Source organism: Aplidium turbinatum, chromosome 14, assembly GCF_918807975.1.
Source record: "Aplidium turbinatum chromosome 14, kaAplTurb1.1, whole genome shotgun sequence".
NCBI lineage: Eukaryota > Metazoa > Chordata > Ascidiacea > Aplousobranchia > Polyclinidae > Aplidium > Aplidium turbinatum.
The window spans coordinates 9,222,728-9,354,495 of record NC_137485.1 but is presented as its reverse complement, the minus strand read 5'-3'; the positions used below and the strand labels follow the sequence as shown (position 1 = coordinate 9,354,495).

The window sequence follows — 131,768 nt, the reverse complement described above, 5'->3', positions numbered from 1 at the left end:
GGGACGTTTTGTTTAGCTTACAAGCTGTTGTGCCCTATCATTCCATGACAAAAATGAACAACTTTCCTTTACTGCCACAACCAGTTTTATCAGCAAAGTGATTACAATCAACAGATGAAATAGTTGATTTTGATAGTTTCAATGTCACAAGATGATAAGATAAGATCGATGTTTATAGGCTGCTGCGAAAAAGATGTAGCCTACGATAAATCAAAACACAATGTAGCCTACAGTAAAACTGTTAAAAAGGTCACAATTTAAAAAAAAAAGGAAATGGTAGTTATCATAGCATCACAGCAACGGGAGGCTGTAAAGTGACCATTCAAGGTCTTCAAGTCAAGCAGCCACCCCTAAACTCATCAATGATAATTATAATTGGTTAATTGAGACAAATAAATAATAGCGAAGCTGTCCAAAATAATAAGATCAGAGCCACTATATACATAGGCCACTATGCATATATTGGCTCCGGCCATGACATGTCTACAATTGGCCATGACTTCCTTATTAGAAAACAAGCGTAGATGTGCAAAAAAATCTTATCAATATTTTGGACATTTTGACAAGAATGTCAATACCGCAATCGCAATAACGTGTTCACTCATGGCCAGCTGGTCATTCTAAATATTCATCAATTGAGCATTGACACTGCAATCAAATTCTTTCAATCACTGGTATCATCGAATCAGAACTCTAGGGAAACTCGGGTGTGAAGCATTGATGTGAAGCATCAATTTCTTGTTGTTGTGATGTAACACACCATCTACATATTGTACAATGTACACAAAAAATACAAACATTAACATAACTGCTTCGGTTTCAATAATATATGTTTTGTGTCCCATACCATCCGTCAAGTTTTGAACAAGATGGTTGATATCGACCATTAAAAGTGTTCACATAAAGACGTAATTTTATTCCAAAAAAAAGGGCAGTAGGCTACAAAGTATGGTATAACGCAATAAACTCCGTAATGTTGTAAAAGTTAGTCACTTTCGTAATAATAACAAGTTATAGGCCTGTCACCAGATTGAAGAGACAAGTAAAGAAAAACAGTTTATGCTCTGTGTTCAAGTGGCTTTTTTATTGAACTGGTATTGTACATCTGGGCATCCGTAAAACTCCAAAATTGTTAGCTGCTGCTGTTTGAACAACAAAAAGCATAGACTTAGCAACCATAAACACATATGGGCGATATGGGCCACATGTCCATATCACCCATATGAGTTTATAGCTTACGTTTTGGTTTTACTGAATATGGGACGTTTTCTGCAGAAAGCAACTACAATCATATATCATTATTATACAACTACAATCAAAAGTAAAAAATGCAACCAAAAAGTATTTACTCTCAGCGCATTGCGTTGCTTTTACTTTTTTTTGGTAGACTTCTTCAATGCAGTAGACGATTTAGGCCTACTTGTGACTTGTCTTCGCGAACAACTTGCAGTAGTGCTTGGTTTCTGCTGAGAGGAAATTTTTTTTGGAGCTGTTGTTTGAGATGATGCAGGTCGTGTCACTTTTCCAATTGAAGACGATCCTCTTGACACTCTAGAACTTGACAACCCTCTACTTGACACCCTTCCACTACTAGTTGCTTTTCCGGTAGATTTTCCATGAAACATCGCTCCTATCGGCGCCCTTCCACGAGAAGTTGCTCGTGTTGGTGCCCTTTCACGAGAAGTTGCTCCTGTTGATGTCCTTCCTCGAGACGTTGCTCCTGTTGGTGGTCTTCTACATGAAGTTGTTCCTGTTGGCGGCTTTCCACGACTAGTTGTTCCTCTTTGTACGTTACCTCGAGCAGTCGCTCCTGCTGGTGCCCTTCCACGACTAGTTGCTCCTGTTGGTGCCCTTCCACGAAAAGTTGCTCTTGTTGGTGCTCTTCCACGAAAATTTGCTCTTGTTGGTGCTCTTCCACGAAAAGTTGCTCGTGTTGGTATTCTTCCTCGAGTATCCACTCCTCTTTGTGCTCTTCCACGAGACGATGCTCGTGTTGGTGCTCTTCCTAGAGTATTTGCTCCTCTTGGTACTCTTCCACGAGAAGTTGCGCCTCTCGGTGCTCTTCCTCGAATATTCGCTCCTCTTGGTGCTCTTCCTCGAGTAATCCTTCCACTTAGTGGTCTTCCACGAGCAGTTCCCCTTGATGGTCTTCCTTGAGTATTTGATCCTCTTTGTACTTTTACACGGGAAGCTACCTTTTTTGAAAAATCACGACCAACTGGATGTTTTGAAGACTTTCCTTGAGAATTACTTTTATCACTTTTCGATGTTTTTGCATTCTGTATGACAGAGGTTTGTTTGATAGTATTGTGATTATGAATTGGTTGATTCACATGATTATGAACGGAACTGGTATTCGAAGAGCTACGATCATTGTGAGTCGTATTATAAACATCTCCATTGTTGGCATTGAGGTTACTGCCGCCTGCAAACGACCCCGAAATTCTGTTTTCAATCAATGACACTCCATGACTTTGATTTCTGGAAGTAAGAGGTGGTAAGCCTGAATACTTTTTATGCATTTTTGGGCTTGCACCACTCTTCATATTTGGAGGAAAGTTGCATCTTCTTTTCAAAGGAGAATAATAATTTTCAAATGTTGTTCCGTCATCATCGTTTTCATATCCTGTAACATCATCATAATTTTCATAACCTGTTTCATTATCGTAAGTTTCATAATCTGTTCCGTCATCATTATTTTCATAACCTGTTTCGTCATCGTAATTTCCATAACCTGTTCCGTCATCATAATTTTCATAACCTGTTCTTTCATCGCAATTTTCATAAGTTGTTCCTTCATCGTAATTTCCATAACCTGTTCCGTCATTATAATTTTCATAACCTGTTCCTTCATCATAATTTTCATAACCTGTTTCGTCATCGTAATTTTCACAACCTGTTCCGTCATCGTAATTTCCATAACCTCTTCCTTCATCGTAATTTTCATAACCTGTTCTTTCATTGTAGTTTTCATAACCTGTTCCGTCATCGTGATTTTCATATTCTGTTCCGTCATCGTAATTATCATATCCTGTGCCGTCATCGTAATTTTCGTAACCTGTTGCTTCATCGTAACTTCCATAAGCTGTTTCATGAACATAGTTTTCTAATCGTACCTCATTATCTACATTGACCTGTTCTGTTTCATCATTGTAATTTTCAGAGTGCTCTTCAATTGGGACGGCTTGAAGCTTTTCCTCCTGTATTTCTTTATATGATTCTTGGGTAACAAAAACATCAGTTGCTGTTACATTGTTGTCCACACCCTTTTGACAGTTATTAGCACAATCATGCTCGGGTGAGATTTGCTTCTGTGAAATGGTTTCTTGCTGTCCAAATGGAATCCTATTTTCTGCGCAGTCCGTCATTAACTTTGGCGAGGATTCTGCAACAGAACAAGTAAATAAATATATCATGTTATCAAGGCATGAAACGAAACAAATTACTTTTGTTTCAATTAAAACTGCTTTAATAGGCTATACAAAAGGTATAGGGCGTATTTAGTGTAAGTAAGTTACTAAAGTTAGTCCACATAGCTTATAGGCTCTCTACATTACATCTGCGCTAAATTACTTTTTTCTAGTGGCATAACTACAATTTCATTCACCATCACAAAGTTGAGCAATCTCACAATACGAATTACACATTATCTGCATTCACTTGTTGGTAATACAACTTACCATACACCTTTGTGGTAGCGTCTCCTTTGTTCATGTTGACCACAGATCCTTTGTAATTTCCTTTTACAATTTTGTTATGCAACTTTACAGCTTGTGCAGAGGCAGATGAACTCAGTGACTTGTCTTTCTCAAGACCTCTCGTTTCGTTTTCTGAGACAAATTTAATAACGCATTTCAATATTTCGATACAACTTATCCTATTCACTAGAACTTTCTGGTCTACCCGTGAGGAGCCAAGCCAAAGCAGAAATTGACTAATGCAAGAATAACAAATAGAGCGAGGCTACGATGTAATTTTTTTTTCAATTTTTGAAACTACAGAAAACTTAACTCAATAGGCTTATATTTCTTAAATGTGGTGATAAAGTTACTTTTGATATAACTTAATATCAATATTTCATAGATTTTATGAATCCGACACTTAAGCGAAACAAATAGGCTACCAATAAAAAAAAAATAGAACCATATTTTGTAGACTATTTTATTAGAAGAAATAACTCATATGGTATTGGTCTACTTATCTTCAGCTTAACTTACCTGAAAAAGAAACTTGTGTCTTTGCATTTCCGTGGTTCATGTTCATAACAGTTTGATTAAATTCTCCTTCTGTCACTGTGTTAGATATTCTGTCTTTTCCAAGACCGGGTTCATTTATCTGTTCTTCCATGACTCTTTGCTCTTCGTCACTCCAGCTTTCTTCATCTGCATCTTTATTATTTCTTTCTTCCCCTTCAGCATCGCATTTTTGTTGGCCAATGTCAGTATTCTCATTGCCTAATTCATAGGATAGAAAGTTTTTATTGTAGAAGATATTTCTTTTTATAAGAAAACAACTATGAAAAACTGTTTTCAAGCCGTTGACATATGTTATCTCCTAAAGCTATCTTAAGCTGCACCTACTTCCTAAAGGCAGAATTATACACAAAAAAAACATTTTGAAGAAAAGCAAAAGTGGTGCAAGTCCAATGTATGTTATTTGTAAGGTGATGGTACAATAATAAAGCAAGCAACGGTATCACAAATGGAAAGAAAAATTAAAACTAATTAAGCAGCTTTACCTGCAATTTTGGTTTCCGCACTGCCTGTATTCATATTGAAAACGGTTCTCTCATACGACCCACCGTCAATTTCATTAGTGATATCCGAACTGCAAGTACACCATGAAGGTAAATGGTTAGAAGAGATGGTTTTAGACGTAGGCTAGATGTTTGCCCAGGAGGGAGATACCTACAATAAGAAACAAGTCGTAGTCTACTAGGCTTAGAGCACAAGTGGGCTTACAACCTACATAATCTGTAAATTTGGTTTGTATTAAACAAAAGTTCGTTTTAAAAAGTTTTAAATTTAAGAAAAAATGTAGCCTATATGTCATAAATTGCAGCTACCGTATTTTCATGTTTTCGACATTTATTTCACCACCACTTCCATTTGCCTGATTATTTTGCCTCGTCGCCATTTCCTCGACATCCATGTCATAGTCTGTGCAAATTGAAGAAGTATTAAGTTAGACAATACGTATAGCCTTGCAAATGATAGCCTACTTCGCATCACGTTAGATAGTTATGCAGCTACTACTCCATATTGCATTCAAGCCACTGTTCAGACTCTGATGCCTCAGCGCCATTTCTGAGCGCCAATTTTAAATCGGCATTAGCGCCAATTTTAAATCGGCCTTAGCGCCAATTTTAAATCGACCTCAGCAGTTCAGTGAAGGCATGGGCTTGGATTGAACAGGAGCATATTATCATTTTGGGTTTTAGTAGACTACAAGAAAATCAAATATTTTATACACGCAAAGTAGATATTGAATGTCGGTAAGCGATATCAGACCAAATTAAAATACTAAAACTGTTTTGCAACTGTAGGTACCATACCTTCCGTTAGTCCAGATCTTAGAGAAAATCTGTCATCCATAATATTAATTTTGAAATGTATTTCCCTGCACCTACACTTCTAATCAAGATAAAGTAAAAATAGTTACAGATATTCTCAAATTTATGTTTTGCAATTTTGCGTTTAACAATAACTGTAAATTAAGCCAATAACTTAACCTTCACAAAATCTGTTTGATGTGATCAATAACTACATCTACAGCAGTTAGCAAAAGCATGCTAAAGATGATGATTATATCGATGAACAACAGTAAAATAACCATATGGGATTTCCCCAAAAATTTTTTTTACACAGCCTACAGGCGCAAAAGCAGGTTATAGAGCAGACATGGGCAAACTACGCCCGCGGACCAAATCCGGCCCGTGGAGTTATTTAATCTGGCCCGCCTGATGTAGGCGGAAACGAATGCTTTGACGATTGGGCTACTAACCCAATTCATTATTATTTTTTTTAATTCACACACAATCATTCTATCTTATTGAGATTTTGTTGTGTAAGGGTCTATGGTTTACTATTATGTCACAACTAAGCATAGTTAATTTGATTTATTGTTTCGTCACAGTAAAACAATTGTTGAAACTTTGTTTGATGATTTTTTTGTTTTTTGAAAGTTTTGTTTATCACTTCATCTTAAATTATAATGTTGTTAATGAACTGTAGCTTAACACTCTTGTCCATTTCATATACTCACATGACCGGATTGTCAAAGATTACAAAGTTGTTGGCCCGTGCTCCAAAAGCTTGTCCAGTGCCCACCCCTGTTACAGAGCAACACAGGCATTGAGAATAAACATAAAATTATGTGCCATCAGGCGATATTGTCTAAACCAGGGGTTCTCAACCTTGGCCCTCGGCCCCCCAAGGGGACCACAGAACGTTCTCAGGGGGGCCACGATAAAAGTCTTCATTAATGAATTATAACATGTATTAATTGACGGAAACGTAGAATTGTGACACAAAAAGCACTCATGTAGGTAGGTGTTAGTATCGTAAAGCTAGCTAAAAGCATGTTTTTTCATCGTATGTTCTATCTCACTGCATGTTGCATCATCTTTTGTGATTGTAACGTAACAATCAAGGATACGCTTGATTCATTGACGTTTCATTGATTTCGTTGTTCTTTAAACAAATACATTTTTATTTCACTCAAGGGGGTCACAGTCTTTTAGAGCCACAGTCTGGGGGGCCATGACTCAGAAAAGATTGAGAACCACAGGTCTAAACAAAAGACATTTTTAGTTTTTTTGAAATTTTTGAAAATCCACTTAACTTTGTTGTAGTTCCATCGCCTTAACGTTAGCCTATGTCATAAATACATAAACTAAGTTCAACATTTGATAGATGGTTAAAGTTGATATAAGCCTACAGTGGCGTACGCACGGGAAAGGCAGCCCCCTTTTAATTTAAACATATTTCAGTAATTCCAATATGTTACGGTACCTCAAAGCTTTCGCAGGTTATAAAATGGAGACGTTTTACTCCTGTTAAAAAATGTCAAAGTGAATCTATTGCCCCCTTCAGTTAAACAACCTGCGTTCACACCTGCTTAGGTACATTGTGTTTATTTTCTGCGACAAGAAAAAATTCCATCAACTCCAGGTTTATTTCTTTTAGATTTGAGCAGTTTTATTAAAGATAAACTTCAAGTAGCCTACAGTGACCTTCAAAGTTTAGGCTACAGTTTAATATAACCCACTACTATAGTTGCATTTTCATCAAATTAACTACCCATGTCGCTCAGGCAAGTCACAAACTTATCTGGCATGCAATCTTAATTTACAAAAGACTTGGCTAACTTAAACTTCAATTTGCAATTTCAGAGTTCACTTTCCTGCGTGCTAGTGCACTTTTTCTTTTCCAATTTCTGGTATCAATGAGATTTTATCCTCAAAACAAGACGTTTAAAAAACAAAACAATACACTACCTCGAAAAAATCCTGTTCCAGATATATGTCACAGCAAGTATTAAGCAATATTTTTCGATTTGATGGCCAGAAATAAAATACGAAACAGATCCGGGAGCGACATCTAGTGGTTGGATTAATTTACAAATAATAATAACATTTAACAACAAGAAAAATTTTTACTCCATTGGGTCTCGGTGAAAGAACGCATATTTACAAAAGATTCCCAATGTGGTGTCCTATCTCGAAAAGTGACCAATCAGAAGCCGTGTCGATTTATGTCAGGAGGGACGTCGTAAGATTGCATGAAGAAGACACGCACGAGCACGTATGTGCTTTTGCAGAGTCGTGTTCTATATGAATAACCAAATTGGCTAAAAGACCATCTGCTCTTGTAAATACTTTGACTATAACAACACAGCTGGTGTTAATAGCCCCCCTCCCCTAGAAAACACCCCTGTAGGCAATACAATTAATTTTGCGTCCATTGCGACATGACAGATGTAACGCAACATGCAACTAGAAGCAGCAAAACAACATGTAGGCTAGTTATCGAATCAGCTATTCCCATTATTTGGTATGTCATTAGAAGTCTTGCCGGGACACAGCTGCGTGCTTTGGAGTGGTGTCGAACCGACGTCCCTTCCTAGAGTCGCGCAGACTTTGAGTGTTTGGTTAGTTTTTCTTCTAGCGTTTCCCACTGATCATTATATAGATCAGTGGTTGCCAACCTTTTTTAAGTCACAGAACCCATTTAATAAGTTTTCAAGCCTGCGGAGTGCGGACTCCCCATCTAAATTTTACAAGAATTCGATCTGAAAATGTTTAATGCTGATAACCTAGGCTACTATACTGAGGGTATAGGCTTATATATTGTAAAAGGCTATCGGATATATACAGTAGCGGATCTAGAAAACAATTTGCGGGCAGCACCAGATTTTCAACGATGAAATATTTCTATATATTTATATGTGGCTTAGAATACTGCCGAAAACAAGCAACTCCTGTGATGCTGGTAGCCTAATAACTTAAGTCAATCAAGTGAGCAAAAAAATAAGGAAAAATGACATACTTTTTTTCCGTTTTGAAGAAGACACGTGACCATCGTGCCCCCTAGATCTGCTACTGGATATACATGATAGCTGCTGGAAATTTTAAGAAAATAAAGTGTTTTAAACGACACATGCGAGACTTGGTAGTAGCGTTGACAGGGGGTCCAGAGGGTACCGGGATAATTTTAGGGGCCCGTAACTTTTCCAAGAGTACCGTAAACTTGAAGAAACCATCTCGTATTCTTTGGATATAGCTCGTATTTTTCAAAAGTGTCTTGATTTCGGACTGGAGAATCTCTAGTACCGGCCCAAGTTATCTTCTCAACGGCCTTGCTTAAACGCCCACGAAAAAGACCAGGAGCATATAAAAACAACAAAATACGAAAAAAAAATTGTGATTTATTTTTGATTCTTTTTTTATTATTCTCTTTTTTCGTTGCACAAACAATCCAGATTTCAAGTAACCTACATGCAGCCAACACCAACACACTCGCGGACCCCTTCACATTATCTCACGGAACCCCAAGGAGTTTGTGAACTCCAGGTTGGTAACCTGTGATATAGGCTATGGCAGCGCTCGTTAATCTTTTCGTAATCGCGAAACCCCTCAATTCACGGAAACCTTGTGGAAGAGCACTGATTTCATACTATTTGTAGAGCATATGCAACTAAATTCAAAAATATCATCTCAAAGTATTTAGGCTACTCTAGGCATAACTCATTAAAAGCATTCAATAAGCTTATTCCATGTATTGATGAACTTTCGTTTTCAAAGACACATTTTGCGTTGATTAATGTAAAGTTAATCAAAGAGCATTGATTTCAACATTTTAACTTGACACCATTGGTCACAGCGGTAAACCATAATCTCTTCGTGGGAAAATTGTAACATAAGATTCCCAAATCCGTTCGTCTGCATGTAGGTGACCGAAAAATAAACACTCTTTCGAAACGTCTTTTCAAAAGTGTATTCCTGTAAAATTAGCCGCGGCTATCGAAATCGAGATGCAACGCCGTACACCTCTAAAAAAACTGTCACTACGATACAGATTACTTGGATAAAAGACGGAACCTTTGTCCAGCTAGCAAGCACTAAGCCAACAGTTAAATGTGCGGCCAACTTTCAAACAATCATTTTACGAATGACCAGAATAGATATCAATATCTCAAATTCACGTAGAAAGTAACTGTGACGCAATAAATGAAGACATTGTCACGCAATTCAAAACAGGTGTCCAAAGCTAGTAATCCAATGTATTCATGTTTAAACAGGTTTCAAACCGAAACAGGCCCAAACAGGTCCAAACAGGTTTGACACAAGTCTTATTAACGATGGTGCAATTTTGGCACATTTTCTAGCAACTTCCATGACGTAATATTCAGTAGACTTGAACGGTTTTTATATGACGTTTGATTAGGTGAACCATTGTCTGGAACAACCATGTCTTGGTATTCAGTCTTTTTTCTCTAAAAACATGATTGTATTACACAGCTGGGTCTAAACTTTGTAAAATAATAGATTGAGTTTTGCTTTTAGCAGCATGATCGTTGCTTACTTCACAATGTAGGTAAGCTACCATGGCGCTTTTATTTACAGGCCATGACAACGTTCATTTGATTGAAGGCCGATATGTTATAGCCAAAATCGCTAGTATAAGTTGGTAAAGTGAGTATTAGTTGATAAATATAATCTTTGTCTATATTCTTTGTGATTTTAAATTGTGTTCGTGCTATTGTTACCATTCAAGTAACGGACTAGACTTTGGCACTGATGCTGAAAATCCAAAAAACGTCTGGCAACACCGGTAATTGGAAAAATTGTATTTTTTTAACGTAATTTTAGTTTTGCAGTGATTTGAGATTCAATGATCACACTTTGGCAATTTAGATTCTCAAAACTATCATTTTAAAGGGATATAAAGTAAATTTAGCTTCAAAATCAAAAATACATCGGCCTTTCAGTCCGACCTCCAGTTCGCACGTTGTCAAGGTCTGTGTATGCAGACTCTTTGATGCAAAAAAGGTTTGCTTGAGTTTTGTCTTCGTAAGAAAATTGCAGTAGTGCTTGGTCGCTGTTGCGAAGAAATTTTTTTTGAGTCGTTGTTTGAGAGAATGCATTTTCATTTTCAAGTTGTGTCATTTTTTCAATTACAGACGCTCCCCTTAAACACTTCAAGTTGACAACCCTCTGCTTGGTACCCTCCCACGACTAGTTGCTCTTGCTGGTAGTTTTCCACGAGAAGTTGTTCCTGTTGGCGCTCTTCCACGAAAAGTTGCTCTTGTTGGTGCCCTTCCACGAGAAGTTGCTCTTGTGGGTGCCTTTCCACGAGAAGTTGCTCCTGTTGGTGCTCTTCCACAAGAAGTTGCTCCTGTTAGTGCCCTTCCACGAGAAATCGCTCCCGTTGGTGCTCTTCCACGAGAAGTTGCTTCTGTTAGTGCCGTTCTATGAGAAAGCGCTCCCGTTGGTGCTCTTCCACGAGAAGTCGCTACTCTTAGTGCTGTTGCACGGGTATCTGTATCGTTTGAAACATCACGACCAACTGGATGATGTAAAGCTTTTCCTTGAGAAGAATTACTTTTATCATCTTGTGATGTGTTTGCAGTCTGTATTACAGAGGTTTGTTTGATAGTTGTATTGTGATTATGGATCTGTTGATTTACATGATTATGAACGGAACTGATATTCGAAGAACTATAATCATTGTGAGTCGTATTATAAACGTCTCCATTGTTGGCATTGAGGCTACTGCCATTCGCAAAAGAACATGAAATTCTGTTTTCAATTGATGAAGCTCCATGAGTTTGATTTCTGAAATGACTGATATATTTTGTTTTATCATAATTTTCAGAGTGTTCTTCACTTGGGACGGATTGAAGCTTTTCGTCTGGCATTTCTTTGTATGATTCTTGGAAAACCAAAACATCAGTTGCTGTGGCAGTGTTCTTTACATCTGTTTGGCAGTTAATATTATAATCATGCTCGGGCAATATTTGCTTCTGTAAAGTGGTTTCTTGCTGTTCACATGAAATTTTATTTTCTGAATAGCATCGTGATGGTTTGTCCTTTTTTAACTTTGGCATAGGTTCTGCAACAAAGCAAGTACTTGAAAGCATCATGTTTTCAAAACATGAAACGAAACAAGTTATTTCAGTCTCAATCAAAACTGCTTAGATATAGGCTACAAAAGATAGGCCTACAGGGCGTGTTTATTGTAAGCAAGCTAGTCTACACATCTGCGCTAAATTAGGCTACTTTTTTTAATGTCATACAGTGGCAGGCGATTAAGGCGATCTATTTGCACAGAAAAATACTTTTATTTACGGTCTATTTACAGGTTGTAGGTATTAATGGAGATCTGTACATCATTGTGCTTTATTGAAATCGCTCCCCCCCCCCCCCCCCCTTTAATGCTGCTTATTGGATCCTCCTCTGGTGTCATTGCAAAGATTTTCATTCAGCATTATCAGGTTTGAGTAATTCCATAACACAAATTACATATTATCTGCATTCACTTGTTGGCAATACAACTTACCATACACTTTTGTGGTAGCGTCTCCTTTGTTCATGTTGACCACAGATCCTTTGAAATTTCCTTTTACAATTTTGTTATGCAACTTTACAGCTTGTGCAGAAGCAGATGAGCTCAGTGACTTGTCTTTTTCAAGACCCCTAGTTTCGTTTTCTGAGACAAATTTAAGAACGTGTTTTAATACTGTATTTCAATACAACATATCCTTATCATTAGATGATATTTTGTTTTATACTAAATTAGATGCCGGTATAGTTGCGAGTATAACAAGTAAAGGCAGGTTACATTGACGTTTCTTTTTTTTCATTTTCAAAACTACTGAAACTTAACTAGGCTTATTTTTCTTAATGTGGTCCTAAACCTACCTTCGACATTTGTAAAATTCATATCAATATTTTGTAAGTTTGATGAATCCGCAGCTTAAGCGGAACAAATGCCAATAAAACAAAGAATATATTCATATTTTGTAAGTTATAATTTAGTAGCAGACAAACTTTTTCATACAACAAATAACCCACATGCAGGCTAGTGGTCTATTTATCTTAAGCTTAGTTTACCTGAAAACAAAACTTGTGTCTTTGCATTTCCGTGGTTCATGTTCATAACAGTTTGATTAAATTCTCCTTCTTTTACTTCATTAGATATTCTGTCTATTCCAAGGTCAGTTTCTTTCATCTGTTCTTCCATGACTCTTTGTTCTTCGTCACTCCAGCTTTCTTCATCTGCATCTTTATTATTTCCTTCTTCCCCTTCAGCATCGCACTTTTGTTGGCTGTTGTTGGTATTCTCATTACCTAACCATGGTACAGTAAGTTTTTATGTTTCATGGATGTTTTTTTTAGCAAAACAACGATCGTCGTCGTGTGAGCCTCTGGGACCGAAGGTCTATCCTTTTACCACCCCAGATTCACGATGTTCCCGGACTACACTGAAAGGCTACTAGAGAGCAGCCAGTCTTTGGTTTCATCATCCATGACACGCAGACCTTCCACTCCGTTAGGTGGCTTGAAGATGGAGCAGTCATTGATGATGTGGTCTGATGAAACGCTATTTTGAAGCAATTGGCAAATATCACAACAGCTATCTCCTAAAGACGGAATTGTACGCACGAAAAACATTTTGAAGAAAAGCAAAACTGATGCAAGCCCAATGTTTGTTATTTGTAACCTGGAGGCACGTACAGTATAATAACGTAAGCAATGGTATCACAATAGGAATGAAAAAATAAAATTAATTAGCTTTACCTTCAATCTTGGTTTCCGCACTGCCTGTGTTCATATTGAAAACGGTTCTCTCATACGCCCCACCGTCAATTTCATTAATGATATCTGAACTGCAAGCACACCGTGAAGGTAAATGGTTATTGGAGATGTTTTTAGACGTAGATGTTCTCGCAAGAGGAAGATTACTAAAAGTCATAAGCGTAAACCATATTTCGGTTTGTATTGAATAAAATTTTTTTTTTTTTTTTTAAACTGTCAGTTTAAGAAAAGATACATGTAAGCAAACGTAGGTACCGTATTTTCATTTTTTCGACATTTATTTCGCCACCACTCGACGTCCATATCATAGTCTGTTCAAGTTGAAGAAGTATTAAATGAGCCAATACGTATAGCCTTGCAAATAGAACAATGCATCAGGTTGGATATTAGGGTGTACCATTTTTCAAAAAGTTTTTAGAAATTAGTGCGGCTATGTATCACGGGTTTCCACTTTTGTTAAAAAGTATTTTGGTGGAGTTTCAGAATTTTCCCGCCAAAACTGTGGTTCTGCCGGCATTTTGAAAAAATGGCGGCCGGATGAGATATCATGAAGATCTACAGCCTTAAACTGGCGCAATGTGATCATGTAATATGTCGATTACAGGGTTTTTGGGGTCACAGAACACGAATCTTTCTTTTTAGTGTTTGTGCCAATGACGGGTATGCTTCACCGGCCGTCTCTTTCAGTGGCATAACTGATCTGAATCTTGTAACTTGGGTAGGATCTCTAGCTACTCTTCGAGTCACTGTAGCTAATGATGATCTTCGTCGTGTAGAATTAAGGCATTTACCCAGTTGGGAGAGTTTACTTCTGTTTTTCGAACCTTTTGGTTAAGGTTAAAATGACAATAAGATGCTCTTTTCATGTAAATCTGCAGTCCAAAACAGTGTGGTCACATCTATATGTCAAAATTCACTTTACAAAATTGTTGCCGTAGAGCGTTTTTGACTTCAGATTCGTGTTCTGTGACCCCAAAAACCCCGTAATCGACATATTACATAATCACATTGCGCCAGTTTAAGGCTGTAGATCTTCATGATAGGCTATCTTATCTGGTCGCCATTTTTTCAAAATAGCGGCAGAACCACAGTTTTGGCGGAAAAATTCTGAAACTCCACCAAAATACTTTTTAACAAAAGTGGAAACCCGTGATACATAGCCGCACTAATTTCTAAAAACTTTTTGAAAAATGGTACACCCTATTGGATATGCTACTCAACGGCTTCCCAAACTATTTCATTGTGCGACCCCATTCCAGAAAACCATTTTCTGTGCGACTCTTTGGTGAGCTGTTTACAGTGTATGCTACCTACTGTAGGCCCATTTTTAATTTGTCTTACGACCCTAAAATTACGATTTGCGATTTCATTTGGGGACGTGACTCATAGTTTGCTACTATGGAAGCCCTGTGCTTCTCTATAGCCTACTGTTCAGACTCGAATAGCTCAGCGAGACTCCCGAGGGCCAATTTTAAGCGTCCTTGCTGGTAGTTCAGTGAAGATATATGCTTAGCCAAGCGCTAGTGCTAAAAGGATAGTGAAAGATTAGGCTGATCAGAAGCACATTATCATCTTTCTTTAAGTACAAGAAAATGAAATGTCTGTACAAATGCAAAATGAGATATCGAATAAGCCTTATTAGACGAAAGCAAAATAGTAAAGCTATTTTAGCAGCTGTAGACTGTAGGCTACCTTCCTTTCCACCAGATCTCAGACACACACAGAGAGAGGGGGAGAAAAAGTGAGAAAAACAGAAAGCGGGAAACAACTTTATTTGACAAACAAATTTTGTAATATTATAGTAGCTTACATCACAATAACATACAACTCGAACTCACAAACATAAAGAAACGATCAAGTACAATATGCTTATTGTTGAACAATTCAATCTGATTTGCCAGAAGCAGCAAAAGACCCTTTGATCATCTAGTTTGCTACTGCTCCCAGAGAAAATCTATCATCCACAATAAGCTAATCATTCTAAAATGTATTTTTCTGCATTCATACATCTATATAAAGCAAAAATAGCTACTAATATCATCAATTTTATACTTTGGAGTGATGCAACCTTACGTTTAACAAAAACGCCAAATTTAAACGCCAAATTTAAACGCCTTGAACAACTTTATCTTCACAAAATCTGTGTTTATAAGGTTGATGTCCACCAAATAGCGGTAAGCAAACTATAGCCTACTAGAGATGATGAATTGATGATGAACATTGAACAACGGTGAAAACACCATGTGGGATTTCCCCCAAAAGAAATTCTTTTACATAGCCTGCAGGCTATAGCAGGTTACAGAGCAACACAGGCATTGAGAGTAAAAATATCAAAAGTTAGCGGACAAAAATATTCTACGCACACCTTAAATTATCTAAAACCACAAATGCGCTAAACTGTAAAAATTTCAATCGAAAAGCTTAAAATTTTTAACGTTTTAATTTAAAATGTAGCCTGCTTCACCCAGAACGCAGCCACGGAAGAGCAGTCGTCCCTCCAAATTTTATCTTGCCTCTCCTAAAAAGAATGTTTAATACTATTGCAACGTTTCAATGACATTGTATGACATTTCATAAATGTTTGGTTGCATTCACTAACTATATTTTTAACCAAACTCTTTATTTCAAACGCTAAAATATTTGCCCTCCTCCAGTAGTTGCTTTTACCACCTCAAAGTTTCTTTTTTGTTACGTCACTGTTCTTCAAACTGATAGTGCAGTCACTTCATATCTAATACTCGGGCCAAACTGCACAGAACAACTCAATCATTAGCCCGTGACGTCAAGTTTTATCTTTAAAAAAAGCTTTTACTTCGGTTTACAAGTAAAAAGCCATAATGTTTCATTCTAAAGTAAATTTATGCTAGTAAACGTTCCATAAACTAAACTGTCTTCATTTTCATTGCTATAATGCTATATATTAAATGAAAGAAATGCTTTTGAATGTAAAAAAAAATCATAGACGCTTATGGTGCTTCTAATAATTTCACTTCAAAATCTGACTTGAGACCAATTAAATTGTTGTTCTGTGGTAAGTCTATCATTAATAAAGGTTGTAGGCAAATATCCAAGAATTAGAGTTGAGTGTGGTGTTAAAAATATCAATTTTCTTCCGCTGCAAAGTCAAATTAACTTTAATGAGTTGTTTGAAAAGGAAAGCCATATCGGAAACTTTTGCAACCAAAAACTGTCATAAAATTTGCTAGCACGTTGGTCAATGGTCAATGGTCATGCTCCTCGGTTAAAAAAAATCTCAATAATACTTCTCTAAGCAGAACGATAGGCCTACGGTAAAGAACTTTGCCTCTAGAGAGCCATTGTATTCCCCATGCAAGAACAGTTCTGTGAATGATGCATCCATTGGTTCACATAATCTCGTCATTAGTAGTCAATACCTCTCGCTTTTTTGCATGGCTTCGAATATAGTAAACAATACCAACATCTTCCTGTGATGGCTTTGTGAAAATTGTATCACTTTTACCATTAGGCCACCTCCTATTTCCATTTGTATTGCGACAAGACCTTTACGATGTACGATGCACCCTTACCAGAGATGGAAGAAGTAGAGGTTCACTCAATCAAAAAGAAGGTAAACAACTCCTAGAGGGTCATAGTGTTATTACAAAGTTTGGTGCAGTGCAACTACTGCTTGAGGTCTACCGCCGCATGTCACATAGATGCAGCGTATGTGACCTGTTTACGTGTGTACAAAGTGTGTATTGCCAAAATAGATGTATGGAAATACGTGATATCATGTTTATTTCATACTATTCAAGTCATGATAATGCATCGGTGGACTTCACGCTACAGTGGTAACGGGAGGTAACCTCACGATGCAGCAGTGCGGTTCTGCAGATGTTCTACTGTTCTAGCACTCAAAATTTTAAGCAAGTTTTAGCGTAGCATTTTATTTGATGAGAATGAAAGTAAGTAAAAGTAAAGAAAACAAGTAAAGAAAACAAGTAAAAAAAAAGTTCTGCCAATTTTTCAATTTTGCAGTGACCCTCCAGCTGTCCACATCGCAAGAAAAACCATTAGGCAAAAGTAAGTCGTCCTGATATTTCACTGTCCCCTTTTCATAGTGGTGCACCGCATGGATACTTTAGTTCACCCCAGGGTGCACCGTGCACACCGGTTAAAGAGCACTGCTCTACAGTCTACACCCTTGATCAGGTTAACGAAATGTGTTTGAGCGAGCAAAGAGTCGGATAAAGTTTTGCCAAACCGGAGAAAACTAACATGTTTGTTTGGAGGGATGACACACAACCAAACGCTACCCACAGGGCCGGATTTAGCTGATGGGGGGCTCGGGGCACTTTTAGATCGGGGGGCCCTCGTGCAAAAATTGTTTTTGCGCCCACGGCGCAAAAAAACATCTAGTAGGCTACGTCTACAGTAACATTAATCCAGCACTGCACAGCATTTTGCAGAAACTTCAAAGGCTGAAAAAAAACACACAAAATCACATTTTTTCCACGTAGGGGGGGGCTTCAAAAGTCGGGGGGCCCGGGGCACCTGCACCCTTTGCCCCCCCTAAATCCGGGTCTGGCCACCCACCCTCCTTTGGATCCGCTACAGCCTGACAGTAAATATCAGAAATAAACAACAAATTTGTCTTGTTTTGTTCTTTATTTCTACAATGCAATTTTACGATGAGTAGGCTACGAGCTACGTTACAAACAATCCATTCTCCGTTGAATTTTATCTTTGCTGTGTCTGGGAATTTAACCGAGGCTAATGCTTTTCTAGAAACTGTTCACTATCAGACACATTTTCTTCATCTTGCTTTACTGGTATCTGTGGTTTAATTGTGGCCGGTGCTGACCTGTTAGAAATAAGCAAAAGAAATTACAAACTACCATTGTAGCTTATTTTAAAGTCACAAGAAAAGCATTTTTATTATATCGTAGGTTAAGGTATCTCTGTTATCAAACGTGAAAGTGATAGCGTATGCATATAAAATAACCTGAACATTAGCTTTCTGCCAATTCGTTTAGTTTTTTTATCATTTGCCCGTTCAGATGCGCGCCTGCTTCTTTCAGTTTGCCTCTTGCGTTGGAGCAGGATCTTTTCTTCGCGTTGCTCAAAGCGTCGTTTCTGCAATGATGAAAAAATACTTAGCCTACGTATGTACAAATATAGCCTAATAGTATAAAAACATCAATGAATGACTTCTTGAAGTTTACACCGCGCATAGACCAATTGGTGGACAGGAAAAAAAATCTTAATAAATTTAGTTGTGGTGCTTTAATGTTACTTTAGTAGACCAATATTATTATTCTAAATAAAATATGATTCGATCAAATTAGTTGTTCTGCAAGAAGTGGTACGCTTGGCAGTACAGAGCGTTCAAGTGGTACGAGATCGTAAAAAGGTTGAAAACCCCTGCTCAACAAGTATGCGAAACTACCAGGAATAACCTATCAAGGCTTTGTCATTCCGAGGATAAAGATTCAAAACCAACGAACCAACACAGTTTTAAACTATAAGCTTTGTGAGGTTTTGCCAACTTGTATATTAGAAAAGAACAAACAAGGTTCGGTTTCACAATATGATAAATAGGAAAACATTGTAGGCTAAACCGCTAGATCTAACACTTTGGCTCATTCCATAGCCGTACGAGCCAGGGGGGCATCCGCCCCCCCTGTTGTTTCAAAACGTCGCGAATTCGGGCAAAATTTTGCAATTATTAGGGCAAAAATTGCTATATGAAAAGCTACAAAATTGCATGAATTAAGAAAAACTATAAATTAATATCTTTTACCTATCAAACTAAGTACAGCCTCTTATTTGCACAAGAAATGTGCCGCAAAATTTTCATTTGGCAAACCCGTATTGATGTATTGCATGGTGATCAAACTGTAGTACGAAATGCATTTAACCAACTACATCATGCCAATTTGGGCAGCCACCAAAATATGTCTCTAATACTTGGTCACAGCGGTAAACCATAATCTCTTCGTGGGAAAATTGTAACGTAAGATTCCCAAATCCGTTCGTCTGCATGCAATGACCCAAAAATAAACACACTTTCGAAACGTCTATTCAAAGTGTATTCCAGTAAAATTAGCCCGAGGCTATCGAAATGACTGGTGCAACGCCGTACACCTAAAAACTGTCACTACAATACAAATTACTTGGATAAAAGACGGAACTTTTGTCCAGCTAGCAAGCACTAAGCCAACAGTTAAATGTGCGGCCAACTTTCAAACAATCATTTTACGAATGACCAGAATAGATATCAATATCTCAAATTCACGTAGAAAGTAACTGTGACGCAATAAATGAAAGACAATTATGAAGTCATTCCAACAGGTGTTTAAGCTGATGTAATATTTCCTGTTTAAACAGGCCCAAACAGGTCTTATGAACGATGGTGCAATTTTGGCACATGCTTTAGGAATTTCCATGACGTAATATTCAGTAGACTTGAACGGTTTTATATGACGTTTGATTTGTACAGAGATTGGCCGTAACATAGCGGCCCCTAGTTATGACAGTCTAACATGGCATAACTAAAAAAGAATTGAAGGACAATCGTGAGCCAATGAATAAAACACACGATACACAAATTGTTTGAATCACTCTCGTTTAAGTTAATACGTAACTACAAAGGGCATGCAAAGAATGAACAGCAATAAGAATAAACACGACGATACATGAAATTGGTACCATAGGTACACGCAAAAAATGACGCTATATACAATGGTTGCGATAATAACCGACTGTTCTGGGCTCAGACAAGTATCGGCCACCGCAGACAAAACCAGGCTCAAACCCTAACACTTAGGTGTTCTTTACGGGGGCGAGGCACGAAATATCCCTCAACACGTAGTCTACTTTCACTTTCCCCGTACTCTCATCATAGTTGCAGACGGCAACTTTGGCTCTACGAACCACAGGCTTCCCTTTCCTAATTTGTGGAACTACCTCATGCACCCTCCCAAGTTGATACTTCCCACGTTTACCAATGTCTTGGAGAGAACCTACCACTACAAGTTGACCAGGCTCCAAATTCTCGGCCATTTTTAGCCATTTTTTCCGGCCCTGAAGACCTGGCAAGTAAAAATCGATCCATTTATTCCAAAACTGCTGAGAAAGTGACAAATTGAACCGATAATCCCTTCTTAATTGGTCACGATCATGTGGTTGCCCAACAGCACAGTATGGGTCTAAGTATGGGGTCAAAAGTGAGGCAGGGGTGATGACAGTAAAATCCCTAGGGTCGTCACTCAAAGGTACCAAAGGGCGTTCGTTCACGATCCGAACGGCACTGCCTGTGTACGTAAGCAGTTCAATAAAATTGGGCTTACGAATTGAAGAGTCCAAAATGTGAAAAAAGTATTTGGTCACATCAGCCATGAAACCAAATCTTTCAAGCCGAAATCTAGCCAAGACATCTGCCAGAGGGTTTAACAAGTCAGACAATTCAGGACAAGAAGACATTACATCATTTACACAAGTTCCTCGGAATTCAGATTGTTTTAAAGCCTTCTTCTTTAAATCAGCAGCTCTATCTGACGCCAACACAAAATTGTTAGGTAAATCAATAACTTCCTTCAACGGAACAGGTATCTCAAATCGACCATCTTTCAACTCAATATTCGGTTCGATAAGTTCTCTAGCCAAAATATCATTGCGAGACAATTCACAGGTTTCATTTTGCAACGTCAAATCCTGAATGACTTTATTCAAGTCTGCTATTTCCATATCGCGAGACTCAATTTTACGCTGAAAGCCAGAGATGACATCCGACTCTGAAGACGTCTGCACTCTGCACACTTTAGCAACGCTTTCAACTAAGGGTGACTTACCACCACAAGCCAACCAACCGAGAGGAGTGAGCAAAGCATGCGGTTCACTACGATTGTCACCAACACGCTCTTCTTTTGCACACATCAAATAAGCGTTGTCGTTGCCAATCAGTACATCTACAGTACTACAATCATTCAAATGAAACATATTCACGTCATGAAAATGACGGAAACCACTTAAATCTTGTTTATGAGGTAAAGTTTTAACATCGTCAGCCCAAGCTGGGTTAACCACCGAGGTTATATCACAAAACAGTTCATCAGTCTCTAACGACTGGATGTTGAGTTTAACAAGGTCAGCACAAGTAGGTTTCTGACCAGCCAGAGTATCTATTTTAAACGACGCTTTATCATACGGTTTAAGACCAAGTTCGCACACCAAGTCACTCGAAACAAAGGTCAACTGCGAACCAGGATCATGCTGACAATACACCAACTTCGATTTGCCAGTCATTGGATTCAAAACACGAGCAGCAGTAACGCGGTTAAAGGCTGCTTTAACATTTCCAATCTTAACATTACGCACAGGAACTCTGGCACCAGCATCATCTTTACCGACCGAATCCAGAGAATCACGTGACGTCACATAAAAATCATGCAGAAGAAAATAGTGTTTCCTATCGTTGTTAGGCCCACACTTACGACAGTTATTTGCATGATTACAGTCTCTAACCATATGCTGGCGCAAACAATTCAAGCATTTGCCAGCTTTCACAATGACATCTCTCCGATCTTTAGGTGTCAAGCGCAAAAATTCTTTACAATTAGACAAAAAATGATATTCAACTTGACCACGTGACGAACAACAAAAACACGCCGGTATGTCACTATGTCTGGCCACACCGCCGCGCGGTGCGCCAACAGCAGTCGAGTACTGCGAACTCCCTGAAATCACATTATCATGGGGCTTTACCGACGTCTGCCTAACCGGACATGAAGGCAATTTTCCTTTGCCAAACTTTTTAAAATGCTGCGACTCACCAGAATCGCCCATTAGCATAATGCTAAAATCAGTCGACTTGCGCGTTTCCTCCCGTACTACAAAATCAAACAAACTCTGAAAGGTAGGTTCCTCAGTGCTACCATACTGATCACCTAAAAAGTCAAGATAACGCTGCTTAGCGTCAAACGGGAGTCGCTTAGCCAAATCCAAAACAAAACGTCCTTCTAATTTATCACGCTGACCATAAGCTTTCGCGTAAAGCAAACACTGCGACAATTCATCTTTAAATTCTTTCAAATCACTGGAAGAGATAGAAGTCAATTTGCTACCATAGCGATACTTTCTAATTTCTGGTTCTGCGAAAAGACCTCCACGAACCCCAAAACGTTGGGACAAGCGAGCTAACGACATTTCTATCCTGTCTTCCTCTGACAAGCCAGGAGTGTCAGAAACCAAATTAGCAATCGTTTGTGCAGCTGTTCTAACACAAGCTGCTTGCAACAAAGTCAAACGAGTTCCCTTAAAGGGCGAAGCTGCCATCAAGGCCATAACACGATTTTTAAAGAAGACAAATGGCATATTATTACCATCGTAACCAATCAAGGCCGCCTTATCGAAGAACGTCCTACTATTTTGGTATTCAAAAAAGCAATCCTGCTGTTGAGAACTCGATTTAGCGGGAGAAGACAAGCTATATCCCTTAATGGGCTGAGTGGGCTCAGTCACATGCACAGCCCGATCACGATCCTCACATACGTTAAAATCAGGAGACACGATACGCCTCTCACAACCACCCAAATTACGTGTAGCTGGGCGATCAAAAACTAGCGGCGCTGAAAACTGTGAAGGGGGCAAAGCATTACTGCTAATGGCGGCCCCGTGACCTGTACGCTCTGGGGGAGGAGTTCGGTTGTAATTTGCAGACCTTGGCTCTACAGCCTTCGGAAGATCCTTAGCCGCGGCCCCGAGACCTCCTGAAACAGCTGGAAAACATGTGGATTGTACAGGTCCACTTACGGATTGAACAGGCGTGTGGAAAAGGTTAGGTAAATTAAACTGTGATTGATGTTCACTTCTGGAATGCCTAGAAGAGCCCTTCCTAGAGCTACGCCGGGAGCCCAACTCAGAACGATATTCAGCTAAAACTACCTCTTTACGTTGTTCGGCCCTCAACTGAGCGTCTTTGAGTGCGAACTCAGCAGCTCTAGCTTCGGCTCTCGCGGCGGCCTCAGCAGCTCTCGCTTCGGCCTCAGCTCTCGCGGCAGCCTCAGCTCGTATGGCCTCAGCTCTTGCGGCAGCCTCTGCTCGTGCGGCAGCCTCAGCTCGTATGACTTCAGCTCTTGCGATGGCCTCAGCAGCTCTTGCTTCGGCCTCAGCTTGGATCTGGAGCTCCTCTCGTCTTAACTGTAGGTTAATTTGTGCAACTATCCGTGACGAGCTCTCAGACATCCTAGTGCTTACATTTGAGGCGCTATCCTCAGGATGTATGTCAGCATCCAACCTATCTGACAACTCACTTTCTTTTTGTTCGAAGTTATTTTTTAACGAGTTAAATTCGGGATCTACCCTATCACGAAGTTCTGCCAAGATTGCAGAGTTAACAATTTTACTCAAAAGAGCATGGAAATGCCGTAATTCCTCTTCTAAAGTAGATAACTTAGATCTAAAAATTAACAGTTCCTGCTTATCACTCAAAGAACCTAGGGCTACAGAAAGTTTCCCAATTTGAGTCAAAATATCCCGTCTAAGATGCCGGGCCTCTCGAACTGACTTAGCCTCATCGTTAATGGGTCCCTCCCCAGAATGGCCTGCCCGACCGCAAAGAACATCATCAGGCTTAAACTCAGTCGAGTCGACGGCGGTCGAGTCCCTGTCGCCACCGAGTGTAGACATATTAAATGTTAGGGCTAAATTTAACAATTAAAAAATTAAGTTACACAAACACACAAAATTACAGTAGTTATAAAAAACTTAACTGCAAAGACCGTAAAAATACAAAAAAGAATTTAAATGCACGATACCGTAGCTGTACGAGTATGTGAAGTCCAAACGTCCACAAAACTTGCTTGGATTCTTCCACTTGAATCTTCAAGCACAGATGGATTGCCTTTAATCTTCTTTCTTGCCAATAAATGTCAAAGTTATTTTTCTTCTGTACCAAACTGAGAAGAAATGTCTTTACTTTTTAGCTTAAAGTTCTTCAGTTGCCTACCGAGAAGAAATGTCTTTAATTTTCTTTGCTTCTTTAGACTACCAACCAACAAGATCTTCTTTTATTATTTCTTTGCTTTTGTAGCCTATCAACCAACAACTTCGTCTTTATTTTTTATGCTTCTAAGTGCTTCTTGGCCTACCAGCTAACAAAATCGTCTTTTATTTTTTATGGTCACAGCGGTAAACCATAATCTCTTCGTGGGAAAATTGTAACGTAAGATTCCCAAATCCGTTCGTCTGCATGCAATGACCCAAAAATAAACACACTTTCGAAACGTCTATTCAAAGTGTATTCCAGTAAAATTAGCCCGAGGCTATCGAAATGACTGGTGCAACGCCGTACACCTAAAAACTGTCACTACAATACAAATTACTTGGATAAAAGACGGAACTTTTGTCCAGCTAGCAAGCACTAAGCCAACAGTTAAATGTGCGGCCAACTTTCAAACAATCATTTTACGAATGACCAGAATAGATATCAATATCTCAAATTCACGTAGAAAGTAACTGTGACGCAATAAATGAAAGACAATTATGAAGTCATTCCAACAGGTGTTTAAGCTGATGTAATATTTCCTGTTTAAACAGGCCCAAACAGGTCTTATGAACGATGGTGCAATTTTGGCACATGCTTTAGGAATTTCCATGACGTAATATTCAGTAGACTTGAACGGTTTTATATGACGTTTGATTTGTACAGAGATTGGCCGTAACAATACTTTTGTGAAACTGCCCAAATCAAAACGCAAAATTTGCTACATAGCTAATTTTATTAATTTTCACAAATGCATCGTGTTGATTTGGGCAGCTGAAAACATGAAATTAGGCTATTTGATGAAACTGATTAGTCTGTTTATGCAACTGCCCAAATTAGCGTGAGGCAGTTTCCCCAAAATGAACAAATTCATAAATTTTTCCCATTTACATAACTGTATCGTTTAGATTTGGGCAACAAAAAAATATGAAATTATGTGATCATAGTCCATTTATAAAACTGCCCAAATTGGCATGATGCAGTTGCCTCGGCATCAAAATTTACATAGTCTTTAATTTTTTTCATAATATCCATAAATGCATCATCTTGATTTGGGCAACTACAAAATATGACTTTATATAAATCTGGTGAATACTTTTATAAAACAATTCGGGTGGAGAGGTTACAGTACTTTTTCAACCATAAACGGACATAGCTAAGCAACACCACAACATTTAACAAATAAATGTTATACCGTACCTGTTAAATGTAATGTTAATGTTGTGGTGTTGCTTAGCTTTGTTTGGTTACTTTTATAAAACTACCCAAATTAAAATGATGCAGTTGCACCCCAAAATAAAAAAATGTTTAGTTTGTTTGTGCAACTGTACGTGTCATGTTAATTTAACCAACATTTAAAATGCTACTTGCTGAAACATATAATCTCAAACCAATCATAATATATTCATTTATTTGAAAGCTTTCCAAACTCAAAACCTGCCATGCAAGCCTGGCAAAATATTTGCTTTGCAAGATCTTGTGTGAAACATGGCAGCTCCACTTTTTTTCATTAATATCTTGACTTCTGTTCTGTGGAGACAGATCCAGTTGTTTGCATTAACTTGACCTGCTTTTTCTGGTTGCAAAAAAATGTTGGCAAGCTGCATGCATAAAAAGTGTTTCTTGTGATGATGTATAGATAGCACATTTTTATAGTTTTTAGCTCAAGCATTCAACAGTTAGCCTACTGCTGCACGATGGCATGCATTAGTTATCTGTGCCGCACTATACTTTACTGCAGATGTATAGCCCTTGGTTCTGATGTCAGCAGTTAGCAAGCGCCTGCAATACTGCAAAAATTTGACTATGAGAGCAACATACTATGATACTTTTTATCCTACCCCTACCTTATACTTTTTTTTACAGAATATTTAAGTGGGGTTGTTTTTATTTGTGGTGTGGAAAACAATATTTGTTACTCCTACCTACCATGCCAAAGTTCAGAAGCATCAAGCAATGCAAAATGGGGTATCTTCAAAGATGAATTCAGTTGTTCTATCTTGATTAGCTTACTTTGGTAAGAAATTCTTGCTAGCTGGTGATCTTGTTAGCCTATGTTAGTTTTTCACTGTTATCATGCACCCATGGGCGCCGATCGCTCTCTAAGATTGGTGGGGACATTTACTAGGAAAGAAAGGGCAGACGAGCGAAGCGAGCTGAAAGATTGGGGTCTGTTCAACAAACAAACAAATAGGCCTACAGTAGATAGGCTACAAGTCTAATGCGATGTATTTTAATTGTCTGTGTCAGCATTGGACAGCAGAAGTCCAAACACTGCAACTCGGCAACGAGTCTCCGGCGAATTAAAAACGAAGTCCTTGGTTGATCCTTGGCTTGTAATGAAGGTTGATCGAATTCAAAACTTTATTGTGCACATAGCAGACCATTGCATGATTTGACCGTTTCTGTGTCATGGTAGATCGTAACAAAGTTTTGATACGTCGCAAAGTTGAAAATGAGCGTTCAGCTGAACACGAGCGGGCTGGTGATATGAGCAAAAGTTCCACTTGCGAAAACATTTGCCGAACAGCGGATGGTATCTTCTTGAATATCATTCGAAAATCTTGTGCAAGGGACTCTGTGTCAAAGAACTGAAGATAATCGTCTACCAAATGTGATTGTAGCTTTCCACTAAAGAGCGATTCTTGTAGAATTTTGTAGTGCTCAAGATCGGTCGACTTGAAATAGTCAGTAAGATTTTGCTGCGAGCTGTCAATGACTGCAAAATACTCTGAACGATCGACCTTGTAGTTTAGGAGGTTGACCATGGCCATGTCCATACTGAAGACGATTTGGAACGTGACAAGTCTTTTAAAAATTGGGTAGGGTAAGAGTTTTTTCAATTGAAAAAAGCTGCCTGCCAGCCTTCCAACTGCTGATTTTCCTATATACAATTTTTTGCCAAACCGGTAAAGACATTTCAGCAGCTCTTAACCTCAATGTAATAATAACTGAAAAAATAGCTTTTTTCTTATACAAAAGTAACACAAGCTACACTTACTGCACTACATGCTTGTACGACTCTTTCAAAGTAATTCTAAAACTCTGCACTGTGTGGCCCTGGCGTAACCAAATTAAATACAATTTGCGAGTTACACCAGGGTTTCTCTGCCTAATAAAATATTTCTACTACGGCTGGGGCTTCCTCGCATAAAACAAAAATTTTGTCCCCTCATTTCAATATATTTTAAACGTTTGACTGGTAAAATTGTGACATTCGGATAATATTTTCCCTTTTACGTTACAAAAATAATGTAAAAAGATGATGGGGACATGTAAAAAGATGGTGGGGACATGTAAAAAGATGGTGGGGACATGTCCCCACTGTCCTATAGGGATCGGCGCCCGTGCATGCACCGCATGCATTATATTTGGGCAATTTCTATGAAAGCGTGCAGATTTGGTCAAATTTACGTTCTGCCCTCCCAAAATGCATGGTTTGGTCTCGTACGGCTATGGCTCATTCAATGATTCAACAAATGCATAAAATAGATTGTGTTTAAAAGTTAATATGACAATACAGTTACAAGCAAAGTGGTTGAAACACATGGTTAATCTAACCAAAAAATAAAAAGCCCGAATTATAGATAGTCTACTAATTTCATGTATGTTATTTTAGGATTATATTTAAATGTTATTTTAGCCATTTAGTGCTATAAATAATAATAGGCTATACCGTATAGTTTCTGATTGCTTACTCGGTCCTTCATTTTTTGGAAGTTTCTGACCACCGTTTCTGGGATAGCATCAAGTACATCTATCAGTTGATCCATTCTCTTTTCTATGCAAGTTAGCATTGTGAGGGAATCGATGTTTATAATAAGTTTTCCGAAGATTGCCACATACACCTGCAAAGCCATGTTTTGGAGTTATTTAAAAGATGTAACTTGGTAACTCAATTTTCAAAAGTAGGCTATCATTCTCTGTGAAGTCCATGTTAAAAGGTTATTGGTTTGGTTTTTATCCTCGGACTGACAAAGCCTTTGATAGTTATTCCTGGTAGTTTCGCATACTTATAGAGGCTTTTGACGCAGGGTCGATTACCAAGATTGGCAGAGTGAACTTTTCCAATCGTTGTTGAAGTGTTGTTGTCGGCAATTATTCCATGCATAGGCGCTGAAATCCATTCACTGAATGGAGAGCAGTTCTGAAATGCGTTGCTCAAGCGCACACCCCGAAAGCCCTTGCTTGGTAATTTACCGAAAGAAGATTGCATGATAATTCCGGAAGGATTTTGCTTAATAATTCAATCTTCAAACAAGAGCATTGTTTGTTAACTGAGTTATTGCAATTTTTACTCAGGCCTACTGTTTTGTTTTGAGCGTTGTGCTGAATATGGACCTATTGGTCTCATGCATGGCTTACTGCATAAGTAGATAATTACTTTTGTGGGTCGACATAAGTAGTAAGCCATGGTCTGATGCAAATAAATAAGATAAAAATTATTAAGGCTGGGATGTATTTTTCTTGGCAGTCAACTTTCATGACAAGGTGTTTTGTATCTTACAATACCTTTTCTACTTTTTTGTTTAGATCATCCAAATCGGTTTCACCAGGGATACCACTCTCCACTCCTAGTATCCTACACATTAACTGCATATCTTGGAATCTCTTTTCGGTGCAGTAAATGGTACTGTCAATGATAGCTACTTGGTCTTTCAATCGAGCAATTTCTTTGTCCATCATCATCATTTGATCATCATGAGAAGCCTAAAAATACCAAAAAATGATGTAGACGAATATACAAGTCCGACCCATTAGCTCAGTGGTTACGCGCTCGGCTCAAGATGACGTGGCGTTGGCTCAGCTCTCGGGTGTGCGCTTGAGCAACGCATTTCAAGGACTGCTCTCCATTTAGCGACACCTAATGAATGGAAAGTTTTCCGACAACAACATCTCAACACAAGCGGAAACTTCACTCTGTCAATCTCGGTGACCGGGCCTGCGTCAGTGGTTCAAAGCCTCTATACAAGTATGCGAAACTACCAGGAATATCCTATCAAGGTTTTGTCAGTCCGAGGATAAAGATTCAAAACCAACCAAACGAAGGGCGATTGAAGAGTGTAATTTTTCAATTGCTTAAGTCTAAAATTCCCAAATTAAGTTCTCAAATTTGAGACAGGACTTAATTACTGGTACGGTAGTTTTAAAACTAAAAATTTATCGTGCCGTGAAACCTGTGACACTCAAAAGTAGACTTTGGCTGTTTTTTTTCTTGCTGAAATTTTAAAACAACCTTTAGGTGGCTACCAAAAACACTTTACCCAATGCTAATGCCTATTGAGAAAAATCTGACTTAAGCACTTTTAAAACTACACTCTTCAATTGCGTTCATGTTTAGTGGCATTGGACAGTGGAAAGAATGAGCAGGTAGTAAGCGCAATTTTGTCTTGTTGGTATCACCAGGAGGATATAGCCTACTGCTTTTATCTCGTATATGTTTTTGTTGAGCTCCCTTTTTGTAGCACATCGCTTCCTGCGGAGGGAAATCAATTGCGCTGTAGCCGAGCTGACAGTGCAAGGCTGAGTGGTGTACCCAGTCCCCTCACGGGTAGGCTAAATCACATGGTAACGAAATATTTAGGAGTGAATGAAATGCCGAGAAACATATAGTTGATTGGATGGCCTGCATGGCTAGCGTGGAAGCTACACCGTTATGGTTAGCGAATCGCAACTGCTCGCTGTAGCCTACTAGTGAGTGCTCAGCCTTGTGCTGATAGTCGGGAAGATAACGCCCCTTTCTTCACAGAGAATGAAATGTTTGACAAACACCATGTTTGACATGAGATGTTTGACAAACACCATAGGCTACTGATGTTATTATTCACAATGTGACAAAAAAGGCCGATCGGTCTCCTGGTAAGCTATAAAGATTTAGTCACTCTTTCGTTCAAATATAAAGTATTTATATTTATCATGTTGGTATTTCGTCTACTTCAGCTGCTTTTTTTCCTCACTGCATAAAGAGAATAAAAGAAATTAGTGAGCACTGGGTCGGTTAGTAAGTGTCACAATATCCTTATTGGGACTTCTTGAGACAAATTGGGACCCACCAATTGGGATTTCAAAAAAGTTGTGAGTCCTAAATATTACGAAAGAGATAAAGTTATTAATTTCTATTTTAGAAGTAAACAAGCCTTTGTAACGAATCTAACCAAGCTATTTCAAAGTGCAATGAATAAAAAGGGGTAGCCTAACAAACAATGTAGTTAGGCTTACACATAGGAAGAAAAAAATCTGTAAACATAAACTCACTTTAAGTTCATCAAGAGAATCTTTCGTCGCTTGAAAGTGATATATCAACTTGAGATTTTCTTCTTCTTTTTGATGGATGACATTTATAATACATTTAACATTCTTCATAATGGGCTCAAGGTTTTTTGTCTCTGCAAATGCAATAATTAAAAGCAATAAGTCATTTCATGTTGCCGTACTGCACATTAAATAACTAAAAGCAACAAGCCGTTTTTAGTATAAACAAGTGAACAAGTTTACTTAGTATAGTATTTGAAACAGTAGAATCGCATAAAAATGACTAAATCAAACAAACCCAACTAACATAGCCCTAACCCTAGTCCCTAGGCCTACCATATTTTCATCACCCAAAAAGAGGACATGTTTAGTAAGCAAGTAAAATGCCAGTGGATTTTTACGTTTAAACAATTTTTACATCTTCTTAGATAAATATAGGCCTATGTAGCAAAGTAAAAAATAAAAAACATAGCCTAACATATTTATTTGTCAGATTCAGTCAATGAACATTTTGCTGTTTATTTGATTTTCTCCACAGAAAACATGCGTTTTACATTTGCATTTTGAGCCATGGCTTATTGCAGATGAAGAATTGCTCGATTTTTAACAATCCATAAAAAAAATCTATAGTTCTGCAATATTGGAACTATTCTGTCCATTTTCTAATGTGCCAACATTTAAACAAAGCTAATGCAAGCTAGCTATCAGGTTTAAGACGCCTTTGCACTAGCTTTGGTATAGATCGAACAGTTTAATATCATCAATGCCAACATTTTTCTCTGACAGATAGGCTACTTCCACACACCGCTGAAAAGCGTTATCCTATTCTTTGGTGTAAGACAGCATAAGCAATAAGCATCCAATGAAAAGATGCGAACTCGGAAAATGAAATTAGTGGTCTATTCATCCAAATAGGCAACACAAGAGTCGAACAATAGAAATAAATCTGACATGGTCATCGATAAACACTGCCTTCGTTTGCCACAGAAATAAATGTATCCACAATATCCACAGCAAGCAATGTGTTGTCAACTTCAAAGTTAATAAACGCTTTTCTTAAACAATAATATAGCCTACTTCTGCAACAGCTCACAGAAAACAAACTTTTGTTTTTTGGTATCGTTGCTTAGCCTTATCTAGCTTTTGCCAAGGTCACATAAAAATAAAACCTTGTTGAAAATGATAGCAATGCAAAAAAGAGGACATTTGAGCATTTTCAAGTGTCCTTGGAGGACAATTTATTTTTTATGAAAAAAGAGGAAAATCCTCTTAAAAGAGGACATATGGTAGCCCTACCTAACCCATATATACAGAATGAGATTGTTCGTCTGAAATTTATGTATAAAATATTTTCTTGCGGTATTCTTTGTTTAATTTGCCAATACGTTTCTGAGTCACCACTGCAACCAGAAGAACACAAGGAAATAATCTGTAATAGCCCGTATGTAGCACACACAAAGAAAACAATAAACGAGGCAAAATTTTAGAAAGAATGAAAGTAAAATCATTTGAAGTAGTTTCTAAGTATACAAGAAGGAAAAAAATTCTTTTATTGACTTTTATCGCAACAAATAAACTGGAAAACAGTGTTGTTGCTGGTGAAAAATGTGTTATTTAGCTGGCCAAAAAATAAAATAAGTTATTGAAAAATTAAGTGAAACAAATGGAACTAAATAAAAACTTTTGAAATTTATTCTCATTAGAAAACAAGTTAAGCAGTCTGGCGACTTTACTCCAAATTTTGTCAATTTTACATTATTTTACGTTTATTAATGGTTTAGTCTTTGTCTACTCTAGAGATAGGACAACAGACTCTAGACTGATTGATTGAATCTTTATCCTCGGACTGGGAAAGCTTCTAGCAGAGCTTAATCCTGGCAGTTTCGCATACTTGTAGAGGCTTTGAATCACTGACGCAGGCCCGGTCACCGAGATTGACAGAGTGAAGTTTCCGATTGTTGAAGTCTTGTTGCCGGGGAATTATTCCATCCATTAGATGCCGCTGAATGGAGAGCAGTCCTTAACGTGCGTTGCTCAAGCGCACACCCCGAGAGTCGAACCAGCGCCGCTTGATCTTGAAGCTTCTTCGTTCCAGAAGTGATGCGCTAACCAATTGAGCTATCGGACGTACAAGACGTAGATAAAGTTCACTCCAACAACAATGAAACACACAAATTTTTCTTGTGTCAGCTCTGTTGCACCCGACACTGCTAGGTGCTACCACTTTTCATCGATGGGGTCATCAAAACACACCAATTTGTGAAAAAAGCAGGCAAACTGTTGATCATTGATGTATTTTAGTTTCTAATAATTTCAACACAATTTACCAATGTAGAAATACATTTAAAAACTGTCCAAAGGATAATTACGAGCTTTAAGGGTGAAAATACCACATAAAATTACTAGGCTACTACCCTACACTAAACAAACATTAAATTTAACAAACTTTGTCCAAGTTTGCGAGCAATAAAAAACTCTAAAATTGAACTTCTTACGTGCTTCGGCCTCCCTTTCATCTTCATGCCATTTATGTGGATATGTGGTCATTGTGTGCAATTGTCGATTTTGCAAAGATGGGTCCCAGAAAGATAGCTTTCGAACAGTTTTTCTGGTTTATATTCAAGGACGTTTTAATTCCAAAAACGCAAAATTTTCTGAATCTTACTTAACCGTCGATCTTAGCCAAATATTAATAATTCATACAAAAAGGTCTGCTTCATGATGTTTATGATCAACTGGTGAGATTCTTAATAGGACACTCGAAAGAGCGCTGGTTCGACCCCGCTTAAAAACACACGACTACTAATCTTTGGAAAGACACTTAATGTGGCATTGTGGCAATACGATACATGTGAAAAGATATTGACTTTCTTGCTTTCTGTCCAGTTAATCTAAATCTTCAATCACTGCACGCAATAGCGTTGACAGGGTGTCCAAGGGGTAATTTTAGACCCGGACCGGGGTGAATTTGGGAAATTATAACTTTTCCAAAGGGACAGGGAACTTGAGGAATTTCCTTTAATGAGGTCTGATAATCTTATTAGTACCGGTCCCAAATCATCCTCTCAACGACCCTGACTGCACGTAAGCCTAAATACGTAAAATAGCCTACAATGCTATTAAAAGTACCGGTCATCCGGTCGGTTCAATAAGCAATTCCAGATTCGAACCATTCCAGATAAACTTAAGTTTTGGTTACTCTTCCAAAAACTAACAGTGCAACATTATCTTTTTTAGGAAAAGTTACGACAATACAAGACTATGAAAGACATACGCTAGGCGGCTAGACTACGATGATTTGCAGAATCTCAGTCAAATAGCCCCAAAGCATACATACTTTGGGGCAGTTCCCATAGAGCTATTTCGTCTATAAAACATTATTGAAGAGCGTCGTTTCTTGTCATCCATTAGTTTTCCTTGTTGAATTTTCGGAAATAGGTTACTTGATTTCTTTTTTATCTTCAGTTTACTTTTTTCCATCCATTGCTCATTTGTGAGATCAAGACCTTTCTCTTTTGTACAGTTATAGTGAAAACGCAAAAGAAACGACTTGTACCTATATAGAAAAAACTTTCATCAAATCAATAACAGCTTTTATCGTTTTTGCAACAACAGGATTTAATAAACATTTACAATGGTACATTTAGCCTACTGTATTAAATATTTTACAATAAATATTTATAGCGGTTATGTAGGCCTACATGTAAAAGCAATCAGGTAATTACTGATTAAAAAGTCAACCAATCCCACCAATTTATCATAGTTTATGTAGCATCCTGTTGTTTTGCTGTAGTTTGTAGTATTGGTATGAATTTAAAAATTGCTTTAAAATTTATTTGATGCTAACTTCAAAAGTCCCCAAGCCTGTTTTACCAATAAATGTAATGTTGGTTTTAATGATTACAGTATATTCCCACTTGTAGGCTGCGTAGTGCGTATCCCTTTCATCTTTTATACAATAAAGACAATTTGTCATGCCACTTATAGCAACGCAGACAAGTAAAAGATAGAGATGATGTTGATTATTATGTTAAGTTAGGCTACACCTACACTCATTGTATGCGCAAAGCAGGAACAAACATCAAAGCCTTTGGTGAGGTTTATGTAATCTGATTTGGATATCGAACCAATGTTTGGCTTTCTTTCCACTCAGTGAGTTTGCAACCTAGACTGTTGTTTATTGTCTATCACTTCATCGTAAACAAAATGCCCAAGGTTAGTTATAGCTATTTGGGTTTCAAGCAATTTCTGAGTACCTTCAAGAAGACGTTGTTTTCGATAACAAAACATCAAACAAAATGCGCTGTCCTTATTGATGACTCCACTTGAAACCACAAATGGAGCACATAGGGTACATATCAACAATACCCTAGAAAAGATAATAAATGGACCCGGTACCAATGAGGCCTTTGGGCTCTTAATCAAGACACTTCTAAGAAAAACACACCATATATGCAATGAATTTGCCGTAGTTTTTTCAATTTTCGGGCCTTTTGAAAAAGTCGCGGCTCCTAAAGTGATTAAGGGTCAAAAGACTCCCTGGATCAAAAAACCCCCATGATACCAAAACACTCACCCTAAGTATTCTGCCAATACTTCATCCAGTTTCGAAATTTTTCCTTTCAGGGAATTACATTTTACTTGAGTACGACGCAATTCAGCAATCTATAACATGCAAAATGTATAAAATATACAATTTTAACATCGGGTAAGCGGAATAACCGTTTTTCTTTTGCGGCCGTTGCGCCAAGAAAGTGTACCACTGTCTGCAGTAATACTACGAACTACATATGGAACACAACAAACAGCTGGAAGCAGCTGAGACATGTAGTCATCAAGCCAACTGTTAAATTATTTTGGCGTGTCGTGCCTTGCCGAGACACAACCGCGCAGTGGCGTAGCCAAGGGGGGGTTTTGGGGGTTACAACCCCCCCCCCTTTGGCACGCGTGTGACGTCACGATATTGAGAATAATGCTTTCAGTCTAAAAAAAAATTTGCCTAATTTTAAACAAAATTGCATTAAAAGAGCGAGTTATGCCAATACCAAACATTCAAACATCTCAGCCAGGAATTAGCAACAAGAAAACACAGAGACTTAGCTTTATTTCTGAAAAATGCCGAAGAAAACATGATCTTATCCTTTTGCTATGCTACCGGACAGCACCATTTTACAGGAATATTCGTACCCACATTTTTGTTGAAAATGCTCTCAGAATGCACCAAATTCAAAGTAATTTTTCAAAATTTTCTGGGGGAGGCCCCCCAGACCCCCCGACGCTGGGTGGTCAAAACCCCCCCTTTAAAATTTCTGGCTACGCTACTGCAACCGCGTGCTCTGAAGCGCTATCGAAACGAAGTCGTTTTGAAGGTCTGAAAGCCTTTTACCACTTAATCACGCAGACGAGGAAGGAGCTCAGATTTCATTGCAATACAGCAGTTGGCTACACTGTTTAATTAAAAAGTAGCCTACTTTCTATCAAACTTTGTGATGTACTTTCGAAAGCTGGGACATCAGCATTGGGATGGTTGAGCGGAAAAGGCGTTGCCTTTCCAACAATGCAAATCTGGTTCGAGATCGGCTTAAGCTGGTCATTGATGAACACAGCTCACCTCTAGTTAGCTTGTAATAAATTTACCAATGAGATTTTTGGGCCCCAAATCAAGGTTGTTTATAAGAAAAACGCACTGTATCCAAAGAATACTCTGTGGTTTCTTTATGTTTCTAGACCCCTTAAAAAGGTTCCTGCCCCAAAATTATCTCCGGCCCGGGTTCAAACGTACTCCCTAGACCTCCTGTCAACGGTACTGGGTGTAGTTGCTGAAGGAAAGGTGACCGAGAGAAAGGAACTGGTCAGTGCTACCCTACTCGCATTCTCCGAGACTTAGTAACTGAGTAGGGGACCAACTTTATATCAGCGTTGCTTAGATATTAATACCCAACTTTTTCTGCTTTGAGTTTAGTTTCCTTCTCGGCGCTTTTCATGGCGTCCGCTGCTGCCTGATCAGTTGCTTTGAGAAACTCGTCGAATAGAAAAGCGTCTTTTCGTATACGTTCTGCAAAATTGTTCACCTGCAACAAAAAGGTTATTTAGCAAGGCAAAAAGCGAGCTAAGACGTTTGTATAAAAAGGGTAAATTTCTTTTTAAACTGACCCTAATACTTCTAATACTTTAGTAATAGCTTTTAAACATCTCAATACTTCTTTCACATCAATTCCAACGTTTAGTTTAAACCTACTTATACGAAGTGGAAGGATTAGATTTAATCACAAGCATAAAATGTAATCTCACACTTTTCTCTTCTTTGATTTCTTTTAGCTTGAGTTCAGATATTTCATCCTTTTTTGTTTGTAATGTGAAGTTAACTAAAAACATTTCTCTTTTTCTGTTAATCAATTCTTGAGTGGTTTCTTTATCCATTGGTCGAAACGGTAACTTCTTAGCGGAAGTTAAAGCATGATCGTTAAATATTTTGTCTTTTATCTTCATTTCCTGTGAAGCAGAGACTTAACAAGAGAAAAGATAAAATTTACTTATTGTCGAACTGTTGGTTGGTTTTGAATCTTTATCATCAGACTGACAAAGCCTTGATAGGTTATTCCTGATAATTTCGCATACTTGTAGAGGCTCTTGACGCAGGGTCGGTTATCGAAATTGATAGAGTGAAGTTTTCCGATTGTTGAAGTGTTGTTGCCGGGAAATTATTCCATCCACTAGGTGCCACTGAATAGAGAGCACTCCATAAATTGCGTTGATCAAGCGCACACACCCGAGAGTCGAACCAGCGACGCTTGATCTTGAGTCGAGCGCGCAACCACTGAGCTATCGGGCGGATTTTAACTGACGACCTAAAACTTGGAGAAATGGATATTAGACAAGCCTACGGAGCAATTTATGACCAGAGAGCAAACCACTACAGTGGTGTAAACATCTGGATGCAAAAAGCTGATTTAAAAAGCTCGGATGTTTTCGATAAAACGTGAAAGAACTCTGAAGGTTCTTCAGTCTTTTCCGCTCTCTTGCTATTAACCGTGATCACGTGCAGCTTTTGTTTATTTGTCGTGTTCAGGCTTAAGACAGTCGGTGGTTGAAGGTTTAGATTAAGCTGGCAGGAAGTCAAGGAAGCCAATCTTCGTGTCCACCTTCTAGCATGCTATTCAGTGTCTTACCAAAGACACGACCACATGCTCATAAGCAATGTGGAATCGTCATCATGCTCTTGACAGGTGTCGAACCGGCGCTCTTTCAAGCGACCTGCCAGAGCTCTCATCACTCCGTCACAGCTCCTGCTGAGCCGTTGCAAGAAGAATATATCGTTATACTTGAAAGCCCTTGAAAGAAACATGAATTCTCGTTCTCGCCATAGAATCTCATCGTTGGCTAAAATAAATTACGTACAAAACCGCTAAATTGCACTACAGAGCATCATGTTAGACGATAATAAGTCAGTGTTTAAATTACCTAATTGTAACTGTCATATCACTTTTATTTGTGTGATTAGTGAGTCCGAGGTTAAATTAGTTAAATAAGATTGATGCACAAGCTATACTTTATATCGTTAAAAACGTAAAAGTGCTGTATTAGGTAAGCTAATAGATTTAATTTATCTGACATATTGCACATATTATAGTTATTACTGTAACTTTGTTTTTTTTTTGCTGCGGAAGAGCAAGAAAGTTTATACACTACACACTTTGATTTGCTTTCATGACATGCGTGTGTGAACAGCGACATTTAAGCTTTGCAGTTAAGCTTTATAATATTTTTGATTTTAAAATGCAAACATAAATAGGCTACTTATTCTATTGCATAGCGTTACCGCTTCTATTTCACTGTCAACTTTCGAAACAAATTGTCGAAGGATGGGCAACGTGGTCACAGCATGTCTGGTGCTGTATATATGTTTCTCTCTCAAGGGTTTGCTTCTTTCTTCACGCTGTCTCATAAGATTCTTCAATTTCTCTTCCTAAAGTACAGACAAAGTCATATTTGCTGGCCTCTTTTCCTATGTCTTAATGGACCATTAGAAATTCACTTCTTTTTCTTAATACAGAGCACTTACCGCCAACTACGACATATAGAGTGATGGGAAAATATTACTTACCCCACTTTTACGTCATAATGTCCCAAAACGGCCTGCTGAATCACTAATTTTGGGGTCTGTGTCGATTGCTTCAAGTTTAAACGAAAACAATTTTGGCAAACGGTACTTAACAGTATTTTTGTGGCCATGCAATAAAAAGCAAAAAACGACTTTCAAAAAATAGCTTAAAACTCTGGCGAGAAAGGTGAACAACTTACCCAATAGCGGATTGACACCAAGGAAGTTATATTAGGTCTAAACTACAGTTTTTTCCTAAGCATTCAAAGAAAAACACAAATTACGTGAAACCGATTGGCAACCACCAAATCAAGCATTTTTACATTAGACTACTTGTAAAAATGTTCAATGTTCTTCCATCTTCTGCAAGCTTTAAATCACTGTAAAAATGCTTGATTTGCTAGCTGTGTTCTCAAAATGGCATTTCCATGCTTTGAGATACGGGGGAGTGCTCCGTGAGGGTTTCGACAATTTAATTTTGTCTTGTTGCTAAAAGTAATATTTTTCTATATTTTTTATATCTTACATCTGCTACTGACAGTGCTCAACAGTCTACAGAATATAACTATCAAGATTATTCGTAGTGTCAGCAGCAGCTCTAAGTGGTAGGCCTAGGCCTAATATTCTTCTGTGCTTGATGTGCTAACAAGCAAAATAACTTAACAAAGTCTGCAGTAAATAACTGAACTTTTGAAGGTTGCAGAATAGGGGCTGTCATTAAAGTAAAGCTAATCAAACAAAACTTGGCCATTTGCAAAAAAAGTTAAATAAACCAGTGTGTAGACGATATAAGTAGGCTAAGTCACAATGCAAAACGACTGGAACACAGTTCATACAAGAACTACGATTAGTAGTAACCTGTGACAAATCTATCCATTTCATTCCCTTTGGAAAAGAAAAAGGATTTTCATTCCATATTGCTTCCAAGTTGAAACAGCTTTCGCTGCCAATAGGCGGTAGGTTTAGCTCCTGAAATTATTGTGTTGTTTCAATAAGCTAAGACATCTTAATTTCTTTATTTAATTTAATTACATCTGTGTCAACTACTCAACTTACAGTACCGGTAGTCTAATTAGCCTACTCGATTGAGATTAAATGTTGAGATTATTGAAGTCAATTATGCCCAAACAGTGCTACGTTGAGTCGTCCGCCCCGTTAGCTCAGTGATTAGCGCCTGACTAAAGATCAAGCGGCGCTGGTTCGGCCCTTGGGCGTGTGCTTGAGCAACTCATTTTCAGGATTGCTCTCCATTCAGCGGCACCTAGTGAATGGAATAGCTCACAGACAACAACACCTCCACAACTATGAAAACTTTACTTTGCCAATTTCAGCAACCGGCTCTGCGTCAAAAGCTTCTACAAGTATCCAAAAACAACCAGGAATAACCTATCAAGGCTTTTTCAGTCGGAGGATAAGATTCATAACCAGCTAATCATCTGCTAAGTTGGAAGGCTACTTGGGGTTCTTTACTAATACTACTTGTTAGACATTGCTAGAAAAAATTTAGATATTGAAAACAAGTCATACTCTTAGACAAGTCATACTTTAGTCATAGACAAAAAAGTGCATTTTCTAACCTCAATATTTTCATTATGGCTTTTTCTTATAGCATTTCTTGAATACTCTTCATCGAAAGTGTACATTGGCATGATTTCTAAGAAAAAATCGCGGTAAGCAAATTATCTCTTCAGATTAAGAAGACTTTAGTTTTAGAGTAATATCAATCTTTAAATCTCCAGAACGAATCATCATCATAAAAGAAGGATGTGGAGATATAGGCTATGCTTGTGTGGCCACTCCTTAGGAAGAGTTCCTATGGGGAGCGCGGTTGACAAGATAATTTGGGCCCGGTACCAATGAAATCCTCGTACCCGAAATCACAACACGTGTAAGAAAAATGCACTACATCCAAAGAATTCGCATCCGCAGTATACTAAGCTATACTCTAGCAACACTTCCTGTTTTTCTAATGAACAAAGTTCTACCGATGTTTTGTTAATAAGTGCTAACTTGTCATAGGCATATTTTATTTTTATGAGTAAGCGTTTTATTTATGGCTTAAGAGATTTGCTTTCAAGAGTTTTTGCAATAAAAATAGCTTATCACCCGATCTAAAGATTTTGTTGCAACTCTAAATAATGGGGGTTGACTGACAAAGAGATACATGGCGAGCCGCCATCTTGGCAAACTGACTATAAAAACTGGCCTCTTTTTTATAACACTTTGCCTCAATGTTAAATAAAAAGATCGTTACAAGAAAGCGTGTAAGCTGCATTGGACGGTATGACTACACTCAGCCTAACAGAGTGTACAAGCTGAATTAGGTCTATCCACTTACCTCTGCTTTGAAGCAGTGCCTTTAGATTAAAAGAATATTAAATTGATTGTTTTTTAGATTTCATTATTAAACATTTAGTAGAATCAATTTCAGCACATGTTTCCTTTTATGGCTGCAAATCAAATAATTTTAATAATTATGACAACATATATGGTCCGATAGTGATGTCACGTTGAATTAACAAGACAAGGATTTTGTATATTTTATATAACTGCTGACAGGACGGTCACTGTTTCGACCAAGACCTCATCAATGCAGTAAACGTGCGCTAGACTGGGACGCCTTATTACTAGCCTACATAATTACTTCATCGTGGTGATTTTTCCATTTGTGGTACCCAAGGAACCACATTTGGATAATATGTTGGTTTCCTTCTCAAATATAATTTATTCAAATTAAACAGATGTTGTCTTCAAATATTTTTTTGCAATACCAGCCTACTAATTTTTGTCCTGGTCTCACCAAAAACAACGCTGTAGTTAATCCATGCAAAAGATTGCTCATGTTGCGTTGTTGTATTTAAAAATGTCAAGGTGAAAAGAACACACGTTGTTATTTTAATGAAAAAAATATTTGTCTTGGCCATTACATTGCGGATTACAAGCAAATCTTAATTACTTGAACGGTATTGCAAGTCAATACTGACAAATACGCTTCAGCCATTTGTGTCAAACAGTGCTTGAGGCAACAGCACAGGCTGTAGGATCAACTGAAGAATCTGTTCGATTGAAAGCTGCAAGTTAAAACTCTCTAGCCCACATTGATGGATAAACATCTTTTTCAAAATATAACATGAAGTAAAAATTTGTTTTCAACCAAATTTAACGCAACATTTAGCCTGCTATCTGTCATATTTATATTTAGATTAGCAGGGCAAGATTAAAGAATATATTTGATTTCTCATATGATTTTTTAATTTCTCGTATTATCAAACTATTCAATTACATTTAAATATTATTTTATTGCAAATTGTTATTTTAATCCAACAATTGATAATATAAATAAGCCTAGTTATAGTAGGCTACTTTTGAAAAGTTGGATTAGTCTTGTGCAATCGGTTTAACTTGCAACAACAAGTAGCCTATGTAAAATAGTAATATAGCTTAATGGCTGAAACACAGTGTCTACTGTCTATTGCCAGAGCGGTTGAGAGGATAATTTAGTATCAATAAGATCCTTAGATCCCGAATCGACATCTTTAAGGATAAGCACTATGTTCAACGAATACGTGGTGGTTCTTGTTTCCGTGCCCCTTAGAAAGATTAGGGGTTCCTAAAATTATCCCGGCCCGAATCAAAAAGTTCCCCGTGGACCCTTTATTAATGCTACTGTCTATTGTTATTCTTACCTTGCAGTCTTCGCATGCCTCCACGAAATCGGAGAGTCTAAGGAGCTGATTTTGTTAGATTTTGATCAGCCCCCATCTCCATGGAGATGCCTCAACGTGGTATAGAGGTGCACCCAAGCTGAAAGCTTAAATATTTCTAGCATCTCTTGGGGCTAATAGGCACACGTAAAAGTCCCCAAAACGCAGTCTTTTTAGGCGGAATAGAACAGTGCCTGACGGACAGGCATCATGTACGGTGACCTCGCTAAACAAAGCACCCAACAGCCCGTTGCAACCAGTTCTCAATCTACACGTTTCAATTTTGCTGGACCGCAATAGACATGGAGCTGGCCAAGAGTGTGTGCGTAGCCATGGCCACCCTAAACAACGATACAAGCAACTGCTAAGACAGCAATGTCTGTCATTTTTACATGGATTCAATGTAAAAATGACAAATTTTTCTGAGTAGCCTTGGTCTCAATTTGGACCTGGGCCAAACAGAGTCCAATGGCGATGATATCACGGGTAACGGGGCAGGCTTGGTACAGTTGTAAGCCTTCAGCCTAGTTCCACACATTGGTGATGGACGACGAGTTTTCGCTCGACAACCGAACATAAAATATTCCAGTTTGATGGTTTTTACATGAATTGAATTTCTAAAAACTTTTAAACAATGTTAAAAAGGATTGTTTTGTTATCTGGGTCCCTGCCTGGGATAAGTCTACTTGAACCTCATAAACTTTCCATCTTTTTTGGACCTTTTCTGGTTGCGGAGGAGTGTACTAGGATGGAGTGGAAAGGGAGAGTGGAGTGAAAAGGAGGAGTAATCCAGATTGGATTAGTAAAAGTAAAAGAAGATGAAAGAAATTGAGGAGGGGTTATGGTGAAGTGGAAGAAAGGAGTATAATGGAGTGAAGAGGTGAGTGGAGAGAGGAATAGACCAGCGTAAAATAGTAGCCTAGGTATAGGCTACCGTATGAAAGAAAAAAAAGGGATGGTAGGACAATAGGAAGGAGTGAAGGATAGAGTAAAATGGAGAAAGTGACATAAAGGAATGGAGATACAGGAATGATCTAGAAAAGAAAAACTGGACCAAAGTGGAATGGGGGAGGAGAGTGGTAAGGTAGAGAAGTGAATCATCAAGCTATAGATATGTGGCAGCTGACTTTGGTGACCTTTTGGTCTTTCGCTGCCATCCTTGTTGTGTGAATTATTTGTGTTTATTGTCTTTTTGCTTTTTGTGTCTTTCTTTTTTGCCAACAAAACAAAAAATAAACTGAACTGATCAAGGTGCAGTGTGTGGCTGACGTCAGATGGATCACGCAGCCGTAACAGAGTGGAATATGGGAGTAGACGGGTTTCCCCGTTTTGTTGACCTCATTCTTTCTTTTGCCCAGTGGAAAATTTTGGTTTTAAATAATTGAGAAAATTTACTTTGTATGTTGTGCAATTGGTGGCTGAAATCACAAATTACAGCATTGATATGCAACGTTATTGAAAAGATAATATAGTCCCGGTACAGTTGAGAGTGACCAGGGCCCTCAAAAAAAGCATTTAAAAAAAAAAAACCTCAAGGAAGACGAAAATGACAGTAAATTCATAAATTAAAATACAACAAGTAGTCTTCCGTCATTTTTACATGGAGGAGTAGCCTGCTGCACTACGGTATATCTCACTCGGACTCCAAAAATACGAAGTGTTTTTTTTCAATTACGGAACCTCCGGAAATATTCTGTGCCATTAACATCATCTTACTGCGGGCTCTAGACAATAATGCTAATGTTTCGGTGTGACCTATCATAAAGTAGTTTTACGAAGGTACCAAAGCAGACATAAGAATTTTAATAAGCAATTTTTTATTGCATAGACGCGAAAAGGCATTCAAAGTCTCAGAAATAAAGACTCGTGTGTTCAAACGTAATCGAGATTCCACAAACAAAGGACATAAAGAAGTTCAAACAATCCAAAAAACGAAGAAAAGTAGTTTTGCAGTAGTAAGTAGCACGTTTACAACAGCTTATTATTAAACTGTAGGTTTCATGATATTTATGTAAATGCTTGGCAAAATCTTTGTGGTATTCTACAATAACAGCACTTTGCAAATAAGCCACTGTTTTGAAAACAAAACTTGCTCTAAGCCAGGAGTGTCTAAACTTTTTTCTTGGATGGCCAGATTTGATATTGCGGAAGTGCCCGAGGTACAACAATTCCGGATGATATTCGCCTATTTTACGCACTATAACACTTGTTTATGCTAAGTTGTGTTATTCAATGTTACCACTTTCATGCAAAGACGCTATATACATTATGCAAGTGTAGCTAAGTATTTTAATATTACACATCACGCGTTACAAGCATCTGCATTTCTACCAGAAAAATAAGAGAAACTTTGTGAATAACAGCTCTGTTAGGCTAATTGTAAAAATAAAACTGATCTCTTGATTTCTATAATTTGGTCAAGTCTGATTCGAGAGTCATGGTAGATCAAGTGTATCTATAACGACGGAATTAAAAACTCTATTCAGTGGTATACATGTAAGCCACATCAGTATGGTCATCTCATTAGCCTACTACGTCATCTATAGTCTTTCGCTACCATCCTGATTGCGTCATAATTACCAACATCTGCAACTTACAATGCATTGTTTTTACTTTTTAGCTACTCTGCTTGTTTGTTTATAGCCTATGTGACGCTATTGAAACAAAATGACTCGAGAAATATTAGGCATATTATGTTTATCGGTCTCTTTATTTCTCTGTTTTTCAGGTGCACTACCTGGAAACGAATCCAAAGCTACGACCATCCATATGCGGCATAACGCTTTTCTCTGCAACTGTCATCAGCGGCTTGTCGTATTGCTTTTTTCTTGGAAGCAATCCCTTTGTGATCAGTATCATGTCAATAGGATTTTTAGCTTTTTTGATGTCGTTGTTTTGTTTTTGGCGAACTAGAAAAGTAGTTGTGAAGCAAAGAAAAGAAGCTATTCTCAAACAAGCAAAAAAAAGGACAGAAGGTGGCTTGATTCTGGCACAAAGACGACTCTCTGACTACAATGACCCTTTACTAGCAAAGGCGGCTACCCACTTGTATTTTAGACGCTGTGCAGACACTTGGAAAATTCCGATGCCAAAAAACGACTCAAACTTTGAAAGGTTTCAGGATTCACCTGATCATTGTTGCTGCTGTAGCAGCACGGTGTCAAAAGTTGTGGATTGTGTAACAAGTGTTTGAACTTTGTTGATGTTTGTTCGCATTAAATGTTTGATTTGGTTTTGAATCTTTATCCTCGGGTTATCAAAACCTTTGATGGGCTATTTCTGGCAGTTTTGCATAGACTACTTGTAGACAGAGGCTAAGTGCTCGTTTTTTATGAATAAGCTGCAAAAATGTTTTGCATTGTTTACATTACATTTACCAATTTCACGAGGGTAGGCTGCAGCCCTGCAGCCTATTGGGATCAACCGCCACTGCTTGTAGAGGATTTGAACCACTGACGCAGGCCGGTTACCAAGATGGGCAGAGTGAAGATTCCATAGCTGTTAAAGTGTTGTCTGTAACCTAAGCTATGCCATTCACCAGCTGCAACAATGAAAAAACATTGTAAATGTAATGTAAAAACATTGTTGCGGCCAGAGATTTGAAATTAGTTGTTTCTGTAGATTGAAAGCACTCAATTCAGTCAAATTGATTTGGTTCAAATTATTTAGAGTGTATTGTTTACAACAATTTGATCACGTTTCAATGAAAAAGCAATTGAAAACATTTATTTTTAACAAATTAACCTGATGGTGTTTGGCTACTATTTCAGTCACAAGCACGTTCCATTTATAACCATTTATAACCTGCTCCATCTCAAGATTGTTATCATGACCCTGTCTCAGTTATTCCTAACCACCCTAAAACATTTTTTCTTAAACCTATTACCACAGAAGAAGTATCAAAACATTTAAAAAACTTGAATGCAAATAAAAGCACTGGGATGCATGGAATACCAATCAAGTTTTTGAAAATGTCCTCTTCAATCATTTCTCCAATCTTAACTACCTTATTTAATGAAAGTATTGTACAAACTACGTATCCAGACCAGCTTAAAGTAGCTCAAATTGTACCAGTTCACAAGTCTGGTTCATTTGAAACCTGTAAAAATTATAGACCTATATCACTTCTCTCCCCAATTTCTAAAATATTTGAAAAATGCCTCTATGAACGGATTTACAATTATTTTGCCAAATCAGATCTTCTGACTTCATGTCAACATGGTTTCAGAAGTGGTCATTCTACTTCAATTGCTGTCTCTCACATATACGACGAATTCATTTCAACTATAGATAAAAAAAAAACATAACTTGTTCAATATTTCTTGACCTTGCAAAAGCATTTGATACAGTAAATCATGATATCCTGATCAAGAAATTACAAAGATATGGAATACGTGGACTACCTTTGCAACTATTAGAAAGTTATCTCACACACAGAAAGCAATACACAATAATTAATGGTATGGCATCAGGTTTGCGAAGTGTAACATGTGGTGTTCCACAGGGTTCTACACTTGGACCGTTGTTATTCATTATTTATATAAATGATCTTCCTTCCATTTCGTCTTTTCAAATGAGCCTTTTTGCTGATGACACCAATTTAACTAGGTCCAACAAAAATCTTTCTTCTCTAGAACAAAATGTCAATATAGAATTGATCAAAATTGACAACTGGATGAAAATGTACTTGGATGAAAATGTACGTGGATGAAAACTTAATGTAAAGATGCACGTTACGATAAACGGAAATGAATTGCAAAGAAAAAAGTTTATTAAATATCTTGGTGTATTAATTGATGACTCCCTCAACTGGAAATGTCACATTCAAAATGTTTGTAAAAAACTTGCTAGAGGCTCCTGGGCCATTCTTCAACTCAGAAATTATGTGGATACTAACACTCTGAAAACTGTGTATTACAGTCTTATATATTCTCATCTTCAATACTGCATATCCAGCTGGGGTGAAGCCTGTGACAGTGCACTGGATCACTTATTTAAGCCATAAACAGACATAACTAAGCAACAACACTACATTTAACATTATAAAAACAAAAAACAACAAGCGAACGTTTTCGGCTAGTCATATAGCCCTTTTCAAGCCTATAAGAAAAATACATTATTGAAAGAAATGCTAAAGAATCATATAGTATCACAGCAAAAATATGGTCAAATCTAAACATTTGAGAAACTGCCTCGCTCACACAAAATGATAACTGAAAATTACACAGCGCAACGGGTCAAATTACTGAAACTGAAACAAAAAACTGAAAATTACACAGCGCACTTATTTAAGCTACATAAAAGAGTTGTTAGAATCATGACATTCAGCAACTATACAGCTCACACATTGCAACTTTTCCATAAACTACAGCTGTTAAATATACAAGAAATCTACAAACTAGAGATAGCAAAATACATGCACAGAGTCCATTTAAATTTATTACCAGAAACAGAATGTGATATCTTCCGCAGACTATCGGAATGCCACTCACACAATACTCGCCAATCATCCAGTAGTAACTACTTTGTATCAAGGGTGCGTACTGAATTGGGTAAAAAGCAGATGTTAATCAGGGGTCCTAAAATATGGCATGAGGTTCCAGGTGATCTCAAAGGTCTTTCTCCAACTTCTTTCAAAAGAAAATTTAAATGCTACCTTCTTGATTTATACGACACTGTATAAATAATAACTGTTTTGTCTATATATAATTACATTATTCTATTTGCTCAATGCTCACCTCATTGGTATACGTTACTTTTGATTTTTTACTGATTAAAATTGTCAATTGATATCTCTTAAACTCCACAATTAATTCATGCAGTAGCCTAGCACGGTAGTGAACCTGCTTAGGTTTTTAGTTTTCTTTTTTTGCCTAATAAAAACATGTGTATCTATATCAGCAAATGCTTGATTTTTTGTAAGATTGTTTGTGTATTTATTGTGTATCATGTTATTTAGACCTACATCACCTAGCTTGAGGTGGCTGCTGACTAGATGACCGCTTGGTCTTTTCGCAGTCTCCTCGTCATATGACACACAGCAGATTATTGCATATTTTGTATTCTTTTCATGTTTGTGTTTGTGACAAATAAATAAACTGACTGACCATTGCGTATTTCCATTGAGTTTTGTACATAGGCCACTCCTGAGGCCACTAGCAACTCTAGCGCTTAGAGTCATCAGTAACGTTGTTAAACATGTGTTAATTAAATCTGTTTAATTTTAGGTAATCATTTCTTAATAAGCCTGCTATAAATAAGTTTTGCTGTCTATATTATATTTACGTATCGCTGAATTTATTTAAAACAATTTATTTCAGTATGACAAACGCAGCAAATCACACAACCTGAAAACAAGGCGATGCCTACAACACATTAAAGCTATTGCACGACATGAAAAGTCAAGGCTGCCCTTCAGTTCACAGCACAGAAATACAGTATAAGCCTATCATAGCGCAAATATACGAATGATTTTTAATAAAAGTAAGCACATTGAAAAACTTAGCCTACCAGACACTTAGCAGCAAAACTATCCACAAATTGCAGCAAGCGGCCAAGATTTTTAAAGTGTGGTGAGCTACTGGGTTGACGTGGCATTGAAAATAGCCTACCAGGAGCCAGTAGCAGAATAAAAAGATAGTAACCAGCGAAAACAATAGAGGTAGACTACTTCAAAGCATAGCAGCCACTTTCATTCCTGACATAAAGTGGTGTGGTAACTTTTCTCCGCGGACGAACCCCTTCATCAACACCTCACAAGGTAATAACCTCAAGTGATTTAGAGAGTAGACTGTTTTTGTTTCGTAGTTAATCAGATTTCATGATTTCGAAACTTTCGAAGTATTTCCGAAAAGTTGTCTCCTGACGAAGCCGACGGATTGCCTGAAGTTTGAAGCAAAAATAATTAAAAATGGTTGAAGCGACAAGCCATACTCTGGCACTGCATGTTAAATATCAATAAAAAATTATCCACTAACAAACTGTGTAGTGTACATTTGAATCGGAAGGAAGATACTTTCACTTATTTTGAAACAAGTTTTAATTGCCTGAATGGGAAAAAACTTTATTCCGGGACTTTATTCTTGCACCGAGAAAGCCTTTCTTGAAGTTTAATTCTGCCAGTTTCGCATATTTGTCAAGGCTTTGAACATGACAGACCTGCTGAAGGATGTAAGATTGACAGGAAGTTCTATCCACCCACAAAATGCCGCTGGATGATAAACTGTCTTTGAATACATTGCTCACTCCAAAAGTTGCAACATCGTTGCTGGATGTTGCCAATTCTTCGTTTTCAGAGCCAGGTGTTTAACCAAATGACCTTTCGGGGTGGGTAAAAATGTCAATAATGAGAATTAGCATGACTTTTAAAGACAATTTTCAAAATCAATTTCTTTGATGTGAAAGATTTGCAGAGTGGTGAAGTACAAAACTCCAAAATTCCTTAGTTCAATCAGCATCCCGAAAATTAAGTAAACACTAGTCGATTAAAAAACATCAGATAAGTGAACTTGGATAATTGACTGCATGTAATTAAGACATTAGTGAACTATAGTCTCATTATTGAGCTATTGTAATCAAGCCAATTCAAAAGATAACCTACCTCCACCCTGATGTACATTATGTTTTAACATTGGTTGTTTTTTAGGAGTTGCCCAATGCATTGACTAGAAAAACAGCAAAATATGATAAATAATAATGCAAAATCAGCAGCCAAGCAATTTTTGATAAAGAAAAACAAATATTCTGTTCAGTTTGTCTCGATTTCTCACCAAAAACAATATATACACTAGAGGTTAGTGGGTGGAGGGTAGGAAGAAACAAGGAAGACCAAAGAAAATGTGGAAAAAGCAAGTTGAGGAGGAAAGCAGAAACGTCGGCTTGTCAAGAGAAGATGCTTTAGACAGGTGATGTGGAGGCAGCGTGTGAAGGCGATTGCAGCACGTGGCGGTGGATCCGGCCACCCTCGGTAACGGTGACATCACCATCACCGCATTAAAATTGGAACATTCAGGTCTACAAAACGGTATAAGCCATGACATGACACTGCGAAGACATGTCCAAAAGACCGAAATGAGATAGTGCATTAATGGGAAGAATGATACGATTGCAACACCTTCAACAAGCTCTGCAATCAAACGCAATGTACAGTAGTTAGTGATCATGTTCCATTTTATCTAGTTCAAGTCATATTTGCACGTACATGTTAATTTGTGCTAATGACAGCAAAACATAACAGTATTGGTTACCATGCCAAAATGTTTAAAAAAGAAGTGACATTTTCCAAGGCAACCAATCAATAAAAGTTTTTCACAGTTAAAATTAGTAAACTATTCACCATCTTTATAGACCCTTGCATGGACTTCCATTTTTCGTATGAGATTTTAATTCCGCTGTTCAACCACATGTCGTAGTCTCGTCGCAACTAAAGTACAAAAACATCGCATGAACTGGTTAGATTGCCAAGATAAGGGCATATGATCGACTCTCTGGGTGTGCGCTTGAGCAACGCAAGTTAAGGACGGCTCTCCATTCAGTGGCACCTAATAGATGGAATAATTCCCCGGCACAAGATTTCAACAATCGGAAACTTCACTCTGTCAATCCCGGTAACCGGGCCTGCGTCAGTCATTCAAAGCCTATACAAGTATGCGAAACTGCCAGGATTAAGTTCTGCAAGAAGCTTTCCCAGTCCGAGAATAAAGGTTCAGTCAAATGAAATGCATTTTGTTGAGCTGATTTTAGTCACCAGATGTTACTCAAAAATGTGAATAAAAATAACTACCGTACGGCGTACATTCTACTGAGCAATATTTCAATTTTATTGTGGATGGTAATTATCTCGTTCTCTGGCAATGGTGAAGGTTTGAGCTATGTGGGCAGGAAGACAAGAAAACCAATCTTCATATCTATTTTTTTTGACATGTTAATGTGGATAATACCATAGTTTTATTTTAACGATGGTGAAGCTGTTTTTGAATTAATCACAACTTGTTCAGTTTTTTAATTGCAATACAGTATGCAGTATTTAATTACAACAATGTGTATTTTACGCAATAGAACATAAAAAGTTCTTATCAAATGACTAAACTTTTTATATTTGTTATCGTTCAAAATGCAGACTTCTATGTGTAAAGCATAGTGTGACTTGTTAATAACGAAAAATAAAATGGTTGATTGATCCAATCCACCATGCACCCAATAAAATACACTTTACATAGAAAAATGTTTAATTTCTTTAATATTTGTAAAGTTTGATAAAAAAAAATTAACTCAAGAAGATTATATAGATCAAGAAGATTTGATTTTTATATGTTTGTAGGAAGATATTTTTGATATCAAGCTCAGTCAAAAGAGATCTTCTCCAGACGTTTAAAAACTTCAGTATCACTAACTTCAAAATTTGTCAAAACATCTTTGGCAATTTGCAACTTCGTGAACTCAGCTGTGGCATCAGGATTCTCCAAGTTTTTATCAGGATGAAACTTTCTTGCTTTGATCTTATACTCGGTGTAAATTTGCTCAGTCTGCAATAAATGTACAATATTATATACGATACGTTTAAAACATTAAAAGAAAAAACTGGCAGGACAAAGATAAATAGCATATTTATTCTAAAGATTTATGCTGTATACCTTTTCTATATGTGAGACTATAAGATAAATCTACAAATAACAACCAATACATTGCTGTTTTCAGTTTAGAACACTAAAAATAAAGCTGATTCTCATACTTCGACCCAAGCATTGCGGTGTGAAAGGATAAAGGTCTCATTATGCAGTTACTAGTTCCTTTTTATTGACAGCTTTTACTCCAGCAAACACACCCACCAAATGTATTACACATTGCGTAAAAGTAAGTGCTGGTTTGCAATAACCAGCTTAAGCCAGGAGTCGAACCAGGATTGCATATAATTGGAAAGCGAGCACAAGCACTATTGACCAATATTGAGATGTATTGTTAACCATTAAAGTAGAGAGTGAATTAAAAACAATATATATATATTATTAGAGTGAGTAATTAACGTGGAAAAGCTTATTGTCAGACAATAGTAGCAGAAAACTAATTTCAAACATACGCTTGAAAATTCATTGCAATCCAGTATCTTGTAATAATTTAGATCCTTTGATGGTGCTTGTAAAACTTCATCAATAAAATCCATCTCAGCTACAAAAGCATCAAGTCAGGCTAATCTCAAATATTAAACTTCTGTAAACATTTGCACATAAGCAAAAATAAACATACTAAGTCAGAGTAACATAACCAATAATTACTGATTCAACAAAATTTCACAGCACTAACGCCTAACAACACAGAACTCAACAGACAGCAGCCTCAAGCTACACAAAAGAGCCCCATAAAACAACTCACTGACTTCAACACCATTCGTCATAGCACATGACTAGGACTGTGTTCCGAAAGCTAGTGCATATCGCATTATCGCTATTACCATAGGAAACTCGCAGCATCAGGCTAAAACAGGTCGTTAATATCTATATAACATACATTGTGAAGTAAGCAATGATGATGCTGCTAAAAGCGAAACTCAATCTATTGTATAACACAACCAGATTTATGTTTTTTTACATTTACAGAAAACAAAAACTACATTCAAACAAGTTTGCCAAGGAACGTTTTCGACATCACATCATGATATCCTCTTCATGAATAACAACAATTGAGCAGTAATTTTATCTACATCAGAACTAAATACAGTATATATATAGTTAAACAATAAATTTAGTAAAAGAAATTAAAACAGCACAGTGCTTCTGACTAGCTCAACAATATGCATGAGAATCCAAAGGTAACTGCATCAGAACAACACTAAACAGATCACATGATGTGGTATATGCAGATACGGTAAGTCAAAAAATTAATTTTAAAGTACGCAGAACAAAAAAGCGGCAAAAACAATGATGCATACCAATATGAAAAATTGTGAACTAGTATAAGACTTAAACAACATTTATTAGAAGCTTGCGTATTAAACATAAGGCAGTGGCTATATTTTCCGCATTAGTGTGGCCAGATAAGTTTGTGGGCTGGGTCCGGCCCATTGGCCATATGTTTCCTGCCTTTGCACAAGACAAAGAACAAAATCTCAAGTGTAGAAGGTAAGCAAAAACAAGAAGAAAACATCAGTTTCCAATGTAGGACAAAAAATATGAGCTGTAAGAATTGCTTAGTATGTTTGCTTTTTTAACAATAAAATAATAAAATTGATATTCACTTGCATCATGACTTAAAGCTTCCTAAATTTTGGATTGAATTTTATATCCACTTCTCAATTATTGCTTTATGTTACTTATGAAAGCACATTATATTCATATTTTATCAACAATCGTCTACACAAAATAACATCCATACTATTTTCTGTCATCTTGCCAAAACACAGCTAGCCTATGCACTTAAGCACTAAGCAGTGTTAAACTAATGTCATTTATAGTTTCATACAGGTGCTCACACCACCATTGACAGTGTCATCTATAGAATACTGCAAGGTCAATAAAATTACCTTAAGCATAAATTCTGAGTAGCATGTAGGCAAAAACCAAGCTTTCATCTGTCCGCCCTGATAGCTAAATTGGTTAGGTACCTGACTTTACAAGCAGAAAAGTTGCAAGATCAAGCAGCAAAGGTTCGACTCTCAGGGTGTGCATTTGAGCAATGCATTTCAAGGACAGCTCCATTCAGAAGCTACTAGTGAATGGAATAATTCAGACAACAACATTTCAACGATCGTAAACTTCATTCTGGAAAACTCGGTGACCGGGCCTGCATCAGTGGTTGAAAGTCTCTACAAGTATGCGAAAACCAGGAGTAATTGAGGCCCTGTTAAAGATAATGCTGTTTTTGTCTCTTTTTCCCTACTCCTTCTAGCTGCAGCTTTTTAAACCACAGTTTTATTAAAGCTTCTAGAGCGATACCGAGTAGCCTATAACAACTGCAGAACAATTTCTACAAGTTCAGTCATGTTATGGTTCTCCAATGTCAACAACATCAGCAAAAAGTACATGAATTGAATTGTAAACATTGTGACCAGTGGAGCACTCTTTTTGAGAAAACAGCTGGCTGATACTACATGACGTAATGACCAACTTCCTACTTCTGGCCAATCAGATTGAAGATTTTGACATGCCTAATAGACATTGCCAATTCACACTTGTTTATAGTTCAGTTGTTTTCTTGTCCCATCTCCCTCTAAAAAGATACTCTGTTTTGTTCTCTTTTGCATTGAATAGAGAAAATATAGTTTAAGAAATACTAAAAAATATGCAGTTGTTGGTTTTATGCTAAATTTACTATTGCTCTATGTCCAACTGCTGCTTTGCATTGTTAAAAAAGAAAAGAAACCAATGATTTTGTTTGGAACATTTTATGATGTGTTCTTGTTTCGTCCAGTTAAATGTTATTGTGAAACGTCGATTGGCAGAAGTAACAAAATGATTCAAGGTTTTGTGCATTGTTTGTAGGTTGGAGATATTTTCAGCCCAAAGTTAGCTTTGTTATGGTTTCAAGGTTCAGCCAAAAAACAAACGGGACAAACCAAAAATAATCTCGCATTTTGCTTTATTTTAAAATTTATTATTTTGATGAGAAGATAATCAATTGTTGTCAGGGAATTTTAGATTCAATACCACCGTGTAATGCACAGTATGCATGTTTTGAGTTGTAAGTTGAAAAAACTTACTTGGAAAGTTAAAAACTAGCTGGCAACACTAACTGAAAACCCAACATTGGTGTTTCTTAATCAAGACCTCAGCCAGCTCAGAGAGTCAGAGTCAGGCCTTTTGAAAAAATTGAATGATACTGAGAAAATGCTGAACCCTGGCAGTTAATTTTATAATATGACACACTCTTCTGATAAAATTGTTGTTTGCTTTTTTAACAAGGCTGCCAAATCTGGGGTTTTGCTTCTCGATCTGAAAAACAAGTAAACTGAACTGTGACAGTCTCGCCATGTTCTTTCGAAAAGTGCAGATGAAATATTTTCATAGATCCATTGTATGAAAACCAAATCTTTTAGCCAAGCTTTTAGAAAGCAGAAACAGTCAAGATAGACTAACCAAGTACCGTATGCTACAGCTGTGAACCTAATCAAAAAAATAGAGGATGGTACACTGAGCAACGCCATACCGTAAATATAATAACATAGCCTCTAAGGCTATATGTACACATTCACTCAAGCATGACATATTCTTTTCTTTCATTTTCTCTTTAAAAACAAATACTGAGAAAAGAACAATGTTAAAAAACTGAAAAATTTATTGCTGCCGCCTTCATACGTTTATACATGCATGACTTGACGTTTTGCAAAAAAATATGTAGCTGACATATTAAGCATACCTGAGGAGGGCACATATTGAGGTCAAACATCATGCTTGAGTGAACAAGTGAATATAACCTCAAATGCTATATTCACAATATATTGTAAATATAGCCTCTGCCTTTAGATTAAAGCAGCCTTAATTCACTTTATAATTTATCCCTTTCTGTATCAAATTAGATAGCTCATCTGTACTATCTGCATTCTGCAAACCTCAAGAGATTTCATTGGATTTCGGTTCGACCCAGATTGGAAGCGCTTTTTTAGCAAACTTGATGAATATTTTAAGTGGGTTGTGTGATAATATTATTTTTACACTACTACAGTACTACGGAATATTCTGTCATGTGCGCTGCATTTTCAATTATTCTTCTTAGTATGAGTTTCTGGAGCTGAAAACCTCTTTTTCTACATTGTGTTGTCACAATAAGCATGAAATAAAAATATTTATATATTTTGTATGTTTTTTAATAAAGATTGTTTTTCTTGCTTTTTCAATTATGAGAAACAAAGTTGATTCTTCAAGTTTTTGAAGTGTGTTAGAATTTAAGAATTTGCTAGGCAAACTTTCATTCATCAAAAAAATGTGGTTACATTTGTGAAATGAAATTGCATGCAACCTTTACCACACAACTGCTTGCTGCTTTAACATATCAATTGTTTTATCGCATCAAAATCTGAAATCCCAAACCAAATTTCATTGGTTATGTAAAATCATGGGTTAAACATACATAGCACCCACTTACAAGAATAGCTATATCGGATAAATGTATCAGGATTTGCTTATCACTTGCATACTTCATTTATTGAATTGTATAATTGTTTTGTCCTGATGTTGTAAGCAAAGGAAATGAGTCATGTAATAAACATTTATCGGTAGCTAAGCAAATTCCAGGCTGAATTGCATTTTTCCAGCTTTATTACATTTTTTATTTTGTGTCATGTGTATAATATTTCTAGTGCATTTAAGTGGCTCAAGTTCTTAACACTCAATAATTTTGTGGTGGTCTGTTGCCACATATCACATGAACCTTATTTGTCACTTTGTTGTCTTTTGAGATATATATGCATTGCCAATTGCAATACCATTAACACACTGCATTTCGTAGTATATATATGATAGCCTACTGTACTGTTGCTGCGTAGACGTAGAGTGTAGCATTGAATAGCACAAAAATTAGCTCTTAGTCATTGAAGGGTATTGAAAGGTTAGTGACCTAAAACTGAGAAAAGGAAGACCAAAGAAAACAAGAAAAGATACTCTGAAGGATGGCCAAAACAATAGAGGGAAGTGGAGAAGTCACTGTTGACAACTGGTCGACCCTGGTGTTTCTAAGTGAAGACCAGGCTTCTTTGAAGAAAAATGGAGAGCTGTATATATAATATTATACAGTACACATCCAATCAGTTTCTAAGTAGTATCAAAAGTAAGCTAAAACTAATGACCATTTGCTGATCCAATAACAATATATATAATTCTTTATCAGAGTAACGTTTTAGTGGTTGTTAAATGCTAATCAATTATGTGGTTAATAAATTTTTTCTTGCAATGCCTAGTTATGGCAATTACAGCAGAAGAAATTCATCATTCATTGCACAAGAGACTGAATAATTGGCACACACTAAAGCCAGAAGATCTTCGATTACAGCGACACAGAAGAAGTGTTGACAATGAAAACACAATGCTTCCACTAGATCGTGAGGTATTAACTTATTAAATATTTTCTTTTATTGCTTTATTTCTGGTAATATCACAAACATAGCTATAGCTCTCATAATTCTCAGTTTTCTGACACTTTTATGTGTAAATCTTTCATTATTCTTGTGTAGATGTGTTCTAGAAAAAGATGTTTCAATTAACTACCCAATTCAATTAACCACCTTTGTATTATTTTTTTACGTATGCACAATATATTTTTTCTTGAATATAGTATTTCATTTAAGTAATTTAGGGTTGATCGGTTTAAACCGGAGCGGTTTAAGCCGCTCGGTTAAAACCTGGTTTAAACCGGGCAGTTTTGACCACTTATTACTGGTCAAAACCCCTTTAGTGTATGAATCAAGTTGCTTTTCAATTGAATTAAAAATATTACCCTCCATGTTTAGTAATGATGTTCAACTATTTTGTGTTGATCAACAATAACCTAAATGCTGGATTTGGAACAAAAAATATTCAATTTCTCTGTTTATTTTTGATATTTCAATCAGTTAGTTACGGTATTTTATTATTGAGAAAATTCAAATTCTAAAAATAAGTTTCTGATGAACCAAAAAATGCTTGGTAGAACGATGAACAATTTGCACAGCCAACTGAAGTACAAGGATTTATTCCAAAAAAGTTTTTTTTATGAAAACATTTGCCATCAAATTTTGCCTGACAGTTTGGTATTGGCGGCCATTAATGAAAGTTCAGGCGGCCATGGTCAAGTATGCGAAATAGCTGGCGGCCAATGGCCGCCAGCTATTTCGAGGCCTGCATATCAAAATGGTCACAACTCACAACTGCTTTTATATTTCCTAAATAGCCCAGGTAGCCGACCATTCACTACATAAAAATATTTTTCTGGGTATTGACCAGTTTTGACCGGTTTAAACCGCTTAGTGGTCAAAACCAGTTTTGACCACTTAGAGATCAACCCTGAAGTAATTCAGCTGTTTGTTTTAAACGACAAAACATTAATTTAGCCGTTAGTGATCTACATCCATGCTTTTTTGTAGGTGTCATTTGAAGCCTTTGATAAAACTTTCACACTTTCTTTACTGCCTTCTCCTGAAATATTTGCACCTGCTTTCAAAGCATATGTTCAAAGTAAAGAAGACACTCAAGAACTTCCTCTTGACAAAGCATCTATCTTGACGGTACTTATGGTGTTGTTGCATTAATTATATGGACAATAAATACTATTAATACTACAAAAAGTGCTCAATGCCAAGCAAAAAGCCAAGCAGAGCGAATTTGGTGTACTTAAAGAATGATATGTTTTTCGTTTGTAGAATAATCGTTTAGAATAGATGCTTGTGATCAAATTGATTACTTATTTTATGTTTTGTTGCTTTAAAATTATTTCCAAATGTTCACTTTATCATACGGTTGTGTCAAAACGATTGTATAATGTATATGTAACCAATTTAAATACATATAAAAACAGTAAGTCATATAAAAACAATCCATTGGCATCGCAGCAAATTGAACTAAATTGAGCCTTATTTTCAACCTAATCAGTCTTTGATCTCATAATTATGTACGGTGAATAGAGGAGTACCATTCTTTTCACTTGCATAAGTTGAGGTTTTGGTAAATATTATATGTCATACAAAAATTCAAATATGGCTGTCACACTTTCTGCTCCCTTACAGAAGCATAGTAATTACTTGTTGGTGACTGTGATTTATGAAAGGTGGGTGTACCCTTCCCAGACAGCAAAATCTGTCATTTTTACATTGATACAACGTCTGCAAACTTTGAATCGATGTAAAATGAAGGGATTTTGCTGTCTGAGTTTCTGCCACATTTTCATATTGTTGATCAATGACAATATGTCAGCCTTCTAGTATTATTTATCATCGTATTTATTGAGTTCCATTAAAGATAGGGGAGCTCCTAAGAAGCAGCAGGCTATTTATCATCGTTGTCGCAAATTAAACATCACAATAGAATAGTATAACAACAGGTTTGTCATGTTACACTCGCTACGTGTTGATTAAAGCACAAAATAAAACAACTTTTCATCATATGAGGTGAAGGCATTGTGAGGTGTTGTTTCCGTTGGCAGTTTAGATTGAAAGTCTCTTGAAAAGTACATTTAAAACTGTAAATTTAAATATTTTTTACACATTGCACATACACTTTCATGTCATTGAGTTACAGTACCTATTTTGATTGTTATTATCCATTATGTGCAAAGCCACTTTCTTACTATGTATTACATTTGATGGCAATGCATCAAGCAGACAAGTGATGAATAAATAGCTTTAAATATATTCTAAATTTAAACCTTGTATTAATGCTTTGTGTGAGCTTATAAGTTTGATTTTTTGTAACATTTGAGCAAGAAAATGCCATACCATGAAGTGGTAGGCTACTTTTTCTATTTACTTAAATCATAAATCACAGAAGCCAATGATCGGTAATTGGTTGTGATAATGGAAGTAATTTCTCATAACTGTCTTTCTGTGAGATGTTGAAAATTACATTTAATGAGCACTATCTTACATTGTACGGGATATATATCTTTTTGACCACTCAAATGTGAAATGAAGTTTGTTTAAACATTTACGTCACCGCACTTAGGTTTCCTGTTATGGTTTCATGTTCTGAAATAGATACCCAGCAAGCAAATCTGTTCTTTTTCACATTGATGCATTGTCTGCAGATGTTGAATCAATGTGAAAAAGAACAAATTATTTGCTGAGGCAGGTATGTCAAAACTGCTATTCCAATATCTCTGGTGATTATTGTTGGTGGTTTTTTTAATGATATCTTGTCATAAATGGTATTGAAAAACGACACTTGAAGAAATTCCGCATGCCGTGTTTATTGACCGTTCAACAATGTCTTGAGAACTTTGTGTTTTAAACGGAAAGATGTTTATAATTTCTTCTATGAAAAATGTTTAATGTAGTAAAATCTGTCCAGTCATTTTCTCTTTTTCATAGAATTTGTTTCCAATTATTATTAGAGCTTAAACCAATAAACAATGTGTTTTACAGTATAACGTGTATGGAGAAACTACACTTGGTAGAATTCTTTCTTGTGTCACTTTTCCTTGTAGCGCATTTTTACTGACTTTGCGATGTGTTGAGAAAGTGCTCTTTATTTTAAAATGTCATGACGAGATATTTTCTTTTATTGAACACTATGTCTTATGTAGCGATTTAGTCTATCGTAGTTTACTTTTCATATTCGTAGAATTTCTTTTCAATCAGCAGGGCTCAAGGTGTTTGCTCACACTACGCACTCTTTGGGTGACCTTGCCAACTGTTATAGTGGTACTTTTATACCAATATAATTATACTCTAACAAAAACATGTTAATTTTTTGTTATAGTAGCGCGATTAAGCTGTTGCCGTTGGTTATCTTACAGGGCACAGTTTTGGGTGATGCCGCGTCCGAAGTGATTGCGTATCTGAACGGAAAGGTTTTAACAGCAAACATATTCACCAAGAATGAAACGTACTTCATAGAGCCTCTGTGGCGACATCTTCTCGCACCCAAGCCTTTAGCGTCTCACGGCGATGGCAAGATACCGAAACATAAACGAAACAATGACATGCTTGTGTACCGACAGTCCGATCTCAACCTGATGCATCTTCAGAATCCGCATTCAAGCAGAGGATTCTGTGATACAAAAGATTTAATGGCAGAATTTCGAAACATGTCGAAAGTAAGTTCTTAAATTTCTCAGATGGCAAAATCCGTCATTTTTACATTTATTAAACGTCTGCAGACGTTGAATCAATGTAAAAGTGACGGATTTTGCGGTCTGGGTTTCTGCCGTGGTCCAATTTAGCTCAACTGTTCATTCATTCTTTCAAATTTAAGTCGATACCTTTCAATTTCATCATTTTTGAATACATCGTTAAGTTTAATTTGCTATTTATCATTATGCACAGAATGGAGTTGGTGTAAATTTCCTAAACAGCAATAAATAATAAAGTTCCACTGACATATAAAATGTGCAACGTCAATGTAAATATAGTTAACACTGGTTAACGTCAATGGTTTCAACATAGTTTCTATTTTTGTTAGTGCAAGAAAATATACGGACACAATAAAAATAAAATAAACTTTCAAATGTTTTCAACACAAGAATGCGTTCTCATCAGGAATAGCCTAATTTGAACACATTGTTGTGTAAAGAACGTTTGAAAGTTTATTTTATTTACGTTATATCCGTATATTTTTTTGCACAAACATTTATGTGTCTGTAGTGCTTAACAAACTGATCACTTCTAAGCTTTAAATAAAAATATCTATTAAAAGAGGTTCAACGATATCCATCCATTAAATACTTTTTAAAATTATTTAAGAAATTAGACCATCCATATTTTGATATTTTGAACTGCGGTGCCTGTCTTGCAGTTGTTTAAGGTTTAATAATTAAATGACTTTGCAGCTGATTTTATTCAATTTTTGCATGATATAAATTTTTTCAGTTTTTACCAGATTAGATTTAGTTTACTTTCTAACAAGATCCTTTAAGTAACAGATGCGTTAATACAAATTTAGGAAGAAAAACAGAACCATGCAAAACGCAACAGCGAGTCATTGAACCATGACGAACATCATCATAATCACAGAAGCAAACGAGCAACTAGCAACATGAAAAAGATATGCAAACTTTCACTGGTTGCAGATCATAGGTATGTGGTCATAGTAATGTTGTATGTTCCCAGAGTTTGTGTTGTTGGCATTGCATTGGTGTGTTGGTTCCCAGACACGAAAGACCAGAGTTCCCAGACTTTTTTTGCATTGATTCAACGTGTGCAGACGTTGAATCAATTAAAAAAAACGGTGGATTTGATGTCTGGGTTTTTACGCCTTTTTCGAGGTGTCGCTGAATAATAGTTGAACGTAGTTTGTCCGCCACGATTGCTGTTGAACGAATGAGCAATTGGTTTTGCGATCCGAGAAACAGTATAATCAAGGAACAATGGTTCGATTCTGAGCTTGTTCAGCTTTTTTTTAAGGTTTTTTGTCTGTTTAATGGAACTTAGTACTATAGTAGATGAAAAATATGACAGTCAACAATACTTTAAAGAACCAGTGGTAAAACATGCAAACTCCATGTTGTTATTATCGGCGACCAGGCCTGCGTCGTCTCGTTGGTTTAAAGCGTGTATCAGTATGCGAAACTGTCAGGATGAAGCTTTCGAATAAGCTTGTTTCAGTCCGGTGATAAAGATTCCTACAATCAATTAACGATCTCCAAACAATGACATCAGTGTGCTTGTGCAGTTGTGCACACTAGAGGACATTTGCACACACTGAAAGAAACGCATTTTTTGAAGTTGTCCTCCCTGCTTATCAAGTCTTTCATAACACTTGTACCAGTCACATTATTTTTTTAGATTCTACAGAGAGATGGGAAACAACAGCGCCCTTGAAACAATGTACTATCTCATTAATCTCATTGAGAGAGTCAATAAGATCTACAAGATCACCGATTGGGGTTCTTCTACAAAAACTCCTGGGGTGTATGTTGGATACGGGTTTCAAATTGACAAGATCATCATTCATAATGAGTCGTCAAATACGCCAAGGTAAGCTAAAAGAACGCACTGAGGCTTTTCTTAAGTTCTTTTGACTTATTTTCCAAACGACTTTGAGGAAGAAAAAAATTTTTTTTTACCAAGTTAGGCAAACCGGGGCGTGTTGTCACAGGTTTGGGGTTTTTCGATTTGTGCTTTTGCTATATACAATGCAAGTGATTTAGTTATATCATTCGTACACTGTCCACTTACACTTCCTTTTGCCACTAGTTAAACTTTTTAACCGCAAAAGGATTTTAAGAAAATCAAATTTTTGTAAAAAAAAAATTGTGACAACACGCCCCAGCACGGGGCGTGTTGTCACAAAGCATGGGGCGTGTTGTCACAATTTTTTTTTTTTTTACAAAAATTTGATTTTCTTGAAATCCTTTTGCGATTAAAAAGTATAACTAGTGGCAAAAGGAAGTGTAAGTGAACAGTGTACGAATGATATAACCAAATCACTTACATTGTATATAGCAAAAGCACAAATGGAAAAACCCCAAACCTGTGACAACACGCCCCGGTTGGCCTTACAAAATCAAATTTTATTACGTGGAATTTACACATTTATACAGTAAACAAGTTGAAATTAATACAACAACTGCTTTGGGTTTTGTTTCCTTGCTTTCACATATCGACCAAGGGTTCGGTAGTTTATGCCAAATTTTGCTTCTGCTTCTCATAAGCTGTGACCATCATCACAGCTGTGACAACTCGCCCCGACGTACGCAGACAGACAAAAGTTTTAATGGCGGCTAGAAAAGGCACGCTCTTAACTTCTAAAGTGTCAGCTAAACACCTAATGTTTAATGGAGTGAAACTATGGAATCAAGTACCAAAAGAAATAAAAGAAAAGTCTTACAATGTTTTTAAATTTAAATATAAATGTTTATTAAAGAATTTGTACAATGATCACTCCTGAAACGTATCATCCGCTTATTTCTCTACACAATGTTTTTTTTTATGTTGCCCTGTGTTATTCCATTGTTAATGTATTGTTAATTCCATTGTTAATTTTTACAAATTAAAGTGCTAGTATTGTGCTATATATTATATACCGTATGTGTTAATGTTCTTAATTTTGGGTCTTTTGTTTAAATGTTTGGGTGGCAGCTGACTTTGGTGACCTTTTGGTCTTTCGCTGCCATCCTTGTTGTGCGAATTATTTGTGTTTATTGTCTTTTTGCTTTTTGTGTCTTTCTTTTTCGCCAACAAAACAAAAAATAAACTGAACTAACATAATAAGCTATAAAATTGATTTCATACTTGCGGTCAAACTGCTCTTACGAAAGCGTCACACAATTTTGAAAAGTTAGTGAAATTTACATCGATGACCAAGTTTTTGATAATGATTTAATTTAAGCTAAACCTGCTGTCTTTTTTTGACTTTGCTAACCTCAAAATGAAGATGACTCTTAACAAAGCACGTGCTACAAATATAGACTCGAAGCAGTAAGTGCAAGTACAAAAAAAATTGCTGTGACAACACGCCCCTTGTGACAACACGCCCCGGTTTGCCTTCATAAACCTTACGATTTGTTAATGACACCATCATTTTAAGAAATCAGGCTGTTGCTGTGGCTAACGTAATCGAATAACGTTCGCGTTTTGTCGCTTCTACTTTTTTCCAAACTTTGCTATGTTATGGCAAATAATATTGTTTTTTTGCTTTGATTGTCGGAAATAGAAAACATGAGGATGATGATGATGATCTGGTGTAACATGAATGGGTATTTTTGATTTGCCTTTAATGATGATTCGAATATCTTAATTCCTTTAAACATGTACATTGGTGGGTTATTGTTGAGTGATCGTTAATGTTGGTAATTAGATTTCTTCTAGCAACGTTAAGTGAGCTTTTGCTAACTTGAATCACTTTCGAAACAATGGTGCTGTCCTATCGCGTGACTCATGCACGCGTGTTAGCTGTTCAACTTATAGCATTATCCCAGCAAGCAAAAACAGTCTTTTTGACATCGTTTCAACGTCTGAAGGCGGAGCTTTCGAGTTTCCATGTCCCGTTTCAATATGCACTATGCAGGTACAACAAAGAGAGGAAATGGCGAGCCAAAGATTTGCTGGAAGCTTTCAGCGAAGAAAAGAATCTCTCAGAATGCCTATCGCACCTTTTCACTTACGTTGATTTTGCCGAAGGCTTGCTCGGGCTGGCTTATGTTGGCTCGAACAAAGCTGAGGACGTGGGCGGGATATGCAGCGGTGTATACAAAAGAGGGTATTTTCAAATTTTCGTGTATTGTGTTAATAGTTATTATATACAAGAAATCACAATTATTATACGCAATGTGGTTACAGGCTTGTGTCAGAAACGTAAAGTTAAGCTGGTCCCGTTGGTCATATTTTTGATTCAAGTTTTACGTAAAATGTTTGCAGACTTAATTTTAATGTTTAAATTGCTGTCGGAGCGGCCCCTGAATTGATCAGATGTGTTCTGACGATTTGAGCTTTTTTTTATTACCACAGCAAATGCAAATGTTTTTTAAAACATTGTAACGTTCTGTTTTTTCGCCTCAATGTTCTCAACACAGTTTTCTTGCACAGCAAAGGAAAGGTTCCTTTGTATTTGAACACCGGCCTAACTTCCACCGTTAACTGGGGCCAAAAGATATTGACAAGGGAGGCTGACCTCGTTACTGCCCATGAGCTCGGCCACAATTTTGGGGCGGAACATGACGAGTTGGCCTCAATTGCAACCGACGCGGAAATCTCTTGCACCCCAGGCCAGGTATAAATCTAGCAAATTGTATCGATGTAGCCTCAATGTTTTGAATTTGTTCCTTCATCGGGAATGAACTTAGATTTGGAAATTGTAATTTTGAGCTACTTATTGTGCTTTTGTTACCATTCAAATGATGGACTAGATTTTGGCCCTTGTACTAGAAATCCAAAAAGTGTTTGGCAACACTTGTAATGTTGAAAAATTTGTCATCTTTTAAACTTAAAATTAGGAATTTTGCAGTGATTTGAAATTCAGTAATCACACTGTGGCAATTTGGATTTTCAAAACTATCATTTCAAAAGGATATAAAGTGAATTCAGCTTAAAGTTCCAAAACCGAAGTTAGATCGGCACGGCCTTCAGTTCGCACGTTGACAAGACCTAGGTACATAGATCGCTATGCTCTCAGCAATAACGCAACCTCGTTGTTTCAGTCCCACGGCGGAAACTACATCATGTATCCGAGAGCTGTCAGTGGTCAACACCAAAACAACTACAAGTTTTCGGATTGTAGCAAACACAACATATTGCCGAGTTTACAAAATAAAGCTCATCTTTGCTTCCGAGAGGATTCGAAGTCTTTCTGTGGAAATTATCAGGTGATGACAACCTTGATTAGCACAATGAGGCTGAATTGCTGGTTGCTAAAAGTCATTTCATAATGTCTGGGATGCATCGTCTTTTTTGTGGACGTTTTAAAACAAACGTGCAAATATCATAGTTATTTGACCTGAATTTTACAAATTGAAATGGTCAGAAACGTGGCAAAAAATATGTTCCTTGTGCTTTTCGGTTTTATAACAATTTGTTTTTTATCATATGAAGCGCACTGGGAAGAAGTAACAAAGCATCACCTAAAAGCTGACGAAACGAACTAAAACACGCTACTTATCTAGATAAACAAAACTTCTAGCCTTTTCTACTGCATATATTATGTAGCCTTTGACATCGACAATAGAGAGAAAACTAATTCTTCTCGATGATTCTTTGAACTTCTCCAATCTTCTCTGCTTGACGTTCAATTTCTCGAATGTTTAACAAAGGTGGAAACCGATGACAACGAAACGTGTGATGTTGGGTACCTCACAACAGAGGATCGATGTTGCTCTCGGGATTGCACATTGAAGAAAGGAGCCAAGTGCAGCAATAAGAATTATCCTTGTTGTACTGAGGATTGCCAGGTGCTTATACTTAGCAACATAACTTACTGGTGTTCTGCTTTTTGATGACTATCGTGTTTTGAATGAAAAGAAAAAATATCTTATGCAATATGGGATATGCCTGCGCCAATAAGCTGGAAACGGTGGCAAAGCCCATCCAAGGTTTGCATCTTTGTGTATAGCATCTTCTTGAGCAAACAGTCTAAAATTTACATTACTTCCCTTGGAAGAATATCATACGACAGCGCGTCTTAACTGGTTAAAACTGGCTTTACCCAATTACGTTTACTTACAGGCTGCTCCACCGACCAAGCTTTGTAGGGCTCGTATACCTAATTTATGCGACAAGGACGTTTACTGCGATGGTGTTCATTTTCACTGCCCCAAGCCCGATCCTCTTCCTGACAACACGACATGTGGTGATCTAGGTACTTCAATTATACGTGTGGATGTTAGTTACTTTTTGAGTCTTCCAATTTCTCAGTTATCGATTCCGGTTATTCGATGACATCTTATTAATGCTCTTCAGGCAAGCCTCTGAAACAGTATTTGTATTTAAAGTTTCTCTTACACATTATGCCAGGTTTAGAAAGTTAAAATAAGTTCATAGCTTTATATCAAGAGTTAGAAACACAATGATCGGAACACCTGGTCAATTTGATTAAGAAATGAAGAGCTCAAATTGTAGAAACTAAACTCATGTCCAGTTAACGTTTCGAGAATAACCATTTTTATATCCAGTGCTATTGAATGAAACAATTGCTGGTGCCGCTACATTTAGTTTCTATTGTTACAGACTTCACAAGGGCTGATCAACAAGTTTATTATATAAGCAATTTAAATAAAGTTAAAAAAAATTTAAATTTAGCATTGTCAATGAAAACGGTAGTAAACAGAAGTAGCAGTCTATGGCAAGTCTTTTATAAAACAATGCATCACAACGCAGGCCACGATCGCAACATCAGCGAGAACCTGCAATTCTCCAGGAAGTTTTCATCTACTAATCTAAATCAGTTGTGATGCAAAAGAATAAAGTTACAACTGTTAAGAAACGGAAAAGATGAGCAGTTAAAATTATTTTCATCAACTCGGAAGAGTGTGACTTGACAAGATCGGCAAGACGTGTTAAGATGAATGTCTGGCCTATCAATATAATTGTTAATTGAAAACAACGGTGCAGATTTTAAGTCCAAATTAAAAATCAACAGTCATGTTGTCTGTATCGTGGCAGAAAATATTTTGCTTTGTTCAATTCCTTCTAAAAAAAACTGCTTTAAAATGTTCAGGAAAGTGTCTGAACGGTCACTGCATGCAGTTTTGCCACACGCAGAACCTGCAGCCTTGCCTGTGCTCAGGCAAAGATGAATACTGTCTCCGTTGCTGTGCCCCGCTTGACGTACAAGGAGCTGAATTGAGCAGACTCTGTACGCCATTTTTAAATGAGACCAATGGAGAAGTGAGAACCCTGGAACTACCCGAGAACTCCGCGTGCCAGCTTGGCTACTGTAGCAAAGTAAGAGAACAGATAAATTGGCCTTTTGAATTTATGCTAATTGCTAAGCGATTTTAACATTTCGAACTTCCTACAGCTACTTTCAAATTCCTTATGAGGGCTTCAGTTAGGCCGAAAACGCTCGGGTTAGTAATATAATTGTAATAAATTTGTAAATATGTAAAATATATTCTTATAATGCTCAACCCTTTTGTACCTTGCCTGTCTGTAGTACAAAAAAAGAACTCTCTCACGAAACTATATTTTGAAAAGGCCTGAAAGCTGCGCGTGTAAACTGACGACTTCTTCAGATGCAAAACTGCGCTATTTTAAAGACTTCATAATCGTGTATTTGCAGGGAGTTTGTCAAAAACAAACTCAGGATGTCATAGAAAGAGTGTGGAACATCTTTCAATATATTGCTCCTGACAAAATTGGGCAATTCCTAGCAGACAACATCGTTGGTGCGGTTCTTGTGTTTTCTTTGTTATTTTGGATACCTTGCAGGTAAACAGCTATACCTGCTCTTTGTATTCACGACAAAATCACTAGTTAAAGAGTTGTTATGTCAATGCCGCCTAAGACAAGGAAAAGCTGTTCACTTCATATCATAACTTCTTTTCATAATAGATTTTTCACCAGTAACTCTTAATTCATCATCATTCATTTTCCCTTCTTCAGTAGGTGAGATTCGGTGTTTCTTCCCGTTAACAGGGGTCCGCTAGTTTTTACAGCTCGTTTCTACGCTTTCCAATTGTTGGGGTAACTATAACGTTTTGTGATGTAATAATAACCTGTTTCATGTTGTTCAGTTGCTTGATAAACTTTGTCGACAAAAAGCGCTTGAAAGAGAGCGAAAAAGAAGAAAAGTGGTGGTCAGAGAAAGGAGGGGAATTTTCCCGCTCGTCTGCCTTCCTGGGAGGGGGTGGAGGTTCTGCTCCAGTGACCCCACGTATTCGAATTCAAAGAAACAACATGAATTGGTCTACAGGTGTCGCCCGTTCTGGGTTTGGGGCAAGGGAACAGTGGAGGGCTTCCCAGGAACGGGGGCTGGCCATAAAAAAGTAAGTTTGGGAAACCACCCTTCTCACTCACCACTGAACGTACTCGTCACTAGCGCAATTGAACGGTAGGCACTTTAACATTACCCACTCGTCGAAAAGCGTACTCGGGATTAAACTGATTTCAGTCATGTGACTCGACACGTGATATTCTGATCGAAAAATTTTGATACAAAAAAATTTAACTGAATACTTCGCTACAACTAGCGTTGCCTAATGGTTAGGGCAGAGGAGTAATAATTTCGATTTCTGGGTTCAATTCCCACCCTCTGCTAATACTATTTTTTCTTCTGCAACTGAACTGAGTGCAAGAAGGATGTTAATGACTGCAATCAATGGAGTTTATGAGGAAAATTGTGACTAAAACACAAAGCAATTTCACATTGAAAAGCAGGCACTCTTCGACGAGTGGGTGATGTTAAAGTGCCTACCCAATTGAACCTTCCCGTCAGTGTTGTCATCATTTTTTTTCAAAGCTAATTAAGTTTTGTCACGTAAAATCTTCAAATAATGTTTACTTAAGGCTCGCTTGAGACAATAATGTGTTTTATATTGTTTTCGGCGCTTTACAAGGCGCGCAGTTCATTTCTTGAATTCCGTTTTTCGTTGAATGGCTTCCACATGCCTCCTAGCCGATTGCGTGGAGAGTGGTGATTGTTAAACTATGAAAAATGATTTCAGCGGTGTGGTTAAAAACTGCAGTCATCTCCTACACACAACGCTGCTTTTATGAGCAGTCTTGCTGGTTTCATAATCAGCTTTTTTAATTTCAAATTTTAGGTCCAATGAAGGGTTGGATGCGATCACCAGATTACCAGTTGTCTCTGGATCTCCTAATGAAAGTGCTAATCTGACTCCACCCCATCCATCACTGTCGCACGTGCCAATGGAAGAGGAAAATGACCGTCCTCCTCTTCTTCGAGTTGGAGCCGTGTCCCACGCAAGATCTCATCCATCTCTCGCATCTCCGTCTTTGAGTGACTTGAGTGAAAAATCTTTCGGTGAAGATGTGAAGCCCATTGCCGCCTCTTCCAACACTGATCTTTCACTCCAGGATACAATGTACGCTGAAACATCTATGATGAATAATAGGAACGATGATGGAGCGATTCACCGTCGTCCAAGTCTCCATAGACAGGGAGCCATAGCATCCCCCAATTAGTTTTATTTTTTAATACTTTGCTTAGTTCGGACCAATCATGCTTTCTTTTGGTTTCCAAAATTTTATTTTTATTTTTTCTTCGCTTCAAACCAAGCCAACCCTGCAGAGTGCAGGAGGCTAGACTATACCCACTCACTTGGTCACTACTGATAAATGATCACGTTTTCAAAAATACAGTCAGTTGGCTTTGACTTGATCATCAACGAATAATTTCATGTCATTTTAATGTTAGTGTCTATCGTGTGGCAGCCAATCATCTTCATGATTGGATTCACCAATCTTTTGCTTTTATGACGTGAATTTTATTTGTGTCGACCTTTTGAGTAGAAAGCGGATGCTGGATATGAAAACGTTCATAAGCGAGACTGAGATGTGTCTGACCTTTCATAGTCACCGGTCATTCGGTCAACTATTTTCAATAGCCTACCATAAATTCATTTCGTTGTTTCTCGTGATGACTTCGTTTTTTTGCGTTCATTTTTAGTTTGTTTCAATGTGTCTTACAATCATTTTTTACAGCAGTTCCGACCTTGATTGTTGAAGACATAGCCAATTGGTTGTTTTCAGCAATGTTTTCTTCTTATGCGAGGAAAAACACATAAGCTCTTGTTGCCATGAATTTTTTTAGGAAATGTTTGTGTTTGATGCTATTGATCTGTACGAGTGCTATTGATTTGTCTCATGCCTCTTTGCCATTCTTTTTACAATGTAGACGCGTTTACTCTGAGTGTGACATAAAGTAGCTGCACAACTTTTCATTGAGATGAGGTTTTCAGCTTGGCCCACTGAAGCTTCTAGAATCTTACCACAAATCAAGGATTTAGAAGAACGAGATTTCCAACTAAACTGCGTTGATACAATAATAAATTATGTGGCTAACCTATAGGTGCTCTAATAGCCTATATAGTAGGGTGTTTCATTTTTTCACCATTTTTAAAATTCAAAATGCCTGGGGTCCCATCTGGTGGTATTTGGGGAAAAAGTTTACACCCCAATTTTTTTTCAAATATGACGTCATATTGAGGTGGTCCACGAGGTTTGAAGTTGTTGGGCCTCAAAATCTCGAAATTTGGCCGTATCTCCGGAACCGCTCATCACAGATCGACAAAATTAGTATCAAAATGCGCAGAAGGGTCGGTTTCCTATACCTGATGTAGAGAATATTAAGGTCTATCTGCTTCAGAAGGATGGATGGATGGATGGATGGTCATTTTATTTTTGTTTGGATGCGAAACGCCGAAACACACATAAAACAAAAACTGACAGTGTGCATCCAATGAGAGAGTGCGAAAGACCGTAGCCCTGAAGGCGTAGGAGGTCGTCGAGTCTGCACTCTCTCATTCAAATAGTTACACAAAAGAAAGTATTGCGTTGATAATATTGTTGCAAATTGACACAAAAAAGAAGAAGGAAGGAAGAACAGAAAAAACAAAACAAATACAGATACTACAAACAATAATAACAATTAACATAGTCAGGTAGTGGATGTCGTTTTTATAGCTCTTGATTATTGAAGAAGTGTATTTTGCACATTTTACTGAAATATTTGAAGCCTTTGTTCATGTTTTTTTTCATATTTTGAGGTAAATTGTCCCATACCTTGATTCCCATGCATTTTAAACTTTTTTGAAATAATTGGATATTTGCCAGTTTAGTATAAAGTGAATTGGAACTTGAACGTCGGGTGTTATACGAATGAATAGATGATACATGTGTAAAGAAAGTTTTGAAGTTTTCCGGTAGTTTATTATTATAAAATTTGTACATAAATTTGCTTATTTCTACATAAATTTGCTTATTCCAGAAAAAAAGTTAATTCAAAAAATCTGATTTTCGGTCTATTTTCTCCTGATGAACAGTGATCAAGATAAAAGTTTTTTTATATTTTTCCACTCTTGGAAGCTGTTATTGTGTAATAATAGTTGGTGTTAAGGTTTCAGTACTGGGCTTGTCTAGTCTTGCTATCTGGTTAAGCAAAGCCCCATCTTGCATTGCTCCGGGACCCTTCTTGGCGCCATCCACAAAAGAAATGACATGGGAAAGATATATTTCGTTTATGTGGAACATGCATTTAAGAGTATGAATATCATGACCAACTTCATCATTAAAATAATTGACCAGTCGAGTATTGACTCCGGACTTTTTTCCTGTATTGAGAGCAGTCGTATCAGCCATGACTGAATATACTTGGGATAGGTGAACTCTGCAAGCCTCCTGGATGATGGTGCCAAAAATCAGTTCTGCAGTGACCGACACACTTTTGGGAAAAGATTTAGGCTAACAGCAAGCACACTTTCGTGCTTCATGCCATTATCATCAACAAGTTGGCCCAAGAAAACGTATCGATCTATATTCTATATTATCAACAACGCGCCCATCATAACATAACTGCATGGCAGAAGCTGAGTTGAGAAGGTTCTCACTTTCCATCAGAAATTTTTCTCTTGTTTTTTTGTCGTTGGCGGTATACTGTCGAAGGTGATGCAGCATTGCAGTTACTTGAATCTTTTCCAAGAACCGACCTCATAAGATCTGACTGCTGGCGTACCGAAGTCATCCTACGATCAGAAAGTACATAACTTCTATCATTTATGGAAAAATAATGTACTTTCTTGTACACTTTTCCCCAAACAGCTGGTTTCAGAGGCTCGTATTCCAATTCATATCACCATCAGAGTCGCTTTCGCTACTGTGTAGACATCTAACTACTTCATTTCTTTTTCTCTGTTTCAAACATAGTAGTGCCGATGCTTTGGCAGATTGTATGCCAGAAGTGCTAGGTTTCTCTGCTTGCTAAGCACTGGAAGACCAGCTTTGTTCCATATGCCCAACTACATCTTTCAGCAGTTCATCTTTCAAATCTTTAAAACGGGTTATTTTCTTCAAAAACTTAGGATTAGTTTCGGCTACTTTCTTAAAATTAGTTTCGGCTACTTTCTTTCTTCTACTTTATAAGTAAAAATAGTGACTGACTATATCTGAATTAAGGGGAAGCACATTTTTCTCCAATTCCTTGAAGTTTTGCATCGACTTACTAATATCTGACCTTAATGCCATAATGACACTTAATGTAAAGCAGGTGAGCAGCATACCCCTTCCTCAACGGTTACCTTAATATTATAATAGTAATACCTTCAAATTACCATTTCATCTCTTGCAGAACGAACAAGGACTATTATTACGCAATAACAGCTTCCAAGAGTGGAAAAATACAAAAAAACTTATTATCTTGATCACCTGATCTCTGCTCATCAGGAGAAAATAGACCGAAAATCAGATTTTTTGAAATAACTTTTTTTCTGAAGCAGATAGACCTTAATATTCTCTACATCAGGTATAGGAAACCGACCCTTCTGCGCATTTTGATACTAATTTTGTCGATCTGTGATGAGCTGTTCCGGAGATACGGCAAAATTTCGAGATTTTGAGGCCCAACAACTTCAAACCTCATGGACCACCTCAATATGACGTCATAATTGAAAAAAATTTGGGGTGTAAACTTTTTTCCCCAAATACCACCAGATGGGACCCCAGGCATTTTGAATTTCAAAAATGGTGAAAAAATGAAACACCCTACTATATAGGCAATACACCAGTGGTTCCCAACCATGGTGCCGCAAACTTACGAATACGCGTACTATTTCTCATGAATTATTCATTTTCTACACGTTTTCAATTTTTCCAAAACGAAAATCAAGCAAATAATTTCATTGATTTGCATGAGAAACCAAGAACAAATTTCACACTGACTTCGAAATAAATAAACTTTCTATTGATTTCTAAAAGTCTTATTTATTTATTGTCTTTCCTGATCCTGATGGCACAAGCGAACTTGCCTACTTTTATCTACACTGCATGATACTGTAGCTGAAAGTCAAGTAAAGAACCAATGAATAGCTTACATTTTTATATATCTTTGGAATGAGACATTTTAGGATTGTTCCAACAAATTGCTGCATTCGAAATGAAAGTTCGTTGGAGTGCCACAAAATATTTTCGCAAAATGTTGAAAACCCCTGCTATAGACAATTCGAGAGAGGAAGTTCTGCTTGAAAGTAAAATTTACAAACACTTATGCTTTGATGAGTTGCTAAATCGTTTTGGATTAATTTTTTAAACGAACAAGATTTAGGCGACCAGGACTCTAGTAGCCTATTTGGGCTGTAAATTCTAAATACGGTAACATTTGGCATGTGACACACGCTTTTTTCGGACATCCCGTGTTAAAAAAATGGACTCTGGTGTTAAAGAAACCAAAACAACCTATGTGACAGCCTTGTGTCTTGCAGAGCCTAGCCATTCATATGAGACATGAAATCAATTGCCTCTTCAGACCTCATGCATGAGCAACAGCTGATGCGACTTACAAAAATTTGCAAAACATTAAACTTAGAAACGGAATTGGCAACGTTGAGTTGGCCGAATGTTGCCAGATTGATCATATTGTGTCTCAGTTCATAGCTAAAAATGTATAAGGGAACGTTCAAATATTACGTAACGCTTTTTTTCCGCATTTTTGACCCCCCTCCCCCATGTAACGCCAACGTAATGCTTTTTTCAATCCCCCCTCCCCCATGTAACGCTTTTTCACTACAAATTCAGCACAAAAAACTACCATTCCGTACTCGAAAGCGTTACGTAACGTTTTGCTTGAACCCCCTCCCCCCCGATGTGACGCTAACGTAACGCTTTGCATAACCCCCCCCCCTCCCCCTCGAAGGCGTTACGTAATATTTGAACGTTCCCTAATATTATTTCATAATACAGTATACGTTTAAATTTCATTTAAATAAGAACCTTCTGATGATCTCAATAAGGGTGAAACAGCCTGTTGAGGTTTTTGTAAATGGTAACTGTGTTTGATGTAATTCGATCTGCATTGCATTGAGCACTTTATTGTAGCAGGCTGTTTATTGTTAGATGTACTGTATATTTAGTGTATAATATATACTTACGCTACATTAAGCTATTAACATTAAGAGCACTGTATTCATGCGCTACATGTTTAGGAAGATTTAGGCTAATGCATTTTGACAGCAAGTGTGTTTAAACTCGATTGATTAACCAGATTTTTCAAGCAAGCGCAAAATAGTTATAAAAACAAAAAAGACATGCAGTTTTTCACTTTTTCTCGGCGTGGTTTTCCCTGTTAATTACGCTCCTGTTGGGACCTTGACGGGTAAGTTTATACCTGAAGATAACTCAAAAATGTGTTCAATTGGGAAGCCAAACAATCCTTCAATTTGGACCGTACTCTTATACAACAACATTTTTAAGAGCAAATATTGAAAACTAAACATAACGTTATGAAGTTTGGGTTGATAAAAATAATTTTAAGGCAAAAAATTGGCCCAAAAATAAATAAAACAATCAGTTTATCGTTCTTTGCTATTAACTTGTAAAAAAAAACTGGCAACGCTAAAAATTATTTGTTGTTCGCTTAATTTTATTGGCTTATTTTTGACCTTTGTGCAGACAAAATTGCTTTTATGTTAAATAATGCTTTTACGTTTATGTTAAATATAGTTACCTCACTGGCAAAGCGACTAGCTGGGCAGGAATTGCTGAATGAAGATTGGTGCCAGGCCTATTTTAATTCATTGGACCACATTATGACAGCACGGTAAACCATGCGTTGGCCCTAACCCAAGCCACTGATTTGGTTTAGACTAGGGTGCAGGCGCGGATTTATGGGGGGGCCCAGGGGGCCCGGGCCCCCCCCGAAATGTTGTGAGGAATTATTGTTGAAATTCTATGTATCCGCATCAAACCGTTTGATATGCGTCTAAACAGCTGATATTAGTCCCACGGCCGACTTAACTTATCTGGGGGGGGGGGGAGGGGAGGGGATAATTTTTTGTTATTATTATGGTTGAAATCATCCATCGATCAGACTCCGTTATTTTCTTTTATACAACTCCAAATGCATTTTAATAGCAACATTTGTTGGAGCTGACGCAGCTGAAACCAACGCTGAACCAAATGACGTCAGTTAAAACAATCTGAATCCTTGAATGGCTGTTTTATAGTTTTTAGCCTTCATTATAATTTCAATCAATTGCCGTATATGCCTGCAAACATACAAACATCCAATTGGTCATGGACACTACATACCGGGTTTTAAACCAGATTTCAAGTTTACTATGCATGCTTAACAATTTTTATTCTTAAAGCAAAATGTATTTTTTAAACATTCACAACAATTGATGAAAATGGCTGTTTCTTTTAATGTCTATTTTATGGCATATCGTATATGTGGTAGTATAGTGGCGTAGCCAAGGGGGTTGGGGGTTACACTCCCCCCCCCCCCTTTGGCATGCGTGTGACATCACGATATTGAGAATGATGCTTTCAGTCTCTATGTCTCTAAAACAAAGTTTGCCTAATTTTAAACGAAACTGCATTAAAAGAGCGAGTTTTGCCAATACTAAACATTCAAATATCTCAGCCAGGAATTAGCAACAAGAAAACATAGAGACTTACCTTTAGCCTATTACCAAAAAATGCCGAAGAAAACATGATCTTATCCTTTTGCTAAGCCACCAGACAGCACTATTTCACAGGAATATTTGTACCCACACTTTTGTTGAAAATGCTCTCAGAATGCACCAAATTCAAAGTAATTTTTCAAAATTTTCTGGGGGGTGCCCCCCAGACTCCCCGCCGCTGGGTGTCGTCTTTGGCGAAGACGCCGTCGGGCTTCGCCCGCCGGCCATCAAAACCCCCCTTTCAAAATTGCTGGCTACGCTACTGTCGTAGTATCATGGTTCATATTTGTTTTATCTTTTTCTTTCTTTTTAATTGATTTTCAAATTTTCTGGCCCCCCCCCGAAAAAAACTCCTAGATCCGCGCCTGCTAGGGTGGATGTGCGTAGGCTTATATGCAGATGCAACCTGGGGAGCAGTTCTTAGAATGCGATGCTCAGCGCACACTACGAAAGTCGAACCAGCACTGCATGGTCTTGAACCTTCTTGGTCCACGAAGTCACGCGCTAACCAACTGAGCTATCGGTCGGACTGACAGTCAGGGCTGTCAGATTGGAATAATTGATTCCAGATCTGGAATCAAAACGAACTGTCTAGTAGAGAAAAAAAAAGTCTGGAATCTGGAATAATTTTTAGAAGCAAATTGGGATTGTTTAGACAAGTCTAGATTGTTTAAGTAATTAGGCTACCTTTTTTTCATTGCATTTAGTAGGAATTGACATGTTGACGGCTGCGGTCAGACTGAAGATTAGACACACTTGCCGACAAGTGTTTCATTTAATGTTGTAAGCGATCAATCTGTTGCATTAGTTGGGCATTGGGATTTTGTTCTGTGGTCTGCTGCGCTTACTGTGGCATGGGAAACGTTTGTTAGTTTTGACATTTGATCGGCAGCTTTTGCTAATTCTTTTAATGACATTTCGAGGCTGCCGGTATTTACAACATAGGCTATACTGCGTATTAAATGGTATTTTGTTTTAGACTTAAAATAAAATGTCTAGACCTGCAATCTGGAAGGGAAGGCTACAACTAATCTGACAACCCTGCTGACAGTACTAAGGTGTGGATGCAACCTAGGGTAATCGTACCATGAACAATTCGTACCGTCAGTTTGTACCTCTAAGGCAGGGGTCACCAACTGGCGGCCCGCGGGCCGCATGCGGCCCGCCACGCTGTATCGCTGCGGCCCGCGGAAGGCATTAGCGTACAAGTATAACCAAAAATACTTTTCTTGAGGAGCTCAAGAGTACGAAGGCAACAAATACTTTCCGGGAAGCATATTTTCGCTTTGCATACAATTCCACCGACCGATCAATCAGATTATAGTTCTAGATGGGGAATGCGATGTCCAGCCACACTGTCCCAGTGGTTGATTAAAACGTCTGTTTTCGAATTTCGAAATTGTCTGTAAACATAGGGTTGCTTATTTCAAGTTTGCAAATGTCATGTAAACACTAGTGTGCGTTTCATTGTTCTTGTGTTTCACGAGCAGTATTCCCTTTATGCAAGTTTTTGTTGGCAAAATAGGTCGGTGTGCCAACTCAATTTATAATAAATTGGCAAAATATTATATATAAATTTAAAGACTTTTTCTGATTGTATTATGAAAATATTTAGCTTAGTACTGCAAAAGTTTTTTTTTTAAATATGGAACGCTTCACGATCTTGCGTGTCATCCTTGCGCAGGGGCCATGCTAATCTTCTCTGTATCGTTACAATTTTAGTATTATGTACTGCCGAAGCAAGTACTGCAAACTGTTGTTAAATTAACAAATTGCTGCCACGCTGATAAGCACCGCAAGTGACAGTTGTCTATAATAATCAAAGAAAGACGGTTTTATAGACTCTCACAAAAAGGATGAAAAACCAAATTGCTTTTTTAGAGGGAAGACTGTTCATGAATTACGATTTTTCGTTGATTTCCACAAGCTTTTGTTTTGTGGTGCCTGGTTTCTTTTTCCCTGTTATTGGAGCCTATTTTTCGCTGATATGTTTGCAGGTCACTATTGTTACCTGTATTACGATGTGTCAAACATTTCCTTGTTTACTGAAACTGTTAATTGCAAGATAGATATCTTTTGTGAAGCGAAGTGACAACACCACTCTTGCTTGGCAATGAATATTCTGATGAAACCGCTCGCCTCGCTATAAGTGTGCAAAACAAGTGGCCTGGTTTATTAAGCATTGTCAAAAAAGTCAAAAGTGTTGTAAAAGAGCTTGGCCTGGCAGTAGCGTTGTTCGATTAATTTTGCTGCTGCGGTATTCTAACATAAATATGAACAACATGTAACGCTGGATAGGCCTACTGGGTACGAAATGCGTTCTTCTCTAGCATAAAAGTCAACCTACCTAACATTTTACTAGTGCGGCCCGCCACAGCTCTCCTTAGTGCCAAAGTGGCCCGCATGCAAAAAAGGTTGGTGACCCCTGCTCTAAGGGATGCAACCTAATTCATACCGTCAGTTCGTACCTTGAAAAGATCAAGAGAAAAAATTAAAAAAGCCGAAGTCGCTGATTGCAGTTTCCGCAAACAAACAAAAACTCTTAGCATCATTACCAGAAATTTTAAACTGTTTGCGGAAACTCCGATCAACCCTAACCCCTAACCCTTTTTAAATGTTTGTGGAAACTCCGATCAACCCTAACCCTTTTAAAATGTTTGCTGAAACTGTGATCAGGACTTCGGCAAACTCTTAGGATCATTACCGGTACCGAAAATTTTTAAATGTTTGCAGAAAAACGGAAACTGCGATCAGCGACTTCGGCTTTGTTCTATTTTTTTCTCTCGATCTTTTCAGTTTGTTTGTTTGCGGAAACACCGTAACTCTTTTTTAAATGGTTGCGGAAACTCCGATCAACCCAAACCCATTTAAAATGTTTGCTGAAACTGTGATCAGCGACTCCGGCAAATTCTTAGGATCCTTACCAGAAATTTTAAAATGTTTGCAGAAAAACAGAAACTGCGATCAGCGATGTTCTATTTTTTCTCTCGAACTTTTCAGTTTGTTTGCGGATACCGATACCCTAACCTTGCGGAAACTGCGATCAGCAACTTTGGTTTTTTTAATTTTTTTTCTCGATCTTTTCAAGGTACGAACTGACGGTACGAATTGTTCATGGTACGAATTAGGTTGCACCCCTAAGGTGTTGCTAAGCAAAAAGAGAAAATGTGGTGTGTGACTTCAATACAAAAAAGGAATGCCTCTCCGATGAAGTTCAACAACACATGCAACTTAACACTTTATCAAAATATATATGCAGTTAAGTGATACAAGTCTACAAATCAATCAAGAATCTCTATTCGATTAACTGGTTTATGCGGATAACCCTTATGCGATTAATCGTTGAATTTTTTCACAAGTCAATGGGAATGGTTTGGGATTATGCAATACTATGGTATAAAGTGATTTATGTATTTAAGCGATATGCAATTAACCGATTATGACTGTACCACTAAATCATTCCATCACCCACCGAGACAAGAAACAATACCGCAACTTAAACTGGATCTCAAACCTCAATTGTTGTAGGCTACTGTGTGATGTGCAGTCTGACCATAGAAAGAGCTCAACACCTGCTCTGGGCCACATCGAAACGGGCTTTTGCCTGAGGTGGGGTTTCTTTTATGTCCAGTTTTCTATCTTTATCCTATTATTATTATGATGCCTGTTCAATGCTCATCTACATCAATATTGGAACTGGAAAATTCAATCAACACTTTTCATTAGGCTGTCATTCATTACTGCATGTGTGCTTCTTTTTGCTGTTTGTTTTTTGGGTTCTGTGGCCGTGCTAACTATGGAGCTGGCAAATTCAATCCACAATTTTCATTAGGCTGTCATTCATTACTGCATGTGTGCTTCTCTTTGCTGTTTGTTTTTTGGGTTCTGTGGCCGTGCTAACTATAGACATATACTATAGCTTACTACATGATTTTCTATTCAGGCACGTTTTAAACATTACAAGGTTTTGCCACCTTTTTCCGTTTATTAACGTGCTGGTGGGCCTATATACACTTTTGGGAGCTGGTATACAAAAAGATACTAACTACAAAAGTCGGAGCTGGTATACAAGTCCCCCCTTGGTAACTCATAACAAAGACAGGACTCGACCAAACATATAGGGTGAAACTACTTTACCTTTGCGTTACTGTTCACACACTTCAATCCACATGTTTTGGTCAATTCCTCTTTGTCATGAGTTGCCAAGGGAGGGGGGGCACTTGTATACCAGCTCCGACTTTTGTAGTTAGTAATAGTATCTTTTTCGTTCCAGACGCGTTGATGAAGAAAAATAAAATGATTGATCAAAATATCTTTTTAATAAAAAAGAGTATTTACCTGTTTAAGTTAACAAATGCAATTTTCAGAGGTCCTTGAAAAAATTGGTTGCAAACTTTAAATCTAAATGCTTAATTTGGTTGCAAATTAAGCATTTAGACTATATCTGTGGTTGTATGCAGCTTTAGGTTACATTTATGCCTTAAATATATACTTCAGTTTTTTAAATTTTTCTGTGCACTGTGTAGCATATGAACTGGTCTTATGTGTTGATAAACTTGTTTAGTTACAAATATAATACTATTTTTATCAAATTTAGGTGTAAGTGTACCAACTTGATTGTTTTAGTTCACTTGTATTTGTTTGAACATATATGGAATGAGGAGTCGAAGTAACTCTGGTGTCAAGTTAGATAACTATGCCAGGATTATTCAAAAGAGCATCTTGAAATTTCAAGTAAGTTGATAGTGGAATTACCATATCCGTATTCCATATGTCAGCCTTGTATTATCATTTTTGTGTAGATTTATTAATATTTTACAAACAATGCATTACTTCTTCAAATTTTGTTATTGAAAGGAGTTACGAGGCTTCTATTTTACAATTTCATTTTAGGATCCAATTACTGGCCTCTTTTCTGCAAGCAAGAGCGAACCTCATGCTTGGGTGCGAGATAACTTGTATTCCATTCAAGCTGTTTGGGGGTTAGCATTAGCTTATAGGAAGCATGCTGATTTAGATGAAGACAAGGCAAAGGCCTATGAACTTGAGCAGGTAAATCTTACCCTATTTAATTTTGTCAAGGCAGACATTTCTGCAATCCACGATTTTTAAACTTTGTATATTGAAAGCCAGAATGGGTGCAACCGAATTTGTACCATGAACAATTCATACCGTCAGTTCGTACCTTGAAAAGATCAAGAGAAAAAGTTAAAAAAGGCCTAAGTCGCTGATCGCAGTTTTCGCAAACATTTTAAAAGGGTTAGGGTATCGGAGTATCGGTTAGCGGTATCCGCAAACAAACAAACTGAAAAGATTGAGAAAAAAAATAGAACATCCCTGATCGCAGTTTTCGCAAACATTTTTAAATTTCCGGTAATGATCATAAGAGTTTGCCGAAGTCGCTGATCGCAGTTTCAGCAAACATTTTAATAGGGTTAGGGTTGATCGGAGTTTCCGCAAACATTTTAAAACGGTTAGGGTGTTTCCGCAAACAAACAAACTGAAAAGATCGAGAGAAAAAAATAGAACAAAGCCGAAGTCGCTGATCGCAGTTTCCGCAAACATTTTAAAAGGGTTAGGGTTGATCGGAGTTTCCACAAACATTTTAAAAGGGTTAGGGGTTAAGGTTGATCGGAGTTTCCGCAAACATTTTAAAATTTCTGGTAATGATTATAAGAGATTTTGTTGTTTGTGGAAACTGCAATCAGCAACTTCGGCTTTTTTTAATTTTTTCTCTTGATCTTTTCAAGGTACGAACTGACGGTACAAATTGTTCATGGTACGAATTAGGTTGCATCCGCCAGAATTAACTGCAAACAGTGCACACCGTTTCGACCTTCCGGTCTCCTCAGTGCAGTACTACATAGGTGCACATTGCACAATTGTATACACAACAGATGTATGTTTTTGTATGTGACTCATTCTTGGTAGTAAAGATTTAAATCAAGTGACCAGGGAAACAAGAAAGCCTATCTTTGTATTATTCTTAATAATGTAACAAGAGATATTCACATTTCTTTCAGTGTTTATCCAAAAGATAACCTCTTGAACTTTAGTGAGCACCTTCTTGCCACGTAACCCTGTAGTTTTACTTTGGCAGAACATACATCGAATTGTTCAAAACTGAGAATCTATTGTGTTTCAGAATCCAAGTTGAACTTGACATTGATATGAAAAGTGATTTTCCATATCTACTTTTTTTTTTGAAACAGTATTTATATGTCATCAAGGTAGCATTATAACTTGGTCAGTACAGCTGATTGTGTTGAGGTTTACAGTCAAAGCTTTATAACTCGAAGCTCTGTTACTCAAAACTCTCCCTATCTCGAAGAAGGTGGGCTGGTCTCTGCAAAATGCATGCAAAAAACTATTCCTAACTCAAAGTAACCCCAACTCGAAACTTTGGTTTACTCGAAGTGTTTTTGTGTTCCCAGAACGTATGCAGCGCTCTTTATTTCAAGCATTGGAAGCATTGCACATTTGCACAATGCACATTGCACATGCTTGATAGAGCTTAAATATCAGTTGAGGTAAAAACGATAAGCAATTGCTTCAAACATGCCACTTTCATTGCTATGACTCTGGGCATTTAAGGCACAGTGGACACTGGACACATCTGATGAAGATGGCATCCCCATTGCTGAGCTCACCGGATGTGCTGCCAATCCCGATGTGCATTTTTGATGGAACTTACGAAGACTATGCAACAGCTAGACATTTTTGAGCCGATAACGGAAAAACACAAGACAGCTGACACTGACTGCAAGCTATGACGATAATGACATCGAGCCGGAAGCCAGACCCATTCCCACAGCAACAAGAACGCTTGATCAGTGAATAGGGATACAAGTCTTTTTTCAATTATGCAAGATAATTTTGCTGAAACTTTTGTTCATCTAAAGAAACTTGAACAATAGCCTACATTTCTTTGAAGAAATGTAGAAATGATATAAAAACTAACATTATTATTATTATTAAGAAAAAGAAGGCACTGAGACAAAATGCTGTTGACTATTTGCGTGTGTAAATGATGTGTGACGTACCAGTAATACTACATAGTACTACTTGTTGTTGCGTCATTCCAACGTGTTTTTTGCGAACTGCGGATAACTCAATCTATGGATAAATCAAAATGATATGGTCAGTCCCTTCAACGTCGAGTTAATCAACTTTGACTGTATTTATACCTTATATAATATGCTTACTGTTGTTTTACAGAGTGTTGTGAAGTGTATGAGATCACTACTTCAGTGCATGATTAGACAAGTCAAGAAAGTAGAGGCTTTTAAGGTTTGGTATTACTCTCCATTGTTGCACTTAATAATGTTTATTACTAAGAAAACTTTTAGAAGGATTGCAAAATATGTCAGCTTTTGCAACCATCGAAATATCGATTTCCACATTGGCAACTTGTAGTTTTGAAATTCTGATGCATTGCTGACAAAATTTTGATAAAAAATTGTCAGTGTGCATTACTAGCGTATTTTTTGCCAATTTTTTATAAACTTTATATGTGTTTTTATGATGACTTGGTCATTTTCAGACCAGTCAATCTCCAAGCGATGCATTGCATGCGAAGTATGATCGACGTACATGTGGTTTGGTGGTTGAAGATCATAAATGGGGCCATCTGCAACTTGACGCAACCGGTTTCTACATATTAATGGTAGCTCAGATGACTGCTTCAGGTGGGTTATGTTTTAAAATGTAATGCAAAGATGTGATTAGGGAAATGAAAATGCAGCGATTATTCAACGTTTACCATACTCTTCTTCTAATAGCCAAGTAGAAGTCATTTTCCCCTGCTGTATTTTGTTAGCCCTGAAAGTTGATTGTTTTTTTTTTACAAATTAGAAGCAAAGCACTTCGCTGTCAATAGCAGTGATCCACACAATGCAATCAACATGGTGCTAACTGCTAATATAAGGCCCCATAAAGATGAAGTTTGCTGTCCTCTCTCTATTATATTTATATTTGACACTTCCAAGATAGATTCAATTAGTCATATTTTTGTATGCTGTATTTCAAGATTGAGGTTACTATGGACATGTTTAGTTGTATACATTGATTAGACAAATTGAATTTACTTGTATTTATCTTAGGTTTGGCGATTATTTATACACTGGATGAAGTTGCTTTCATTCAAAACTTAGTGTTTTACATTGGGCATGCTTACCGGACGCCTGATTATGGGATTTGGGAAAGAGGCGATAAAACTAATCACGGTGTTCCTGAATTGAATGCAAGTTCCGTTGGGATGTGTAAGGTAGAAAGGCTTTTACTGATGCTGTATTGCTCTTATTATACTGTTGACTTCAACCCATAGTACCATTGACATTGCACTGTGCGAAGCACCAGTGGGCTGTGTAGTATGTACGTCATGTTAGTAATAATAATTAATGTAATGGCTTATTCTTGATTAATTGGCCTTAGCCAGACCTGGAATCGAACCCAAACCTACCAGCACCAGAGCTGAAGGCAATAACCACTCGGCCACTGAGCTGCCAATCCAACCGTGCGCTCTTCTAATGGCTCGTCGTTAACTGGTCTATTCACTGATGGTATTTGCTATTGCAATAAATGTTGAAAATGTATAAACTCTCACCAGTTATGTAACAGGAGGTTTGTAGGAGGAAGTGTAGCTAAAAGTGTCCCATGATTGGTCACATTTTGCCGCAATATAATTGCAACCTGTAGAGTGTAGAGTAGAGCCCAGTTTTAACCTTCAATTGCCGAAGAACAGTTTGCCAAACTGGAAAACAAACAAAAAAATACATTGCCTTTATGATTATCTGGCACTGATATTTCTTTTGCTTTATTCTTAGGCAGCACTTGAAGCCATTGATGAGCTTAATCTTTTTGGACCAAGTGGAGGCCCTCAATCCACAATTCACGTGACCCCGGATGAGAAGGCTCTATGCAACGCCATTTTAGAAAGCATGCTTCCGCGTGAATCGAACTCAAAGGTCCATTTTATCAGTAGTAATTCAACTGTGCATGCATTCAGCGCTGCATGAGACAACATAGCTTTTAAAAATCAGTTTCATGTGCAAGATTGTGAATAGAATTTAAGGTTTTTAACCGTTTTTTCTGCAGCACATAAAATGCTTTAAAAAATCATGTTTTGTACGTGTCGAAAATTGCGTACCGTACCGGAACTTCCAAGAAAGCTTGTAATTTGAAAATGGTTATCTTGCAACGAGATGCGTCCAAACTCCAAATGCTAAAATTATGTCTGTAAATTTTTTTTGATGTCATTGCAGTTTTTTTATGCCAAGCTGTTTCTGCCGACCTTCAAATGTTGTACTCAGTAGTTACTTTTTTCTTTTCAAGGTTGAGATAATTTATTTTTGCTTCTTCTTTAGGAGGTAGATGCGGGGCTGCTGAGCATCATTGGGTACCCCGCGTTTGCTGTTAGCGATGCACAAATTGTAAACATTACCAAGCAAGCTATTGTAGACAAACTTCAGGTAATTCTCTATCAAATGTACAAAAAGTTTTGTTTCATACTCAAACTGAACCGGCACTTGACTTCAAAGTACAAGTGGTGATTTAAAAAAGTTTAAAATGCTTTTATGACATTGAAATGGAAAATGCGATAATTAATTTTTTCTTTCGCATTCATTTGCAGCATTATTCTCCATTTAAAGAAATATTTAAGCAATCCCGAGTGAGGTAATGATTGTGAGGCCGAGTGTGAATCTATTATCATCACAGAGCAACAGTATTATTCCAAACCATTACATACAGTAGTATCACTACATGTTATAGGAGAGCAGCCTATCTTTGGTTTTGTCATCCATGTAAAATTTTCTCTCTATTTGGTGGATTGCCGTTAATTACGTGGTATGTGATCTTTTTGACGCCACACCATTAAGCAAAAGAATGCAATAACCGCGCAAAGGTGATACGCTCCCATGTCCGTCTTTGCACGGATATGACAACGTCCGTTCTCGCGATAGAAGCTATTTCTGCACCTGTCTACATTTTCTTGATGTAAAAAATATTGCGACGTTACTGGACAAAATATTAATATCAGGGCCAGTATGGATGCTGTCGGTTTTTAAGAGACGGCTACAAGACTGCATTGGAAGACTCGTCCCGGCTCCACTATGAGCTCGCAGAGCTTAAGGTGAGGCACTATTGACATTATTTTTTCTTTGCTTATTCTTTGTAAACTAAAGCATTCAAAACGTTATTTAATAAAACTAAAGAGCTCTTTTTATTGTGTCATTATTGTCATGAAATTTTGTGCGGCTTAATACTAAAGATAGTAACAGTTTCGTATCTGTGACACTTACTTTTTGTTCGTGATTTTGAAGTCAGTTATTAAAATGCATCTGTCTTGCTCTCAACAAGACTTTAGTTTGACTTCCACTGAGATTACGCACTTACGCAGCTGTGTCTTGGCAAGCAGAAGCCTGATGACAAGCAGCATTTTGACTAGAAAACCGCATTGTTGTTTAGTGCTGGCAGACCTTTCTATTTTTTTTTTTTTTATTTGTATACTATGCTTTCTAAACTCGTGTTTGAAAAGTTAGGATTTTTATAATAATAATAAATATTTGATGTTGTAAGCACCGAGGTGCTTTTTCATCATTCTGATATACATAACGCATTTGCTGTTAATTAGATTAACAGCTAGTTTCATAACTAATAATTCTAACCATCAATAACATCTGATAACATATATAAACTTTTAGAAGACATATTAGTGGGAGCAGAAAATGAAAAAAATACGATCATATGTACATGAAAAATACATACACAATAGTACTGATCTTTCCTGCAGGACACTTAATGAAATTCTTAAGGGTGGAAAAATATATTTGAATTCAAGCACAAGTTTTAATGCGGTGAAATCAGATCTTTTATTTTTTTGTTATGGTTTATTCAAGGTCTTTGAACACATAGAGTGCGAGTGGCCTGTCTTCTGGACGTATTTGATCTTGGATGGAATCTTCCATGACAACAAGCAACAGGTGGAAGAATATAACGAAGCTCTCCATGAGATCCTGGTGATGGAGGATGGCATCCGGTGTGTCCCGGAACTTTATACTGTTCCTGCTGATAAGGTGAAAAGTGAAAACTATGTTAAGTTTTACCGGAAAGGATTTTGCCTGTTTGTTTTTTGATGGTAAAAATTTATTTGACTTTCAAAGTATTTATATTTTATGATGTTATAACAACGTGTTGCATACTAAGAGCCAAAGTTCTACCTAAAAACGATTATTTTTTTGTTATTATTCATGCAGGAAAAAGTTCTTTGCAAGTTTTTGGTCCTAACGTATTGGCTTTAACATACAGTTGAGACATTATCTTGTTTTGGCTTTATAGAAAGATTTAATGGACAATGAAGCCACTGCTTGATGGTTATCTTAATCTATCCATAAGGCCCAACGGTACTTCATCACTTTATTCAAGATTTTTTATCCAGGTGCAATTGGAAAAAGACAATCCCCACTCTCAGGAAAGAATCCCCATAGGAAAACTACCTCATTTGTGGGGTCATTCTCTCTACATCCTCGGTCAATTGATGTGGGACGGTTTCCTGGCCCCTGGTGAAATAGATCCTCTTAACAGGCGATTTTCAACAATTCCAAAGCCCGACGTCGTAGTCCAAGGTACCCAGCATGATATGACAGTGCTGTGACTTCTGATAAGTATTTATAAAAACTTCATATAGTTGATAAAAAAAAATAGTTGCTCATACTCGTGAAGTACCAATGCGCGGGCAAAGCCGGGCTATTCTCTAGTAGCTTCTTGGAATCACCGCCTGCCTATTATAGGCTAGTACTAAAAGGTTAGGCCCTCTACCCCAAAAGCTCCAACAAATTGCAATTTATTTCAAGAATCTGTGTTTAGAAGTACATTTTTGATTCGCTTATTGTGTACGAAAAAAATCTCACACCAAGAACTCCCGTGTTTTCGGCAAATCGAACTGTTCCATTTTTCCTATTTACTTGTCATTTTTTCATCATCAATTTCTACAATTCTTTGGGAATGCGGATGCTGTTATCGCATGATGTAGGAGAAAAAGAAAAAGTTAAATGGTTTTGAATAGAGATGTACCGATACCAATATTTTGGCCGATACCGATACCGATCCTGATACCGATATCACTTTTTTAGGCCGATACCGATAATGATACCGATATTTTGGCCGATACTTTGGTGTTACAAAAGAAGCAATTTTGGTATTTGCAAGGAATTATATCAAATGCTAAGTTTTACCTTATTTGCATAAAACTATTAAAAAAAGCTTTCAATTGGCATAATTTATTAAAGATTCAAGAATCTAATCTCAGCCGCATTGTTGTGTCATAATAGTAGGTTTTAGTAATGATAGACCACCGTAATTGAGGACTGGGGTATAAGGGAAGAAACATTACATCATAATTGGGGTTTCTGAAAAATTAATAAAGGGTTTGCGCAAACTCTCCAAATAGGCTATCATAATAATGGATAATAAGATGTAAAATGTAAACCAAGTGATTTGTGTACCGTAGTCGTACAAAAACTATTCCACAAGTAATGTGCAACCTAAGGGCGCTTGTCATTTGGTTGAAAAGCTTTTACCAGGCCAAATGTATAATTTTGCATCGTTTTTACATTGCTAAACGTTTAAAAAACCTGTGTAACTTGGTTGTTTTTAGTAAGCTGGTTCTATCAGTTTGTGATTTAATTTCCACCTTTCGTTGTAATAAACTCACCAAGCTCAAACAATGTCATGGCAGAATAAGTAGGCTCAAAATGAAAGCAATGGGACTACGAATCCTCACTAAACTAATCAAAATGGTCTTGTTGCGCCTAAGATGACAACCTCCTTGTGAAGAAAGGAGCGTTCTTCCAGGCTATCAGCACAAGGTTGAGCACTCACTAGTACAGTGAGCAGTTGCGATTCGCTAACCACAACAGTGTAGCTTCCACAGTAGCCATTTCAATTCTTGTCGATGTCAGTTCTTGCTACAAAACGGCTGCCGAGAAACATATAGTTGATTGGATGGTCTAAATGGCTAGCGTGGAAGCTACACTGTTGTGGTTAGCGAATCGCAACTGCTCACTGTACTAGTGAGTGCTCAACCTTGTGCTGATAGCCTGGAAGATAGCCGGGAAAAACGCTCCTTTGTTCACAATGAGGTTGTCATCTTAGGCGCAACAAGACCATTTTGATTAGTTTAGTGAGGATTCGTAGTCCCATTGCTTTCATTTTGAGCCTACTTATTCTGCCATGACATTGTTTGAGCTTGGTGAGTTTATTACAACGAAAGGTGGAAATTAAATCACAAACTGATAGAACCAGCTTACTAAAAACAATAAAGTTACATGGGTTTTTTAAACGTTTAGCAATGTAAAAACGATGCAAAATTATACATTTTTGCTACCAGGGTAGTCTTGGCCTGATTTTATCCTTTGCTGAGAGTAAAAAAGAAACACAAATAATAAATATTGGAGAAATTGAGTCTCCTTCACAACTTAAGAATCGAACAACGCAAAACTGCTGAAACAAAACGTTTTGTTTGAATGAAAGAACCACTAAGCAAACAATGCCAAAAGGTGCGCGCATGAAGTCATGGGAGTGTGAGGTATCAAAAGTTTGAACAGGTTGTTATTTTTCTACATCAATGTGACGTTAGTTACTACTTTAAAAAATCTATATCTTTGCTTCTGCAGAAAATCCGCAGCAAACACCTTTTTTTTACATTTTTAGTATCGGCCACAGTATCGGCCAAATTTTGCCGATACCGATACTCAAAAAATGGCCGATATCACCGATGCCGATACCGATATATCGGTACATCTCTAGTTTTGAACTTATCGTATTATCTTAAAACTTAGATTAATGTTATCGTCATCTTTTTATTATTATTTCATTATAACCTTGTTATTAAAGCTTGCTTGCTTTTACGATATACTGCAGTTGCTGCCGTCGCTGAGGAAGAAGAGTTCCGGAAGATGCTGGAGAAGGATCTTGGGATCCAGGTGGAGACGAGGAAGGGTTTGGAGCCAATCAGGTATTAACTTCTAAAGTGTTTAGATGTTCATCGCAAACCTTATCTCACAATGTACCAAAACCAGAAACTACTTAATTGATTGAATGACATAATTTCAAATCAGGTAAAGCAATAAAGAAGATTTTTCTCTTTATTCTCGTCATGAAAAAATAACAGTATTTGAAGGAGAAATTAGTGACATTATAAAATGTAATACCAAATTGTAGCGTTTTATTTGTTTGACGCGCAACAAAGTTACTGTTCTTGCAAAATTTTTGTTCACTTGAAAGGAACACTGCCGTTTAAAAGCTTCAAAATCACCCCAGTTCGGGCGGGGTGGTTTGGTAACGGGGGTGATCTGTGCAAACTAAATGTTGGTACAACTTAGGGGAGAGGGGGTGCCTTGTCAAATTCCAACTTATATTTGAGATTTTATTTCTCTGTTCAGTGTAAGTACACTATTCGCCTGAATGACATTTAGTCGATTTTTTGATTCCCGTAGGATAGAGTCAGCAAAGGTCTTGTCACGATTCTATTCGAGACTAGGCAAGTGCCCACAATTGAACTTGACTGGACGTCCGAGGAATCAATTAGGAATCTTAGGCACAAGTAAAATCTACATGATACGAGGCACTACCTTCTCTTTCACTCCAAATGTAAGTATTTTCCTCATATTTCAGTAAAGTGTTTGCATTTTATTGCTTTGGGATTTCCAACTCATTCGGCAAATCCGTTTTTTTTTTTTTTTATTTAACGTGTGCACTGTGCAGGCATTGAATCAATTTAAAAAAGGACGGATTTTCTGGGTAGAGATGGGTATTGGGTAAGCGGTAGCCTATCTGGGGTGCACAAATCAGAGAAAATCGAGTCACCATTAAAAGAATTAAAAAGGGGAAAAATCTCTGTCCTATTCGGCTTAGAACACCTCTAATGCTTTAAGTATCGGCCTTCATTTCAGTCAGCAAATCAGACTTTTTTACATTGGTTCAACGTCGCTAAACTTAAAATCAATGTAAAAATGGACTGATTTACAAGCTGAGATGAACTCTACTGATTCTGTGCAAATGTTTGGAACTCGTTGCATTGCTGGAGGTGTTTATTTTGAAAGCAAACAGTATTTCCAATAAGTTTAGTAGATAGGTTTTGGTATCATGGGTATCATGGGCCAATCCTATAGATGTTTGCTGGTACACCCTTTCATTTTCTTTGAAAGTTTAGTAGAGTTTACATTGTGAAATTTTTACTTTTGACTCTCGGTATATTTATTTGCCTTTGATAATTTGTGCATCATGCTCTGGGTTTATTTTTGACTTCTTGTTAGAAAGAAGTGAATTTAACTTTCTTGCAATTGTGCAATCACAAATTTTTAACTTCCCTTCACTTCGTATCAAGTTTCTTTGTTTTCCGCGTTCTACTCTGTTTCATCTTCTCGAAGCTTCTGGATCAACGCGACTTCTACATGACCTTGGACATCGACATGTTGATTGACGTCTTGATGACGGAGTTGCAATATCTCGCGTCTAATTGGTCAATGCCTGGTAGACCGATCATCACCATACCAGTACACAGAGGAATGCTAAGTATGCCGTGTGTGGTGCAAGTTGTATTGCCAACGCTGCTCAGATTCTACTCAGAGCTTGAATTAGCCGAAGTTCTAGCTTGTAAAAGCAGAGTATGACTGTATTTTTCTGGTGTTTTTTTTAATCTCAATTCTTTATGGAGTTTATTGCAGTTATGCTTTTTAAAGCAACACTGCAAATAAAGCAATTTGCCCAACTTGCCATGCCGCAAGATGGCAGCAAATAGCACTAAACTTTCTCACCAACGAACTTTTCAGCTGAAGATGGAACCGGCTTCAAGCCATCGCTACTTTCCACGTTCCGAAAAGTACAGAGCGGCTACTTGTACGGAGTCAGGTAACTATTGCTTCACAGTTGCTCGTTGACATCCACGTCACATTTCTGACCATTTGTATCTTCAGGGTTGTTCTGGGAACGTTGACAAGCTTTCTAAGCACCTCATGCCTGACGAGGCTGAATTTCCTGGAAACTGAAGGTATTATTTGCATTGCTCATGATCGTTTTAAGATGTGTGCTTTCAGTCAAAGATGTTTTTTGATTTGTCGGACGTTTTGTTACTCCCACTTAGAGATGAGAGTCGTGAGACGTTGTTTCGAGATATTTTCATTTTAAAGACTTTCTTTACAAAACTGCATGCCGTTAAATAAACATGTCTTTTGATAAAAATATATTAAAAAGTTATAGCATAAAAAAACGTCAATAAACAATGATAAACAAACGTTTTTTAACATCTTTACTCGCACTATTTAAAACCAAAAAGTAAATGGATTGCCAAATAAATTTTATTAAAATTAAGTTGTGTAAATTCCTCCTAATGTCAATTCCTCCTCCTCAGATGAGAGTGATGGATTCATGGGCGATGTCTTGACACAAGCTCCTCCTCGTCTTTTTAGGCTCAGCTCAACAGTGGATGCTAAAGATCGCCATGCTCACACCCATTCCTCTCCGGACGATTCGGAGCAAATATGCTTGGACGCGAAAATTCGTGATCAACAAAAACAGAAAAAAGTGTCCTCCAATTTGACAAGTAAGTCATTTTGCCAGCCGAAAATTTCACAACTTCATGCGATTGTTTCCTGAAGTTTTACGTGGTTTAGCCTCTCTAACGAGATTCTGGAAGATTCTCTTGCATGACGAGCTTATAGAAACGCAATATAAACCCAGTCTTACTTTGCCTTTATTCAATGAGTTATCATTATTAAAGGTGTTTTTTTTGAACGGGCTAGGCTGGTGTGCAGTGAGTTTACGGCAAAAGCATAGCATATTTAACAACAAATTTTTAACACCATCATTCTTCGTGCTGTTAGAGCTCCGCGCGACGCTTTTTGACCGCCATTTTGATGCGGCTTTGTTTTCTCTTCCCAGCCAACAATTCAACATCAGCCATCACTTTTTTTCATTGACTCAACGTCTGCAGACGTTGAAATCAATATAAAAAGAATTGATACATGACTGGGTGAAAGCATGTCTAATCGCTAGCTTTGTTGCAAATAGAATTGGTGCTTTCTAGCAATATTAGTTTTTAAACCGGTATTAATATTATTAATAATAATCGCTTTTTCAGTGCAACCTTGCTTGCAAAGGGTCACGCTTGCAGAAGGTTTTGCAGGGTACCAATGCATCAAGCTAGGATTTGATGTTCCTACGATGTGTGTAACTTAAGCTGTATTGCTCAATGGCGTATCTGTTTGATTAGCACAGGAGCTGCAGCTTTTCCTTTCACACCACTTGTTTCATACCTCGGTTTGGATGGTGGGCACTGGGCAGTGGTCATGTTTCGTTTCAATCGATTGCCCCTTTTTAACTGCTCATGGCACAAGCCAAGCCGCAAAAAAAACAATGCATTGTTGGCAAGCTTTCGAGCGGTCTAAATCTTTCAGTTTGCTTCTGTTTAACGTACTTCATATTTTGGTACTGATACATTGCTTCGTTTTGTATTTTTGCGTTTTGATATGTTTTCTCGTTCTTTCAACCATAATGCTGAATATGACACTTGTTTATTTTCTTTACCTATTGTAGGTTCATTTGTAGGCTCCGGTAAGTTAACGTTGCAAGTCAGTTGATCGATCTAGTTCTAACCAATCAGCAAGATTAATTTACTTTCTAACCCTTTGGCACAGAGAGTTTTCTGTTGAAAGTTTTTCGATTTTACATCGGTTCGATGGCTTTCTGATGTAGAATCAATGCATACTTCGTGATGCTTTCAACTGAAACGTCCTGTCAATTTTAAGTTATTTTTGATTTTACAAGATGATGTGTTGACATACTTGAAATTATCTGTCAATCGTAAAACCTCAGAAAGTCTATTTTGTTGAATCTTGGCCAGGTTGCCACGAGGTGAGAAACAAACCTCTTCGTGGAAACCAGTCCCGCATGCAACGAAAAAAGAACTAATTTGCTTTAATCCCACGATCTCGGTCAGTGGAATGTATGCGAATAGCGGGCCCACAGTGATAGTGTGTTGTGTTAAAATCTTTTCTTATACACTTAAAACGAACAGGTCATTTAATTTTTATTTCACGAACGTGAATTTTGTTAATTTGGTTGACTGTGTAATGTGTATGGCAGTAACATAGCATGTGGACCAGCATGGATACCGGTCATTTGTTTTTATTCACAGCATGCAATGATAATCCTCCCGCTTACAATGTGCGGATGAATATTTACATGATCTTGGCTGCTTCTGCGTAACTGTTGGCGCCAGAAGTTCACTCATGGCTTAATCATTGTGTGCTTCATTATCATATCTTTATCTGCTTCGTACAGTGGCGTAGCTGACCGGGAGGGGCCCAACGGGGAAAGAGCAAAATATCTCCTGAAGAGCTAAATATCGAAACTCGCTCCCAGATTTCTGATGTGTTGATAAAATTTGTAGAAATATCTGGTTCATGATGCTCTTTCGGTGGCACTTGTCAACTGGGACAATTTTTCAGTTACGCCACTAATCGCATCCCTTCTGCCTTGCTGCTTTCACTTGGCTTTTTCTTTTTATCTTCTGCTTACGTTTTATCTCTTATTCTTACTGTGATCCTCAATGATTTGATGTTTGCGTATGGAAAACTGATATTTTTTTGATCTTTGATTGGATGTTGATGCACATTATTTGCAAAACCGTAATTCATTCGTTTACTGTGTTATTTTATAATTGTTTTAACCTATAAACTCTGTTAGCAAACAGTGACGGTGTTTAGAATAATATGAGCAACACACCTCAAAGCCTCACTTTGGTGACACTTATTGTTAAATACTCCCGTTGAATTCTGTATTAAATTGTCAAAATCTTTTATTACCGTAAGCAAAGAAACTTCTCAAGACTCATGCCTGGAAATAGTCACCCGTATTCAGTTGGTGGTAAGCGAAAAACTCATATCAGTAAACGATCGATTTCAACTGTAGTAGAGAACCTTTGCCAGAAATGCTTTATGATGCTTGAAATAGCTCTAGCTCTAATTCGAACTATTTAATTCAGATGTCGCGTTGTTCAATCAAACCCTGTTTCGACAATCCAGCCGCAAGGCGTCGTTGATAGAAAGGTAAGGTCGATCTAAACTTTGTCTTGACATTACAGCATCCCAGTCAGCAAAACCCGCCATTTTTTCATTTTAAAAATCATAGATTTTGCTATCTGGGATTATCTGCTTTCAACCCAGAGAGCAACTCAGTTTTTGTTACGTTATTTCAAGGTCTGCAGACATCGAATCAACGTATGAAGTGACTGATTGCTAGCTGGAAATTAGCTCATTTTTACATTGATTCAATGTCTGCAGACGTTAAATCAATGTAAAATGACGGATTTGCTGTCTGAGTACTGATGATTATGACAGGGAAAATAAAAACTTATCCCAGCTAACAAAGTTTTTATTTTTACACCATATCAACGTCTAGGAACATTGAAATGTTTCTACTAAGCATTAAAATGCCAACTTTTGCGAGCTGGAACACCAGTTTGGTGCATTTGTCGCGAAATATTCGTACTTTTTCCATCGCATTTCAAACTTAATTTTGCCGAGGTTGTGAAATGAGATTTCTTTATGTTTACGATGTTAAGGATGTTAATACATTTTTGGTATTATTAAGTAATTTTGAGTATAAACCATGGCTTACTATATTACAGGCCTCCCAGACGCGCAGTGCCACCTAAAAACTGGAGGCGAGTGTTTTAAAATCACGTTTAACGTGTAATTGGTACAGACCAATCATTTTATCATTTGCAACCATTTTTACATTTCTGACTGTCGAACCTACTACTTCTACACAGAATAAATGTTGCTAGATATTGAAACAACATAAAACAACTGATTTTGCTATAGGTTGTGTAATGCTTAGAAAGCATGCAAAATTGCAATTTAACCAAATGTCAACAAAAGAAACTTAAAGTTTATCAACATGAAAATGTATGCATTACACTCAATTCAACAATATTCATAAACAAATATGCAGTTATATGCTGTGAGCTTTGAGTTTTCAATTGAGTTTTACATTGCCAATTAATAAATTGTCACTTCTGGCAATATACGAAAGCCACATGCTAGCACAGTGATACTCAATCTGTTTTCTTTTGTGGCCCATTTTTACCAAGCAGAAGTTTCTGTGACCCACTATCCTGTTCACACTGTTGTAGTAGCTTAAAATCAAGGTTCGTATATGGTGCAATACAAGGCATTGATTGCAACATGCCACCGAGTTTATAATTAGAACAAAAATTGCCACTTTGTAGTAAAAAACAGCAGCATCATTCATTGTTACCACTATCAAAACTACTAAACTAACGCACAAGTGCAAAATTAACTACAGTGAAACAAATGAAACTAAAATTTTCAATGAAGCTAGCATTTTTTAAATAGTTCTGCGGCCCATCTCAAAATGTTTCCATGGCTGAGAACCGCTGTGCTAGCACAATCAAAACAATAAAACATATGGGGCTCTACATTGTGAAAGTCAGACAAATTAGCATCAGTTCTGTAGTTTCAAAACTTTTAGCTTTGCCTCCTTGTTGCTACGAGGTGTGTACAAGCGCGAATGATTGTTAAACAAAATATTGCACAAGGTTGCAGCATGCTGTTTACTTGCACAAAGCAAAAGAACACATAGAGATTTACGGCAAGTTACATTTGCCACTTCTCGAAAAAGTATGTAGCTGTAAAACACCCACTGGCAGACGTTATCGCCAGGAATTGTCAATCCCCCACGATTTATTTTTTTCATGCATTCACCGTACTTTTTGTAATAAAAACCGGTGTCATCAACATCAAAATTACTGTTTCGCACAACATAACCAGCAATATACAACAATGTCATCTTACATCTGTAGGCAGTGAGCCCTCTAATTTGTTCAAATGTTCAAAGACTGTGCAAACGTTTTCTGACATAGAAAAATCACATTTCAAGCAAGAGTGACCACCAGCATTAGCACTTTTTAACAGGTTTTTGTTTATGCCAAGAAGAAGTTTGGTTTTGTAAATATCATCTTGTTCAAGCACTTGCTGTGCAGTAATAAAATATGCACCACCTGAGCCCTGGCGCAGTTTGCCAAACTTTTTCTGAAGTGCATCGGTAGAAAACTTTTGCTGAAAATCTCAGATTTTTATGCTTGTGTGCAGATAAACAGCATGCTGCAACCTTGTGCAATATTTTGTTTAACAATCATTCGCGCTTGTACACACCTCGTAGCAACAAGGAGGCAAAGCTAAAAGTTTTGAAACTACAGAACTGATGCTAATTTGTCTGACTTCCACAATGTAGGGCCTAATATGTTTTATTGTTTTGATTGTGCTAGTACAGCGGTTCTCAGCCATGGAAACATTTTGAGATGGGCCGCAGAACTATTTAAAAAATGCTAGATTCATTGAAAATTTTAGTTTCATTTGTTTCAGTGCAGTTAATTTTACACTTGTGCGTTAGTTTAGTAGTTTTGATATGCAATCAATGCCTTGTATTGCACCATATACGAACCTTGATTTTAAGCTACTACAACAGTGTGAACAGGATAGTGGGTCACAGAAACTTCTGCTTGGTAAAAATGGGCCACAAAAGAAAACAGGTTGAGTATCACTGTGCTAGCATGTGGCTTTCGTATATTGCCAGAAGTGACAATTTATTAATTGGCAATGTAAAACTCAATTGAAAACTCAAAGCTCACAGCATATAACTGCATATTTGTTTATGAATATTGTTGAATTGAGTGTAATGCATACATTTTCATGTTGATAAACTTTAAGTTTCTTTTGTTGACATTTGGTTAAATTGCAATTTTGCATGCTTTCTAAGCATTACACAACCTATAGCAAAATCAGTTGTTTTATGTTGTTTCAATATCTAGCAACATTTATTCTGTGTAGAAGTAGTAGGTTCGACAGTCAGAAATGTAAAAATGGTTGCAAATGATAAAATGATTGGTCTGTACCAATTACACGTTAAACGTGATTTTAAAACACTCGCCTCCAATTTTTAGGTGGCACTGCGCGTCTGGGAGGCCTGTAATATAGTAAGCCATGGTATAAACCTTTTCCTCTTAAACATCTTTTTGGATTTTCATTTTTTTTTTTATTGTGTAACTGAAGAGACGGAATGAAGCTGCGGAGGTGAGTACCGTACCATCCAGCTAAGAAAAACTTGTCATGTTCGCATGGTACAAAGCGACGTGCATCGCTGTACAATGACAGCCTTTTTGAGCTGGGTTTTTGCCATCATCAAAAATGATAGTTATCTTTTGTCTGTGTGGCATGTCTTTTGCTCATGCTAATTTGAAGCTTGTTTCTAGATATTAAATTTAATCTTTTTTACAATAGTTCAACGTCTGCAGACGTTAAAAATTGTTATAAAAAGGTTAATTTTAATATCAAGGACAGAAATATCATTAGGTTGTGTTTGACTTTCATTGCTCATAGCTTGGATCTTATGATTTGGCGCGTGTAGAGACGATTTCTTTTCTGAGGCCATGGCTATCTAGAGATACCGCCTGACTTGTTCATTCTGCAGACTTTTCCAGATATTTCCAACTTTTAGTAATTGGGTTACAGATTGAGTAGAGCCATTATCTCTAATCGCATTTTGTCATTGTATACTGATGTGTTTTATTATAATAATTATTGACAGATTAGTATTATGCATGCTGATGGCATGAATGTGTAGTTTTGCAACCAAAATTGTCATTAAAAATGACTACATGTTTGCGCATGCGCTTCAATACATGTTTGGTTTTAATTTTATTACATGGTATGCCATTGTGCTACAGAAGGGAGCAGCACGCTAAATTAGTGGTCGATTTTATTGCAGCTTTTAAAACACAAGTGTAGCTTCATTAGCTTATTCAAATAACACTATACATCATGCACATCATGCATCATGTACATATGCATCCAGCTACATCAAACGTATTGTTGAATTTTACGTTTAAATTGTTTGATGTTCATTTACCGATCTTGGTTTTCGGTTTTGCAGACACAACGAAGAACCTGGCAATGAAAATAGTGAAATATCTCCTGAAAATTTGGTCTTGCGGCTGACCAAGACTTCGCTGATGTGGGTGCAAGCTGATATTCTGCAATATCTAACTTTTCTGAAGTAAGTGACATTTCAAAAACTATTTGTTAGCTGTTATTGTCTGCATGTCAGATGTCACATTCATAACTAAGCAGTCTTTTAGGACTGTCTGCCCTAAGGAAAAGACGTACGTACGGTCGCATTACAGAGTTTCTTTATGCTTCTTTTCGGGGATAAATCGATTTACCACCCTTGGAGCGCTTTGGGTGGCTGTCTCTATTTTCTACCATTTTCTTTGCGAAGTGAAAGTTTCTGGGATTTACCACGACAAAGTTGGCAACATGGGTCTCATCTATACTTCTGCACCAGTGGTTTTCCAACTTTTCCATCACACAAGTTATGTTTATCTGGAGGTTGTTTCTGTTCAAAACAATTGTTAAAGTGGTGATGCTATAAACTTGTCTCGTGTGCTTCACCAACTTTTTTCACGTACCAGTAAGTGTACACATACCCCAGTTCAAGAACTCATGTCCCACAATATACCCCGTAGCTGCCCATAGCATTTTCATTCGCAAACTGCGATTGGTTGAATTAGGCACATTGGCCAAACGAAAGTAACATTCAGTTATTTTATTCTTATCTCAGTTTTGTGGAAGAAATTGAGCAAATAGTTTGTTGATTTTTAAATTGATTTTTAAGTTTGTTGATTTTTAAAAAAGTCGGACTGAAGGAGGAAGATGCAAGGGACAGGGTGAAATGGAGAAGAGGGATTAAAACAATTGCTGCGCGGAAACAATCGGCCACCCCCACTAGTGGGGAACAAACCGACGATGGATTATGATGATGATGATTTCACTCCATTCAAGCATTGTTTGTTGCGAAAATGAAGTTGTTTGTTTACTTTCAGGGGCCGCGATTGGGACACGATGATGGGTGGCTCCCCTGGGGTTCCTTTGTCCGAATTAATTGAAGAACTGTACGAACGGGCGGGTAGACAGAGAAACTGGATGGTTGTCAGACAGGTCCGTGGTTTATTAAGCTCCGCTTTTCCGGTCACATTAAAAAAATATATATATAACTAACAAAATACCTCAAATGGGATTCGAACCCGCAACCGCCAGCTTGGAAGGCTGTCCACGAAACCGCAACATGTGACACGATTTTATTTCATGTCGGCCACATAGCCGAGTTGAGAGAGCCTTGATACGACATTCGAAAGTGCACCTATTCGACACCGCTCAATAGCATGCGACCGGGCCGTGTTTTTTGTAAGACACTTATTGGCATGCATGAAGGTGAACACAAAGCCTTCCTTGCTTTCCGGCCCACTTCGGACATCAACCTGGATACAACAAAAAAACCTTCAACCAACTTTTACTTAGTTATGAACTAAAAGTATCATTAAAATGCGTGGTATAACTTGGCGTTTACTTTTTCCATAGTATCAATGAGGTTGTTGGTTTTGTAGATGACAGGCCTTCTACAGAAACGGGTCAATGGCTTGTCACAGGCCGTCACTGACTTGCTGGTGCGACAGAAGCAGGTTACCGTTGGTTTGCCTCAAGAGCCAAAAGAAACAACCATAACAAGGTGCGTGGATAGGCTGCCTGATGACATGGGTCTGCCGCGTATTTTTATGTCCTGTTTGAATTTGTTCTTATAAGCTTCATAGTTATTCAATTGTTGCATAGTTTTGTTTACGGTTGTGATAAAATATTCGTAAATTTGTGGCATTTGTTTAGTGTGTGTTTCTGGGCTTTCAGTCAAGAAAAAAAAACAAGACAACTTTTGTACTTTGTTGAAAAATCTGGACACAGCTTTTTTCTTCATTTCTTCCCAACTTTTCTTGCATGTAGCTTGCTCACATTATTATGTATTGTAAATATCAACAAAGTTTGTTTTGAAAGTCCAGACATGTTTGCAAAATTATTTTCACCAGTAATGATATGAGCTCTTCCATCTCAGACCTCTTCCTAATGATGAGCTTCATCGCTTGATCATAGGAGCTTTCGGAGACGACACAGACATGGCGGTGCTTACCCAGGTATGGTTGTGGGCATGTTGTGTTCTGTATTTATTCACACACTTTGTGACCGTACGGAGTGTTGATGTCATGTAAGAAGAAAGTGATATATTATGTATTTTGGATAACAGTTCTCATGGTCTTATTTTTTGTGGATCATCATCATTAAGTTCCTTCCTCTCGTCGAGGGTTGGAGGCAATGAGACGCCAAGTTTCTCTGTTTTAAGATTTTTCTACTGCAGTTTTGTAGTTAAGTCCTGACCAGTCTTCAATATCATTAGTCCAAATTCTTGGTAGTCTGCCCCTATTTCGTTTGCCGTTCATTTTTCCTTCTAGTAGTTTTTGTGGATAGTAGAGTTTTTTTTTATTGGATTCGCAAAAATATCTTTGTCTAAATATCAATTTATATGATATTAATCTTAACCGCCCTCCTTCTTCTAAACTCCCACATTGTGACGCAATAAAGCTAATAAATAAATTTGTAGTTATATGACAGGGTGATCATTGTCTTACTTGGTTTTACGTTGTTTCGACCTAAATAACTCAGTCTTGCACTTATCAAATCTTTTTCATCAAATCCTGCCACCGTCATGTTTGCCAAAGTTGTGATCGACAAATGTTGCGTTGAGTGGCGTCGCTGCAGAGATTACCCATCACAACCCAGCTTGCAAAACTTGTATTTTTCACATTGATTCAACTTACGCAAACGTTAAATCAATGCAAAATGAATGATTTTTGCATTTTACGCGCCGGTAATTCCGTTGTCGGACTTGCATTCCTTGATGATCTGTTGTTCCTTAAATTCACACTTATTCGTGCAGGAAATCATCATGTACCTGTCCATGTTCATGAAGGCGTCGCCATCTCTCTTCAATGATCTGCTTCGGTTGAGGGTTGGCTTGATAATCCAAGTGAGTGGCATACTTTACCTATGCCATATTTTACCATGCTATCCAACTAATGGAGTGGAAGGTCTGCGTATCTTATGTGATGAAGCCAAAGACTGGCTGCTCCCCACCAGCCTTCCAGTGTAGTTCGGGAACATCGTGAATTTGGGGTGATAAAAGGATAGATCCTCGGCCCCAGAGGCTCACACGACAACCTCTTTACAAGACTGCCATTGAGCTCTTAAAAGTAGTTCTGTAATGTTGGTAGCTTATCCAACGTTAAATCATGCTAACAGACCTTGTTTTTAGCGAAATCTCCGTGAGATTTGTGTGAGTGGTATTTTTAAAGAAATTGCAAAAAGTATTCTTAGAGAAAAAAATTTACCTTCTCAATTAGTAGTTTTTATGTTGACTATCCACCAATTTTAAACGATTTTATTTCCCATCGTTTCCAAACTCGTAACGTTGATCAAAGTAAATCCACTTTTTGATAGCTGATAGTTACAAAGCCTCACATCTTGTGCATTGTTTCATAAGAAGGCTAAGTATTTTGATTTCTTTAAACTTACAACGTGTTTTCTCTTACTTGATCAACGTCGAGAATGTACTTGAAGCAGCCAATGGTATCGTTGTAACTGGGTGAAGGTAACTATTATTTAGCCGGACCAGCAGTTTTAGTTGCTTATCCAGCTACAAAGATGGTATTTTCTTTTAAGCTTTAATGCTTTTGTTTTTACATCGAATCCATTAAACAGGATACTCTTCTCAGTCTTCATGTGTTACAAGTTTTATCCACCGCACCTGGCTTGAATGGATTTAATTTCCCTTTCTTACACCTTACTTCCCTTTCTTACACCTTACTTCTTTTTCCTACATCAGAAGACAAGTTTTTCCCATTTCATCTTGGTTTAGTTTAAAATAATCTTCCTTCCAGGTTATGGCGAGTGAACTCGCCAGGCATCTTTCCTGCAGCGGGGAGGAGGCATCCACGCATCTGATGAGTCTGAGTCCGTTCGAGATGAAGCAATTGATTCACAACATTCTCAGCGGGAAAGAATTTGGAGTCATCAAAAGCAGTATGTCACTGCAACTTGTCTATTCATATTGAATTTTTCATCTTCCCATCTCCTACACTTTATTCTTTCTCACAATTTGCGTTGCTTTCGGAATTTACGCTCTCCCCTTATTACTAGTTTGTTGCCCCGTGACACTATATTGCTCTTTTGAGCTCCCTTACTTGCCCCCAAAGTTCTAACCATAACCTTGTAACAACATTAAAACTATTTTGCTCTAATTCCACGGCGTTCTCAAACAGCAGAATCCGTCTTGTTTTACATTGATTTAACGTATGCAGACGTTGAATCAATTTAAAAATGACGGATTTTGCTGTCTAGGTTGGCGTTAAAGGTACAGACTAAAAGATACGTTTTGAAAAAAATACTCGTATTTAAAAATTTGAATTATAACAATTGAAATTTGTTGCGTTTGCACAACTTTGTGTGTCAGCAGCAGCTCGCCAGCAGCCAATAAACGACTTAACGAAAGTTATTGAGCATGCTTGGCATACATTTCTGAAACGATCACATTACATATTTCTTCCTGCTCTCTACAAACCACTCTTCCTCTTTGTATCCTTAGTCCGATCCTCCGCCTCATCCACTTCATTGAGCCACGAGATCTCGCTCCACACCGAGAAGTCCTCTAAAGCTGACCAAGTGAAGTTTGACGCCTTGAAGAAACGATTGCGAGTGAGTAATTACGTTTTTATTGTGTTAAATTAAGAGGTCGTGGAGAGCCCTTTCCACCCCGAGGCTCGAGAACATCGCCTCTTTCCTTTTGGCTCGCGTGAGGTCATTTTCTCGCTGCTGATTCTACAGTTTAAAGATAGCAGTGGTTTCGTGCTGCGAATGACTCTTGCTAATACAACTACAAAAAATTAATCCTGTTTGAACTGAGCCAAGCATCAGTGGTCCACAATACCCCGTGTTGTTGTTGTGTGTGACTATTGTGTGGCTCATGTTTGATTTTAATGTGTCAATCTTTTTGTTGATGTAACACAACAGCGGATATAACATTCGTTTTTAAAGTAATTTTAAAACATTTTTCTTTCCTTTTTAAAACAGTCAAGAGCTAGTCAAAGCTTTTTTTTGTATACACGAGGCTTTTATACGTGTAAGTCATAACATAAATACTAAAACCGTTTTAAAACTAAAACAACATGAATTTAATTCTATGTAGCACCAAGTTTCCATTGCAATTGCAGGACGCAACATCTTGGTAAGTTTAAGCTTCAATCGCCACGCTTCACGCTTTCCTCTTGTCAATAGTCACATGCACTGTCTGTGTTTCTCTGCAATTCTTGTAGGTTTAGTTGTTTGGGCTTTTTTGCTTTTCAAATTTTTTTTAGTTGAATATTCATTATTTCAACGCTTGGCGATCCACGAGGCGAAGGCTGCTCCCAATCAGAAAATCGGTCCTTTTTTGCATTGGTGCATCGTTTGCAGACGATGAATCGATGCAAAAAGGGCTTCGCTTCGCTGGCGTGTACTTGCAAGAATATCACATGCAGTTTCCACCTGCTGTTTTGTTTTCAAAAAAAAAACTGCTGTCATAAGTTATTACGAATACATGCACCCGGCGTTGCTGCACAAATTTATTGATTTCATTTCAGGCTGCAATACAATTTAAAACTTGCATTCGCAAAACGTAAAATCACACAAATCTGCTCTTAAAATCCTGTGCTAATTATTTCTCAAATCAAAACCAGTTCTTTGTCCATACATCAACGACTTGTCTAGTGTCTATATTTCAATATTCAAGGTTCCCAGACAACAAATTAACCGTATTTTACATTGATTCAACATCTGCAGACGTTGAATCAATGTAAAAAAAACAGTTGATTTGCTGTCTGGGTTCAGCTATTGATGAGTAACATCTACTTTTCAAGCACAAGGACACGAGCAGCTTGATTTCTCCTCCAATCAAACCGTTCCACGTTGCAAACGAAGCTCCAATCACCGCTCAACGCTCCATGTCTTTGGACGTAAGCCCGAACTTTGGATCAGAGTCCCCACACGTCCCTACCAGCTACATGCAGGTAGGCTCAGTGCTTAAATTATGTCAATTTAGCAAACAAGCAAGAACGCCTGAATAGTTCAATACACCAACTGTCCCGTCAATTCTGTTTTGCATTGAATCTTTGTAAAAAAAAAACGATTGATTTGTTAGTTGAAACAACAATGTGATTGAGTATTTTAGTTATTAATTACACAAATTTACAAATAATTTGAACAGTCGAACCTTTTCGGCTAATCTCAGCCCTTGTCAGAAATCTGAAAAATGTTTTTTTATTGCAATAAAATTCAACTGCTTGAACGTGACTGCTGTTTTTGTATGTGTGTCAGCATTTCTACATCTAATGAACGTCAACTGACGCTGTATAGATGATGGATTAATTTTACCACAAAATTTGACTGACTTTTTTTCTCTAGTTTACAGGCCAGAAGCGGGGGCAATGGGTGAGACGGCGCCGGATAGACGGGGCCCTGAATCGGGTCCCCCAACATTTCTACTCCCGAATATGGAGACTGTTGGAGAAGTGCGTGGGTTTGGTGATTTACGGGCATCACGTGCCTGGATATGTGACAAAAGAGGTACGGAGCTAGATGTTGTTCAAAAACGCTGCTGACAAGATGTGGAAGTGAAGATCTCGTCAATTGAGCTGTTCATTTATATTTTTTTTTATTCTCTTAACAGTAGTTCAAAGTTAAACGCATTTCTTCACTAAGAAACTTGATCTGAAACGAAATGAACAAACACGAAATTTTGTAACAAAAACAAGCTAAAATGTTTATCAATGTAAAATACAGTTGATTTGCTGTCTGGAAATATATTGGGTGAAGATTTTGGATTTTCATAGAACATGGCGCTGTGTACCTTTCAACGTACTTGACAAAACGTAAAAACGATGCAAAAACAGACAACTTCATCTGCTTTATAACTTTGTGTGGGAAACCAACAGATGACGCCCGGAGAGTTGAAATTCGCTCTTCTAGTCGAGAACGTGCTGAACCACATACCTCAGCCTGAGTACCGGCAACTAGTGGTTGAGACGCTCATTGTCCTCACCCTGCTCGCTGACGCGCCTAACATCAAGTTCTTGGCCGATAATCTGAACGTGGACAGGATACTGCTTCGGGCTAGCGATTTGTTTTACGAAGACGAGGTGATCATGGTTGCTTTCATGTTGATTTAACGTTTAGCAATGTTAGTGTGAAAATAAAAGTACATTTCGTTCTTCCTCTGCAGCGTTTGCGTGTTACTAGCAAGTAAAAAATCATCATCCAAATTCAGTTTTGTCCCTACTAGTGTAGGAGGTAAGTGGCCGATTCTATCCTTGCAGCGATTATTTTCACCCTTTGCTTTATCTCATTCTCTCCATCGCAATTAACATTGTTACTTTGTTGTTATTATCGTAGTTGAACGACGAGGCTGCTGTTGAGTTGCTGCAGAAGGATGGGAGCACAAATGTCTGCACCGAGTTCTACGATTGTGCCCCGAGTGGTCCGTTCGGGACAATGACGTATCTTTCTAAAGCCGTAGCTGAAACATTTTCTGAATATTTCCCGGAAAATGTTGATGAATGTACGGTTTCGTGAACTCACTGCCGGTAGTATAACTGATAAGAGACATTTTTGATATGCGGTCGACCATTCAATGACTTTAGGTATGTTTTCCTTCATCCACAAGCCTTTGGTTACGCTACTGCATGGCTACCTGGAGGTGCGGCCTGATTTGTCACATTTTGTAGAGTTTAACTACCGCTACTGCTACCGTCTGAAGAAAATTTTCTAAGATTTTGTACTTTTTGGTGACTCGTAATGATATGAATTTGTTGCCTTAGAGAAGCAGTGAAAAAGCCTGGTGATGTTGAAACCCAATTTGTCACCTGCAGGAGACAGTAAAAGACACATCAAAATATTATTTTTTGAAAATTTTATTCAAACGGTTACTAAAAGTTGGCAAAATTTGGAAAAGTTTGCACAATTTAACAAACCAGGCCATATCTACTGTTGGTATTTGTGATAGTGTCACCACATGAAAGATAATAATCAATCAATAGATAATCTGAAGTTCTCGAACTTATGAGTGCCTTGCGATATTCGATAACGCGGCAATGGGAATTGTGTTTCATGAATGTATTGTGGATGTGCTTGCTTTTTTGAATTTTTTTAGCCATTTGCTTCTGCTGTCTTATTCGACTAATTGTGGCCATGTTGCTTGGCACAGTTTTCTTTTGCGATTCGTCTAGCACGCAAAGGTTCATAATCAAAACCCCACCACCTCAAGGTAGCCTATGTGTTGGAACAATCACACTCAAGTACTAAGCAGCATATATGTACGTACATGCACATATCAGTTTTATAACTGCACTGTACAAATTCACTTGTTTCATCCAAATGCTTGAAAAATTCGCTTTCTGCGCTACCATGGGTTTGTAAACCTGTATTTTCCCTTTTTATTTTGACGCCGGTAATCGTACAACCTCGATAATCCGACCTGGTTTGACGAAATGAAGTCGATCGCTTTAACGTGACTTACTAACTTGATCGAAACCCGTTTTAACACTCGCAGTCAACATGTTTCCAAGCCATCCCGGACTCTTTTGACTCAACTTATGAGCTGCTACCTCGTCAGGAGTTGATGTTCAGCTGCGGCCAAGCGTTGGTCTCTTCTGGTATTGGCTCCAGTTGCTATTTAGCGGAGGCTGCAATATCATTTTTGCTGAAGTGAAATCTCTAAGTAGAATTGATGCAGCAAAACCTTATAATAGAAATGAGAGGACTTTGGAGACCAACAAGCCCCAATAAGCAAAAGTGATACTGCAGCTTCCTTTCCTGAGCCGCCCCCCAGACAGCAAATCAGTCGTTTTTACATTGATTCAACGCTTGCAGACGTTGTATTAGTGTAAAAAACAACTGATTTGCTGTCTGAGGCAATGACCTGTTGTGTTGTTATCTATCGATTGGGTCTAGGTAATATTTACCCTCTTTCTCTTATGCACTGTGAAATGTTCGCGGCCGCATGTTACGCGAAAACATTTTATTTAATTTTACCATTTTCTTGTGCGCGTTATCATAAGTAAGTGTCGTTTACTAATCCCCTTATGCCACATGCCAGTCTATTCTTATGATAAAACAACTAACCTGGTTTAGCACATACGAGAGTTTTAAATTTGCAATGTTAATTTATTTACGGGTTGGTAGCTTCAAGTTATGATGGTATTTAAAATTTCTTTTAGTAGGTGGTTGCCGAAATAATATTTTAACTTGGTTTCTCACGATTTGTTTTCAAGAATTTCGAAACATGTTATATTGTAGCTAAACAGATGGTTGTCCTACTCGCCGTGGTCTCACATCATGACTCAGAACAATGAAGTTACAATATCGTTTTTGCTGCTGCACGCTTTTATATTCTATTTTTGTCAGCATCTTCGTCAACCCACAATGCCTCGATCTGTGCTGCATCCCATGCAGCAAAATCCTTTATTTATACATTGATTCAACGTCTGTAGAATGTAGATGTTGAATCAATGTAAAAACGATGGATTTTGCTATGTGGGCAAGGATAATAATCGTTTACAAGGCGGCTATTAGTTACATGCATGTTGTTTGAAAATCTTGCTATGTAAAACCACGATCAATCAAATGCCTTGATCAAATCGAGGGCTAAATGACAGAACGAGCTAAGTCCATTTTTGCATTTTTTGTGGTTAGATACTGGAAAGTGTTTCTCAAGCCCCGTATTTTTACTGACAGAAAGAGCTAAGTTCTAGCCTGAACAAGTGAACAGGTTTCTCAGAACTGACTGCTCATTTTAAACTAAGTCCAGAGGGCTATGCGACACAATGAGCTATTGCTACATAGCTCATTGTGCCGCTTCTGCATCTATACCATCTCTATTGACAAAATGAGCTAATGTGACATAGCTCATTCTGTCATCATCATTGCCGACTTGCCGTCACAGGTCCAAAATATAGTCACACAGTAAAAAAGAGTGGTTTGACTCCAAAAAAATATATTTTTGACTTTATGTACACAAACAAGGTTGGAAGTTGAATCTATACATGCAAAATAAGCTAGTCATTATCTACATTTCTTTTCGAATTTTAGTTTTATGAAATTTCTTAGGTTTGTTTTTGATAACTTTTAAACTTGAAGGCATTAAAAAAAAATTAGACCACTCTTTTATTAGGTCACTCTTCTATCTCACAATTTGAAAACTGGTAGAATGTATTTATTGTACTATTACTATTAGTGAGTGTGTAAAATTACAAAAAGTATTATTTGACAAGACTAAACTTTTGTGCAAAAATGTTACCAAAAAAAAATTTGGTCACACTGGTCGTTTCATCCCTCCAGCAGTTAAGACTGAACAGTCTCTTTTTGATTTCCATGACTGTGGTTCGAAAATTTTCGAGTTGAGGAAAACATTGTTAAGGTAAGTATTGTATAAGGCAACTTTATATTCAATTTGAATAGGCATATTATAAGTGAAAGCAGGTAACTTGTAGCTGATGGATACTTAGCTTGACTAGGCTAGCAGATGATCTGACGGCCTAGGCTACCATGCTAGTTGTTGTGTCAGTAGGCCTAGGTTACTGAACCTTGGCAGTAACAGTTCAGAGTTTCAATAAACTTCGGCAGTTCATACTTTTGAGAGATGCTGTATTTTCCGATTATGGTGGATTGTCAAACATAGGCCTGTAGCCTACATAGTTGAATACCGTTAGGCCAACCGTCAATTGGTGTTTATTGCAGATCAAAGATCACTGAATGCTGTCTTTGGGACTAAACATTGTGAAGTGTAAAAACTACATAGGCTACCATTCTCTACAATTAAACCTTCATTTACTGATAGTTCTAGGTTTACTTAATACTGGTAACGTTCTAGTATCGATACCCGGAACCGGTAGCCTAGGCTACAAAAATTTAAAACTACACTTCTTCAGACAAGTAGCCTACTTTTGCTATTTATGCAAAATTAGTATAAGATTTTCATTCAAAAAACGTGTTATTGTTGTAAAGACCACGGGCCCAAAATCCAAAACGGGCTTTTACTCAAGAACACGGGTTACAGGCTTACGCTTTTCAAAGACAAGTAGGGAGAACGTGCTATTTTTGCAGAAGCGTATGCTCACCTCTGACTATTACTTACTTTTGCCAACTTAAAAACCCTTGACTACAGTGTATTATTTGGTATTTTACTGTTTCAGGTGATGGATGACAAACCGAATACCATTAAATGGAAACTGGATGAAAAGCTCATCAATGAACTTACACGCAGCGATGAGTCTTCAGAAAATGAGCCCCAAGCCAACAGACAACCTGATGACTTGTTTATCATTAGTAGGAGTGACGAGACTTCTGATGATGAGTCTGAAAGCAAGAGACTTTGCACTTTTGATCTAGATGCAGGAGATGACTCATGTGAAGATATTGATTACCAACCACCTGCAGACACTATGTCATCTTCATCGGAGTCGAATGATGGAGCCGATGAAGGTGATATCGGAGCTGGTACATCCGGCACTGGAGGCACACGGTGGCGCAAGTCAAATCCAGCTTTGTGGAAAAGCAATTTACGGAAGAAAATGTATAGAAGTGGTGAAAAACACATCAACACTGCAGGAAAGGAAGTGCCAAAGAGGTCACCGAAGTCTGTGGTAGGCCATAAGTGCAGAAAAGAATGTAAAAGATTTAACGAACAACAGCGAGAAAGTCTTTGTCAACACTATTGGGATTTGGAAGACTACAACAGAAAGAAGGACTTTATACTGGGAAATGCAACGACCTTTGAGCCCAAACAAAGAAGGTCAAGATCCTTGAAACGACGGAATGCATCACATGCTTACTTTTTTTCTTGTGATGGAGAAAAAGTAAGGGTGTGCAAGGAGTTCTTTTTGGCCACACTGTGTATATCCAACAATGCTGTTCTTAGTGCATTTGCTGGCCAATCTGAGCATAATACCTTTATTTCTGGAGATCTGCGAGGACATCATGAGCCAAAACACAAACTATCAGTTGAAAGACATCAGTTCATCAAAGATCACATCGAGAGCTTTCCATTGATGGAGAGTCATTATTGCCGTGCTGACACCAATAGAAAGTATTTGGAACCAGGACTCAATGTTGTGAAGATGCATGAGCTCTATAAACAAAAGTGTGAAGAACAGCAACTTATTCCTGTCAAGTGTCAAGCATACAGAAAAATCTTCTGCACTGAGTACAACATAGGATTTCACAATCCTCGTAAGGATCAGTGCCTCCAGTGTAACATCTTCGAAACAGCTAATGAAAATGAAAAGCTGGATCTGCAAACAAAATATGACGAGCACAAACAAAGAAAGGTTGATGCACAAACAAGGAAAAGACAAGATAAAGAAGAAGCTGCCAGAGATCCTTCTTTTGTGACTGCCACGTTTGACTTGCAATCTGTTCTACAGCTTCCTAGCTCTGATGTTAGTTCCATGTATTACAAGCGCAAACTGTGTGTGTATAACTTTACAATCTATGAAGCTATCTCAGGAGTTGGACACTGCTATTTGTGGACTGAGTTACATGGAAAAAGAGGGAGTTCAGAGATTGGCAGCTGCATCTATCACTACCTCTCCTCCCTGCCAGATACTGTAAAAAGAGTATCTTTCCACTCAGACTCTTGCGGTGGACAGAATAGAAACCGGTATGTTGCCAGTTTGCTTATGCACAGTGTGCAGTCATTGCCACTTGAGGAGATTACCTTTAATTTCCTCGAAACAGGCCATACACAGATGGAGTGTGACTCCATGCATGCAGCCATAGAGCATTCCAAAAAGAATGTCAGTGTATATACTTTAGGAGAATGGTGTAACGTTATTCGTCTTGCTCGTCGTCACAAGCCATACTTTATCCACCAGCTGAATTTCTCCAGTTTTTATGATTTGGAAAAACTGAAAAACCAGGTTATGACTAACCGAAACACAGATACTGCTGGTGAAAAAGTCAACTGGATGAAAATCCACAGCCTCAGATTTTCCCAAGATCAGCCATTTTCCTTTCTGTATTCGTATGACCCAATGGGGAAATACCATAAAGTTATCACTAAAGTGGTGCGGGGACAGAGAGCCAAACGTGCAACTCTAGAACAGCTGTATACAAAACAGATGGCAATCTCAGCAGCCAAGAAGAAAGATTTAGTGCATCTTTGTGAAACTGGAGCCATACCTGTTGAAGTCCAACACTGGTACATGAATTTACCTGCTGAAAAACAGTAGAACCGAGAGTACAATTCTACTAATTTAGACTTTTACTGAAGGTGACAATTTTGACAATCTGCCTGGCATTAACTGTCTTTGTAAATAAATGTGACACATTCAATTTGTTTCGTTCTAATCGTATTAAGTTCAATTGCAATGTCGTTTTGTATGAAATTGAATAACACTTAGTTCCAAAAAAAAAAGAAAAATAAATTGATAGAATGAGCCAAGTCATTTGAAGAGTTCGCATTCATTGCTTATACCATGAAACGCAAAGAAATTTTTAGAAAAGAAGCGTCTCATCAGTATACATTCATCACAGCATGAACAGATTTCTACACTGATCGTAAGAATTTAAAAATTTAAAATTTAAATTTTAAAATTTTAAAATGCCATTTTCTCAAAACTACTTTTGGGTGACTTGGCTCGTTCTGTCATTTAACCCTCGAAATATACCGACCGCTTAGCCAAACTAATCTTTGAATGGAATCGTTTTGAATGTTCTGTGATCAACAAATGAATCTAGACATGCAGGCTATATATTTTTCTTACACTGTGCAATGTGCATTGATGTCTCAATATTGAAATAACAATAATATTTACTCACAAGACTGTTAAAATGAGCTCTAATAACCTACTCATGACCCTGATCAATCTCAAGAGCAGCACACATTACAGCATAGAATATGACTTGCAAACATGATATCAAGTCCACGTCATAGTTTTATGAATTTAAAGCTGTTTCATTTGGACATTTGTGCGTACCTAATGATTGTACTTTTTCTTGTATTTAAAAAGTGGCAGACGATATTGAACGAAACACTTTGTGTTGTCTGTAAGTCGTATCGTTTGCTTCACTGGAATATTTCAAAAATACACTTGAGCCGCCATGTCAAACTGAAGATTTCTTGCAATTCTTTTCATTTCACCATTTTTGGCTCTTAGGCATCACGTTAAGAATCGCCATGCGGACATATATACCAAAGTGGTCATGCCAGATGAAGGATTTTGTCCCACATTTGTGAAAATTTCATGGTCAAAAAAATGCATTTGGGGAAATTCAGAGGTTCCGGTTGTAAAGAGTAGCGGGAAGACCTTTGTAACAATCATACCTTATAGGCCAGGGATGGCGAACCACTGACCCGCGGGTCACCCATCACAGATTTTCAGTGACCCACTTGTTTTTTTTAAATAATGAAATTTAAACAAATATTTCAGCAAAGAATAAATGTTTCACTAAATATTTGTAATAAGGCCCCACTCTATTTTAATCTAGTACCGTAGTAAATTTAATGGCTTACTCATGTACAACAGTGTAAGGTGGTTAAGTTGTGGTAATGTTTTACAGCGATTTGTTGAATTGTTGGAAGAAGTACAACTTTTTTTAGCTGAAAAAAATCAAAAATATCCAGAGTTTAGGGAAAGTACGTGGTTGAATGATTCACAATGCATTACAATAAGTTAAATACTAAATTGCAAGGCTGTGGAAATATTGTATTATCCATGTTTGAGCACATTAAAGCATTTGAGAAGAAACTCGCTATTTTTTCTGTAGACCTTGAACAAGGTCAGCTGAAATATTTTCCTTAGTTGTTGAAGCACTTTACCAGCATCAATTTAACTTATGAACAAAAGCAAACTGCACTCAACAAGTATGTTTTACTGACGAAAGAGGCCAAAAATGTAATGTCAGAAAGGTTTACCCAGTTCCAAAAGCTAGATACTACATTGCAGTTCATTCTTTTCCCGCATGCAATTCAATTTGAAAATCTTGAATTATCAAACTTCGAATGGCTTCGTCTTTACAATTTGGAAATGGATATGATAGACTTTCAAGAAAGTGCAGTTTGGAAAACAAAATTGGTAGACTTAAATCATCTCCTACAAAAAATTGAAATGAAAACGGATATGGATAGTTGTGACTTTCCTGCTGTTGAAAACCATGCTGAAAATATAATTCTTACAGAGTGGAACTCCCTGCCAAATTCGTTTGAAACTATGAAAAGATTTGCGGTAGCTCTGTTAACGTTGTTTGGTTCTTCATATTCGTGCGAATCTTTAATTTCGCACAGGAATTTTTTACAATCAAGCACACACGGTATCGTCTCAGCTCAGATATGAGTGCTGCATGTGTGAAGCTGAAAACTAAAGATTACCAACCAAGGATAATAAGACTTGCAGAGAAGATGCAGCAGCAAGTTTCGCATTAACATGTAATTAAATGTATGACCCACTTTTGCTTTTTCAAGGATTAAGGTCTCTTTTGTGACCCATGCACTAAAAAAGGTTCACCGTCCCTGTTATAGGCTAACCAAATCAACAGTCTTTTAAATGTCTCTTTGAAAGTGGTGGAAAGAACACTCATGGATGAAAGTAAATTACGATTAGGAAATGATCGAAACTGTTGTGGGAAAATTCATTTGGTGACAACTGGTAATGCTACTACACTGCATCCCAGTGTACCAACTGCACTGATGAAACCGTTGGCTTCAAACTTTGTACCAGTGCCAGCTTTTATTCCCAAGGATGTTCCATAAGTTTTAAACAGACCTTATCTTCTATAATCTATGATGATTCAGCAAAACGTCTACTCTAGAAGAACTTTCTGCATGCACATGATAGTGTATTGTAGTTCTCAAAAAAAGGTGTCACTTTCTCTGATCAGCACTTCGTCGCAAGCGACAGTATTTCCAACGAGCCACTGTTGGTATTCGAAAGCGATTAATGAATTTGTGGACGCAACGAGCCTTGTCATGAATCCTTAGTCTAGCAGCTCATTCGCAGTCAAATCAAGTAAGCTATGGGAATTCCATGACCTTGCTTACCTGATAGGTTACTCTGCGCTCTCAAGCCTCTACACGACGACAAAGTGTTGACCAGGTCATGGAACAATATGCAAATATTTGTTAAGGCGTTGCTGTCCTGAAGTTTGTTCCCCTCGTTAAGCACACAAAAGAATAACTTGCGGTTATTTTAATGTAAGTGAGCTTCTTAGGTTATAAGGATCGGATTCTTATTGTCATCGTTTCATGAACATTACAAATAAACAATATATCTCGTATAACCTTATTCTAAGTGTGTCTACTGTACTTGTTTATACTGGGATAGCCTATATCTTACAGTGCATGTTGCGTGCAATTGAATTTGTTGAATTGTTCTTTTGCGTCATATGGATCGTAAGGTCTGAAATAAACGTTTAAAGATAAAAATAATAATAAGTCAAAGAACTTTTTAGTTGAGAATGCGCGACTTCCTCTAATGTGGGCTAAGCTTATGCAATTTTCGCGCTCAAGGCAGGCGAAATTTAAATAACTAGCTCCCTCCCCCTGCTATTATGCGTAAACAAAGACAGCAAGAGCTTTTTACAAGTTTAGAGTTGAAGTTTTTTCGTCGTACAAACCAATCTAAAAACTTTTGTTTTAAAATATCAAGATCGGCCTAATATGGAATAACCTAATATTTTTTACGTGGTAGCCTGATTACGAATTAAACAAAGTTTAAGATACCCTACTTGAAAATCTAATAAAATATTTTTCATCAGTCTTTAGCGTGGATTTGTGATAATAAACAATGTGATTAGCCTACCACTAAGTAATAGGCTTGCGTTTGCTTTGTCTCACACAACGTGCATTTTTTAGATGAACTTCTGCTTTTATAGTGACGCGCGGGCTCTGCTGGTCACGGTTGCATTGCTTTATTTTCTTCTAAACCATGACTTGTGTTTGCAAATGTGCCAGTACAAATAATTGTATCCACTTTGACTTTTAGGAGTAAAAATTAGACGTACTTTAGTCGTAGTAACATACAAACCAAAAGAAAAAATGTGAACGATTTATTTCACTACCGGAATTCACCCTCGTTTGTTTTACAAGCAGAAGTATGTTTGCTAAGTTATTTAGTGCTGTGGCATTCAAGTGTTTGGCATTTCTTTAGCGATAGTTTTAACAATCTTAAGATATAACTGTGGAAAGAATTATATCAGCAGGTGTTCCTATAACTTCTAGTTTCATTTTGGGTTTTTGTCGCAAAGTTGCACAAAAACCGTCTCTTTGACATCAAGGTATCATCTAATCAAGTTCCAAGTGTAGACTATCATAGAGGAATCGTGAAACGAAAAATGAGGAATAAAAAAATAGGGAACAGAAGTTTTGCAAGAATGAATAAACAATTAAGAATAGAAATCAAAATGTGCTTTCTTTATACATGCTGCTTACAGTGAGGAAGATGTGTTGTAGCTAATCCTACAATAAAATGCGCGGCAATTAGGCTAAGCTATGATAAAAAGAAAACGCAATTGATAACTACCACGAAATTATTAGCTCATTTTTTTTTTTATGAATAGGCCTACGTAAAGATCCGAAATTAAGACCAAGAGTTCTTGAAGGGCAGAAATGAGTTTTGAAAATGGCTGGTTGATGCAGCAGTAAAAATTGCTCTGTATATTTATATTAAGCCAAAAACTAGTCGATTGATTTCCTTGCATGCAATAAAATTCGAACCATCTGACGTTAGCTCTCACTTTGTGTACGTGCTGGATAGGCCGACAGCGAGGGGAAAAAATGGAAAAGGTGTTGTTAATAACACATTACTTGATTTTTTCCTTACATTTTTGAAATGATTAAAAGGCATTGCTATTGAAAGAGAGCCCATACCGTAGTTTAATACTTGCATTGGGCATTATACCAATCCAATGCTTAAAAGCAATCTTATCGCTGCAAATCAGCAATTCAGCATCCATAACACATTTCATATTCTAAACAAAATCATGTTCTTGACAATAGTGGTAAACTTGCAGGAAATGATAATTACAAAAAAAATTAAAGTTTTGCACGTCTAAAGTAAAGCATACTAGCCTACCCTACCTGGTTTAGAAAGTAGCCAATTAATTAATAGAATGCGATTAGAACGAAAAAGAACCAAAATTTGTTAAAGTAAAAACCATAAAATCAAAGTCATTTTTACATTTATCCTACGTCTACAGAACATTACTTGTACTTACCTAGATAAAGTTTGGAAATTGTTGTTTGAAACTGATTCAGTCAATAAACTAACCATCGGCTTGTTTTATTCAACGCAGTCAATTATAAAAAAAATTCAAGAATTGTAAGAAGAATACAAATAGGTTTAGCAAAGAAAAGTGACAACGTGAGGCAGACTTGACCTACAATGCAAGCAGTAAGAAGAGCCACCGGGACTTTCAATTTTTCTAGTTCAACTTTAACTCGTTCTGTGAGTCTATTGAGTATTGGACAAGAAGACTATCTCTGGAATGTTCCAAGCAAAATTCCTACTTCTGATAATAACAAGGTATGTTGTTTTTTTATTATTTTCTTCTGCAGTTAGATATATAAAGTAGGCTGTGGCCAAATAAATTTAATCTGACTGTAATTTGGTTAACTAAGTAAAGTTTTTCATTTGTTCGTTAAATCAGTCCCAAAGTGTTACAGTAACTGCAATGTTTTAGATTAGCTTTCTTCGAAAAGTCGAATTTCTTTTGTGAAGATTGCTAAAAAAGTATTTCAAGCGTAGCCTCACATGACTTGTTCAAAACAAACAACATTAAGCATATAAAACGATATAGGCTACCGGTAGGTAAAATGCATTCTTACGTTTTTATATTTACATTTTAATGTATTCTTGAGGCACTTTCACAAATGACATTTCTACCTGGATGAACTCAAACACCAAATTTTGCGTTGAATTATATTATAATTTTGCGTTGAATTTTTAAACAATTCATTTTAGAAATGCTTTGGTTTCAATAAAACTTAGGCCTAATGCGGAAGACCCAGTAGGCCTACATGTGATAGATGGTTGCCAATCTTCTTGCCACTTAACCTCTTGACAAAGAAACTAACAATGAGATACAGGAAAAAACTTAGTCTATAAAAACGACTAAAAAGGCTTAATGCTATTACTTTTAACTAAACCAAACCTACGTTGAATCACCCTTTAAAAGCTTTAAGATTTAAAACCATGAAAACCATTCCATTCAAACCACATTTACAACAGTCAGCATCCGAACTTTCTTTTAACGCAGAATTCCCACGCTTGCGCCATTTATCTGTTATTGATAAGTATTATTTTACCACTGGGTGACGATAAAGATGAACAGCAGAACGAAAGTTGCCGCTTGATGTCAGTGTTGAGCAGTGACGGATTTTACGCAAAAGCCCCTGTACATGGAGTTGTGGATCCCTACGTAAAAACGAATGGCGGCAACTTTTCATTTTTATGTTATATTTTTGTAGCCCATGCTGTGAAATAAGAAACAAATATACTCAGCGAATCATTACAGTACATCAAATTCTGTGCTTTTAGCCCGTTTCAGCCTTTCCAAGAAATTTTAACAAAGTGGATTTGTTCAAATTATAAATTAAAATGCATGAGCTGTTCCCCTCCTAAAATGGAAATAAGTAGCTTTGAGCCTATTAAAATAATAATAATAATGCTTGTTTTCTTTTTTCTTTAGCGCTGCATCCATCACAGAATGCGTTGCTCCATTCCAAATATTTTTATTTAGCATAGGCTACGGGCTACCCATTACATGTTTGATTTAAAAAGCTATCCCAAACAGTGGCGTAGCCAAGGGGGAGGTTTTGGGGGTTACAACCCCCCCCCCCCCTTTGGCACTCGTGTGACGTCACGATATTGAGAATGATGCTTTCAGTCTAGAAAAAAATGCCTAATTTTATACCAAACTGCATTAAAAGAGCGAATTTTGCCAATACCAAACATTCAAACATCTCAGCCAGGAATTAGCAACAAGAAAACATAGAGACTTCGCTTTATTTCCGAAAAATGCAGAAGAAAACATGATCTTATCCTTTTGCTATGCCACCGGACAGCACCATTTTACAGGAATATTCATTAGGGTGGGCCGTTTTTGACTTTTTTTCGAAATTCAAAAACGGCTAGTCATAAAAAGTGGCACATGCATGAAAAAATTACGTGTGCAAAATTTCATCAGTTTTGAGGTGCATCTTCTGCCCCCGCAGGGGGATCAAACTTTCAATTTTTTGAAAAAAAAATGGGAAATTTCACTTTCCGTTTTAACATAATTTTTTTTATAATTTTTCTACTGGCTAGTTATAAATTGTAAGTGGGATGTACCCAGAACTTTCCTATGTAAAGGCATGTTCGAAGCTTAAGGTTTACTGCCCCCGCATCGACGACCAAAATGCTGAATTTTCACCAATTTAAAATGCTACTTTGTCATTGCTCAATAAACAAACTTGTCGCAAAAGGGCGAGATGGTGTTAACGCTGTACGCTCATTTATGTTCTGTCCATTAACTTTGCAGGATGATACGAATGAGGTACGAACATCAGTACATATTTATGATAAAGAGTTACAAAAAAAATGAATAACCTTTTGAAGTCAAATTCTAGAGGTGGGCCTAAATTTCAGCAAAATTTGGACCAAATGAAAGAATCTGCAAAGCAAAAATATTTGAAATCGGTTGTGGTAGCCTAAGTGTTCCAATTTTCTGCAATGTACTTGCCGCTGGAAAATCGTGTCCCTGTTGCAGAACAACAGTTCCTTCTTGATCAAAGAACAACTCGCATAATGGTGATTGATAAACATGATAAATCGGCCACAAAATCTAATTTTAAACGTTTTCCGAGGAGACTCGCAAGATCAGAACAATTCCGTTCTTTACGTGAAGACCCAGGAGCAGGCACAAGTAGCGCTTTGGTTAAAACATCTTTAACTTCTTATTCAAGCTCAGAAACTTTGTCATCCAATGAAGAACGCTGCGAAGATTTTGATTATCAACCCAGTTTTGCCTCGGAAAACCCCCAAAAAAGCAAGGTTACTTCCAGTTTAGTAGTATTTGCTGAATCATGCAATCGTACTGGTATTTCAGATGGGTCTGCAGCACTTATTGCTTCATCATTTCTACAAGATGTGGGAGTTGTCAATCAGTCATAGATAAAAGCAAAGTGAGAAGAGCGAAAAAAGAAATGAGGTTTACAACTCAAATGGAAAGTAGGCCTATCATGTGCATAAATTTGCAAAGCATATATTTTGATGGCCAAAAAGATTAAACCGTCAAACAAGATGAAATTGGTGGGCAACTTCGAAAACGTTTCGCAGTTGAAGAGCGCATTAATTTACTTGAGGAGCCAAGTTATCATTTCATTGGTCATTTTACTGCAGCCAATGGATCTAGTGTGTCAATAGCTACCGGGATTCTTAAATATCTTGGATCCAATAAAATTAGCTACGATAATGTAATGGCAATTGGATGCGATGGAACCGCAATAAACACAGGTCAAAAAGGCGTCGTGATAAATCTCCTAGAAGATCATTTCCAAAAGCCACTTCAATGGTTAATATGCCTACTCCACAGTAATGAATTGCCTCTTAGGCATCTTATAAAAGATATGGCAATACTAGCAGACCTGATAGCTTCACTGGGCCCATTATAAAGCAGCTAGCCACTGTCACACAACTAGATGTTGCAAAATATAAAGCAGTTCCTGCACCAGAGATTGAAATTGATGAAAATGACCTCAGCACTGACCAAAAATATCTTCTACACACGCACAGAACAGTGAAAAGTGGAGATATATCAATTCATTTCGCATATAGGAGTCCAGGTATGATGAACCACTCAAGATGGTTGAACACAACCAATAGAATTCTACGTTTATACATCTAACGCGTCAGCTGTATTGGTGGAACGTGTTGACTATATTATGAATGTTTATATTCCAGTATGGTTTGCCATTATAAAGGAAAACAATTTCACTAATGGCCAAAAACATTTCTTTAAAATTCTACACTCTGCTCAGAAGCTATCGAATAAAGCTCGCAATATCCTCGACAAAGTAATATAGAGGAATGCATTTTATGCCCATCCTGAAAACATTTTGATTGCAATCATATGTTATACCAAAGAGTATGTAAGGGAACTAGGATGAAGAAGAATTTTCAATTGAAGAATATTATCATCTCAGAGCACTCGTCAGCAAAAATTCACCCTGCCAATATTGCAGTTCAGTTCCGAACGTTACTTTGAGATGATAGACTGGCAAAATATTCCAGTTACGGAACCCCCAGCGATGCGTGGTGTTGACAGCAATGTGATAAAAGAGCACATCAAGACAAAGATGCCTTCACAACAGTTGTTTTCTACGTTTTCTCTGCCACACACAACAGATGCTCATCACATGTGGTGGACAGCATTGAAAGAGATGGGTACATTAAAGCAATATTACAATCAAGGAAAAAAAATTCCTAGGTTCCAGTCATAACAAGATTTTATGATTCATTAGACTTCAGCCAGAACTAAATTTGAACAATAATCTGGGAAACTGGCTAAAAGACCTTGTTGTTTGTTGTATTTTTGACACAATTTCGTTTTTGTTTTTTTTTAACACAAGTTCTTTTTTATCGTTACATTGCTGTCAAACAAAGTTTACTTTTGTATGTGGTTCTGTAGTAGCCTATCAAGTGAACGTTTAATGGTTTGTAAATGACAAATTTGTGTAAACAAGATCATGATAACAATTCACGTGGAACTGTACAGTACATTCCATTTACGGAACCTGCAGATCATATTGCTTTTATTCTAAAGTAAATTATAGGTTGCGTTTTATAGCTGCAACTGATCAAACGTAGGATTCTATTGCTTTTAATTTAAGCAAGACTACGTCTTATAGTTTGTCAGTTCGTATCATCCTACAAAGTTAGTGGACAGAACATAAATGAGCGTACAGCGTTAACACCATCTCGCCCTTTTGCGACAAGTTTGTTTATTGAGCAATGACAAAATAGCATTTTAAATTGGTGAAAATTCAGCATTTTGGTCGTCGATGCGGGGGCAGTAAACCTTAAGCTTCGAACATGCCTTTACATAGGAAAGTTTTGGGTACATCCCACTTACAATTTATAACTAGCCAGTAGAAAACTTATAAAAAAAATTATGTTAAAACGGAAAGTGAAATTTCCCATTTTTTTTCAAAAAATTGAAAGTTTGACCCCCCTGCGGGGGCAGAAGATGCACCCCCAAACTGATGAAATTTTGCACACGTAATTTTTTCATGCATGTGCCACTTTTTATGACTAGCCGTTTTTGAATTTCGAAAAAAAGTCAAAAACGGCCCACCCTAATATTCATACCCACATTTTTGTTGAAAATGCTCTCAGAATGCACCAAATTCAAAGTAATTTTTCAAAAATTTCTGGGGGAGGCCCCCCAGACCCCCCGCCGCTGGGTCGTCAAAACCCCCCCCTTTCGAAATTCCTGGCTACGCTACTGATCCCAAACATGTACGGTAGCTTACAAGACATAAATGCCCAAGGCTTACCTACAACATCCGGGGTCCCTATACAATTTTACAACTGATCATCCAGACATCCATGAGTTGCATTTTCCATCTTCCACTACCGCGTTGGTTCTTTGTGGTTGATTTGTGAGTGTGACCTCATTTGCATGTAGGCTAACCAAGTTAAGCAACAAGATTTTTGGTGCTGTATTGAAAATGGATGATTATAATAATTTATTAGACGTAAATGATGGGCAAATAGTTTTGGTGAAAACTTGACTGCGTTGAACCTCAAGCAAATGAAACCAAGCAACATCATGTTACATCCAAACGTCGACAGACGTTGAATCAAAGTAAAAATGACGGATTTTGCTGTCTAGGTGTTTAAGCTTATTTATCACAATGCAATGAGGTTGAACATTGAATTAAGTGTGTTTCCGTCATTTTTTGTATAACCTGGGGTTTCATTATTATCTATCGCGTTCGGGCTTATTTGTGGGTGAAATTTTGGACTGAAATTAAAGGTCAAAGTGAGTCCCATACTTGATCCAAGCATCGGGGAATGAAAACATAAGGTTCTTATTATACTATGCCTTCGGCGCTAAAGGTTAACAGTGGCCGGTTCCTTTTTTTCGGCCGCCCTTAACCTTTAGCAACCACGCCTACTCAATTTATTACACCTTGGGTAGAAGTGAGCGTTTCTTTTTAACAACCAGCTGAAGCCGAGAGTCGAACCAGGATTGTATGATTGAAAAACCTGTAACTTATCCGCCACGCATCCCATCGCTGCGGATGAGGCGCTCGCTTTCTGGAAGTAGGCTAAAGTTATTTCAAACATGTGGTTGTGTGTCCTTTCCACTCACAACCGAGTGCGCTCACAAGCAGTGGTGTAGCAGCCACTTGGCGGTTCTGGCTCTGCGCCGGGAGCGGCAGGCTGCAAGGGGGAGGCAGAATGAGGCTGCACAGTGCACACAGCACGAGAAATGAAGTAGCTAATGCAGAAATAAATAAAAAGTAAAACAAGAAAATGATTTACAAAGAGACAGCTAGCACACCTTTAAAAATGATAAAGTCGTATTTACGTTCTACCATGAATGATGATCGGTTATCAGCTCTATCGATTCTTTCTGTAGAAAGAGACTACGTTCAAAAACTTGATTTTGAAGATATTATCGCTGATTTTGCTTCGGCGAAAGCTCGAAAAGTTCAATTTTGAGGCGGCTATTGATTTTTTATTTACCTAATACATTTGTTGTCCATTTTTTGTTTTTTGTTTTTGGCCTTAACGCTGAGACAGTGAGGCTTCTTTCTCAAGCAATATAGAACTTCTGAGACGCGGCACATTATTTGTAATTATTTTTATTGAAAAGATTGCTTGAACATGAAACTATTTCAAAATTTGCTGCAGTCTACTTAGGGCGGCATTTTCAACGAAAGCCAGGGGCGGCAGCATATGCTCCTACGCCACTGCTCACAAGGTGTCGAACTGACGTACTTTCGACTGCCGTGCTGTCAGAGCTTTGCTACGCAGGCAAACATACGCTACTTGTTCATCATGATTCATGGATGAAGTTATTCTATCGATGATTTGTGAGAAAACCTATTCACAGCATCGCGCCAACCGCACCAACACATGTCTCACAATTTATCGTTGTGCGATGATCAAATTTACATCTGCAAATTGAAACTTGTAACGGAAACGCTTTTAACAGGCTTCAAAAAAGCAAAACTACTCCAATGCAGGTCCAGGCCCGAGATCAATACATCTTGTTTGATGGTTAAAATCACAAGATTTGCTTTGCCACTCTTTAGGAATGTTGTCAATAAACAATAAGCGGAGAGCTTAAAAAAGAGGGACAAAAGAAATGGCAGTGTTAACATCTCTTTAGCCTATGTTTTATGTTTCCCACGGTACAATGCGGCAACTTCTCTACTGAGTGAACTATTCTAGAAAAAAAAAAGGACAACGGCAGAAATTCTATCCAAGTCCAATCTACCATTTAATTACATTTTGTGTAGTTAGTTTGGGATTAAACATCTTGTTGCTTAAGGCTTTTAAGCGAATGCTTAGCGTTAACTAATAAAATCATGGTAAAACAATTTATTTGGCAGCCTATCGTTCAAAATTTAGCGCTTACAGACAACTTTGTGTTTACAATGTATTGTTTTTACTTTTCTTTTACTCTGTGTGTTTGTTTATTTGTGGCGCTATTGAAACAAAATAAATTGGCTTGACTTTTTTGTAAAATTCTTACAACTTCCAGTTAGAATTACCGCGTCATTGGCTTCAAACTTAAAAATTTAAAACACGGTTTCATCGTTCTCAGGCTACATGTTGTTTCAGGTTTGCTTAAGTGTCACACGTAATAAAACTTGTTATAGGGCCTATTTAGGTGAAATAGACCTGCTAGACCTAAGTGTAAATATATTGCAAGATATTGTCTAGTTTTGGTAGAAAGTTTGCTTTGCAAGCAAAACAAAATAACCTTAGCGGGTTAAACGTGTTGTATTATAATTAACATAAATCAGCTCAAACGTTTTCGACACGTATGTGTGCCCTCATCAGGAATTACTTAAATCTGCAATATGGGTATAATGAAAATGTATATTGCAGATGTAAGTAATTCTTGATGAGGACATACGTACGTGTCGAAAACGTTTGAGTTGATTTTTTTTTAAATTATGTTATGTCTCTGTGTAATACAACATGTTAAACTCGCTAAGGTTACTTTGTTTTGTTTGTCTATAAAGTTATAGACTGAAAATTAATTTGCCGAAATACAACCGACAGAAAAGTGTCTAAACAGAAAAAGGAAACGAATTTAACATAACTAAAAATGACCTACTATTGTGTCAGTTTATAGCAGTGGTATAGCAGTATACCAGTATAGCAGTGGGTCTAAAGATTTTTAGTGTCAGGGCCATACGAAATAATTGTTGAGAGTCTTAGTTAAAATCAGCTGTAGAGAGTTACCCAGACTGCAAATCAATCATTTTTTACATTGATTCAACGTCTGCAAACGTTAAATCAATGTAAAAAATGATTGATTTGCTGTCGGTCTGAAAAGTTTTTCATGTTTGTTTTTAGCAAGTGAAGTACATAACTTTTCACTAAAAGCCCACACAAAACTTTCGGAAGTCTTCAATTGGATAAATTACACCAGTAGGCTGCAACCAATCCCGGTTAGCAACATCCGTCTTCTTCCACGTGTGTACAGACGTTTAATTAATGTTAAAAGGGCGGATTTTGAGACCTTGAAAGCCATTTTTTGACTGCAGTGTCGTGTTTAGGTTTCTTATTCATTGTGTTGTTTTATATTGAGACATTCGCACCATTCCGTGTATGAGTGATTAAGCAATTGTTCTGTTTTCAATAGAGAAGGGGCTGCTGTATCAATTTTCATATTTTTAGCATATTGTTTTACAGAATTGTTGTATCAAACAAAGCTCTGCGTATTGTATTCGGCAAAACATTGCAGGTCATTTCTACCAAGTATCTTTTGAAGCAAAAATATTTATGACATCGCTGTCTTTGAAAACTCCGTGAAAAACACTGCCACGTGAAAGTGCTTTCAACCTTATAGTTAGCTGTAACATTTTTGACACTTTTACGTTCACATGAAGCAGATTAGCTTGTGGACTTTTTAGAAAGAGTCACTTGAAGGTTTTAAAAACTTGATTTTCTATCACTTTAATTTTTAGATTTAAACTATTTTTAGTGTCACTATTTGTAGGATATTTCAAACTGAAAATAATGTTTTGAGATTAAAATGAAGCAATCAAAATATTGAGCTTATCAAGTAAATTTATCGTTAATGCTTGTAAAGTTTCAAAGTGTTTTCTAAAGTTTGTTTTTCTTTGACAAGCGAAAGTAAATTAAGTTTAAGCTGGTGTGTGATCGATAGTTAATCACTATTGTTGAAAGTGGTAAATAGAGCATGATCTAAAGACCGTGATTTAAACTTAATTAAGATAAGACCTGTCAGCCATAAAACTTTGAATTTACACTGAAGTGCTAAATTTAGAGTTACCATCATTACCAATGCTGAAGCAACAACAAGACGGATATAACAACAAGGAATGAGATTTTCGTTTTTCGTTTTGACTTTCTGGCCTACCTTCCGCGTCAGATTTAAAAAACTACGTCATGGTTCATTTTCCTGCTAACAAAATTGCCTTTTTTATCGTTCTACGTTCGCTTGACTTTTACCTCTACGTTTAAATCGCGTCTTTTCATCAACTGTGTTTTCCTTTTCGCAGCTTGCACATTTAAATTTTATTTTAATTAGCAGTCGATTGCTTTTCAATTTGAATTCTATTGCTTTCTTTTCAGTGGCACACATCGGTACACAGTGGTGCTATGCAGCTTGCAATGCCAACAAATCTACGAAGAAGTAACCACCTTGAAAGAGTTTTCTAGAAGAAATACTAAACGTTTTGCATGGCATTTCTTTTCATGCAACCATGCAAAACTCAATTTATTTGAAAACCGGCTGGAATTACCGTCAATTTGAATAGCTTTTGTAGAAACGGTATTCAGCAGCAAAAGTGAAGGTAGATGCAGACTGAAGTAAAGAGCACAGGCGAGTTAGAGTAATTGAGGTGTAAACGAGGTTTACATTGATTCAACGTTTGCAGACGTTGAATCAATGTAAAAGTGACAGATTCAGCTGTCTGGAATTGAATGCATGAAACCAGTGTTAAGATCTGATTTCCTATATTTTCAAATATGATAGAGGAGATTAGGCTACTAAAATTTTGCTCAAACCAACAATATTCCTTCGTTTACCGTCTGTGCTTTTCTGTCTTTTCATAACTGCTGGTTTGGTTACCACAAGCAGATGTCAAAAGCCATATCCAGCTAAAAAATTTATTTCGTGAATCATTATGGTTTATAAACCATACACTATCAGCTTTGTAGAATAAATCATATTTGGTCAGTTCCTCACTTGTTTCTTGCGTTGCAAAATTGGAACTTTATGACATTGCAGCGTTAGCCCCGGTTAAATTTTTGCAACTAAGATACGATTTACTGCTACAAACAGTTGCTGATCCAGGGAGTACTTGGTCACTTGCACCCCAAAGGCCAAAAATAAAAATGTAGTTTTTTTCGTTTTTGATTTTTTTTCGCTTGCTGGCTCAATTGCTCAACCTTTCATTAACGTAATCAATGGCTTAAGAGTAAGCACGTTTTTAATCAGTAGAAGATTTAAGAGTGGGAAGACCTTTGGTTACAAGCTTTAAAACTGCAAAATAATGATACTTTTGTATGTAAAAATTTGCATTCCGCTATATAAAGTTGGCAAGTGAAAAGAACATGCAGAAAATTTTCTTCCGTTTGAACTGTCTCCTTATGCCCCGGATTAGCGAAGATTGGGCTATTTGTCACGAAACAAATCATTAAAATACTGGTAGCCTTCTTCGGTTGTCATTGCAGGAATGAATTTGAACTTTAAATTCTTTTTAAAATCAAAGGTTTTAAATCTAGCGTGTGCCGAAACTGAGCTATGATTGAGAATTATGGTTTAATACATAGCGTCAGTGCGTGTATCTTAGGCAATAAGCATTTTTTGAATCCAAAGATACCCAAAAAGTGACCAAAAGACGACAAAATTTCTTGAATAATTTCAAGGAGGAAGCCCTCACACTTTTTGCTCTTTATATTTATTACTACAGCCTACCTCAAATATTATATGGTCCATTTTATATCAAACGTGTTTACTTCGACTTGACACTGATGTCTTTCAAATGTGCTTCTAGGTCTGCTACTAGCTGCAAAGTGTTAACCGCATAAAGATGTTTTTAACTTGTTTTTAGCAATCAGCAGTATCGATTTGCTGGTAGGCTATGATTTTCATACATTTCTAGTAGAGGCCATTCGTTTTAAGTACTTCCTTTGCGGTTCTTTGTTCATTTACCTGCAATGAATGATCTGGCAATGGTTGCTGTGGTTGCAGTCATTCAAAAACAATTTATTGATGAGAAGTTTCTCAAATATGCCAGGAAGCAGTGATCTTACTTGTTCTTATTCTTTTAGGCATCAATTTCAGTTTGTGGCAAGCAGTGTTGAGTGCCTGGACGAATTGTTGTGGCATTTGTCCGACTTCAGTCATTTGAAGCATGACATTGATTTGCGTGTTTGCTTTCAAAACAGTTGCAGATTTAAAACCACCATTAAGTGTTGTCACGCCAGGAGACAAATTGCAGTTTCGGGTTACAGGAACGTGATAAAAACTTGCAATGCGGGCGGCAATGCTTTCATTGAAATGCAGACCAAGTGCAGACTTGAAATGTTTGAATAAATAATTAAACGATATTATGATTGCTCTGCATGTTTTGTCTGATTCCAATATTTTTCATTTAGTTCGCGTGTGCTGATTTTCAAATGTCTTCTTTATGCATTTAAATTTTGAAAAAAACGCTCAAACACGTATTTTTAGGTCACTAGTTTTATGGTCCCGAAACGTGGTTTATGGTAAAAAAACAGGTCTATGTAGTGACTTTGCGTTGCTTTTAATTCTTTATAGAAATAGTATTATCATGGATTTAGCAAAATAGTTCAAAATATATTATCCCGATTGTGTTCTATATATCAAAATGATATATATTTATCACTGATAATGTAAAGATGCAGCCAAATGTATGTCAGTTCCTGAGACTAAACATGCTTTTTTAGCTCATGTTCTTGTTACTGCAGAGTCCTGCTAGTTCACATTAACCACACAATTGAAAAAAGCAGAAGGCCATTAATATACAACTTGCTGGGTGTCGGTGATGATAACTTTTCAGCATTTAGAACTTTTGACTCAAAAAGTTTTGAGGATTGCAAGTGTTGTTTTTGCCTCAAAAGAGAGTCGTAAATTTAAGTCATCAGTGCAGCTACCATTCCACTTCTAACCGAGAAGTGAAAATTGTTATCAAAACCGCTAACGCAATATACTGTAAGTGCATTAAAAACGCTGATAAGGTGTAGTCAAAGAATATGGAAAATAAATCGGAACGTGGCAACGTGCCCGAACGCAATTTAAAAGCGGCGACTACATAAATGTACCGCAACTGAAACGAAATGCCCACTTGTCATCTCAAACGCTTTTTAATACAACAGACAAAAATTAAATTAACTTTGTAATCCTTTAGGTCCATTGAGTTTCTACTCACACATGCATATCTCATAAAGTTACCCATAATGAAGTTGATGACCAGGTACTGCTAATGAATGACAACTGATGACTATGCCTACTATAGCGACGCTGCAAGCCTTCTAAATAACTTTTTTGAAATGTTTTTAGTTGACCCCGGAAAAATGTTTTTAGTTGACCAAAAATTCAGGACCCCTAAAATCATCCTGGGCCCCCTGGAACTCTCATCAACGCTAACGAGTCTAGATGTCGAAACGCTCAGGAAATGCAAGATTTTATCAAACTATTTTTGGCAGAACTATTTTTATTTGTGACGAGTTTACTGTTACAGTTTTGGCCTACAAATTTTACATAACCAATCACGCAATCACGTATTTAAAGCAACTTTGTAATGTCTATTTTGGCATTAAACTTGGTGACCAAAATAAAAACTTTTTTCCACTGGTTTCATTTCTATCATATGCAGATCTCCCAGCTAAGCAGGAGTTAGGCTATAGTCAGAAAAAGGAGTAAAGCTTTCGTTTGGTGCCCGATAGCATGAAGATAGCAAAACAGAACATAGAATAAATGCTTTTTTTGTAAACAACTTTAACTCTAAATAGCCCAACTATTGTAGGCTTAACGTAATCATCGGCCCAACAAACTTTTGTTTTGATGTGACGAAACAACAAAACTACCCCGTCGGATGTGGAGCTCTTGAGATGTTGAAAGGAGCATAGAAGAAGAATCAAGCAAAATTTAGCAGTGGCACTTTCCAGTTGTTTTAAGAAATAAGTTGCTGTATATAAGCTTATGACAATTTCACCAAACTGTCTTATTGTGCTTAAGTTATGGTGTTATGTTATGGTAGATCCATTGCTTTGCAACTGTTGCCATATTTTGATAACCCAATATACGCTTAGGTAGCTTATAAGTTACGTTTTAAGTATAGGATATTCAAACTTACAATGCATTTTGCTGTCTTGTAAAAATTCTGATTGAAAAATATCTTTGTCTGATTTAGCTATTTCAGAGTTACATAATGGTGTTT

The 131,768-nt window shown here is 37.3% G+C and overlaps 4 protein-coding genes and 1 non-coding gene across 12 annotated transcripts; 2 read left to right on the top strand and 3 right to left on the bottom strand.

Annotated features, from left to right (window-relative positions):
• Positions 1-17,950: 17,950 nt before the first annotated feature.
• LOC145783438 (cilia- and flagella-associated protein 100-like) lies at positions 17,951-41,103 on the bottom strand. Of its 2 annotated transcripts, XM_082595313.1 has the most exons (14): positions 41,018-41,103; positions 40,257-40,333; positions 39,538-39,648; positions 38,398-38,544; positions 36,870-37,070; positions 36,521-36,649; positions 35,155-35,243; positions 33,916-34,134; positions 33,074-33,186; positions 30,582-30,712; positions 28,839-29,036; positions 28,025-28,174; positions 18,288-18,418; positions 17,951-18,146 (listed from the first exon to the last, which is right to left on the bottom strand). In XM_082595313.1, exons 2-14 carry the CDS (start codon positions 40,326-40,328, stop codon positions 18,056-18,058), a joined length of 1,782 nt encoding a protein of 593 aa, XP_082451439.1. In that variant the 5' UTR covers positions 40,329-40,333; positions 41,018-41,103; the 3' UTR covers positions 17,951-18,055. The 2 variants fall into 2 exon arrangements, with proteins under 2 accessions (XP_082451439.1, XP_082451440.1); XM_082595314.1 differs by lacking the exon at positions 36,870-37,070.
• A 7,586-nt stretch (positions 41,104-48,689) lies between these two features.
• Positions 48,690-52,591, bottom strand: LOC145783428 (dnaJ homolog subfamily C member 12-like). 2 transcript variants are annotated; one of them, XM_082595302.1, is made up of 5 exons: positions 52,459-52,591; positions 51,776-51,907; positions 50,719-50,805; positions 49,984-50,047; positions 48,690-49,265 (listed from the first exon to the last, which is right to left on the bottom strand). In XM_082595302.1, exons 1-5 carry the CDS (start codon positions 52,540-52,542, stop codon positions 49,195-49,197), a joined length of 438 nt encoding a protein of 145 aa, XP_082451428.1. In that variant the 5' UTR covers positions 52,543-52,591; the 3' UTR covers positions 48,690-49,194. The 2 variants fall into 2 exon arrangements, with proteins under 2 accessions (XP_082451428.1, XP_082451429.1); XM_082595303.1 differs by lacking the exon at positions 49,984-50,047.
• A 4,618-nt stretch (positions 52,592-57,209) lies between these two features.
• LOC145783348 (ADAM 17-like protease) lies at positions 57,210-71,580 on the top strand. The gene is made up of 14 exons (XM_082595197.1): positions 57,210-57,413; positions 58,429-58,569; positions 60,795-61,094; positions 61,940-62,073; positions 62,782-62,973; positions 65,006-65,197; positions 65,524-65,707; positions 66,135-66,299; positions 66,744-66,881; positions 67,156-67,288; positions 68,147-68,373; positions 68,711-68,859; positions 69,165-69,416; positions 70,194-71,580. The coding sequence occupies exons 1-14, from the start codon at positions 57,234-57,236 to the stop codon at positions 70,573-70,575; spliced, it is 2,769 nt and encodes a 922-aa protein (XP_082451323.1). The 5' UTR covers positions 57,210-57,233; the 3' UTR covers positions 70,576-71,580.
• Positions 71,581-78,702: 7,122 nt separating this feature from the next.
• Positions 78,703-78,810, bottom strand: LOC145783718 (U6 spliceosomal RNA). Its single transcript, XR_014290939.1, has one exon. It is a non-coding gene; the product is annotated as a U6 spliceosomal RNA (small nuclear RNA).
• A 2,848-nt stretch (positions 78,811-81,658) lies between these two features.
• Positions 81,659-110,373, top strand: LOC145783460 (phosphorylase b kinase regulatory subunit alpha, liver isoform-like). Of its 6 annotated transcripts, XM_082595339.1 has the most exons (31): positions 81,659-81,797; positions 81,957-82,115; positions 84,282-84,353; positions 84,607-84,751; positions 85,166-85,329; positions 85,889-86,029; positions 86,429-86,533; positions 87,103-87,195; positions 87,962-88,138; positions 88,501-88,687; positions 90,984-91,077; positions 91,559-91,712; positions 92,492-92,636; positions 92,894-92,972; positions 93,038-93,111; positions 93,472-93,663; positions 94,656-94,673; positions 96,106-96,169; positions 99,197-99,217; positions 100,077-100,199; positions 101,026-101,140; positions 101,587-101,708; positions 102,084-102,162; positions 102,963-103,052; positions 103,963-104,104; positions 104,667-104,776; positions 105,267-105,305; positions 105,976-106,125; positions 106,520-106,681; positions 107,050-107,253; positions 107,507-110,373. In XM_082595339.1, exons 1-31 carry the CDS (start codon positions 81,720-81,722, stop codon positions 107,684-107,686), a joined length of 3,678 nt encoding a protein of 1,225 aa, XP_082451465.1. In that variant the 5' UTR covers positions 81,659-81,719; the 3' UTR covers positions 107,687-110,373. The 6 variants fall into 6 exon arrangements, with proteins under 6 accessions (XP_082451465.1, XP_082451466.1, XP_082451467.1 ...); XM_082595340.1 differs by lacking the exon at positions 94,656-94,673; XM_082595341.1 differs by lacking the exon at positions 99,197-99,217.
• The last annotated feature ends 21,395 nt before the right edge of the window (positions 110,374-131,768 follow it).

Excerpts from the sequence above, each read along its gene's own strand:
- LOC145783460 (XM_082595339.1), top strand. The coding sequence starts at position 81,720 with ATGAGGAGTCGAAGTAACTCTGGTGTCAAGTTAGATAACTATGCCAGG. Across the intron at positions 86,030-86,428 it reads CGCGTGAATCGAACTCAAAG|GAGGTAGATGCGGGGCTGCT; the intron begins GTCCATTTTATC and ends CTTCTTCTTTAG. Across the intron at positions 96,170-99,196 it reads AAGGCGTCGTTGATAGAAAG|AGACGGAATGAAGCTGCGGA; the intron begins GTAAGGTCGATC and ends GTGTAACTGAAG.
- LOC145783348 (XM_082595197.1), top strand. The coding sequence starts at position 57,234 with ATGTGGTTAATAAATTTTTTCTTGCAATGCCTAGTTATGGCAATTACA. Across the intron at positions 62,974-65,005 it reads GAGTCGTCAAATACGCCAAG|GTACAACAAAGAGAGGAAAT; the intron begins GTAAGCTAAAAG and ends TGCACTATGCAG. Across the intron at positions 66,882-67,155 it reads GTTGTACTGAGGATTGCCAG|GCTGCTCCACCGACCAAGCT; the intron begins GTGCTTATACTT and ends GTTTACTTACAG.
- LOC145783438 (XM_082595313.1), bottom strand. The coding sequence starts at position 40,328 with ATGCCAATGTACACTTTCGATGAAGAGTATTCAAGAAATGCTATAAGA. Across the intron at positions 34,135-35,154 it reads GTATTGGCAGAATACTTAGG|GTACAAGTCGTTTCTTTTGC; the intron begins GTGAGTGTTTTG and ends TTTTCTATATAG. Across the intron at positions 29,037-30,581 it reads ATTCTCTTGATGAACTTAAA|GCTTCTCATGATGATCAAAT; the intron begins GTGAGTTTATGT and ends TGGTATTTTTAG.
- LOC145783428 (XM_082595302.1), bottom strand. The coding sequence starts at position 52,542 with ATGGATTTTATTGATGAAGTTTTACAAGCACCATCAAAGGATCTAAAT. Across the intron at positions 50,048-50,718 it reads TGCAAGGGTCTATAAAGATG|TCAATGCATTGGGCAACTCC; the intron begins GTGAATAGTTTA and ends CTGTTTTTCTAG. Across the intron at positions 49,266-49,983 it reads TAATGTACATCAGGGTGGAG|GCAATCCGTCGGCTTCGTCA; the intron begins GTAGGTTATCTT and ends TTCAAACTTCAG.